Source organism: Colias philodice, chromosome 13, assembly GCF_061535455.1.
Source record: "Colias philodice isolate Cphi_HAF_F1 chromosome 13, ilColPhil1 Martin Lab GWU primary, whole genome shotgun sequence".
Lineage (NCBI taxonomy): Eukaryota > Metazoa > Arthropoda > Insecta > Lepidoptera > Pieridae > Colias > Colias philodice.
In genome coordinates this window covers 5,014,773-5,158,951 of record NC_143098.1, presented here as the reverse complement: position 1 = coordinate 5,158,951, position 144,179 = coordinate 5,014,773, and the positions used below count along the sequence as shown (strand labels likewise).

Below are 144,179 nucleotides of genomic sequence, written 5' to 3'. Positions count from 1 at the left end.
TTTTTAATTAAAAGTTGAGACAAGTAGGTACATCGTCACTGGACTAGTTTGAAAGTTTTGTCATAAGTCACTTCTCTGGTTACCTGCAGGGCTCATACCGCTTTTATTAGATTACAAGGGCCCTGAGTGGTTTAACTTAGACAATTTTAGGGGTTAAATGTTTTAACTTTGCACAAAATTTAATTTAAAACTTAGTGTAGGCAGTAATAATTATTCACTTTTATGTGTACTGTCCTAATAAATTTCTTTTCAACTAATATCTTGATCGTCGTTCCGATATTAAAAGAAAATTAATTAAATTTCGAATTAATGTTTTACTTTATTTTTAATCTATAGTAAGTTTATTTTCTTAAGAGGCACAGATAAAATCAGACAATGCGTTGTAGGAAACCACTAGAAAACGAACTTTATTTATTTTAAATCCCGCAATAAATTATTAACCGCTTTTAATTTACTTCAAACTATTTAATTACCTAGATATATTTTAACCGTTATAATTGTGGTTATAATAATAATTATTATTATGAGTAAAATATAAAAACTAGACTTTTTATTTAAAAAGCCATCTTGAAAAAGCTGCGCTTTGCGCATTAGAAAACAATAGACTGCGCATGCGTAAAAAAAATGGCAGCCAACAAATGACAGTTTTACACAAGCCGCATAGAAGCATCGCGGAGTGTGTGTTTGAAAAAGTAAATAAATTCGTACAGAAATCGTGATATTTTTCTAAAAAAGCGCTATAATATGTTGCAATTAAATACAATGAAAGCTTTTTTCAAATATTATGCGTAAATCATTCTTCAGAATTTAAAGGTTATGTTTAGTTTTGTTTGTTGTGGTTTATTTTGTTGACTTGCCTTCGAAGGCTATAATTTATATTATTTGCTCTTAAACTATAATTAGTGTGTAAAATTGTGAACAAAAATATTATGTGTGAAAAATAGTGCAGACTCCAGAAAATAAGGTAAATTTAATTTTATGGTACTTTAATACTAGAATTAAATGTTTGTAAGCTAAATAGTTACCGAACTGTTATTTGAATTTTAAGTCAAGTTCTTACTTAATTCAATTATTTTTCGAAAATTTTATGTACCTAATATGTACATTGTACACACTAAAATATATTTTTACGTACTCAAAACTCTCAATGAGGCCTTCCTAGAATAATATTATTCAGTAAAGCTGTAAATGTCTAGATGCATCAGAATGAAATAATGCAGTGTTTTTAATATTTTAACTTTAGGTAGGTTTCTTTTTTTTGTTATAAATGTATTGAACTCAAAATAGAAATCTCACCATGGTAATTTCACCCCAATACAATGTCACGAAATAGAAAGCCGCATATTCTTCATATCAGATTGATATTTTAGGATATAATTATGTAGTTGTGTAAGTATATAAAAAATCATATAATTTAATACTGTATAATACAACGTACCTCTGTTATAGAAGGCGATAATCGTATAAGAATCTGTTACTTATGAAGCTTATTAGCTCCAAATTCCACATACGTACATTACACGAACACGTTGGATATTTTCAGCCAGCCAAAAACGGTATCTGCTCTGGTCATTCGGGTAGTTGAATACTAAATAGATACCTACTGTTTGTCCTAATTAGTCCGATTCAATGTATGCGGTCTGTGCACAAACGACAGACGATACTACAAGCTAATTTCGCGGTAACGCTCGAATGTAAAGCGCATTCAGTACTGTTGCGGTTTATTCCACGCTGCTAGTGCAACGCTATACAAATTGCCACTCGTTTATAACAAGCTATTTGTAGATTTAAAGCGCTGTAATGGCTTTATTTAGTGGATGGTCCGGGATTGAATGATGCTAAATAAATATCATTGGAGGCAGTTGTTAATCTGTTTCTGCTTTTGAATTTGTCGGACTCTGTCTTTCGCAGTGGGTACCTACTATTCCGCATTTCATTTTAATGTGGAACCATAAATGACATTACTTATTATTTTTAGCTTGCCTTGTTTAATTTTAGTATTAAATTTTGTTCTTAACCCTATTTTTCTACAACCCTTATCAATATTGACAACATTTACATTCACAAATCACGATATTTCAGAGACAAATATTGGGACGCCTATTTAAATAATTTTGCAAATTTTGCGTAGCTATTCTTTGATGATATTATTCCGCTATGTAAATACAAAATTAAAATGTATAAAAAATTTAATATCCTAACATTTTTTGTTGTATACAACTTTAAGCGCGCAAGCGATGTCATCTAACAAGTTTAAATTGAATTATTTAATGGAACTTTAATTAGCAACTGGAGCGTATCGCAAAAACTTTCAAACGACAGACCGAAATTTTCGAATAGCCGACATAACATTGTGGACGTCTTGTTTTCCGTCGCATTTTCTTGTTGGAAGTAATAAATAATGCCGACAAAGCATCTTCAATGTGGTTTTTGCATGCGGGACTGGCGCGATTCGGCAGTGGCTTTCGGCCCCTCATTAATTTCAAATTAAACATTCTCTACGCGAAGGGCAGATGTCTGTAGTATACATTTTCAAAAATAACTCGGCTTGTAATAAGATGGCGTATTTTAATAACTTCATTACGGCTGTTAATTATTATAATAGGATTAAATTGTTGGTCCAATAGTGTTTAGTATAATATTATTATGACCAACGAATTATTATTTTTTTTGTTTCACAGTTGTATCTACATATTAGATCGTATTCGCTGAGTTTCAATGTACCTAATGAATTTCTAGCATTTGCACAAAAATACAAATCTGAAGATTCTGAACATAAATATTAAATATCATAAACAGCGGACCATAACCCAAAAATACAGTATTACCCAAACTTTTTCAATTATGATCACTAACCCAACTTTTACCTACAAACTAACAGTTAGTTTCAGTCTATTCATAAATAAGTTATTTCAAGACCAGACTGCAGCTTAACTTGATCTAACTTGAGAATAGTTTGCAAGTGTGGTATCGTTTGTGCTGATACGATCAATAGATTTTCAGTCGCAACATTACTGAGTCCATAACGAGCTAAAGTTTTAATTGTGTTATTTAATTAGATGTATGCACGATGGTATGCACGAAAATTGCTAAGTAATAAGCTAGGTGTATAATATCTTGTAGATAAAAGAACTCTACTATGTATAGTTTGTTAAACATTTTTGTATTCGGTCTACCAGTACAGTTTAGATACTCCAGTACAGTTTAGATACTCACATGTGGACTTTTATTTTCCATAACATCACACCATGTATAAAAGCACACATGCGCTTAAACACTGCCCTCGATATATTCATCTAATACCTATACGCTCTAGTGGGCATAGTAGAGCATATGGTATTGCTTTCCGATCCTGACATGTTCCTATTACGGTCATAGTATGATATTATATTGTAATGGGTATAGTCCTAAAATCTATTATGATTCGAATGGTACTTATGGTGCATCGCAGGGGTAGGACAGTTCCATACAATGACAGATTGGGGTTTTTTTTTTCAAAATGCGCCATCTCTTAACGGTATCCAAAACAATTAGTTGCTTTATACGATCACAGATGGCAGAACAATCGATAAGAAATAATTTATTACAAAACAAAAAAGACAAAGAACATTTATTTAAATATCTAATTATTTAATTGAACTTGTATTATAAATATTTTTAAATTTTGTGTAACTTACAAGTTGAGTAATAATTACGATAGCAACACAATGAATTGATTCCAATATTGATTGTGAAAATACGTCACAAATATGGCGACTGCTCCTTGCTTTGCGCTTGTTTGTAGTTTTGTTCCATATTTTGTACTGTTCTTCGTGATTCGTGAAATTAATCCGCCGATCCGCGTTGAGTTGAGTCCTCTCCTCAGTCCTCCGTAGTGAAGTGTACGAATTTCCAAAGAATACAAAAAGAATAAAAAATCATTTTAATATATCCATCAAACAAAATTTAGTGACGGACATTATTTTTGAAGAAAGATGTTCCTAAAAAAGGATTGAAACAAAAAATAAAAAGTTTACTGACATATTTGTGTATTATCCCTTTAATTGTGATAAACAGAAAACTATATTAAAAAGTTATTTTGAAAATACAGTAATTCATGTACTTGTTGTATACCTACAGTCTGGCAAAATCACATAATATCATGGCGAGGACGAAATAAAAACAACAGCACAAACATATAAAAATAAACATAAACATGTAACAATTAAAAATAATATTGTTATTTAAATATGTAATACTGTTCAAAATCAATTATTTTCTAAAAATTCCGTACCATTGTCAAAATTTACAATTCTATGTTAATTACTGTAAGTGTAAATAAATAAATTATTGTAAAATAAAATTTGTTTTTATTTGTATGCACTCCCTTTCTGAAACTCATGCTTAGACTTCATCTTCTTACTATTTTACTGTATTCAAGGTGATGAGATTTTACTTATTAGGTATTTGATTTTCTCTCAACTTGAATACAATAAAATAGTAAGAAGCTGAAGTCAAAGTACCTACCATTGGATGTAATATAGTAGATGTCTATAGCTATAGCTATACATTTCACAAGTTTGTGGATGCCGATAATAGATGTCGCTGTTTATCAGATCAATTGACATTAGCGGTCTTCAAAAAATTCTGCGAGCGGGCTCTCTATACCCGTATATATTATATTACTCTATGGTGCATCGAATGGATCGATGGCCGTAATATTTGAGTTAAAGCGAAGCGTCCTCATGTCATGCGAATGGTCATTCCTCTCTGTATTTGCCTTTCATTTACATACCTGATGGATCAAACTGAGCGTGTAGTAATGAATTTTATTACGGTGTGAGCTTAATTAACATCCATGTCGCTAATGAAATAATGTGAATGTTTTTAAATCATTATCATTCTCAACGACGGCAGATGTCTGGAAATAATATAGATCAGTTTTGTTTTATTTATGCTTTAAAAGGGATTTATAATGCACCATAATGGGTAATGAATATTGGGATAAAACTAATATTGAGGCAAGATATAGTGTAGTAGTATACATTGATGATAATCTGCGCGTTTTAATACGTTCTGAATTTCGGTATTACTTTTAATAATTTAGTTCCTGTATGAAATATGGGATTATATTACACTAGCGGCCCGCCCCGGCTTCGCCCGTGGTACATATGAAAAATAGATGTTGGCCGAATCTCAGACTTACCCGATATGCACAGAAAATTTCATGAGAATCGGTCCACCCGTTTCGGAGGAGTATGCAGACTAACATTGTGACACGAGAATTTTATATATAAGATATATTAAGAGAATAGCTTTTAAAATCGTGTGTGCGGTTTGTGCATGATATAATCTTTGTCTCCTACAAAAATAAGACTAAGGAAAATACTGAATATATAAAAAATTGTATGTTTGAACAACATTTGTTATTTTGTACATTCATTATTAGACTTACTATAAATTTTCTTTTAGTTTGGGAGTGGACCGTTACTTTCATTCTTCATTGAATTATCTTCAATCGTAAATAATTTATTATTCTGTTTTAAAAGCTTCAATATCACATAGTAAATGAGAATTCTACTATTATAAACTTTATTGTTTTATATTATTTTCAATGCAACTTAAAATGGAACAATAAACATTTTTAAAGCTTTAAAACGAATTAAACAGCAGAGAAAAATTGTAAATACGCAGATAATAAAGGTTAAATAAGTAACGACCGGCGCTTAAGGGTAACAATTTAAATAAATAACAAAGGTAATTTAAAAGCCAGAAAACCACCAGTAATCAACGGAGCCCAATAATTGAAACCATTGAATATATTTTTTGGGGAGAGTGCATCCGAATGGCGAGCGGAATATGAATATAAATTGAAATTAAATTCGGCAGAAAGAGCGATTAAAAATTTGAAATATTTCAACTAGATATAATGCTACGCGGCTGTAATAAATTTCTCTGGATTCTGTTTGATATCGGGGATGGAACAATTTCATATTATAGTAGGGTAGTAATACCTATCTATATATATAGAAAATATTCTCGTACGCTTTGCCCGAAGCTCGGTACAGTAATAAAGCTGAGTTATTGTTTGGTTTCTCAATAAATGCATCGCGAATTTTTATTATCTTTAATTATTTCCGTATTGAAATTTAAACACGTTTTTCATTTTTAATAATATGTTCAATGTTGAACTTCCAATATATTCTTGAGTAGCTATGCCGCGCGGTTTTACCCGAATTGCTCCACTCCTGTTGGTCTTAGCGTGATGATAATATTATGGCCTTCCTCGATAAATGAGCTATCTAACACCGAAATAATTTTTCAAATCGGACCAGTTGTTCTTGAGATTAGCGCGTTCAAACAAACAAACTCTTCAGCTTTATAATATTAGTATAGATGTGTACATAATGGTATATTAGTTTCAGTGAATTATAGATGCATGCAGGCAGTATTTATATGCCTAAAACGTAAATAAGTACACTATTTCATGGCAAAACCAGCGTAATAAATTATATATTTTAACTATCATTACACATAATAATTCATGATATGGTCATGCACAAATTTTCAATTAGTGTAAACGTTATCCGATTAACGATTTATTAAATGTATAAATCAAAACGACGTTAAATTAATGCGGTAAGGTTATGCTGAATAACCGAAAGTTAGCAGAAACAATACCAGGGATGTCGCGATAAATTTCATCTTGTTCAATTTGAACAAGATTTGAACGCGCTAATCTCAGCAACTACTGGTCCGATTTGCAAAATTATTTCGTTGTTAGATAACCCATTTATCGAGGATTGAGGAAGGCTATCATCACCCTATGACCAACAGGATCGGAACTCTGCGATTAAAACCGCGGGGCACAGCTAGTGTTTCAATAAAAATGTTATCCTGTAACCCTTATTAAAACGCTGGGAGCTATACTTCCCACGTCTCAGATTGAAGTAAATCGTGTTTTATTTTTATATGCTTAAACCTAATGCAGTGTAATATTTATCTACGCAATCTTAACATTATAGAGAACTTTTTTTCATGAAAACACTTTTCAGAGATATATTACATGTCATGGTAAACACACGTCAAAGTTAGGTGACGTGATTTTGCAGCCGAAAACGACCGTTATTTTTTAGTTTTTGGTGTAGTGCTCAAAAAAAATTAGATAAGTAGATTTGATTTCTAGGTATGTAAACTAGACTATATTACGGTTGCGTGAAACATAAAAATATGCCCAGAATCTTTCGTATATACCTTGGTAGAGTCGATTGAAATTAAGTCTTTAAGTGGGAAGATATCATCCCAGTGTTCGTCACTGCACACGACATTCGGAAATTCTATATATAAAATCTGTGTGTCTAAAAAATCTTTTTAGTTGGTATAAGCAACTTATTTATTGTTATTCGTTATTTCCTGATCAGATAATTAGAAATCTTAACTCAATACATTAGTATTTACCTATTGTTTTTATTTTGTTTTAGAAAAATCCCCTTTTTATGTTGAAGTCATTCATTTTTCAATTCCCGAATTCTTCCCTCAGTAAAAGAAACTTGCATTGATGAGTACTTTCACCTCCTTTATTAAAAAACTTGATCTTTATAATTTTTTACGATAACATTAAATTCACAAGTGGAGTCAGGGCAACTAACTAGTGTTTTAAAATATTGATGTCTGGAGTGGACACTGGGAGCTATAGTTCCCACCTTTCCAAACTTTTTACAAGAGAGAACAGATGACGGGATATATACCCACCGAAAAACGGGTACTTCCCCCCCACTAACACCTTTTTTGTGTGTATTTTTGAAATCTACGACCCAAAATTACCCAGGAACGTATATTACTTTTTTGTTAGTTCCTCCACAGGCTCGCGTTTGAATAAGGGTTAATAAAAAAGATCGCGTTCCGTAAGGACCACTTCCATTGTTCAACCAATACAACGGCCCAAGAAATTATTAATTGTCATTCGTTACCAATATAATTTTATCTGTTGATTAAGCACTATTTGTATATCTCAATATACTTAACAGGTTGACTCGATATACTGAAAAGCTCTTATGGGTTAAAATTTAAATGCCAATAACAGTGCATCAATATGAATTATGGAGTTGGTAGAATATTCACATACAATTAGGCGATCGTTTATTTCGAATTCAATGCTTCATCGAAAACCTCTTTGATAAGATAATATGGTTAGTTTTTTTTTCAGAAATGACGATGTTTGTATAGAAATCTCTTTTCAAGCCTATAATGGCAGTGTATTATCGTCGCAGCATTCGTCTCATTAATTGAATGGGTCTCTGCAGACAAGTGAAATGCTTTTGAGGTTCTGTAGGGAGGTCTTTGTAGGGTCTTTTGTTAATCAGTGTATGTATTGGCTTCTTTGATAGTTTTTGTTGTACACATAGTTATAATTTATTCTTATAATAATTCGCATGTGAAGTTCGAAGCAATGTTTAAAAAAAGATGTTAAAATACGTCAAAATGTTATATATAAATACTTATGCGTTAATTTCAATACGACATGTGAAATTCCATGATTTTACGACGTAATTTTCACTCGCACGTTGTCACGAGGAAGTCTTTATCCCACATCTCAAAAAGTTGCCGTAAAACCTTTACGCGTAACTCTGACACAGTAGCTTTGTTTGCAGATTCACATTTAATCCGAGTACGGAAGCGCGATACGCTCGCAAGATTATGGATATAATCTTTAACTTTGTGAGTTTTAGTAAGCACTGGGTAGCTGAGTAGAATGGGACCTTTTATTAGGTACTACATATGTGAATTTTATGATATGATAAATAATAAATATTTCAGGACAATTTTCACACCCGGCACGATCTGATATCATACTAAGCTTTCGCTTATGTTATGGAAACCAGATGGCTGATGAACATGCACATATATAATTTTAAATAAATAATTATATAGATAACACCCAGACACAGAGCAAACATCTATGTTCATCACACAAATATTTACCAACCGGTCAGTCAAATAATGTTTCATATGTCATTAAAAGTAGATATAAATTATAAGTACAGGATGAATACTAATAAGTAATAAATAAGAAATACATACATTGTATTGCTACTAAATTTAGAAAAAATCAAAATCAAATTATAGTTACATTACCTGTACAGAAATTGTGAGCACAGTTAATTAACGATATCAGATAAAAACAGTTAGTGCGCTAAATTAACGAGACAGCGGCCATTTTCCATATAATGGAATCTTTTTAGTCACTAAAGACAGCACTTCAGCTTAATGAAGTGCCATAATTCATTTTGACGCTTCCAAGGGATGGTGTCTATAGTGTCGGTACGGGAGTAATTAAATTTCCGAGGTTGTATGGCTCTTTAACTTGCTATTTGAAAAGCTGAGCTCTAATGTATTATTAAATGTATAAATTTTCCTAATTAATTGCGATCCAAGTCGTATCTTTATTATTTTCTTGAATAAAAATCAATCTGTACGATAACTTTTATTATCTAGCAGAAATAGGAAAATAAAATATAATGTAATGAAAAAGTACACTGAGCCTGTGTTTTAGGACCTCGGTTATCGATAAACATGATGTTAAAGGTTTAAAAGATGATTATAAGAATTGGCATTATTCACAAACTTGGAAAAGGAAATGTGAAATCACATTTCATTTTATATTTTTGCTTTAATAATAATATGTTGTAACTAAAATTGCCGATGTAGCGCAAAAAGCTGCTTCGCTTAAATGGAGCTGGGCAGGGCATATTAGTCGCATGCCGGATGAACTGTGGGCCAAGATAACGACTTTGTGGAGCCCAGACACAGCTAGAAGGCATCGCGGCAGGCCGAAGAAAAGATGGCGGGATGAACTGGACCAATTTAATAGACTGGTCTACAATAGCACAAGATCGTGATTCATGGAAGCGCTTTGGGGAGGCCTTTGCTCAGCATTGGGACACAACAGTCTAATACAATACAATACAATACAATGCAATAATATGTTGGATACATCGTACAAGGTACTTGTATTGAGATTCGTTATATAAATAATGTACGTTTTACATCCATATAGTTATACCTTTTTCTGATTCCTATTAAAAGTTAAATCACTTTCCGTCCCTTTAACTTTGTTATCAGTTAAATGTTTAAAAATCAGAGTGCTACGTCCTTGTAAAAAGGGCTCGTAAAATGCTTACCTTAACGAGCCTTAAGATAAGAGAGCAATGATAATGGGGGCCTTTTGCACATAAAACTGCTCAACATAATATACAAAATAGATAACTTTGTTATCTTCCTAAAATGAGCATCTAAGTATAGGCTCTAAATGAAAATGTTTAGTATCTAAATAATAAATTGGATTAATGGTATTACAATGTTTATACTTCACTCCATTTGAATAATTTTAGGTGTATTTGTGAAACATTTTAACCGTCCCAAAATAGAGTAGTGAATTAATTACGCGGCAAATTCTATACCACACAATAATTTCTAATGCCTTACGCGTTTTGTTTATGCGTAGTTAATAGTTATGGTACGTATTAAATTTTGAAGTTAACGAGCACAATGTTCTTAGCATACCGTACGCCTTACGACGCCGCGCCGCCCTACCAATCCCTGTAATTCTGTAGGCGCACAAAGGGCACACGTTAGCGCGCCGCTCGCGCTGTTCCACCAGCACTTAATTGCCTCATTACATATTCGTGGCTTCCATCCATGACGGCACGCGTCAATTTCCTTACTAATTGCATACAATATTGAGATATTACTTCACTAGTGTGTAAGTGGAATGCCCAGGTTTGAGCTGTGCGTGGTTATGGGTATGAGTTGTACAGTAAAATGTGGGTGATAAGTAACTGTTAGACAATTATTTGCTGATAGAGCTTGAGCGATAGTTACGCAAAAAAGTATAGTAGGAATGTAAAGCATTAAAAAGAAATTGACTAATCACTACATAGTATAAAACAAAGTCGATTTCCCTGTCCCTATGTCCTTATGTCCCTATGTCCCTTTGTACGCTTAAATATTTGAAACTACGCAACGGATTTTGATGCGGTTTTTTTTAATAGATAGAGTGATTCAAGAGGAAGGTTTATATGTATAATAACATCCATTAAATAGTGGAGAAGTACTGTTATTTTTGAGGTTTCTAAAGTGATATCGTAAAAAATTACATTTTTTCTGCTTACATTGTAAACGCAGGTTTGAACCCTACGAGTTTTATCAAAATAATGTACTAAGTATTATACACATTGAAAAGGTCTATAGAAAAGTCCGCGATGGTATATGTCTATCTCTTATGGATAACCCACAATAACATTTTTTTGTCATTTACTTTTTACGAAAAATAATGGCTAATTTTCGATGCGATTTTAACCAATACAGCATTAATCCTTAACCAATTAAATACCTTGAATACATTGTTCGTTTAATATAGATCTATATGGCCCTTTACACCGTATGATTTAAGTGAATATTTTCGAAGATATTACAGATTTAAAAATTGCGGGACGTAGCGTTTGCGGCGGTACCGGCCGGCCGCCAGGCTATCTATACGAAGTCGGAGCGGGCCGCTATGTTTTTATATACAACGTTCACAGTTTTTCTATAGTGTATTTAGTATCAGCATTGCACCCGTGCGAAGCCGGGGCGGGTCGCTAGTTATCTATAAACGAAATAACCAAGTTAAACTTGGGTACCTATTACCCCTGATAATAATTATTGAAATTGTTTTGTTATACATAAAACTAAACATAATCTTGTTTTATGTTTACGTTTTAAATATCCTCCGCTCTATTAAAATAATTAACAAGACACCAAGCTAATCAGGGACATAATTACAGCGAGTCTTCAAATAACGTTTCATGGCATGAATTTCTAATAAATTAAATTTCATACTTTACGAAATGATGAGATATTAAACTACTCTATGCACTGTAACAAGCACCTACCTAAATTCACATTGCACGGTGTTCCAATTATTTAGAGAGTTGAGCGAAGTTAAAAGTTCCAGAATGGTCTAAAACGAGCAAAGTTTTGCTAGACTGATATCTGTATTTGCTTTAGCGTTTTGTTCATTGCAAAGTTCTAGGAATTTGCTAAATTTCATGCATTGTAAAGTTACCACATTTTTTAAGCTATTGCATAGCTTCTATCGCGGGCCTTGAGTGCGGGGACCGAATCCAGAAATTCCGTAACGAAAAAACCTCACGCTCCCTACTCCGACAGGCACGGAGGTGTGTCTTGAAGGCAGAGCATGCAATAGCTTTACCGAATACCGCAGCAGTCCCCGAGGGCCACACGTCTTTTATTTTTATTTTTTTGACGTGAAAACGTCTTATAATTCGATAGAGCCGGCTGCACGCACGACAAAACATGACTCATGCGGCGTTACCTCGCTCTGAGGCGTTCCCTCGCTCTGAGGCGTTCCATGTGAGGCTTGAAGTGCAAGCGAGAACGCGGAACGAGCGATAAAGAAGCACAATCGGACGTTGTCACGTTCAACTATCGTCAGTAAACCGACTTTACAGACAACCAATTTTTTTCATTAGCAGTGTTGATAAACGATAACGATATAGACGAAAGATATTAATGAAATAATGAGATTATTAATTGTTTACAGTCGAATTGCTAATATAGTTTAACAGGCGTTTTAATTAAAGGAAATAAAATCTAGCGGAAATCTGATTGATCAAAATACGATGATGAATATTACATCAATGAAATATATGGGTTAATTGATATACTTTGTAATCAAAAGCAAATATTCTTTCATAGTGCTTCAAGGACCTAAACATTAAATTAAACATGAAATCTGAGTATTTGTGCACATAAAATGAAATAATTTCTTAACGAAACGCGTCGCCTAAGTAGGTAGTCTCTGTGCTAAATGGCTTTATCCATATTAATATTAATATTTTGTGAGGTAAGCCTGAGTGCTTACATTAGTATAACAGGTAATCTGCGTTAAGATGCCCATCTGAGCATTTCTCGGATTATCTTTTCGTGTACGTTGTCTTGAAATGTTCGTATTATAAGAGAAAATTCGTTTTACAGTCGATTTCATACAATGTTGATTTATTTTTTTAGCCCTTAAAAAGTCAATTGTTTGCTTTATTTTATTTTGTCTGTGTCTTCATTCAAATTGCGTTTTTAAACAGGCTACAAATCGGGTTATAAATGTATCTACGCACGCTTATTTTTTGTGAAATTAAAACGAAATGCAAGTTATCTTTTTACGTTGATGGTCGAATAAGATTATTATATAGTAAAAGTTGAGTTATATTAGTATCGACGATTCCCAGAGGCCTTATATCTTTTTAAATAAGATCAGCTTGTGTAGCTATAGCTAACTATAATTTTTCCTATTCCTTTCTTTCGATACCAATCAAGTTTTGGAAATTAGTTTGGATTTAGATAACTATCAGCGACGTAAATCATTTGCTTTCTATATAGTCACCTTTAGTATAATATGTTTATTAAATTATATGTGCATTTTGGTCTGTTCGTGGAAGTTAATATGCTATTGCATATAAATCAATATGCAGTGTGGTTCCAGCTTCTGCGTTTCTACTAAGTTGCATATTGGAAGTTCTACCTTGTGTCTAATGAAGTTGTGTAATCCCAGTCGTATGCTGCCACGATGATGCTGGATGATATCATGCATTAAATTTAATTATGTTTAAATTTTAAAATGACACCCTATGGCTATAATAACTATGGCTGGAAGTTGTGATTATGTCTATTGATATTTGGAAAGAACAAACCAATAAATTTCCATTGCTATGCAAAATCCAGTAATGCGAATATTATCAAAAAATAAAGAAAGCGATGACGGCGGCGAATAAAGCTCCTAATAATAATCTTGGAGTTAATAAATAGACTTCTAAGATCGTTAGTATAACGCCGATGGTGGCGCACCTTCGCTTAACAACATCCAATTTATACGCTCCTTGTACTAACGATATAACTTGTAATGAATGGTTCCGTAAACAGGTGGACTAAAGTTTGCGGCCAATGGACACAAACTTGCGCTTGTATAAAATTAAGCTGCGATCAAAACGAGCCAACTTTGTCGTGCATGTGTTCACGGCATGGGAAGACTTGTCAGATTTGTTGACATCAAACTTGGGGTGTTTACTGTTCACTTTGAGGACTCGTCCCAGACCCGGTTACGAAGATTTGGTACATTGTAAGAATTTGTATCAACAAAAGGATTACCTGTGGCTGTAACATTACTCACGTGTTTTATGGAGGTATTATTATTTATTTTACATACATAAGCTGTATCGGTTATTCACATCATTGCAACTACAACAAATAGCAAATTCTTATTTATTTAAATGGTTGAAAAAAAATCATTTCTCTGTCTCTCATTAGCAATTAATTGAAACAAGTTTTTATAAGTATATATCCGTGAATGCGAAATATCCATTGAAACGAGTAAAAAATCTAACGCATAATGTAGGCTCTAAAAGGTTGACTCAGATCCATCCAATTACGGATAAAACCGCGCATTTTTTATGCCGCGAACGCAAAGGTGTTACAGAGTGAACTAAATGAAATACTAATGGCTGTTATTTGTGAGAGGTCGTGAGGTTGTGGTGAAGCTTTGAGAGAGTTTGATACAGTAGAGCGTCTAAATACGATTGGGCGAAATATTAATTTTTCCTTATTACGGAAATAGCTTCTTGACGTAGGTACTCTCATTACCGTACCGTTAATTTGTGACGAATTCCCATTCTTATACAATCTGCATGGAAGCTTTCTGTGGCGGGAATCTTTGTCTTGATGTTTTGTGAGTTGCACGAAAAGTTTTAATTAAACTGAGTCGTTCCAAGACTAATTAGCATTAACTTGACATACGAGCAGTTTAGTGAAATGCGAAGACTTAATGCGTTTCATATATTTCGTAACTTTAGGATTTGCTAACGGGATGCGCATACAATGATTAGTAGGTATTACGACAGTTTCTGTGATCTGTGATTACGACACTCATAATCTTTTCAGATTAATTGTAAGTTCATAATTGTATTAGCATAATCGTAGCTATTTTTACTCAATGTTTACAGTTTGTTTTACTACTGTAGGTAATGAACACTCTGAAACGGAAACGTAATTATTATTAGGTACGTGTATGAATAAAGAAAACCTTGATTAATTGCATTGCGGTACCGTGTCAAAACAAAAGTTTCAACTGCATTAATTTTAACTGTTTCCAGTCACAGAACGTTATAGATCTGACAAGAGATTATGCTCGTAACGTCGACGGGAATTAGAAAACTGTATATTTTGTTTAATTGCAGCTGTGTTGCGGTTTCTGTAGGCGGCGTATTAGTTTGATAGTGTTTTTTAATGCGTTTAGGAAAAGGAATGTCTACACTCTAAGGCATGATGGCACGCTTGTCGTCCTGATCTTTGAGACTTTTTGTAAGTAAAAATTATTTAATAGAATTTCGCTTTGTTATTTTAGGAATCTTTGATTTTCTTTGAACTAAGTTTATAATTCTTACTCAACATATTTTAGGTTTAAAGACAAAAAACGTATGAGTCCTTTTTAGAGCTTTATAGATAACACAAACACACAACGAGCGGCTAATTATGTGCCATTGTTAGTTTATTACTGTAATTTGATATTAAAGTTTTTATATTTATTGACGATTACAAATAATTAATCATCATCGTTCATTCAATAAATCGCGTAAAATAACTGACAACCAAGAAATATTGTATTCATATAAAAGTCGAAGAGATCTTCCGACTTTTTTACGGACGTAATTGGTTCTTATCTCTTTTCCTTTTGTGAGGTTGGATATCTTCGAGGATTGAATTATATTATGTACTATGACGGGCCGAATCGTTTTTGGGATGAGATCGGAAAATATTAAGTGATTATTCAAAGGCGGCTTGACCCGACTTTAATGTAATGCTAATGCAAAAATCGGATGTCATCCAATTGTGTATAGAATTATATTTGTATAGGTTATTTGAGTATACAGGAAGACAATTATACCTATGAAAAATACAAGCAATTATTGTTATGAATTTTTATCACGCTTTAAATTCGACATCTGTTTGGTACGCCCAAACATTGTCAATTTAAACATTGTTTATGGCGTTAAAACCAGGCTTGTGCAAAGTCGTTATCTTTTTTATTTAACTTTTAATGTCATAAAAAAACTTACTTGGTATAGAGACTTAAGTGTGCAAACAGCAGTATAGGTTTATTCTCAGAAACCACTACAAATTATTAGTAGGTCGGCCAAAATCGAATACGTTATTTTGATTTGTATAATATATGTATGTATAACATTTTAACGGGGAAATGCTATTCGTTTGTTTGTTTCAGCTATAGTTCTCTAAATTTCTCTCTCTAGCCGTTTTAACCAAGTCGAAACGATACGTTATCTATGCCAACAAAAGATTTGTTTTGTTTGATCACTTTTGTTTCTTCCTTTCTTTATTTGCTTGTTAATGGGACGATTAAAACCTTTGTGTCTTAAATTTATTGTCATTCGGTGAGAAAATGTTAGTAGGAAGTGTATAACATTCTCAACTGCATCAGAAGAAGAATAGTGTTTTTCGCGTAGGTAGTAGTAGATGTCATACTCTATGTATGTATGGTTCGAATTTTTTTTAGTAGGTTTTATAAATAATATATGTATAAATATTAAATACTAACAAGCTTAATAAGAAGAGAGAGCCCGGAAAATTTTAAATATTTTTATTAAAGAAAGGTTACATGGCCCAGCATTACATAATAGGTATGTAAAAAGTGTTAAAATATTTGAAAAAAGAATGTAGGTATGTCCCTAAAAAACTTTTTTAATATAAATTATCTGTAATGGAAATCAATTGAAAACCAACGCTGTTATCGGAATACACATTAATTAGCAGCACAAGAGATTAATTATTAATTGTAATCAGCTCTGCGTTATTTTAATTGTTCTTCTTAAAAAAATAAATTTAATTGTTCTTCTAGGAATTATGTAGATAATGTAAACACTTAGGTACTGAAACAAACATTTCTTATGGAATTAATCATACAAAAGGAGAGAAATACAAATGTCTATACAGATAAAATAAACACTTACTGAGAGACAAACATTTCTTATGGAATTAATCATACAAAAGGAGAGAAATACAAATATCTATACAGATAAAATAAACACTTACTGAGAGACAAACATTTCTTATGGAATTAATCATACAAAAGGAGAGAAATACAAATATCTATACAGATAAAATAAACACTTACTGAGAGACAAACATTTCTTATGGAATTAATCATACAAAAGGAGAGAAATAGAAATGTAAGAAATATTGTTAGAAATCTAAAAACGAATGGATCGTTTAGGATTTATTTAGAAGTAGACCGGACTCTCAGTGGAGTTTCGTTTGCAAAAATAGCGGACCTAAATCTGACTTCTGATATATATTGTATAGATCCCAGACATCCTATAGTCAGATGTTGCCAACCAGTTTTGTGGTCCCCCTCTCCCCACCCCGGTAATTAAATATGGCATACAAAGAAAAAAAATAAAAATTTCCAAAACATGCCGTGTGGGGTATCAAATGAACGAGCTTATTGAGTAGATCACGAATATATAGCATACTATAACATTTCTTACACTTTCTCTAAGATTTTTTATAAAATTTACGAAAATGCTCCATTTTTGAGTTAACTTTAAACCACTATAGATTCTTGAATCAGCCTCTGTGTGATTAGATTTGGCATAAACTTGAAAATATACTCGCCATCTTTGAATGCTCCCCCCACTCCCCCATGCAACTATTTCACTGTACGAACTATTGAATCGTAAACAATGGACTATTATTAATTATTTAAAATAATAATTTAAAAAATATATTCATGAGTTTTCAATCTATAGTGGTTTAAAGTTAACTCAAAAATGGAGCATTTTCGTAAATTTTCTAAAAAATCTTAAAGAAAGTCTAAGAAATGTTAAAGTATGCTATATATTCGTGATCTACTCAATAAGCTCTTTCATTTGATACCCCACACGGCATGTTTCGGAAATTTTTATTTTTTTCATTGTATGCCATATTTAATTACCGGGGTGGGGGGAGGGGGACCACAAAACTGGTTGGCAACATCTGTCTATAGGATGTCTGGGATCTATATAATATATATCAGAAGTCAGATTTTGGTCCGATATTTTTGCAAACGAACATCTCCTTGGAGCCTGCTCTAAAGCGTATTATTTTTTTTAGCGTGGTATTATTTTTTTAAAGATGTTTAATTTGAATTAACGATCTTCAAAACCTCAATGTTATAGCGGATGTGATACGTATGTTTCAGGCATTTGTCTAGGACCTAGGTACAAGCTGATCTGGCAAACGTCGTTTTACCTTACGATAAATTTTCATTTAGGGGTATAAAAAATAAAAAAAGATAAATTATTTGAAAGCGAATATAATATGTATTGATGTGGAATATAGATGTGATTAATTAATTCAAAATCGCCCGTGAATCATATTAATCGTCGCACAATACATATTTTAATTACGATGCGTAGGTAACAACGAAATTTCTAAATCGAAACTTTATGGCAGCCGCGGTGTTCCAGGTTTAACTGAAAATATAATACGATTGCGTTTTGAATAATTTATCAATATTATTCATTACTCGCGAACCCTTTCGCGTTTAAGCGCCGACGCTTCTCCAACTTTTATTGTTGCCGGTTTCTTTGGAAACTTGACACAAATTGCTTCGCGCCATCCTGTTTCTTTTTGTGTCTTGAGAGTGTTGTTACTCCTGCTTCCATCGGTCGCTATGCCATGTTGTACTTGCTTTGTAATGAAATACAACAGGGTACATTGTTACATTATTTGTTGCCTTATTAATTATTTTTTGGACATTTGTTTTCTAATTTTACTTTAGATTGTTGGTGTGATATTTTATTGAGTGTTATATTTTATTTACACTTTGTGTAGTTATTTGTATAGCTTAGAAGGCATCGCTATTGATCGATAAAAACTTGTAATTGTTCAAAATTGTTCAGTTGTCTGTATTATGGACAAATAATGTGTGGAAAAAATAATAATTCGGATCTGTATGAAATTTGGTACAGAGATAGATTATAGTCTAGATGAGCACATTAGCTACTTTTTATTACCATGGTACCAAGCAAACGACGCTGCATGATCAACCTATATAAAAATAAGTAGGTGGTAGATAATCCTTGAAACTATAGAAGTTATTTTATTATAAAAGAAGCTAGTTACATGAATTGTGTGGTAATATAATTGGATTTCTAATGTTTCGTCGATCAAATACGTAGGTACTGAAACGTGTGGGTGTTTGTTAAATTTAAACAAAAGATACGACATCTGTCCCAACAATTTGTTTGCCCACGCATAAATTAATATTCCATCATAATATACTTACGTCAATAGGCGGGTACACACATGACACAGAGCGAGCAGCCTCGCGAGGCAATTGCAGCGCGAAGCAGCTTGGTCAGTTTGGATGTGGCTCGGCTAAGGGCTCGGCCGAGGAATACGCGTTTCCTCGGCTGATTTACGTTCACATAATATTGCAATTGCTTCGCGCAGCAATTGCCTCGCGAGGCGAGCGTGGACCCGCCTTTTAACATGTAATACTATAAAATATAGTTTACATAGCCTAATTTAAACAATGTAATAATGGATATATTATTATTCAATATTTAGCCCTGATATTTATTAAAATTGGAATAAAATAATGTTTAGGTCATTTTTCATAAATTGAATATTTTGCGAGAAGAAACATAACTTACTCGTCAGTTGATCACGATTGTACCATTTTTCTTCGTGTTGTTAATTTTTATGCATTTTTCCCATATTGTGATATCTCTGTTCGAGCCTACACAAACAAATTTCGGTCGGCGACCTAAGTCAACGGTTATGTGAGGGCGTGTAAATAAACGGCGATAATGAACCTAATTGACCCACAGATAACGTAAAATGCAGAAGTGCACAGGAAAGAAAGCTGTGCGTCATAATGTTGGGAGATTGTAGTTCTTATCACTATAGTTGTAGACTGTAGATAGTATTATTACATGTCACTCGTAATTCACTGGTTCATCTGAAGAATATAAATAACGGATTTACTGTTCTTTAATTTAATATCTACTTATACTTAGTAGGGATCATTGTATTTTTTTGTCTGTCTTCGCAAGGGAATCAAAACCTACAGTTTATTTCCCGAATCTTGAAATTTTACACTACCTACGTCTAGATAGCATAGATCAAGGAAAAAATGTGAAAAGTGTAAATTTACAACATATAAAAAACACAGTTTTATGCGGAACCGTCGCGGGTGCGCGAATCCGACTCACACTTGGTCGTATTTTTTAACGAGCTCGCGTATTATCTATGATGGGCTTACAGGAACAGGATGTACTAATAATATTACCTAGGTACTTATAATAATTGACCTATCTATTTTACGTGATAAAAGAAAATAACAATTTGGGCATTAACATCATTTTTGGGTAATCAGTTAATTACGTAAGTAGGTATATATATTATATAATTTGTAGTGATTGTGAAATATTAATATAATATTTGAAGTAATTTAAATAGCGTAGAACAAAATTGAATTTGAATTAAAATTTCAAAATGATTTTCTTACGTAGTATTACATATTGTGTGTACAAGTGTTATTGACACATGTGTTTCAATTGTATTAATTTCAATTATCCATTTAAAATGTTTACTTATACGTTACGTTCATTGCTAATAATATTATAAAATGGATGTGGTACTTCTGGTATTTTGTTAATAAAAATATTATAAAGTGTGTAAAAAAGTTAAATAACTGAAAGAAGTTATTTTAATAACGGAAATAATAAAAAGTTTTGATTAGTGTAGGTCCATGGTAGTTATTATAATAGGCTAATAGCCAAATGTACTAGCGAGTTATAAATATAGAATATGGGTTGTCAATTGTCATCCTTTTTAATTTATAGACTACAATCGAACTACCAACATGCATATATTATTATTGTGTAAAGTTTTTAACATTTATAGTACCTACGCATGTGAATATCTTTTAAAATGAAGTTACGTCAATATAAATACATTTAAGTAAAAATACATAGAGATAATTTTATTTATTTATTTATTTATTTATTTATACTCTTTATTGTGCTGCCAAAATACATAAAATACAAACAAAACTTATTCTAAGAGAAAAACAGCACAGAAGGCGGCCTTATCACTTAAGAGTGATCTCTTCCAGGCAACCAACTGATAAAAGGATAAATAATAAACTAGAAATAGGAGGTAGGTAGGTAGAAAGTATACGCAAAGATAAATAAATAATAATGTTATACAAAGATAACAAAATACTATTAAATAAAGATTATAAATAAACTAAACACTATAAAATAAACACATACATAAACAAAAATAAACATAACATAAGTAAAAAAAAATATATATATATATACATTTACATACATATGAATACATATACATATAAAATAATAAAAGACAAAGGACAAGGAGTCATTAAAGAAATAATATACATATTATAATACATATAATGAGCTAAATATGCTATACCGAGTCAAAAGCCAAATTTAAATAATGATTTCGGACGAGATTTTTAAAACAAGTAAGGGATTGGGCTTGTCTGATGTTTATCGGCAGTTCATTCCATAGGTTTATAGCAGTGACTGTAAAGGAATTACCAAAGTAATGAGTGCGACGAAAAGGAGTAGACAGAACAAGCCTATCGACCGAACGAAGAGAATAGCTTTCACAATGCAGGAAGTTGAATTTCGTTTTAAGATAGGAGGGGGTCTTAGGGTCAAAAAGGATACGATACAGGAGAAGCAAATAATGCACATTCCGGCGAAGACGAATTGGGAGCCACTTGAGTTTCTTGCGGAAAGAGGAGACGTGGTCGTATTTACGGAGACCAAATACGAACCGAATACCGTAATTCTGAAGTCGCTCAAGTTTGTCTAGTTGCTCAACTGTTAAATCAGGAAAGCATGCATCAGCGTAATCAATAATGGGAAGGAGTAGGGACTGTGCTAACATAATTTTTGTCGGTATGGGTAAGAAGTTACGCAGACGTCGTAGAGAACTAGACGCGGCGTAAAATTTCCGACCAAGTTCTTGAATCTGGTGAGACCAAGATAAAGTTTGATCTAAGTGAATACCTAAGTTTTTAACATGCTTACTAAAAGGTATTATAACACCGTTAATATGTACAGCAGGCAATATACCCCAGTCAACCTCAGATATTTGGTAAGGACTACCAACTACAATAACCTGGCTTTTTGCGGGGTTGATCTTAAGGCCGAATTGATCGCACCAAATGACAATTTTAGCCAGTTCATTGTTAATAAAATGAACAGCATTTGGTAGTTCATCGAGCGTAGAATGGGTATAAATTTGTAAGTCGTCAGCAAACATATGGTAGGGAGAAGTTAATTGAGAAGAGAGATTATTTATGAAAATGGCAAAGAGAAGAGGTGACAAGACGCCACCCTGAGGCACACCGGCGGAAACTGCGCACCAAGTTGACTGTTTTTCATCCAACAAAACACGCTGCCGCCGATCGCCCAGGTAACTTGAAAACCAATCAAGAACTGTCGATGAAAAGTTAATGAGACGAAGCAAACTCAGCAGAATATCATGATTTACCATGTTGAAGGCATTGCTAAAATCAAGAAGTGCTAAAACTGTGAGTTGCTTGCTATCCATACCGTAACGAATGTCATCTGTAACTTTAACAAGTGCAGTGGTCGTACTATGACCAGGACGGAAACCAGACTGATAAGGACTAAGGATATTATTAATGTTAAGGAAAGTGCTAAGCTGGGAATGGATAAGGCGCTCGAGTACTTTGGACAAAAATGGTAGGATGGAAATAGGACGGAAATCGGATAAGTTTGATGGATTAGGTTTTTTGGGGAGGGGAATGATGTGAGCATGATAATATGTACTACATATTATTTCTATGTAAAAATATGATTTCTAAAAATTCGAATGTCGCTGCGACTGCGTTGAGCTGATAAGCGCTGATAGCGTATGCATTTTATTGATGTTAGAAATATTTGCATACGGCAAACATAAGGATTTTTATTTCCTTTAGATAAACAGCGATACTGCAATTGTTTTCATAATATGTGTTATGTTTGAAATGTGATAGAAAACTTAGTTGCTATAGGTATATGTTGTATAGGCTAGTAGGTAATCTTAATTTCTAAACAATACTTGTATGATGTTAATTTTACGAATAATTATTGTCCTTCAGGAAACAGTCCCAGAGTTAACCGAGAGTAGAGATAAAGTGTACTTCACATGTAGGTATTTAAATGACGTCATTAAAGTGACGTACGGTATTGAAAATTGATTTACAAATACAAATATGTATTATAGGTTGATATACGTACATAAGGATATGTACATATTTTTAGTAAAATTGAACACGAGAAGTGGGTCAGATTCAAGTTGTACTGTTTGATGATACACAGACAGACAAGTTGATAGCTGAAGCTTAATAAAAGCTGTAATGTGTGAAACTTGTATTGTTACGCCTGAAAATAGTTGCTTGAAGCCTTCGCAAATATGTTTTCGTATTGCTATAATAATGTTGTTTGAGTGTATGAATATTGAATTAATATGCTCTATTGTTAAAAAGTGATTTGTTACACAAATTAAAAATTAACGAACAAGGGGCGCGGCGACAATACTATTGATTAGGTATAAATAAATAATGTATACCTACCTTTTTTTTTGATAATAAATAATAATAAAATAAACAAAACTCTATAGTATTAAGGGGATTTTAAGCGCTTTTAACCATACCTACGTTAAATACATGTAAAATCTGAAAAATAAAGTAAAATTTTGAAACATTTCAACTTTATCCGTGCGGAAATATGAATGACAAAAATAAAACAATTAACTATATATCCCTAACTGAGTACAATCAATTTGTGATAATAGCCGTACGAGCCTGTGATAAGGGACATAATATTATCAGTATGTAGTGCAATTGACTGCGGTTAACATGTAGACTGGGGTAGAAGCCTTTGAAAATAATGAAAAGATAAAAAAAATCGCAGTCGGATGAAACCCATTAGAAAAGGAGGGGAATATGATAAAAATGTAAGGAAAAATAAATTACGGTCAATTCGAGTTCGGGAAGCGGGAGGGGGGAGCTTTTAAGAGAAAAAAATGGTTTCTCTCGATTTCCGACAAAACTACAAGTCCTATAGAAAAAAGTTCAATCGCAAAGTTGTAGGTAATTAAAAGTTCTACAACTTTTGTATTCACAATTTTTTCACATAACCTAAAAATTTAGGTGAAAAATTCAAAAAACCAAGTTTTTGGTCTTTTATTTCTATCTACTTCAAAATTTATTTTTTTTCTACGAAATTTGGTGGAAACTTACTTTATTATGTCCCAAATACACTGTAATTTATTTGATTGAAAATATTTATTTTTTCGCCTTATTTTGAATTAATACCAAAAAAACAACCTAATTTTCAATCGAAAAGTCACCCGTCAAAATATCAGCTTTTTTCAAAAACTTGGGGTGCCTTTTATTCATTGAAATCTCTACTTTCATATGGTGTAAAAAAAAATAAACACCACTATAGTAAATGTTCTCAGGAAATGCATACAAAGCCTTTGAAAATAATGAAAAGATAAAAAAAATCGCAGTCGGATGAAACCCATTAGAAAAGGAGGGGAATATGATAAAAATGTAAGGAAAAATAAATTACGGTCAATTCGAGTTCGGGAAGCGGGAGGGGGGAGCTTTTAAGAGAAAAAAATGGTTTCTCTCGATTTCCGACAAAACTACAAGTCCTATAGAAAAAAGTTCAATCGCAAAGTTGTAGGTAATTAAAAGTTCTACAACTTTTGTATTCACAATTTTTTCACATAACCTAAAAATTTAGGTGAAAAATTCAAAAAACCAAGTTTTTGGTCTTTTATTTCTATCTACTTCAAAATTTATTTTTTTTCTACGAAATTTGGTGGAAACTTACTTTATTATGTCCCAAATACACTGTAATTTATTTGATTGAAAATATTTATTTTTTCGCCTTATTTTGAATTAATACCAAAAAAACAACCTAATTTTCAATCGAAAAGTCACCCGTCAAAATATCAGCTTTTTTCAAAAACTTGGGGTGCCTTTTATTCATTGAAATCTCTACTTTCATATGGTGTAAAAAAAAATAAACACCACTATAGTAAATGTTCTCAGGAAATGCATACAAACAGTGTGATAATGAGCTTTTACTAAATCAGGCACACTTCTTGAACTCTATATCTTCTCTTGTATCGGCTTTTCGGTAATATTTCAAAAGAAAAATAATTATCTGTTCTAAGTTTAATATTTTACAGCATATTCAAAAGCAAAATGATGTCGATAAAAACATTTCAGGTAGTTCGAGAAGTGTGCCTGATTTAGTAAAAGCTAATTTTCAGACTGTTTGTATGCATTTCCTGAGAACATTTACTATGGTGGTGTTTATTTTTTTACACCAAATGAAAGTAGAGATTTCAACGAATAAAAGGCACCCCAAGTTTTTGAAAAAAGCTGATATTTTGACGGGTGACTTTTCGATTGAAAATTAGGTTGTTTTTTTGGTATTAATTCAAAATAAGGCGAAAAAATAAATATTTTCAATCAAATAAATTACAGTGTATTTGGGACATAATAAAGTAAGTTTCCACCAAATTTCGTAGAAAAAAAATAAATTTTGAAGTAGATAGAAGTAAAAGACCAAAAACTTGGTTTTTTGAATTTTTCACCTAAATTTTTAGGTTATGTGAAAACATTGTGGATACAAAAGTTGTAGAACTTTTAATTACCTACAACTTTGCGATTGAACTTTTTTCTATAGGACTTGTAGTTTTGTCGGAAATCGAGAGAAACCATTTTTTTCTCTTAAAAGCTCCCCCCTCCCGCTTCCCGAACTCGGATTGACCGTAATTTATTTTTCCTTACATTTTTATCATATTCCCCTCCTTTTCTAATGGGTTTCATCCGACTGCGATTTTTTTTTGTTTCAAAAATTATCTACTCTAGTGTAATGATGCATTTGTTTATCAGTAAAAAGGATAACAAAAATAAAATTATGTATTTATTTTAATTCTATCTTTAGTATATTATAGTGGACATGATGTATCATCACAAAATATATTACAAAAAGTACTACGTAGTATCAATTATCATGTATCTATTATAATAATACTTACCTAGAAATTGTCTGTTGTATTGATGTACGAACAAAACTATTTAGTAGTTTACTAGATATATTATTTATTATTTAATAAAAAAAAGATTTATTTTTATGGAAGCTTACGAATAAGTATTTAAAGTTTTTAAAGTGAAACTTTTATTACATCGTCTCGAACTTTTTGGTCTGTGTAGCGCATGTCGCGTGACGGTCGAACCGTACGATAATTATCGTACAAATACGATAATTTTGTGCCTAAGTTTCACTTTTACCGTGGTTTCATAAAACCACACAACATTTTTTTAAAAACTACATTTTTAACCATATTGGCTCTGTAAATATTCATAAATTTAAAAGAATGCTACAGGATATCATTATGCGTAAGTAGGTATGAATTCCGAAAAACAGAAGTCCGTTACTAGGTACTTACTGTAAACTAAACATTAAATAATTGATGTAAGTATGTATATTATGTGATAATAACAGCTCTTATTGCTGAAAGTAACAATGTAACTACACAAAACGAAGTGATACCTACTTAAATTAAACTTTCTTTAAATTCTTTAATTATGCGGCGCTGCAACGTGCTTAATTACCTACTTAAAAATGGCAACGTTGCGGCGCCAATTACTTAAGTTTTTTTCAGTGCGAAATGCGAATATTATGTATTATCAAATGATTCGAACGGAAGCCGGGTGCGCGCATCTCACTGTCGCATCCCGTTCCACTCCTCGCTCCTCCAATCGCCAACGACCTCCGAACGAACGGACCTCCGTACCTCGACATCTTCAGTCGTACTCTGCGCGTCGTCACGTGTGGACGTGTGTCGTTGCTACGTGCGCCAAGTACGCGAGCTTTCGAATTTACCTGTGGATTGTTAGTGTCGTGCTAAAAATTAATTATACACACTAGAACAGTTTTCACACTTCTGGATTTGGCTTTGGAACGTGCATGACCCTACGGACCCCCTTCTCATTCAAGGTTGGTGCCTATACCTTGCAAATAATAATGCGATTGGATGCATACGGAATGTCACTTGTCCGGTCCTTATGATGTTGAACTTGTAAAGGATTGTGATCGGATGATTTATTTCTAACTTGCGTCTCGGTTCATTGACTGTTCCTGCTCGGATTCTTGTTTTAGTATCGCTTCGAAATATCTCAATTGTTTCTTGTTTCTCATCCTTGTATCGATAAATACGGACGCAAAAACTTCTAACCGTAAAACATGAATTTTATTTTGTAATTCTCAAATCTCAATATTTATTTGTCGTTACTATACCGACTAACTTATACCGATGTTGCACACAACACGTTTCTTATCGGAATAGTTTAAGTGATAATATTTATCATTAATTCCAATGAAAATCAAAGGCAAGATAGCATGATTACCTAGGTATATTGTGATAATAAATTTCCCACCATTTAATACCTAATTTGGGTAGGTACCTATGTAATTTACGGTTTGACTAATAAGGACATTTTTGATTGGGTTTATAAAGAAGAATAAATCAATAAGTCTTTCAAATGCCTAGGTACCTATAATAATAAGAAAAGAAAGACCTTGTTGTGGGTAAGTTGGTTCAATAAGAATTTTTTGGTGACTCACTTCACACACGGAATATCCCATTCACGTCATACCTACCTAGGTACCTATATTTTGTAATTTCAACAATTATTATTGAATTTATTTCGTAAAAATAAATTTCAGAAGATTTCCGGCTGTTTACTCAACACTCAAATACCGACATTATTTCATATAAGTAATAATTAGGTATTTTAATCATAGAGTAATTAGGGTGGATAACCGGAATACAATTTAATTTATTAATTTAGTAGGTGAATCTTGACAAAAAATTTACTCTTTCAGTATACCTAGTACCTAATACCTAGTAAGTATATATTATAATTACAGTGCGTGTAGGTAACCCAAAACTCTTATCTGCATACAATTTAATTATTTTTATATGCTGTTCACATACTGTGTAGGATATCAAAATTATCAGTACGATAAACAACAGATGTCTAACAGATAACGTAATCTACGCAGGAGTAGGTATAGAAAATATATTAGGTATATTACCTTTAAATTCTAGCTACAAAACATTTACCTGTTTCCTGGATGTGGTATTCACAAAGAATTACCAGTGACAGAAAGGACAAAAAATTAATCTCCGTATCTACAAAGGCCACATACTGAATATCACATAAAAACTGCCATACAGGGAACAGACAATTAAATGAATGAACAATTAATTTCACCAACAAAGAGCTTTATGAGCTTGTTAGTCATTAAACATAGCAAAGGTATGATGCGTCGGCGCATAATGTGGCAAGCTCAGATAATATAATACGATGTAGTGGCAAGGCATTTGTAGAGGTCGACGGCAAGTCAAGGGAAAACGCTTGCCATTTGCATATAGTGATTGGTAATGTACATTAGAAGATATGTTTCGAAACATATTATCATTTACACCTGTTTTCTGTATATTTAACTTTTTGTCATCCAATATTGTGCATTCCAAATAAATGGGTTTGTAAATGCCCTGAGAGGTAATGATGGTTTTATCCGATGCGGCTGTTTGTTAGAGTTAAAATAAATTTGCCTTTATAATAGGAGAAGTCGATAGTCGATATATAAATAGTTATAATTAACATTTTCGATAAAATATTAAAGTAATCATAATAAATCTGTCTCACTGTAAATAAGAAATAACGGCTAAGTAAGAAGCTGATACTAATTCTAAATCTGAATATTATAGGAATCAATGCGTCTCAATAAAATTTCATCATAATATATAAAATACATGTTCAACCGGTAGACGTTTCACCTTACTCCACCTTGTCGCCAATTCACGAACAGTTCAATATTATCCGCTAGTCATGTTCCGAAACAACTTGGTCATATTTGTAGAAACGGAGCTGGAGGGAAGAAGAAAGTTGTAAATAGTTTTCAAGTTCCCGGAACCACGGTATTCGGAAGCCTTGAAAATGTTTAAAGCTATTAAGAAGGTGGAAGCGTCCGGTGACTCGCCGACTCCTGTCAATGGCTTTCCGCTCACGGATGGAAGTTATCAAAACTCATTAACTCTGAAGGCCCTATCAAATGCGGAAAGATTCATACCTATAATGAACAATCACGATTGAAAACAAAATTCGCAATATTACCGCCAGAAAATATTTATCAAAAGATTTCCTAAGATGTTACTTGTCTGATTAATTAATGTAAAAATATTGCTTCGTGAATATCTGAGCATTTAAAATATTCACCGTATTTCTAGTATAATTATTAGACAATCATATATCAGCATGGGTTTTACTTTCAACACTGGTGTTTGCATTATTCATTAAAGTGGGTAATGAAAAATGTAATGGGTAAATGTTTTTTTATTGCCCTGTTGTTAGTTATGCTCACATAAATTAGTCGTTAATGAAGTACGTTTCCTTCATAATAGCACATCTTAAATTACCTTTAGAAATACCGCGTACCATATTATAATTTTGGTGTGTAATAGCTGAAGTTTGCGTAATCAGCAGAATTTCGAGTATGCCGCTTAATTTGGGCGCGCTTTGTTTAAGCGGCAATCAAAATTATGCATACCGGCGATCATATTTCTCGAATGTCAACTCGGTATTAGGAGGAGGTTTTGTTTTGGATCCTGCAGCTGTAAGGCCGTATTGTGGACGCGCTTTATACGATCGTAAATTTGCCTCAACAGTCGAGGTGTTTAATTATAGCCATACAATGCGTCTTATAACTTGTACTTAGGTGTTTGGAGTTCGCGTGTTAAAACCCCAGACGTTCTAATCTGTTGGAGCGGAGACTGTTTTGAAACTACAGTTTAATGTATTACGTGTCTGGGTTATACTGATGAAGTATCTAAAAGTTAGCTAACTAATTGGTAAGGGTCGAAAATTGGAGATTTAGTTTTTTACAAAATGATACAAAAAAAAAACACCATACAGACAGAGCGTTGTAGTCCATAATTTGATCGTTCACTTAATTTTTATTAGGAAACGACACAGACCTCAGTCCTGGAATTGATTATCGTCAATAAAGTTGACGAGATATTCATAAATTTTATATTGAGACAAATAGTACCTATGTGTCTTACAGTACAGTATGTTAATTCAACAACACCGTGACTACACTATCCATTTTTCAAGGATTCTACCTCTTTAACTTGATGTAAAAACTTCCTCGGTTCTTTTTCTTCATTACAATATGAAAATTACAATCGTCCGCGTCTAATTAAGGCAAATGACGCAATTTTTTGTCCCGCTCTTTTATAATTGTTTCAAACGTTTCCGTTCCACCCGGAAAGATCGTCGTGGGAACACGTGGAAATAGGTGTATTAGTTACCTGTTCCATTGCTTCCATGGAAGTAATTATTATGTCAAAATAATCGCTACTTGCTCTTGATGTCATTATATCAATTTCTTCGCGTTTCGCTTTATCCGTGTGAAACAAAGGTAATGTAAATAATAAACACCATATTATTGTGTTTGTCAATTGTAGACCGTACATATTTTCACGTTAAAACTCCGATAGTCACTTTGTCATTGGTTATAGGTTCCTACCGAATTAGTTCTATCAAATATATTGTGTAAATAACGATAAAAAAACAACGTACGCAATTAAAAAATACCTCAAAATTGTTTAATGTAAATTCTGTTTGGCTGGAAATTACTCGATTTGCGGCGACTGCAGTAGCTTCATGTGAGCGTGTTTTATTTTTATAGGCTACGTTTCCTGGCTCTTATCGTATGCTAAAGTTTTTTGGTTGTCTAATTACACATTCTACAGGTTTTTTGTTAGTCAAATGTTGTAAGGTTCGCTCGAATGAATTTTAGTTACATGTGGATTATCCCCTGGTATGCGCTTTGCTTTAGATCTTTCTGCAATCTGCATAGATAGGAACTTGCACAATTTAAACGTTGCCTTGTACTGACTAAATTTTCCTCTTTAATAAAATATATGTAGCACCTACTATTCTGCAGGTCATAATGGTCTAGAAAAAAGAATGAAGAGAATATCAGGTAGGTACCTACATTTATTTCAGTCGTTAAATATAAACCAAATCATTATGAATAACATTTAATATTCTGATAGACTGTATAACAATTTTATGATAAGCGCTAAATTATCGAAAATGTAATTGCTGAAACTAATATGTGTGAAATGATAACGTTATAAACTGTACGAAGGTCTAACTATGAAATGTGTTTTGTTTCATTGAATTTTTATACGTGCATGAATATTTGTATATATTATATATTTGCTGTGGTGTTTGGCGGTTTATTAATATTGTAAGATTTATTGGGTCTAGGAAAATATTAATACATATTATGAAATTTCTTGCTGTGTGATTGTATGTGATTGAGCCGATCTGAATAAATTATTTATACTCCGAATATTGGATTCACGGAAACTATATGAACTTTTTATTGTATAAATTAGATTAAAAAAATAAACCAACCTAGGACACAGATATATCATGCAAACTAGAATAAGACTTTCTTCATATAACTTTCATTTTTATATGTTCCTATTAAAATAGGATAAATGCTATGGTATAAAGCGAAAATTAAGTAACGGTCGTTGTGAAGATTTCATAAACAAAGCGTGGTAGAACGTGTTTGTCTAAAAATATTGGCTATCGTGTATAAACCCATTCGAAAGTGGTTGGACAGCGAATATTGTTTGAAAGTTTTCCCGTCGCTTTATGTAGACTTTAATGCTATAGACTATAGAATAACCTTTAGAGCGAGCGCGCACGAGCAACTTTGTCTCCGCAACTATTTTGTCTCCGCAACTATTTTGTCTCTTCACCCATGGGCTAGTATGAAAGTGCGCGCACGTAGCGACGCAACTCCCCATACAAATTGATGGGAGAGACAAAATAGTTGCGGAGACAAAGTTGCTCGTGCGCGCTCGCTCTTACTTTCAACGCTGTTTCTAGACAGTTCAGACGTTATTTTAAAGATGCGTCGTTCAGATGAGCGGCGGTAAGCAACTAATAAAGTTAAGACGATACACAAAAAAAAATCCACTGCTTGGCGGGCGGAGTCTAATAGCTCGCTATCGCGAACGCGGGTGTGCGCGAAGTCATTCTTGCATACTCGCCGCGCTGCCGCTGGCCGACTCGGCACAAACATGTATGGAGTCGTCATACAGTTATAATATTGTTATACATATATATTTAATTGTTGATTTATTGGTTTTATTTTCTTGCTTATAAACACAAAATTATCTTCTTTTTAAGAACTACTTAGACATTATTAATAATTATTAATTATTATTATTTCGTAATGTTTACTTTATTACAAAATAATACAGGTTATAAATAATCTTTAAAATAACAAAAAATATTGTTACTCTGAAAAAATGAAAACGTACCTAATTACGCGGACTACTGAATTGATAGAATTTGATGCTGACGTAGCTATATTACATCATGCCCAGAAATGAAAGGTACTATTTCTGAAAGAAGTTATAAACCCTAATTCTTCTCAGTCAAAGTCAAGAGTGGAAGATATCGCTAATACAGTAAAACTGATGCGAAACTTTGGATGTTAATTTGTATATTTTTTTGTTAGTTGTTACTTAATCACGTCAAGACTACATTACCAATTTTGATAAAATATAGCTAATTGCCTGGATTTACACATAGGATACTTTTTATCCGAACTGAACACTTCTGTGGGATAAAACAGGATTCACGATATAACCTAATACCACGCGGGCAAAGCCGCGGTCGGAATGATATTTTTTTAAGTAAAAAAATTGTTTAAAAAAAACACAAAATATATTGACGCATGTATTTATTTTTTGCACTCTATTATAATTGTAATTATTCATTACAAATAATCAAAATAAAATAGCCAGAACAAAGTTAGGCCCTGGTAGGATAGGTAGGCAGGTACAGCAATGTGAGACGAACACTGGCTTATTTATACCAATAATAATGTATTATAAACATTAAATTAAGTTTACTTTCTAACAACAAAAATACATAATATTAGCTAATGTGAAAACGAATCAACCAATCATCCCACAACAATGAAATGTGCACACAAATATTCATCCAAATCGGTTCATGTGATTAGGAGGAGTGACTGCAGCGCCATCCTCCGGGCCCAATTGTGTTTCCAGATCACCCAGGAACTCAATTTAATATACTTACACAAAATTTTTCGAAATGAAAACTCACATTACTATGTAAATATTAATATAAACCGGTTTTAGTACTAAGCAATTTCCCGCACAGGTGTAGTAAGTATAAATGAAATAAATATCAACATCAAATTCTTTATACAACATACTTATCTACCACTTACTAAGAAATTCTTGAAATTTTTTCGTATTTTTTTAAATTATAATACTACTCCAACGAGCTCCTGTTCCATAATTCCATATTACGTCCACCATACTTCCACTAAGTTCACCATGATTTTTTATTTCTTTGCACTTTGTTGCTTTTTGCTAAAAATGGAATCATGCGATAAAACCAGTAGAGCGTTGATAACATACATTTTTGACTGAATAAAGGTACTTACACTACGGCCGACGTAACTTGGCGGGCCTGAACTTCGCGCAGAAGGCTGCGCACGAACGTTTTTTAGGAACGAAATGGTGGCATGAGGCGGCGTGCGCGGGGCGGAGATCTAGGCTAGGGATTGACTCTATGTAAACACAATCATCCCTTTATTCGAACGAATATCGCAATCGATTTTTATCGATTTGAAATTTATTGATTTTTGTTTATATGAGATACTGAACGAAATAGCTTTACAAATTTATTGAATTTTGTCGTTAGTAAAAGAGATTTCGAGTTTAATAGCAAAAAAAAACTAATAACATTTTATTTTCATGGTTGTAAGACATGATTTAGTTAAATATCATTTATTTATAAACGACCACTACAATAAGGACTGATTGAGAATATTTGAAACCTATTATAAAATTAAATATAAATATATTTCACAATTCAATTTCAATCGATTTGAAAAAAAAATCGATTAATCAATATCCTCAGACACGCATAGTGGACATCCCTTTTTGTTTACGTCGTATAACTTCGTGCATATTCGGCAATTCTCGGTACGCAATTATGTATCTCAGTCACACGTTAACATTGGTGTCGTGTTCGTGTCGCTATCTCTGTCTTGAGTACAGGCGGTTACAAAAGTTTTCGTTGAGTTGATCGTTATTATTTGTTATTAACTTATTATTATATTGTTGAGTGTTAAGTTTAAATTTGTTCGTGTTTAAGTTTGTTTTAGTGATAATTTGGAATATTCTACTTGGAATTTTGTATTATTCGGGAACAAAGATGCCACCAAAGCATAATATGGTTTTAAATCGCCAGGCGAGAAAAATAATATTCGATTTAACGCAGTATTTTAAAAAAGAAAAAGAAGAAGGCGTAAAAAATGTTGACAAAGTTTTTTTAAGAGTTGCTGAGTGAATCCTGAATTCAATAGGTTATTTTTATTGCTTTATTTCTCATAGCGTTTTGATATTTATTTTATTTGTACTTGGTCTCTGTATAAGGAAATTTTTATTCGAATTTCAGTTTAAAAGAAATAAATGCCTATAACACTTTTTTTTACGAGTGTACATGCGCAAAAGTTCGTAGAGGCTATGTTCAGGCCCGCCAAGTTACGTTGGTCGTATTGTACGAAGGAGTGGGTTCACATTGTGAACAATCAGTGGGTTTATTTTCCTTCTGGATTCCAGATTTCTGAAAAGATTATTTATGCTATAAATGAAAAAATCTTACACATTCGTTATGTACTTAAAACAGGGGTACATATCAAACATCGTCTATAATACAATTATCATCAAATTTAAAATAAAACCAACTTACTTCATTAATTTGTTCCAATTGTAAGCATTCTTTTTCCTCCAACCTTTATGTTTCTTCTTCTTATTTTCTTTATTGTCCCCATTTGTCTCATTTTGTTATCGTGTTGTCACCCTTTTTTACGATTGCGCAAGCGACACAAGTTCCCCGTGTGACGGCCGTAGCGGGAATGACTCGTGCAGCGATCGGGGTAGGAAGGTACAGGGCGGCTCTCGCTATATTGGCTGGTCAGGCGCTAATTTCAAGTATTTCTTGTTTATTTCAAAACCATCGCATATTTCAAAATTCTAACACGGTAGACGTATAGGTTGTATATTTTATAGTTAATATCCAAAAAGTCGTAACTTTACGTTTGTTATTTTGAAGATGCCAGAGATTAAAAAAAAATAACAATGAGAACTTTGTATTTTTTTTCTATCGAGAAAATATCATGGAATCATGTTTCTAAAACGGTAGACGTATTGTGTTACTATTGAACTTTCTTGTCAAGAATTTTCATCACGACAACTTTAATAATATAAAAATTACGAAGGTTTAAAAAGGGCCGTAAATGTTAGAAAAATTAATTCATCACCTTAAGGAGTTGCGTTTAATTAAGTGGGGAAAGGGCAGAGATGCTGGATACTATCTGACCTCTAGCATTGATTTTATTTAACGAGATTTTCTGTTGTACTGTATTTAGCTTATTTGGATAAATTTATCCAAGGATAATCTTCACTTTTCAAATTGTTATCTTCTCGGAAAAGTTCATTTTTTCCATATAAGAACATATGGCAATCATTTTATTGTTCTTGTAGGTTAAATTCCGGTTGAATTAAGGTCGTACAACCTTTAGTAATATTATTATTAGGCAAATTTTAATACCGATATGTGATTTTAATAATCTGATATTTTATCTAACAATGCCTAGTTCCTAAATAGATTATTTGAGCACAACTTCGCAGAAGTAATGCATCAAAAATAGAATTTATGGAACCAGCCTATATTCGTAGTGCGGCAACAAACTCGCCAAACAAGCTGGCCAATGAATGGCCATTGTTGTTTCACCATTATCGTCACCGCGCGTAATCGTGTGCTGTAAACTTCCGATGTAGATTAATGTGAGGGCATCGCAAAAGGGAAATTGCCCCCGTATTGTGGCAACAACGAAATCACGATTATATGTCCTACATCATTGCGATAAGGGTGTAAATGGTAAAGCAGCATTGCACAAATATATGCGGGAGAATGTTTGTCGCGGTTTTCCTTTTTTTAGCAATTTAAAATACCACCACATTTTGACCGATTGGTCTTAATTAACTGCTTGACAAATTATCCATCTTTGTAAAGTTGATTGATCGATTCTAGACTGCCATATTGCCTCTTTCAGTTTTACGTTTTTCCTCAAATATCTAACTATTAGAAGAAGCTTAAAGCTCATTATAGTTAATGATAAGTAGGAAATATTATTAGTAGGACCATTTAATAATAAAGCTTTTGGAGTACCTACGTCAATAAATATGGCTAATACGTATTTAAGGAGATAGATCGTTCTGAAAGATTTTAAGTAGGTAGTAATGTGGTATTGTTTATTAATAATAATTGAAGAACAACAAAATTACTAATTGGTATCTTTTGCTTATTGTGGTTTTCCTATAAACTTACATCTTCAATAAAAAAATTTAATGAGAACTTTAACGTCACGACATTGGTTCTAAAAAGAGAAGTATACAGTCACGCATGGTGGATCTTTTTATTTGTTTTATTATATTTTTCTCAAGCGTTGCTATCATTACGATATTTATAGAATCTTCAAGGTCGATCAAGTAGTTCGTTTACCCTGAATATAAACTATTTTCTATAAAAACTGGTTAAATATTACTGCAATCGCAACCAGCTGACGCCTCGATAGTTGCTTTAATAGCCTGCGCGACTAGGGTTTTATGCATTTCAAATTAATAATTTAAATACTGCTATTATATATGCATTTAAATTTATAGTTTCTTAATAAATAGCTTCGCTTTGCTAACAGGTTTGTAAAGAAAAAAAATATAAGAACAGTGTGCTAATGTGGTATGGGATGTTTTTTGTTTAAATGTTAATGTTTTGAAACTATAATATTAATATAGCGAAGTTCTTGGAGTAAACATTATCCGAAATTCAATAATGTGGTTAGTTTGTAAGTGGAGTGATGACGCATCTGGCGGGTGTAACCTATACGTTTCCTTGTTCATTGAGATTCAAATAATTTTGTGACCGATATACTGAGTGTCTCAATTTTCCTCAAAGTAAGAAGTAGAAGTAAGAAAGCATATTTGTCTTACCGAATTTTAAAAATACGTGTGGCACCCGGGGACTGCCGCGGTAAAGCTATTGCATGCTATGCCTTCAAGCCACACCTCCGTGCCCGTAGGAGTGCGTGAGGTTTTTTCGTTACAGAATTTCTGGATTCAGTCCCCGCGCTCAAGGCCCGCGATAGAAGCAATGCAATAGCTTAATCTATACTAATATTATAAAGAGGAAAAGTTTGTAAGTATGTATGTAAGTATGTATGTATGTATGGTTTTCACGCAAAAACTACTGGACCGATTTCAAAAATTCTTTCACCATTAGAAAGCTGCATCTTTACTGAGCAACATAGGCTATATTGCATTTTCAAAAAAATTAGAGATCCTTACCAAAAATGCAATAATGTAACCCAAGGTGTAAAAAAATCCTCAATAAAACTTCTGTCATCGCGTGCGCTGCGGAATCTATTGAAGATAGAACAAAAAAATGTTCTACAGTATTATAGAATGGATCAATATCTACAAGAAAGTCCGCGATACCTTAAGTCCATCTTCAGTAGTTATGTTACTACAACAACTTTTTTACGTTTTCAAAGTAAATAGAAGTGCCGACAGTAATCAAACCATGTTATCCATACACATATATTAATCCTTATCCCATTAAATGATGTTTTATTATAGACTGTTTCAATACCAGCAAAATACTTTTTAAATGAAAAGAATTGGATATTCCATTCAAAAGATATAACGAATTTAAAAGTGTCAATCTACAGAAAATAGTAGGTATACTGTTCGAGCAGGCCGTAGTGCGGGGGTCACGGAGGAATTCTACCAATATGCGTCTTGACGGAACACAGTGGGGTTTTGGTCGGTAGGAATCCGACATAACCCACGGCCCCTCCCCTGGAGGCCGTGGGTATCTATGAAAGATTTCCCCACTAAAACAAAAAAAAAAGGCCGTAGTGCGGGACGGGGTAAAGGTGATTTTCATGTCCGACCTATAGTAGACTTTTCACTGTAAAGATATCGCTATCTATGCGGGTGAAACCGCAGGGCATTGCTAGTAATATATAATATGGTTTATCATTTCATTGCAGTCGAGAAATTCAATACTTGAGAATCATTGAAATCTACACTAATATTATAAAGAGGAAAACTTTGTTTGTTTGTTTGATTGTAATGAATAGGCTCATAAACTACTGGACCGATTTTAAAAATTCTTTCACCATTCGATAGCTACATTATCCACGAGTAACATAGGCTAGGTTTTATCCCGGAAATCCCACGGCAACGGGAACTATGCGGGTTTTTCTTTGAAAACGCGGGCGAAGCCGCAGGCGGAAAGCTAGTAATTATATACAATGGGACGTTGGCTTCAGAGACACTGGACAAGTAATATGAAATGCGTAGGTAGTTAGGTTTGCCCATGAAACTGGTTCGTTCAACCGCTATGGTGTGCGTTCACCTTTTGCAAACGGAAGGTATATTTATAGAAATGCACCACAGACTATATGGTTAGGTTAGGCGATTTAAAATTGATTTGTTGATGGTTTAAAATTTAAATCACTTAAATGTAATTGCTGAAAATGTTAAAAATATAGTTAAGTATAAGAATAAAACACGATTGAAATGAACTTCTGAAATTATTGAACTGTCACCGAGATAAAACTAAAAGTTTGAATAATAAAGTCAAAATCAAGTCTCTGGAGTCAGTTACATCCAAACATACAGGTGAAGCGAATAAAAGCGTGTTAAAAAGTAATTGGAGCAGAGAACACTAGGACGATGAAGTAGTCTGTCTTGTTTAAATGAGTCGCTTTATACGTTCGTTTTTGTGTGTTATATCTCGTTTTATGTACTTGTAAGGTGTTTATAAATAAAACAGTAGATCTTAATGGTGTGAAGCGAAACCGCTTCAATTGTAGCTCTGGATTTATTCAAGGAAAGGAAAGGAAAGCTGTCAATTTACGGAAAATATTTCTTTTTTCGCACAACAAAATGTTTTATTTACTTTTGTGGACAGGTCAAAAACTAGTTCTTTTTTTTAATAAAACTGGAAAAAAATTGAGACGGATTTTAATGAACCAGATTTCAGACATTCTTCTTAACAAAATGTACGAAAATAATACAGTTTTACATACATTGTTTTTAACCATACACTCACAACAACAAACCTTTTCCGCCTTTTTAATCGACATAATTGGATTAATTACGTAAAATTATAAATAACACATAAGTACCTACTTTTACGTAAATTCGAAAAATTCTGGAATTTTTAATTATGACGTATTGTTTGTTTACTCAATAAATTGACTTTTTTTGTACATAATATATTGAAAAGATATGATAAAATTTAACTGTCTGCGTTCTCTGATGATGAATTTTACATAAAAGGGTATTTAAATTAATATACGTTCCACTTTAACAATATACAAATACGTAAGTAGGGATAAGACTATATCAATGAAGTAATTGTGGAACAATTTATGCCATTCGATGCTACAAGAGTACACAACGATGGCAATGGGATCTAGACTGGCTAGCATTGCCGTTGGCCATTCATCGGTCAAGTGTAGGTACCTGTTTAACCGCATAGGGCGAGCCCACAGTGAAGGTATTAGTTTGCGATTTAGTTGGAGAAACTTGTCTCCAACTATTATTAATATTAAATTTATAGATTTCTATAATATTTCTTTGCACAGTTAACAGAAAACAGCGTGGTATAAAGTTTATGACTTTAAATATTTAAATCAGGATAACTTTTAAAATCTTTAAAAGCTTTAAAATCTTGATAGCAAATGGGCCATCAATGAAATACTTCAACAACGCCTTCTTTCAAAGTAGAATTATTAGGTAAAATAGCAAAGTGCAAAATGCAGTATGTACGTAGCCTAAAGCCGGCCGCAAGCTGCCCGAGGCTATAAAGGTACTATCGTGAGAAAGTTCAAAGATCTTGTGAGAAGCGTTGTAGCTAATGAGGTGGCGAATCGAATTGAATATTGGTGTTGATTACGCTTATAATGCACCAACGGTATGGCCTTGATAAACACCATATTATTATGAAGGAAATGATATTGGCGTATAGCACGTATTAAGTATTTGCGATATGGAATTGTTGGCGATTTGATGAAACGCACAATGGTTGAGTGTACGGTAATTTAACTCTGTATCTGTTAATTTTATTGTTTTTGCAAGCTTTAGTTCAATTTTGACTGCGTTGTATTGGTGATAAGTTTAATGGGATTTTTAAGGGAATTGATTATAGTTTTAAACGTATGAAAACAACGTAGGAAATTAGTATTTATGAATGAATGGGAATTGTAGATTAATTAATTAATTCTAGCGAGGTTAATTTATGACCTACCTATGTATTTACCTACAAGCATATTTTTTTTCATAGGTAATATTTATTCTTTTTATGTTACTAACATTTTATAAGTCATTTAGTAGTCAATAGTTTTTATGAAACAAAAGAATAATAACGACATGTTAATTAAATATTCAAGTACATATCTTACATATAAAAATGAATCGTAAAATGTATGTATGATGTGTGTAAGCGCATAACTCGAGAACGGGTGGACCGATTTCGATAATTCTTTTTTTATTATATTCCTTGAAGTACGAGGATGGTTCTTATGTAGAGAAAACATAAATACTTATGTACCACAGGCGAAGCCGGGGCGGACCGCTAGTTAACAATAAAAAACGACTAAACACAGTCATGAGCGAAAGGTTCGCCAAAAATATCGTGTCAATGAACTTGTTTGATTAACTAATGTTCGTTTATTTGAAGTGTCTTTCCCATATTCATGAAATATTTACTCTTGAGTCCTGGTAAATAGATATTATGTTTTTGATATACGTATCAAGAGATTTATGATAATAATTACTAACATAAACAGTTTATATTAGATGTTATTATGAACTTTATGATTACAGTACAATATATGTAATATAGTACATAATAGATTAGAAATACATGTTATACATAATATCCAAACAAAACAAAAATACTAAAACACACATTAAACTCCATTGGGGTTTTCCGCTGATCCATAAAATCTATTTAAGGTATCGATGGAAAAAAGTTTGAACATAAATTTTAACGTATATTGTTGGTGTGTTGTTTTTTTATGTTGGCATGTTTTTTGTTGATGCAGTTTTTTTATGTTTATGTATAGTTTTTTGACTGTCTTTAAAATTTGTTACTTAATAGTTTTGCATTTATTTTATTTCTTCTGTTCGAAATTGTTTATTTGTCACTTTAAAAATAACCTTTTTTAAATTATTTTTCCATCGTTTGGAAAACAGTTGACCTTTTATACGTTTTTGTCAAATTAATATTTGAGGAATCAGGCAGATCTTTAACAATTTACTGATTATTAACAAAGATCTGCCTGCTTCCTAATAGACTACAGGCCCATGTTGAAAAAATTATGGGTCATTTGACCCACCACCTGACCTATCTAGAATGATATAAGAGCATAAAATAATAAGATTCAGCACTATGACGTCATTCGTAAGCTGTCCACCTGAGTGCAGGTGAGAATTCGAAAGTTCAGGTAGAGATTTTCTCCCCTTGTCTCCATGATTTTTGTACGGCGTTGCGGAATAATGGCTTAAAAGCAGTATAGAAATAGTATGACACAGATGCCGTACAAAAATGGTGGTCCACAAAGTCGGAATTTATTTTTATTTTTCGACAGTTGCCGGGGTGAATTTGGTCATTTGATTTTGTACGGCATCTGTGTCATACTATTTCTATACTACTTTTAATCAATTATTCCGCAACGCCGTACAAAAATCATGGAGACAAGGGGAGAAAATCTCTACCTGAACCTTCGAATTCTCATCTGCACTCAGGTGGACAGCTTACAAGTGACGTCATAGTGCTGAATCTTATTATTTTATGCTCTTATATCATTCTAGATAGGTCAGGTGGTGGGTCAAATGACCCATAATTTTTTCAACACGGGCCTGTAGTCTATAACTATTTAAATATAGAATATAGATTTAAGTGCAATCACCAATCACTGTAAATACCGCAAAAGTATGATGTACGATGCAAAACACGTGTTCATTTGTAGAAATACTATAAATAAGTAAACTCGTCTGGTCAATATACACAAACAGCGAATAAGTGCGGAGTGCGGACGCACTTCAGTTACACGAATACACTGAGCGACGCAAGTAAACAATACAAACAAGCTAGTTATTAATGCACTGTTCGCTTAATCGAATGACATCATATTACAATGACCCGGCCAATGATACGGGCCAATCTCGCTAATGCATTAAACTAACAGACGCCCGCGCCGCGCCAGCCCATCATTTTAATTTTAATGGGTACTGCGAACTTTTGTTTTGGCTTCTATGAATTTGTGACATTATAAAAAAGTTTGGTGTACACTATGCGGTAATTTTCTAAATTGGTTTAGTGCATGGTAAATGCTCTTTGGTAAGTAACGAATAAAAATAGGATTTTTTCAGAAAATTACAGGCGTTGTTATTGCGTAGACTAGACAACAAAAGTAGAGATAGGTGGAGTAGGTATAGTATTTCTTAAATGAGTCGATGTTCAAAGTTCCTTTTCAGCAGAACTGTATCGTAATTCCATTACGTTTAATCATAATATACACATAATATGCTGATAATTTTATCTTCTTTTAAATTATATGAAAATTTAAAATACATTTCCGTGACAAAAGCGTGTGATGTATAAATAAGCTTCAAAAGCATTTTACAAAATCACGTGACAATAAAATGTATTAAAACATTGGCTTTATCAAATAAAACGTAGTGCATTATTTTGCGTAACGTTTTATATGCGGTTTCGTATGCATTGTGCTTGGGAATTTAATAGTGTACCTATTTCAAATTTCATAACTTCTCGTAAATATGAATAACTATGTTGGGCACGTGCTATGTAATGTACGAAGTAAATGATTATATAAAAAAAGGTAGTAAAATAAAGTCTTATTTTCAAACATGTTGTACGGTTTCGCAGTTCAAATGTCAGTCGAAGGAATCCGCTGTGTTTATGTCAGAGGCATTTTACTCGGATATTATTCAAGATAAATAAATAATACTTTGAACGGCATGTAACTAGCTAAACGATATATAACTTTAACCTTTTGATTAGTCTTTAGATACTACAAAGATGATTCTCAATAACGTCTGATTATTGAAATATTTACTATTAAATCCCTCCATCATCTTCGTCATCATCATCAATCCTCTATACTATGATTTATCAATCTTCCACATTCAGATAACTATGTACCCATTTGATCGTAATAAAAATAGCTGTTAGTAAATAAAAATATCCCAACAAACCAAAAAAGTTGTTCACAATGCAAACCCATTCGATGGTTATCGTTTGCCTAGCGCGCTTGTAACAATAACATTCTTATCAACGAAACACATTTCGATTTTATGTAATCATTGCACTGATTTGATGTAAAACGAGCGAAAAATGAGTTTCCACGCTTGCATTACGTTTCACTATTAAAGTCCATACAGAACGATAGTTCTTGCAGCCATAAAAGCGATCGGATATCGATATGATTATACCTAGTACAGTTTTTTATTTGGTGCATTAGTGCAATCTAGGTTTTAGTTACGTGTTTATTTATTCTCTCGCAGCCGTGATGGAGTCACGCAATGCAATACTTTTTTAAATTTATTTTGTATGATGAGTAATGAGATATTTTTTTCGTTTTAAGTACCGGTTTGGACTATCACTATTCACTAGCCTAGTTTATAAGATGTATTTTATGTGTTATTTTAAATAAATATCTTATAAACATACCAAGATTCGTTCATTCTTATTGAGATTAAATAGTTTTAAGACCTTTTATAATCTGATGATTTATACGTCTTTACTCTTTACTCTTTATACTTGCAATCGCGATAATCTAATTGGACAAAATAATAAGGAACACTGTCTTGTGCGTAAATAGCTATTTAAATATACATTTATGTTTCCTGACTTATATTCTTTTGTTACAGGTATGTACGTGTGAATTAATCAGGCGTTTGTGCAGCAGTGTGAGCTAGACATTGGTATAATTGTTGAATCATCTTGTATATGGTTAGTGCATTTTGATGTTTCAATTAGTATAATAGGTTTAGATTTTATTAATGTAAATTATTTTGTCTTAAAAAGTTAAAACATAATGTTAATTTATTTAACGACTACACGTTACGATGTAATTTGATGTTCATTTTATTGAAGAAAGTTTTTAAAAAGACTAGAAGCAGCTGTGATAGCGAGAAATGTGACGGAAAACATTAATCATACATAGATGGATCTATTAAATGTGAGTAATGCCACAACAAAAACAAGTAGTGCTGTCTCACAGTAATAAAATTATAAAATACCAGCGTAGGTACATGTTCGTATTAATTGGGCGCATAAAGCAAAATAACCAATCTTCTATTAGATGATACGTGTAATATGCAAGACCAAATCTTAAAAATAAAATAAATATCAAACTAGATGATATGTTCAACGATTCTGTTCAATCAAAAACATAAAATATTAAAATTTACTCAATAAAAAAAAATCACCAAGTTAGCTCTAATTTTCACACTTTTACGTTTTCTACTTGACATGGTAATACTTATTATGATTTTTTTTTCATAAACAATTATATTAAAACATTTGCAAGATATTTGTCAGAGCATTTTGTGTAATTACTTTTAGTTTTGGTTTTATCTGCGATAAACCACTTTTGGCGCTCTTTTTTTCTCGAGATAAACGTTTGATTTTGTCACGATAAAAGTGGTTTATCGCAGATAAAACCAAAACTAAAAGTAATTACACAAAATGCTCTGACAAATATCTTGCAAATGTTTTAATATAATTGTTTATGAAAAAAAAAATGTTGTGTGGTTTTATGAAACCTCGGTAAAAGTGAAACTGTTCGAACGGTTCCGAACACTGCTTTGTGTAGCGCATGTCGCGTGTCGGTCGGCTGCAGAGTAGGTATACCTACTCGGCAGCCGCGATACACGCGACATGCGCTACACAGACCAAAAAGTTTGAGACGATGTAATAAAAGTTTCACTTTAAAAAATCATAATAAGTATTACCATGTCAAGTAGAAAACGTAAAAGTGTGAAAATTAGAGCTAACTTGGTGATTTTTTTTTATCGAGTAAATTTTAATATTTTATGTTTTTGATTAAACAGAATCGTTGAACATATCATCTAGTTTGATATATATTTTATTTTTTAGATTTGGTCTTGCATATTACACGTATCATCTAATAGAAGATTGGTTATTTTGCTTTATGCGCCCCCTTAATAAATTTTTATTTTATTAATGAATTATTTCCCGCATCGAACATTTTTACTTATTACAAGCAGTATGATTCATGGAATAAATTTCTTAAAACCTCGTAAATGGGTTTTAAATAAGTAGTCAGGTATGTACGCAAAAACATTGTACCTAAGGTGAGGTAATATAGTCATGTGTTTTTGTACACAAAACTACGTCATGTCGACCTTTCGAGGCAATAAAGTTTCTGCAGGTACATGTGTGTGTACCTACTGTATTTCTTATTTAAATCATACCTCCCGCCGCACCGGTGTCTTGTACCGGGTTTGATGTTGATACATGGCACGGTCGTTTCTTGTTTTTAACGGTCGGTTAGATTGCCGCTCGTCCACTTTATTGTTCCGTAAACCGCTGTTACATTACGTTTTTGTTTTCTATACGGCGCATAGTGGCGTACAACTTGTGATTCGGACAAGTTTATCTGTACTAGCTTTATGGGTGCATAAACTCTTGACGGTGTATGCGGTCTACGTTTTATTCGCGCTTTATGTTTTGTACTGCGGGCATGTAATTCTTAAAGCGGTTTATAGATATGCGTTTGTTTATGTGAGAATAAAATGTTTATTGTAACTTTGCGTGGCAATCGTCGTTTTATCCGAAAATATAAAGGGGATATTACACTAGTTTATTTATTTGCAGTTGAAATGCCGGGTAATGCATTATGGATGTCAACTGTGGATGTTGTGAACACAACTAGTGTCGTCAACCTGCAGAATTATGGCGGGTCGGCCGGTAATGACGACAAATTGCTTGAAATGCGCGTAATTAGAGATAATCACACAGTGATCATAAAATGATGTTAGTGCCATTACAAGGCTACCAGTGGTAGTCGTACGCAATCGAAATAGATTTATGCATTGAAATAATATACCGAGTAAAGAAAGTTTCGATAGCATATTGCAGTTTAAATTGAAATTAATACTCTATCGTCGTGACACCTTTTCTAGTTGTTCTCCAGTCTTGACATTATTTTATGCCTTCTGAGCAATACTATTTTGGAAATTATTGCTCTACATATAATAAGCAAATCGCTTTACCGTGAAATATTAAACCGTTTTTCTAAGTTCAAAACGTTACGTAACGTGTAACCTAATCGTTATGTTCATTTATTAACATGGTCTACATTCAATAACAGTTCTATGAATGCATATATATAAAAATCATCAACTACACTAATATAAGTATTCACACCGCCACCCATAAATATCAATAAACGGGGCGATAAATTAAAATGTTCTCACGTCTCGCGCAAGGCCATAACTCTGTCGACGTGACCGTTGTGTTCGCAGCACTCCTGTTTAGGGACCAATTAACGACATTATAGGTCGTCCTGGCACCACTGAAATATTGACCCCGAAACATCATTAGTTATCCGCCCTATCTACATGCTTTAAATGTAGACAAGGATAACGATCTGCGGGGCGGTCGTCACGATATTAATGACCCGATTTATGGGTAGTTAGATAAGAAATTAACCCATTTGTCTCAGTTAGATCACAGACTTTGACAATACGTTGAAGATATACATATAAAGCGCCTATGTTATAGCAATCGTACTGAATGTTGTTTAAACCGTAATGCTCCATGTGTTACTTGTATTACAATTCTTTAAATATGAATTGTAATACCTAAGTATAGCTTTTGATAAACGATAACTGTAAACTGTATCGCATTGTAATAATAATTGTACACATTTTGTTGGGTTGCGATCTGCTCTTGAAATTACCTAATGTAACGCTTATAGGCCCAACAAGATCATGATCTGTGATGTGTATTCAATTTAAATAAATAAATAAATAAAACTTGTCATAATTGGATGCGAACCGCAATACGGACTGTTTATCCAGATTATGAACTGTATACCAAATTTTGGCTAACGAATATACTAAACAAATACATAATATCAGTACGAAGTAACGCTTTTAGATTATTACTTCCTCTAAGATAAATAATATATCTACGTATCGAACTCCAATCAAATTCCGCAGAGAGAAATCCTGAGATAATAACGAAACACCGCATCACACATTTATATAGAAATTCACAAATTTATACGAGTTTGTGATACTAGTTCCACTAGACGTAGATAAAGGAGAAGTTTAAATTGTGCGCATAAACTCAAATAGTGAAAGACTATAAATATCATATTCTTAACATAGTAGTGAAAATATATTATTCGAGCACCTCGATATTATAATTAATGCAGTGACCTCGAAAAGGTCCTACAAAAACAGTTGTATCTCGCATGCTCTGATTCGAAGTAAGTTTAACTTTTATAAGGTTGTCCTCGTTTATTTTTCCACGTTAAAAGTTAATAACTGTTTCTGTTTGCGGTTACTATAAATTACATTTGTATTAAAAAGTTATGAATGGTAATTTCTATCTTATTAGAAGTGGGCAGTGAATTTATGCACATCTTATAAGAATTTTAGAATATTTTTATTATTTATTCTAGGTCAAAGTGCCTCTTACGAATAATAATTTGCGCCACGAACTATATGATGTTGTTTACAGTTATTTTCTAAACAAATTGGAAAGTTGTTTCGACAACAAGTAAGAATTTTGATTATGTGAATTATTATTGTGAATCAGATCTGGCCGAATTAATTGGTTTGCTAAAACACATTACAACTTCCTTAATAGCCTTTATTACTATCATTATCTAATTTTATATTTTGAAGAAGCGCTTTATGTAATTTTCTAAACTGTCCATAACATCGAGATTTCAACTGATTTGGTACAGTCAATTTGAAAAGATGATTTCGTACAAATAGGAGAAGCGTAGGCAGTTTTTTTAATTTAGTGATTATTCGCCCTTCTGTAAGATGTCTAGATAGTATATTATTTATTGTTATGTCTTACCTCAATACATCACCTCCATTGTTCTCGATTGTTATCAAAAGTGTTTGGTTACAATGAGTCACCGTCGTTCATTGTAGTAACGCAGCTGTCATTCACAATGATGATGCGATATTAAGAAGTTATTTAATTGAATTTCCTCATACAATCGGCTTAATATGTTGTAATGGTGTTAAGATGCGTATGACGTGTTGTAAAGTTGTTGTGTGTGATGTTATTCCTCTTTGAGATTTATTTCGATTTATATTTGGGCTTTTGTTTCATCTCGCTCTTGAAAAAACTACCTATAACCTAGGTATACTTCTTCGTTTCCGGCAGTGATAGATATGTTGTGGTTATGAGAATGAAGAAGAACTAAGCAAGAAAATAAAAGCATTCAGATTTTGTTTTTTACAATGATATCATTTGAATTATCAAAATAGAACAGAAAACAATTCCTTTACAAACTAACATTTCTTCGGGCGTCGTTATCGTTAAAAAAATAATGTTGAACATGTGTGTATTGTTATAGCAAATATCTGCCAAGCACATCCAACGAGTACAAACATATCCAATCATAGATAATAGATTATGAATGAATCCATTTGTGGCCTCATTTCTTAAGCTCAAATTCAGTTCAGCTGTCTCGGGCTCATAAATAGTAGTCATTGTGCGCTCTATCGACGACTACAATTGATAAATGGATACCAAATGCTCTCGCTTCCCTCCTACGGCCTGATTGTGCGTCGGATTGCCTCTCTTTGTTCAAATCAAGTGTCAATTCACTGGTAACAATGTTTACTCCTGTATCTTCACTTTTGTTTCGCTCTAACGATCTTTTTGCGTTTCGTAATCCTTTCATTTTTTCGTCGTATTTTTGTTATGTTTGTATAATTAAATGATTAAATTGAAAGGGATTTGTAGACTAATTTTTGATATCAATTGATTTAAATGTACTGAATGATCCATGACATAATTTGTTATCTTAATTATGTCATGTTTCGCAATCATTGCAACGAGTGATGTTCTTGATTATGAATAATTGTATTATATTGATATCCATACTAATATTATAAATGCGAAAGTAACTCTGTCTGTCTGTCTGTTACTCAATCACGCCTAAACTACTGAACCAATGTGCATGAAATTTTGTATGGAGATATTTTGATACCCGAGAAAGGGGATATTTTGATACTACGGGCGAAGCCGGGGCGGACCACTAGTCATATTATAAAGTACAGTGCAGTTCAAAACCATATGGTTTCAAGTGTGGATATTAAAATGCTAGATACGTTTATCATACACAAATATCCAGTTGATTACTATTCTAGTCACTTTTTCAATATCTAGTTGACCGTGTTATATTACTATAATTGGAGAGTTCCGTAGTTCCGTAGTTCCGTATTCCGTTCGTTTAAATGTTAAAAATTCCCTACGTTTGTAACTATCATATTATTATATTCTATTATAGTGTATTGACCGCAGCGTGTAATGGCATAGGTGAGCGTTGGAGCCGCAAAAAGTGACCTTGATTAATGAGAATCCTCGTGAAGGTTCAAGTCTGTCATGGTTTCCATTCTCAGAACGACGGCGGAATGTAGCAAATTGCCATACGTATGTGCGGCTTTGAACAAAAACGCACACCGTTACTGAATGTAGATGCTCGGACCGTTAGACCGCTTGACCATTCATATGGTATTGTTTTGAGTACAGTCTGGTTTGGTTCAACCTCTGTGTAACTGTTCATATTCCGGTATGGATATTTTTGTCTCGGTTTTGTTCTTGTGGTAGACTAAATGATGAGCGTTATAGCGCTTAGTGTAGATTTGTTTACATAGCTTAGTGATCATTGAAGTTATATTTACAATTCATTAACTAATTCTTGCTATTTAAATTATTAAGGTTATGATTAGTATGTATTACTAATGGACTGTCTTGAATTTATTTAAGATATCGTTTTTTTGTGCATAAGGAATAATATTATGTTAATACGCATTAGCATTAATTATGCATGCTTTTATCATAGAAATGTTTACTTGATACGATAAACCAGTCCGTACCACTTTAGAGGCGAATAAAATTATAGAAAAATATTAATTTCATATGCGAAAGGTTTCCTACCTAACAATGATATTATAAATATGCGAGGGAGAGGATTCTCTAGGGGCTTCATCCTAAACTAATAATATAATTTGTTCAAATTTTGTTCAGTGATATGTTACTTAGTTTATGTTTCTGAAATGGATATGTAAATTGTTGGTTAATTAACAATTTTAAATTCATGATTTATTTGTATAAAGAATTCTCAAAATATCACATTATAATTACGAAGGTTGGTAGATGATAATTTGCGAAATATTCTACTTATTTACTTTTTACATTCCTTATCATATTACAGGAAGGAAAATAATTTTTCGTTCAAGTTAGAGGCTTGAAAGTGGAAATTGAATATTGTAATTGAAAATTCAAGATAACATTAAATGAATATTGAACATAATACCGAAATGTTACATATTATAAGCAATGGTATAACATTAATTATTTCATTTTTATAATATTGATAAATATTTATATTATGTAACATTAAAATTCATTAGTGTCCGATTAAAATTCAACGGAATTTAATTAAATTTGGTCAATTTATTAATATAAGTGACTAAGACATTTAATACTGCAGCAAATTAATACTTTTTATACCTTCTTTTACCAATTGTTATGTAATTAATCGCTTATCTAACGAGTAATAATAAACTTCACGCCTAAGGCTCTAGCAAGGTCGATGGCATTGACCATGGTCGCTTTGGACTAGTTTACAATTACGATGTCTGCTTATAATCGAGCTATAGAAATGTATTGAAATTACATTACATGATAAATATAGTTGAAGACTACAAGTTTTTATGCAGCCGTAAATTTTTAACATCAAAATGTGTATGATAAACAACGTAAAACCCGTTTAATTTTGTACATGTTATTTTTTGTCTGTGAATATAATTTCATGTTTATAAAATGGTCCAAAGTGGTATGTACCGGTTTCTAAGAGAAAATGAATATTTAAAAACAGTTGTTATGTCTCCAATAGGATCACAAGAGACACTATAATATTTATACACTATACAGGGTGTCCCAGCGACGGTATACTATAGGAGGTTATAGTTTTGCATACGCTGAGTACGTAAAAAATACTTATAAAATTCCAGACGAATTTTTTTGACAAATAGATGAATTATTAAAACTCTATATGTACACCCCTAACAAGCACCCCGCACAACTTTGCCACCCGCACGTGAGCTATCGTTTAAGAATATGTTTTCATAGACAAAATGCTCATATTAGCGAAGCGGTATATGCCGATATGATATGCTAGAGATGATAACATGGATTTTAAGGAAAAATTAAGCAAAAAATTTTTGGCGTAATTTTGTTGTTTTAGTATTTTTTAAGTGATCAGTGTATACAAAAGTATAGGTACCTTCGGGCTTAGTATACCAATAGTGGGACACCCTGTATATTGCGACGAGAAAGTTTCCTAAAATCGAACAACATTCTAAACACAATTAGCATAATTTATGTCTACGGGTCAAGTGAATCTCGTATGTCACAATATTATAATATCTAGAAGTGTTTCAACAGTATTGTACTATGTCAATCCAGTGACCGGACTCGGCGGTTGCCTTAATGGGGTTCGCTTTTACTCAATGGAAAGTGATAAAACGTTTATAACTAATAATCGAGTTGAATTTCACTTTTGATTTAAATTTAACAAGGCAGTTGCAATGTATAATAAGGTCTAAACTCTAAGCTTAAAATTTATATTTTGTAAGCTCCGCTAAGACGTAGATTGTTTTCGGAGGATGTTTTACCATTTATTATGAGTAATATAAGTATTTCATAATTTAAAAGTCACGGGCATTATACATGTTTATATAGGTATTTATATTGTGTTATGGTGTTCAACGTTAATCGAAATTGGGACTGTACATGCCATTTTATGATAGGAAGAGTATGGAGAATTCGGCTTCTGACCCGTAATTTACTTTTGCAATGTTAAATTATTTAAACGTACATCTACACATAATAACAGTACTTTGATTACATACTTTGAATTTCTGCTTTTACATTTTTGGTCGAAAAAAATATACTTGCCGTAGATAATATTAAAATGCAATAAATGAAATGATGAAGCTTAAATATAACCTGCTGTCAGACATAAAATATATATCACGGTCATCCAATAATCTATGTCAATGCCCAAGCAATGCCCACAAAAAAATCACACATTCTCGAAGAATCTCTACAAATATCGGATCGGCGACACGTGGCATCGCCGCATATTAGGAAACCTGTTAAAACGTACCGTTACCGGAGGTCGTTTGATTAGTAATCTCGCCTTTATTGGATAACGCACGGTCAATGACTCGCCGCCTGGATTCGGCTCTGAGCACTCGTTCAGCTGATTGATAAGTGATGCCTACGGATGCTGCGATGCGTTGGAATGGAATTGAAAGGGTCTAATATACATGTCTGTGGTCTAGATTCTTGAAGTACTGAAGTGTTGCGGAGGCTTGTGGAGCTTTGAGGTAGGAGTGTAGATCGAACAAGCGCAGTCATTAATTGATGCGTGTTTACTGTTTACATTAATCTCGTCGTAAGAACTGGGCTCGCCTAGTATAGATACTTTTATAAATTATAAAGTAAGTAATACATGGCTCAGTCATTAATGCCTTGTAGAATGTATTTCTACACATATCAAATAACAGCAAAAAAAATTACATACAACTAATATAATTTACAAAAAATACAACAAAAATGACTAGCGTAAAAGTTCCGCAAACGTAAATTAAACCTGAAAATGCTCATTTAAAATATTAAAAATAATTGCGTAAAAATTGCTTGGCATTAACTACATGCGTACAAGTGCTAACAATCAAACTCATTATGTATACGATTTATTAAAATAACATTTAAACGCTCATAAATAGTGTATTTTAATTAAAAGTCGACTTTATTACGTAAATCGCGTACGATGACTTGCAATTTTAAAAAGCGATGGCTTTTCGTAGATATTTATTGTCATGAACAGATTTATTTCTGCAATCATCTCCAATTGAGTAATCGAATAGCGAACTGGCGGGATGTTCTCATTGCGGTCGAGTTATGATGGATACATTGTGCGCATTCGATCTTTTGTTTGGGAAATTATTGTAGATATTGCATAAATGCCTGCTATTGTTGTAAGTGCTAATGCTAAGCCGTTCTCGCTTCTGTGAATGCGCGCGGGTTCGCCATTTTTGTAATGTAATCCGATTAAAGTATTTGTGCAAGAGTCGGTCTTGTTTCCTCGGCTGACGTTCTAGCTGTGTTCGGGAAATGAATTGTTCCTTTTTCGTTTGTTAGTCTTTTTGAGGTATGCTTGAAAATTTTATTGCTATAAAATAAAATTTTACCTCCAGTTAAAATAACATATTAGCAATTAGATTATACATTCTAGATACCATTAATATATTAATTGATAAATTAAATCATTTTTATCTTATAACAGTTAATTGATTCTGATTAAGATATATTATGAGAAATTTTATTTTTTGTAATGGAAACTATGTCAAGCCTTCATTATCACAAATAACGTTGAAATGTTTCGATAAAGTTCTTAGATTATTTGATAAGATAATCTTTCACACACTTGTCAATAATAGCACTAATATAAATTAACAACGTACTATTTTACGAACATACTATTTTACGTTACATACTATTTTACAAAAAATACCTAAAAATGGACTAAATGTGGTAAACCTAGAAAGTCTGCGGCGAAGATTTTCTCTTATTTATTTTTTCTTAATTAACAAATCACCCACAAATGAAAATTATTAAGCATTTCCCTAGTATTGTTGTATTATTCAAAAATTACGCAATATAACTTATAATTTTGATTTAATATTGGTGTCTTAATAGGTGCTATAGGATCACTAAAGTTTAATAATAAATACCTATATACATTTCCCTTGTTTAATTTCATTATAGGAAGTAAGCTATTGAAGTGTCTCCTCAGCGAATCCGATTTAATAGAAGCCATTTAAATAAGAGAGTACAATGGCACGATTTTATTAAATCGGTCAATCCGTTTTTGCTCTACTGCGCGCGTGGGATAATAAAAAGCGGTGTTTAAAGTTGAGATAATATGATATTTTCATAACGATAAAAGTTTGCCAAACTTGCTTTGTCTAAGAAGGTATGTGAATGAAGCCAAAGTTGGTTTGTAACTTTAACAGTTCTCTACGGTATAGCAGATATCGTGTCTTCGTAACTGCAATCTGCATGAATGCCAAATAAAAGTTTATTTCTTTAATTTTTAGATGTAGTTATAGTCTTGTTTTAATACTTAAATATTTAATTGAATTAAATGCATTTAAATATTTTACATTTCGTAACGATTATCTTTTTAAATGCCTTTAAAAATGTCATAAGTTTTATATTTAAAAAATACAAATATCTACCTACATAATATTCACAAATACGTATTGTTCAGATATTGAAATAAATTAACAACAAAAAAACCTAACAATTAACACAGTTGATAACGTCCCTGGGAAAATCGTTCATTAAAACCGCACATAAGAACCGACACAATCGAATTAAGAAATAGGAAGAGCGTTTGAAAGTGAATAATGATTTGGTACAAATTATACGTCAAAGCTCTCATCGGTCGCTCGTCTATGACATTAAGGCTTGGCGCGACTTGGCCGAGTCATCGTGCAGCGAAAGTCGGTGCTTTCGCCTCAACTGTGACCTTTCGTGTCCTCTACAATTCACTGATGATACCCCGATACGTTATTGGTCCGCCATTCCGATTTGAAAAGGTACGGCTTGGCTTCTTTCGTGAGTTATTAATTTTTTGATGCGCTGTCGTCGCTTGAAATGGCGTTATTAACTTGTGCTGTATGGGATTGTTAATGGGTTTAAACGTCTATTGTATCTTTTTTAATTTTTAGTATGTTTGCTGTTAAAAATCCAATAGAAAACGATAATAAACTTGTAGTCAAGTTCGAGGAAAAACCTTTCAAAATCATGCCATCTCACTTGATAAAAAACGCCTACATTCAGATTTCTACGCAACGATACTTTCGCATTCATTACACGCGCGCAATTCGGAATGTTATTTGCAATTTATTTGTTATAAAACGAAATGGGCTTACTAGACAGTCAGTGTATCGACTTGGCACACTTGACCCACATCCGCGCGTGTCGTGACTCGCTGACCCGTAAGGAACGCATTTGTTACAATTTCTTTCATGAAAACGAACAGGAGTGTAACCTTATTAATGATTAAATAACCACTTGTGACACTTCGTTAGCGTGTACGAATCACGTTGTATAGAATTATAAAAGTGGAAATGGCAACTTTATATGCAGTGTGTTTTTTTTTCGTAGATTGCTTTTGTAGGTGAAATATATTTTCTGAGTGTACAAGGAATTATGATGATATAATTATGTCCACTAACGATTTCATAATTTCATCGACAAATAATATTTATATTATAGTTGTATATACTGATAAAATTGTATTGATAATATGTATAATGTAACTATGTTACTAGAGCTTCTACGTTTTTCGATATCACGGTCAATATTAGAGAAATTAATCTTTCTATATAACACAAGCGTTTCCACGTATTTGACGTACGAGCACAATTAATTTTGTTCCATCTGTATCGCGCGAAATAGCTAAGTACGTTTCGTTGCTGTCATTGACAGATGTTAACTCTTCTGTACATTTTTCAATTTAACACTCGGAGTGGGATACGTACGTAACTACGTAGGTAACTAACAAGCAATATACGCAGTGCGTCTACGTAATGTAGACGATGTTTTTTTCCGCCTTAGCAATAAATCCCATGGCGCGTGTGATCACGTATTTCGCGAGAACATGATGCTCGTCTAACGAATTATGTAAGGATGCGACGATTGTTTTATTTCCTCCTTGGTTATTGAAAGACATGTTTTCTATTGTGCAGATTATGGTGCGGTTTACTCATTTGTTTTTTAGGAAGAGATTGAAGTACTGCAAAACTTTTCCCTGATTTGATGATTGCGAGAAATGTATGATTGTTTGTTCAATATTATGCAATTGATTTATTAAGATTATGTAGGTAGTATTGGAAATTATAATATATTAAATATACTAGTACGGTTTAATTAACGAGGTCATTGTAGATCCAGATTGAATATGAATGGAGCTGGTGTGAGAAAATTACAAGTTACTTTGAACAATGATAAAGAATTCTCAATACTAAATCCACACCGTCAAAATGTGCACGGTTACAGAAAATTAAATGTAAACTCATTTTATCGTTATTATTCCAATCAAAATTATCGTAATGAAATGACTTTATACCTCGACGTTGGAAATTAATTATCTAAAGCGGATGTGTATGTTATTTTTATCACCCATGTAACTAGTTTTAATAATTATTACATGTACCTATACCATCCGCCCTTTTATAAACTATTTAGTGGCATGCATTTTATAAAACTTTTTGCTCTTCTGCATTCGCAGGATCCTGTATACTTTAAACTTTAAAGGTTAAGAAATAAAAAGGAGGAGGCAGGATGTATTATTTTTTCGATTAAATATTCTGAGTACCTACGTTTTATACCGTAGATGATCTCTAACATATTGAAAAAGGTACCTAATTATCTGCCTATATGCTACATGTCGGAATGTTTTATATTGATAATTGTTATCTACTTGCTTCAAAGCAAGATTTATTTAGTTTTAGATTAGATAACGTTTTGGGAAATGTACACTAATAATTATTTATGTTTTTTTTTTGTAAATATAAACTTTATAATATATATATAATATATATTATAAAGTACTTCTTCTTCGTACTTCGTACTTCTACGTATTTCTTCTTTTACAGACACGCTCGTCACCCTGATTTCTAGAACCACCGAGAGCTTATCGATTCACAGCTTCAAAGGTACATAGAGTAATTATTTAGCTACTATTATGTTTCCGGAGATTAAAACAAATTGCGCTCGATTCGCCAACACCGACACTAGCTTGCAGGATACAACTCAATGATTTGTGTCATTGGTTACTTTGTAAGCTTTTTATGTACCATATAAAATGTCGTGAATGTGCACTGAGTCAGTTTGATAAATCGTGATCATATATACCTTCTATACTACTACAGTTGGTACGAATGTGTTATTTTTTCCTAGAAGTTTATAGTGTTCCAGGTTCCTAGATGAACAAAGATCGATTCATATTTCATTTCACAATTATTCAGTGAAACTCCTTTCCCAAAATTTTATTGAAAAATTGCCGAAGTACCTACTGACTTAATAAATAATAATATGCAATTCAAAATATATATCAGGTATTTAAATAAGTAGGTATACTTTGCAATCAGTGTCTTTCCTGTTCACATTTCTATTGTAAATATTATTTGTGTGTCAAATTAGTCAACTGGCAGACTCGCTGTTTGCATTATTAGATAACATGATAACAGTAAATATTAATATCTCTCTAACATTGAATTGTTTTTACATTATGAGTGCGACGAATAATAAATCGAGCATTTCGGATGCCAATATTTTGGAAACTACACTAGTAGGTAATAAGGGCCACCACTTCCTTAATTATTTAAGGAACAAAAATACCCAATAAATGCGTTGCTTTTATTATACATATATTCTACTTTATATCTCTTATTCTATTAGCATATAAGTAATACAAGAAGAAGTGTAAATACTAAATAGGTAATAAATACCCTTCAAGGGAATATATCATATTATCTATGAGACTCGCAACTTGTTTAATTAATTGCAATAACATTTAATTAAAACTAGCAACAACCTTAGCAAATTGTTAATTCGCCTCTTCAGCTTAGAAATACAAAATTTAATTAGTGAGCAAAATGAACACAAAACACACTCGTTATAAAGTCAATAAGTAAAAGCAAAGGTTAAAATGGAGTTAGAATAAGATTTACTGAAACGAAATGAAAATAAAATTTAATTAAGTGAGAAAACATGTGCGCGTGTGGGGCGAGGGAAGTCGCGATTTATTATTCGCTATATATTATGTATATTAATTAAATTTTGTGCTTTATTCATGCTGGGATTAAAAAAATATTTCAACCCTTTTAAGGTATTCCATTTGGCATTGTTAATTAATATAACATTGTTTTATGCCACAGTGTATTTCGATGAAGAATTAATAAAAGCCGGTCAAGTGCGCGTCGGACCACGCATGAAGAAGGGTTCCGTAGCCATTTTTTGACACCGCGCTGTTTTACATTTCTTGCATCATCAAAACTTTAGATATTGTCGCCGACAGAACGATCTTATATAAGGGTTCCTTGTCGGACTACGGATCCCTAAAAACAATGTATTTTAATATAGTTGTAACAGTAATCCCAAAGAAATTAATTATGAATAAATGAAATAACAATTGCATGGTTTCACACGAAAGCGACAACTTTTTGCATAATTTGCAATTCGTTTTGAGATTTTTAACTGTGACCCAGTCAAAGTTGATCGCGTGGATGACTTTTTATATGCTTATTGATATTTAAACTTAGCAAGTTTATATTACAATACCTACAGATAAAAGGATCGTAATATCGTATCATAAATAACAGGTAAAATATTTTGAAATAAATATGCTAAGGAACCTACTTGAAATGATTTGCAAGAATAATACAATTTTCTATAATAATGGAGGCCGTAAAATCGTGCAGAGTACAATAGAAAATTACGAGTCATGTTCTTTTGCTATCCTAATTTATATTAGAATTCTAGCATGTTTTGAAAACTATCTTTGTTGGATCTAGTCTGGCTTAATTTAATGAGCGGGTGAAAGGTCTTACACAATCGGTTATACAATTCGGTGCATATGAGCCGTTAAAGATGAGCACATACGTATATATTTACACGTTTAAGCCACTTTCTAATATGGCGCCCGTATAACACCCTTACCTTTCTTCTTATCATTTTTGTTTATTGCAATAGTTTCACTATTTAACGCTTGTATAAATATAGTAAACAATTAACATTTTCAAATTTAATAACGACTTACTTACTAGAAAAACTTTGAATAATTGTGCCTTTTTCGTTACGTAAACTATTTAATTGCGAATAGTTTAGTTTCTGTACATTTTACCTTTGTGTTATTCATCCGTGGTATAATCCAACGGGCTCGTAGAAAATGTGGCGGTTTTAAAAACGTTTAGGCGGCACTTAACCCGAATACAAGCGCTGCATCTGTTATAAACAGCGCAGTAAGTCAGCCTTAAATAACATTAAAAATAGAATTAAATTTATATTTCATAAAGCTCTCGGGCTGGCTTATTATTCATATACAAAGAATGCCATCATTGACCCGGACGTGAAGGCACAGAAGGTCGGCGGTTGCATCGTGCTTCTTCGTGACGTAACAACTAACAACCTTTGAATAGGATTTGTTTGAGTAAACGTCTAAATGGAATAAAAGCTATCGTGGCTTCGAAATACTGCGTGACCATTGTTTGCTTATTTTGTTTGAGAATCTTATCTAATTTTATGTAGCCATGATAAAATTGTTAAAATACATTTCTATTTTAACGCATGTGTTCTAGATTTTAATTGCAACTTGTTTGAATATATATTAATTTATGACATGTGACTGATCTGATATGCAGCATGGTTATTTTTTTATTAGCAGAACGCTAATGGTTTTGGTAATAAGATATGCTAATAATGGTTAGCTGGTCTTTATTTTTTGTTGTAGTTTTTATTTAAAAAATAAAAAAAAAAAACGTTGCACTTTTCACCTGTATTGTCGGCTATTTTCAATGAAATGCGAAACATAATAAATTCTGGGGGACAGTTCAGTTACTTTCTAAAATGTTACAATTGAAAGTGCGTAAAGCGACGCATTCGTATCCTTGAAAGTTGAGAACTGCAGTTAGTTCGAATATGGAGAAGTGTAACAAGACAAGGCATTTACATTTGGACAGTTATTGGACTGAAAGAGACAGTGAAATAATAACTGTTTCGTTTAATTTTATATGCAGTAACTCGATTGACAAAAAATACATTCGATTTTCCTCCTCCTTTTTCTGAAGTCGGTTAGAAATTCAAAAAGTACAATGTTCATCCTTCATTTTGGAAAGCTTCTTCTTAAACATTATATATTTAAAAGGAATGCTGCCCCTTCTGTGTCACCATACTTAGGTAAGTCGGTAGGAGCCTTTAGTTGCGCAAAACAACAGTAAGAAATATTTATATGAAGTCATGCATGAATATTCAGCACGTAATTGCATCCGCGTGCATCTCATAAGAATTTCTTGCATCAAGTAGTAAAAATAAAACCCTTTATAACGCCGTTTAAGATAATCTTTGCAGTTATTATAATTGGTTTAACGACTAATTTTTTGCTTTGAGGTGTGGAGGGAATTTCCCGGCAAGCTTCAGAAGATTATAAAATCTATATCAATAATGTGTTTGAAACTGTAACTTTTTAATTCATTGTTACTAAAATAGTTTTGATTCAACGAAATTTTTGAATCAAAGTCAGGTAGGTATGTAATTATAATATTTTTTGCTTGAGTGGATGTGAATCTTGTTAGGTGTTATTACGGATGGCGATTTATACCTAAATATCTGGATATAATTAGATATCATTAATATTCACAACTCGTAGATCAATACCGTCCGAAACATGTCAAATATGCTCTTGAAATAATATGAATAAAATATGTATCACTTTCGATTTCCACGATAACCTTTAATTCTATTAAATATTCACGTCGTATCAATATTCATGGTTTTCAAATCGTCAATTCAAACGGGCCTAATGTATTCCATCGGCGTTAATAAATAAAAACTCCAAATGTCAAATCGTGACCCCTTACATAATCCAAGATCCATCTCAAGACCTCTCTCATCTCCGGTATATTTATGAAAACAAAAATTATACGACATTTTGTATCGCTTTCAAGGTAGTCATACATTAGCATAATATGAGCTACACGTTCCAGGGATTACGCGGCCAAAATAAATGATGTCAAACAGTCTGAGTAGATCTTATAAGGCAAAACTTGAAATTATCCAGTCATTTGTGGAACTCGAAATATTTATGTTGGTATATGGCTATAATAATAATATGAACTTACCTGTGAAATCGAGAGTGAAGATGGTTTTTTTAATTATGTTGCGTAAAAATGCTTCTGTATAATGTAATATATTGTAAATTGTAATCTAAACAGAATTTGATTCATCAGTAAAGAAAAGTAACATGCTACTGATGAATAAAATTGTTCGAAATCTGGTTGTGATGGGAATTTGATAGGTTCCACCCATGTTTTATCATTCCAATAGATAGCTTATTAATTTGTTCATACACATTTTTAAATTAACTATACCTACATAATACAAATAAAAGTAGATAGATTATATTGTAGAAGGTCTGATATATTAAAGTAGGATATGACATACTTGTTTGCATGATAAATAAACAGGGAAATGAAAGAACAAAATGAATATATTATATTGAAGTTTCGAATGATCGATTTTATTATGTGAACCGTGTTATAAAACATCATGTTTAAGTATTGTAATATAACTGTTTAGTATTGATTTCGTTATACAATTGAATACACGTTTCAATCATATTCAATTCGATTACATTGCATACTACATAATTTATAAACTTATGCGTGTAGTACTAACATATTCTTAGGTTTTTTTTTTCGGGGGTAGCTTTTTTTTTTCGGGGGTAGCTGTCAAAAAGTAAGCACGACATTTTTTTCACGCTCTACATTTTTATCACGATTTATTGAATAAATATTATATTATGCTATAATAAAGCCCCTAAAAATACTCACCGGATATACTTTTAAATTCTCCATAAAAAGCACCATAATATTAATCCTCAATTTTGGTTCTATTTCCACTACACAAGTTTCATATCATCATTCACTATGGAGGCAATACAACAGTCTTTAGCACAAATGTCTGAACTTTTCAACAAGAGAATGCTAGAGTTCCAACAAGAACTCCAAAAGACCACAACAACATCCACCCTTGCTAGTCCACCGTCACGTTTGGCCTCTGATTTTCTTGCATTTCGTTCTTTTGTTGTAACATCACTTCAATGCCTACAAACACAGGTTGATTCCTTGAGTCAATTGTATGACAACTTAGAAATGAGAAATCGTAGGAAGATATTGTTGCTTCATGGTGTAGCTGAAGACAAAGATAAAAGCCCCATCAGTGTTGCTCTTGAATTGATGTCCACGCATTTGAAAATTCCTAATTTGTCCACGGATTGCATAAGCTACTGCCACAGGTTGGGATCCTTAAAGGACGGCAAGCCAAGGCCCATCCTCTTGAAGTTTCACAGTCTGCCATTGAAGCAAGATGTCTGGTCAGCTAAGGCGAAGTTGAAGGGTACCGGAGTTACAATGTCTGAGTTCCTTACTAAACATCGGCATGATCTCTTCATGTCCACTCGAGAACGATTTGGTGTCACAAAATGCTGGACTAGAGATGGTCGCATTTTTGTAATTAGCTCGGATGGTTCACGCCACCGTGTTGAAACAATAGCAGACTTGAAGGCAATTGCAAGTGACACTGAAAATAAGACTTGTACCAGTGGGCCTAAAACTGATTCTTCAAAGGATGTTAAAGCCGCAGGTCGCAACAGAAGACAAGTTAAAGTAAAATAAGTTTCACTTCATAACTATTGCTTCTAGTCTCTTTTTATTTATTTTATCTCACATAACTTTAATGATAGTAGCTAGTTTAGTCTTTTAACCGTCTTATCTTATATTGTCTTTAGTTATTTTATACTCTTATGTCCATTGAGTGTGTGCCTCTTAATATATGTATGCTTCTTTATATATATATCTACAATTTATAATACCTAGTTCAATATCTTACTTTATTAGAATTAATTAATTTTATACACGGTAGATAAATATTATTGTTTACATGTCACAATTATTCTTTTCAATCTGCTGTCAAGTGTCAACTGACATATCGTTGTATCTGTCAAAAGTATTAGTATTCAGTGTTGTTGTTAAATAAAATAAAGGCACACATTCACGATACATTTTTAGCTTGTTAAGTTTGCATATTTGTTTGTTTGTGTAATAATAGCTTCGAGATTAATGTATAAAAACTTTGTAACTTTTTTTTTCCGGTGAGTAGGGGGTATTGAAGCGACATATTTATTTTATTCCATTTTTACTTTTTTATTTTTATTTTTTTTTTATATATATAGCTTTATTTATCTTATATATACATATATAATATTTTATATTTATTTATTAATTATATTATGTCATCTATTGATAGTTCCGAATTTATTGACTGTCTAGCGACCCCGTCTACGGATTCCCTTAGCAGCGGCGATGATAGTTTTCGCAGTGTCTCCCCGCTTTCTCTTGACTTAACCCTATCTTCCCTATTCCTGGATGTCCCGAGAAACTTTAATGTGTTACATATCAACGCGCAAAGTATTCCCGCCCATTTTCCTGATATGCTAACGTCATTCCTATCCACCAATATTCACGCGATCCTCATCTCTGAATCTTGGCTTAAACCCAACCTCCCATCCTCCGCATATATCCTTCCTGGCTTCCACCTCATCCGTAATGACCGCATTGGGAAGGGTGGTGGTGGAGTAGCCATCTATATCCGTTCCCACATTCCCTATAAATTAGTCTATTCTAGCCCTCAACCCCCTTCCAATAACACTATCGAAAATATTCTCCTTGAGGTCCACCTGTCCAATTCCAAAATCCTTGTCGGCGTATTCTATAGTCCTTCCCTCTCCATCGATTATTTTTCCAATTTTGAACATCTCCTCGACCTATTTTCTCCACAATATGATCATATTATCTTTATGGGTGACTTTAACACGTGCTTATTAAAAGGCGATAGCCGTAGTAAGAAGTTACTCTCCCTCCTCAACTCCCACAGTCTCCAGGCCCTCCCGCTCAACCCTACCCATTTCTTTCCCGGCTGTAATCCCTCTCTCCTTGATTTGCTTATTGTCTCTTCTCCTAATTTTGTATCTAAGCACGGTCAATGTCCTGCCGATGCCTTTTCCTTCCATGACCTCATTTATGTGTCCTATAACCTTCGTCCTCCCAAATTTAAACCCTCAAAAGTCATGCTGCGTAATTTTGCTGGAATTGATCTTAGTCAGCTATCTGCTGATGCTAAAAGCTGTGATTGGCAGGGTATCGTCGATGCGGATACCGTTGATAGGAAGATTAGCTTATTTAATAACCTTATTATTAGCTTATATGATAAACACGCGCCTTCTCGACCTGTTAAGAGAAAACATACACCAGCTCCTTGGATATCACCGGACCTTAAATCTCTCTTAAACAGGAAGACTAGAGCAAAGGCCAAATACAAATCTGCTAAAACGGACGATGCCAGGGAAAAATACAAATCAATTCGTAATCGTTGCAACATATTGTGTAGAGACGCACAACGACGCCATATTCACGCATCTGTCGAGAACGGCGACAACCTCAAAATTTGGAACTTTCTAAAATGTCTGGGAGTTGGTAAAACACCCCTTCAAACCTCTTCTAACGTTAATATAGATCTTTTAAATCAACATTTTTCATCTTCAGTTAATATTAATAATACTTTAAAACAACTCACTTTAGATAACCTTTCTTCACTTCCAACTCCAGAATTTCCTCCGTTCTGTTTTAGTCAACTCACCGATTGTGATGTTAAGAAAAGCATATTGTCCATCACCTCTAACGCTGCCGGCTGTGATCTTGTGAGTCGTAGAATGCTTATCCCTATCCTCGATATAATTATCCCTACCATTACACATATCCTCAATTTCTCTCTTTCTTCTGGAACCTTCCCTGAATGTTGGAAATCTGCCCATATTATACCTTTACCTAAAAAATCCAATCCCAAATTATTTTCCGACTACCGCCCTATTTCTATTTTACCGTTCCTGTCAAAGGTCTTAGAGCGCCTTATCCATCAACAATTAACTACTTTCCTTAACCTAAATAATATCCTGAGTCCTTTTCAATCTGGGTTCCGCTCCGGTCATAGCACCACTACGGCTCTAGTCAAGGTAACAGACGACATTCGTGCAGGGATGGATAATAAGCAGCTCACAGTTCTCACTCTTCTCGATTTCAGCAATGCTTTTAACACTGTTGATTTTGACATACTGCTGAGTTTGCTGCGTTTGATTAACATCCCAACTTCGGTGATTGATTGGTTTCATAACTACCTGCGTGGCCGACGGCAGCGCGTCCTTATGGGTGAAACTCACTCTTCTTGGGCCGCTGTCACAGCCGGTGTGCCGCAGGGTGGCGTGTTGTCACCTCTCCTTTTTTCTATTTTTATAAATTCTCTAACATCTCGTTTATCTTCGCTCTACCATATGTATGCTGACGACTTGCAAATTTATACCCAGGCATCCGTTACTAACTTACCTAGTGCTATTCATTTTACCAACGCTGAGCTAGCAACTGTGGTCAAATGGTGCGATGAGTACGGTCTTAAAATCAATCCTGCAAAAAGTCAAGTCATCATTATAGGCAGTCCGTATCTCATCTCGGAAATTGACTGGGGTGCTTTGCCTAGTATCATCCTTGGTGGTGTTACCATCCCATATAGCAAAGTAGTTAAAAATTTAGGTGTTACCTTTGACCAAACACTTTCATGGTCTCATCACATACAAGTGATTAGTCGAAAGGTGTATGCTGCATGTGGTTCTCTACGGCGTCTGCGAAACTTTTTGCCAATTCCAACAAAAATTATGTTAGCGCAATCCCTCCTTTTCCCTATCCTCGATTACGCGGATGCGTGCTTTCCTGACATTACAGTTGAGAGCATGGAGAAACTTGAGCGTCTACAAAATCTTCTAATACGATTTATCTTTGGCCTTCGGAAATTCGACCATGTATCTTTATATCGTAGACGACTCAAGTGGCTCCCCATTCGCATGCGACGTAATCTCCACTACCTTCAATTGTTATACCGTATCCTTTTTGATCCCATCACTCCTTCCTACCTTAAGAATAACTTTTCATTTCTACACTGTGAAAACTACTCTCTCCGATCCGTTGACAGACTTATTTTGAGTACTCCATCTCGACACACAAACTTCTATGCTGATTCTTTTACTGCCTCTGCTGTACGTCTATGGAACTCCTTACCACTAAAGATTAGACTTGCTCCCTCTATATCCTCATTTAAAAACCTTGTTCGGAAACATTTCTTCTTATCAGCCTTTAATTCGGAATAGTATATTTATTATATATGCATTTACATTTATTAGTATAGAATATATTTTATATACTTTATGTAGCTTTATGTATGTATTATCATTAATTATTTATTTATTTTTCTATTATAATATATTATTGTATATATTATGTAGGGTTATTTATAATATAGTTATTATACATGTATGTATAGTTATTTATGTGCATATAATGTACTTTTTGTGTATCATACTTTTTTATTTTCATGTTATTTAAATTCTAATTCTACTTCCAAAAAATATTATTTACTAAATATTTCGCTTTTTTACCGCTTGGTTGCCTGGCAGAGATCACTGCTTAGTGATAAGGCCGCCAATTGTACTACATCTTTCTAGAACCATATATATATTTTTTATTGTTTCTTATTGTTTATTGATTGTATTACAATAAAGTGTAATAAATAAATAAAAAAATATTCCGGTGTTAATAATATCACTTAACATCTATGTAATATATAAAATACTAGCGGCCCGCCCCGGCTTCGTCCGTGGTACCTACTTATTTAAATTTTCTATACACAAGGACCATCCTCGTACTTCAAGGACTATAATAAAAAAAAAGACGGGTTGCACTCCGGGAGTGCCGGCAGAAGTGAAAACTTGATTATTAACGTTCCGCATCACTACATAGTATAAAACACAGTCGCTTTCCCTGTCCCTATGTCCCTATGTCCCTATGTCCCTTTGTACGCTTAAATCTTTGAAACTACGCAACGGATTTTGATGCGGTTTTTTTTAATAGATAGAGTGATTCAAGAGGAAGGTTTATAAGTATAATAACATCCACAGACATGTATATATAAGTAGACAACGCAAGTACCGCGATCTGTATGAAAACCAAGCGTGTCATATTTTTTGTACTGCCCTTGACGCGTTATGACGTCACGAGCGCTTTTTAGTGATGTTAATTTCATTTTACGCTAAATCGATTAGGCCGCCACTCGCGCGGCGATTCTAGTATCGTCCTATCCCATCGAAGTAAATCGAAAGAAATCAGATCAAACTAGATCTATGTCTAAGAGGTAGTCAAATAAATGAATCGTAATCGATTACTAAATCGATTCAAGACAGAAAAATGATAATTACCATAGACAGAGGGATGATAAAATAAAGTTATAAACCTTTTAATATTCTAACAAGTAAACTAATGTGTTTTAGCTTTTTCTTACATATGCCCATTGAGTTACCATGTACTACGTACTAGAGAGGCCATCGAAAGAAAGTAATGAAACTGTCAATCAATCAATCTTTATGTCCCGTTGCATCGATCCATTTTCCTTTTATGTTCGGGTTACTTAGAAAACTGAAAAAACAAACATAGTCTAAGCAATAAGGAGTTTTCTTAAAAAACTCCCAAGATGACACTTTAACTAATGGCGTCCATGTCATAATATTTATTTTTAGTACCTTTGTATTAAAATACTTAAAAGTTCTAGGTCAAGTCGTATTAAATGACAAAAAAAATCTATGCCTTTTTTTCTGAAAAATTGCTCCTTCAAATTATCATTTATCTGTTCGATTATAAAATCGATTAGAATCGAGAACTGTTGCATCAAATGAACATCACTAACCACAAAATTGGACAGAAAAATGAGAACAGAAAAATGAGAAGACGCTATTCATTGCTTGTTATCATACGACGCGATCTTTACCGTGCCAAGTAAAAGCCGCAATGTATTCCGAATCATTTCGTATGATTTGGTATCCGTGTTTGTCACGATCGTTTTCCACAGATATTCTTTATTTGATTTTAAAATAAATAGTGCATATTCTGATTAGAAAATTACTTACCGGTGGAAGGAAACATCTCTGCTAACTCGGCCACACACAGCTGTGGAGTTTCTACAGTTTATAACGGCGTAATTCGGCATTTTACTTTATTCAGCTTCACGTCTTTCCTTGGCGAACTGCAAGCGCGGACTGAGTGTAGGCCAGCGTCAAGTAAGTTTCATAATCGTAGTTTGGACACGGGAAGTACATACACTCGCTTAGTCTATCTTGATATATGTCCGTGATAACATCCATTAAATACTGGAGAAGTACTGTTATTTTTGAGGTTTCTAATGTGATGTCGTAATTTTTTACATATTTTCCGCTTACATTGCAAACGCAGGCTGAACCCTACGAGTTTTATCAAAATAATGTACTAAGTATTATACACATTGAAAAGGTCTACAGAAAAGTCCGCGATGGTATATGTCTATCTCTTATGGATAACCCACAATAACTTTTTTTTGTCATTTACTTTTTACGACAAATAATGGCTAATTTTCGATGCGATTTTAACCAATACAGCATTAATCCTTAACCAATTAAATACCTTGAATACATTGTTCATTTAATATAGATCTATATGGCCCTTTACACCGTATGATTTAAGTGAATATTTTCGAAGATATTACAGATTTAAAAATTGCGGGACGTAGCGTTTGCGGCGGCCGGCCGCCCGGCTATCGGGCGAGTCGAGCGGGCCGCTATGTTTTTAATTTTATATATAAACGTTCACAGTTTTTCTGTAGTGTATTTTGTATCAGCATTGCACCCGTGCGAAGCCGGGGCGGGTCGCTAGTGTTTGATATTTTGGAATAGTATCCGTCTTACGCATGGAATATAAGGGCTAAAAAAAAATCCGTCTTACGCTTTTTCGATCAGGCCACATGTCCTGACGCGAGTTCAAGATTTTATACCCAACGCCGCGCCGCTAAAGAAGTTTTCACTTCAAAAATAATTATCGAAATCGGTCCACCCGTTTACGCGTGACGCCGTGACAACGCGAAACGGGTTTCATTTATATATAAAATATATAGATTTTAGCGAATAGAAGTTCTTAATCTTGATAAACCAGATATTAATAAAAATTTCACAACTAGAGCGAAAAACTAAGTAAACCAAGGCAAGGTAGACGTGTACGGTGAACTATTGACTGAACTACTTAATATTTTAATATTATGTTTGAAATCCTCTCAAAGAAACTTTTGCTGAAGTCTCTTAAACCCAACCCTAAAATTCATGTTTACAGTGTGTTCGGTACTTCATTTGAATACTTCAGATCCTTTGCGAAAACATCCGTAGGTACTAAATACATATATTTTAGAGATTTTTGTGCCAATTTCTATATAAATTTGATGACGACTGAATATTATTGTCACTAAGCGAATTTTTAAAATTTGCATGCTTGCAAATTTATTGTGAACTAGCTTTCCAACTGCAAATTCGCTCGCATCATAGAAAAACTCGCATAGTTACCGTTCTCATGGGATTTCCGTGATAAATTGCGTGAAGAAGAAACAGACAGACAGACAGACCGAATTATTTTCGCATTTATAATCTTTGTAGGGATATTAATGATTTTTGCATAATATCGTAAATACTAGTTTTCTCTATACCAGCTATCACCAATTTCTAATGTAGTGAATTTAAATTATGCAAATTGAAATCGTAGTTTAAAATTAACATTTTACGACTAAAATATCCATAGTGAATAGCCGAATTATAAACAAGAGAAAGTGCTTATGAAAGTCGTAAATTAATTTGATAATTATAAAAATATGTTATAACTATACAGGGTGTCCCACTATTGGTATACTAAGCGCGAAGGGACTTGTAGTTTTACATACACTGATCACGTAAAAAATACTTAAACAAAAAAAAATACGTCAAAATTTTTTTGCAAAATTTTTCCTGAAAATCCATGTTTACTTCTCTAGCTTCGCGCAGCCGGCATATACCGCTTCTCTAATGTGAGCATTTTGTCTATGAAAACATAATCTTAAACGATAGCTCACGTGCTGGTGGAAAAGTTGGGCGGGTTGCTTGTTATGGGTGTACACATAGAGTTTTAAGAATTCATCTATTTGAAAAAAAATGCGTCTGGAATTTTATAAGTATTTTTTACGTACTCAGTGTATGCAAAACTATAACCTACTTTGAGCTTAGTATACCAACAGTGGGACACCCTGTATAGTTATACACATTATATAGTTATACACATTTATCATTTAGTTCATTGAATTAACTGCATTTGATGTAATATAAATTATTGCAAAATGCTTGTGTGCCTATTACTTGTAAAAATGGAATTAGATAAGATTAATGTGAAAAATAAAAGTAATTTACCACAATATGTCTTATTGAAATGTGTAACTAGTTTGTTAAGAGTAAAAATACTGAAAATATTGTATGGCTATGACTATATTATTATTAACAAGAGGTCTATTATATTGTAATGAAGTTGGCAAAATTATTAAAATATACATCACACGGAAATATTCAAACAGCACTCTTCTCTGCACGCTGAAATAGTTTTCTCGATTTATTCTTTACTAGCTTACCGCCCGCGGCTTCGCCCGCTTTGTCTTAAACCGAATAAATTATATACTAAAACCTTCCTCTTGAATCACTCTATCTATTACAAAAAACCGCATCAAAATCCGTTGCATAGTTATAAAGATTTAAGCATACAAAGGGACATAGGGACAGAGAAAGCGACTTTGTTTTATACTATGTAGTGATTTAAATTACTAGTCAAAGCAAAGGCAATTTGTTAGATCTCTGTTGCTCCGTTAGTATAAGTAATTACAAAGTTAATTTCTGCGAATCATTATGAAATTAACGCGGAAGGAATTAAAGAACACGACGGGAAATGTCACGAATGAAACGAAAATTATTTTAAAAATGTAAGAAATGTTCATTTGAGTTCCCCGCTACGAGATTCTTGTGAGAGAAAATTCAGTTTGATTGTGTCCCTTGAAATAAAAGAATATGAACGTGTAAGGGCGCGTTCACGTTGACATGTATTGTCTCTTTAAAGTCCAACTATTATGCTTTGTCTAATTTTGTTTAAAGAGAAAATATAATATAATCACAGTATAATTGATAATTGTTTTCTTATAGAAGAATAATTAATAATACGAGCAGCTTATGACACAATTATAAGCCTTTAAAATAAACTGACGTGTACAATAATTTCAAAATTAAATTTTTCATTGCATCATATTGTTTTCTCTCTCATTTGTTTCCATTAAGTGGCTCAACAATGAACACATAACAGCTTAAAGTTAAGCAATATTTACTAGTTTATAGTACTTTATAGTCAGCCAATGTGGCGTCGGCCTTAGTGCAGTGGGTACGGTAAAGTTCAACCAACGACCGTTATGAAACTTCCTCTCCTTGCATCGGCCACGATGGGAATTAAATTAATAACTGGAATCCTTTGGGCTCTCAACTTGAAAATTATTTTTGGCGTCAGCACAAGCTAGCTATTGGAGAAAGCTATCGATTTTGTTTTTATAGTTCTGTGTGGTTCTGTGTACTATGTTTACGACGGGTAATTGAAACACGTTTTCAAAGCGTAGATTATTTGAATACTTGATCGTTCAATGTATTTCAAATCGTTATTAGCTCATATTTTTTTATGAAATACATGAACGGTTTTCAAATCGCTTTCATAAACGTTTCGAAAATTTCAAAGTAAGCCAAGCATACGATCACAGATACATAAACATTTTTTGCTTAACAAGGCTCTTATCTCATAATATTTTATAAAATTTGGATTCAAAAAGTATAGTTAGATTTTTATCACGGTAAATTTAAATGTATTGCATCAACATAATATAACTACGTTAAAAATTTGATATCAAACGTAGAAAAATATACGATCAAAGATCGTTCGTATTCTTCCATATTTGAAACGCATGTGTAGAAAATGATGATTTATATTTAGGATTTTTGCCCCGCGATGCCTAACAAGTGAGTGATCGTAGCAGTAGCAGTTAATGATGTAGGTAGCTTATCGACTCGCCTGTGCCCCGCCATTTTTACGGATTCCTAGGATTCTACTGAATTTCAACTATCAATGAATACGCGTACATCATTCACCTTTACTAATAAAAAAATGCTACGATGGCTTGTGTTAAAAACGATTGCTACTTTCATATTCTTTCTCCAGTTCTGTTAGTGAATGCCTTTTTCTGAAGCTTCTTCTTATTTTCTAACGTTATATTTGTATTGCAGCAAAAATAAATTACTAACCGGTGACCACACTTATTTTTACCACAAACCACAATAACGTGAAAAATTAATGGTGTTGCTGGTTCTAGCGTAGTTAGGTACTAGGTAACGATTATTGTATCGATCTTCTCATGAAGTCGTCTTTGGTATACACCGATACACGTATTCAAATGTTTACTAATACACAGAATATTTTACGACAACACACTGGGGCTGGGGTTGGTATGACTTTGAAAACGTTATTAATATTCAACGAGGCGTCGCATTTGCTGATGTTTCTATTTGTACGAACTGTACGTAGGCACTTGATGATACAATTTTGATTTCACGAATCACGGTGAATGAGCGAGTCATTTTTATAAAGTAGATAGGTACGTACGTACTTGGTTCTTTATGTCTTATGTGTCTTATTATGATTCAAAGCGAACGTTGTGAATGAGTTTGTGAGTAAATGTATTTTGGGAATACGGAGTTATTAGAGTAGTTATCGAGGTAATTTTTAGAATTCTTTCATCTATTTCTGCTGTAGGTACAGTGAATGTACGGTGACTCATGTAAGCTTATGGGATAACAACAAATTAGAGACATATTGAGTAGGCCTTTGTAATTATTATCATTATCACATGCAAAATTTATATCCATCCATATTCGGAAAGGCGGAGTATTTACACGCATTTTTTTGTGTGCTGAAATTTTAAATGACGACGACAATGATTTAATTAATTGGAATTTTATGAATTTAACCTATTGATTGTGTTAATTAGTGACCCGTTAGTACGTTTATTTTTATGGCGCGCTACATTCAATATTGTGATTAGATTAGATTCGGCATCGGCAACATAAAAGGAAAAACGGCATATCATATTTTTACGCTAATACAGTTAGCATTGCTAATGAGTACGCAAATAGAAATAGATAATTATATTTATAAGTGGTAGGTAATAAATTAATCAAATTATGGAAATTAATGAATTCAAACTCAATAATTCACATAATTAGGAGCCATTTTACAACAATAGTGGTTCAATTGAATGAACTCCCTATTGAACCAGGATACGAAGCGAGGAGAATGGCGTATTATAAGCAGCTTCGTAACGATCCCGCCAAATAATGTCTATTATTTGTGTCTTTCATGTGTTTATTTAGATGGAGTTAGTGTTATTGTAGTTTTCTTAAGCCTCAAAAAGATTGAAATTTAAATGTAGTGTTTCCAATTAATTAATGGTTCAGAAGTTAAGTCGTGATTTGACAACGTTGTAGTTTATCTTTGTTTACATCATTTGTGCTGCATCTATAATGATGCATTTTGTACAGTCCTTCGTTTGTTACCTTATATTATCAACATGTTTTATACAATGTATGACAAGATTTAATTAAAACTATTAAGCGGTGCTCAATTAAAACTATCCAAGACATGTCACACTATTAATAACGGCACGTGCACGCAATTAACTGGACCTGTAAAAGAAAAACAATAGCACTACGCTATAGTAATCGATCTAGCTATCCAGTCGGCCTTGACTAAATATGCGCGCATATCCGATACGCCACGTGGTGATGTAACTAACGGCTCAATTAGAGCAAGTGGAAAGGAAAATGCATCTAAACGGTAAAGAAATAGAGAGTAAAGCGCGATGGACTTTTGTTGATCGGTTTTGGGTCACTTTGTCAAGGGGTTAAGGTGCGCTTGCGCGATGCAAAGTTGTTGCCAAAATTTTATTAATTCTTGATGATTTTGGGGAAAGAAGAATTGAGGCGAGTAGCATTTTTAGCACTGCACAAACTTATGACCATCCAGATTCCAGACAGCTTGGCAGCGCTGAGCAGAGCGCTGTAATTTTAGTGCTTATCCTTTTTAAGGACGCTCGATCCTATCTCGAATTTTCGATACCTCTGCACTTTGTTTTTATAGTGGTATAATTAAATTATGGTATATGCCATATTATTACAAATTCTGATACATGGGAATTAACGCCGTTGTCCTGGCTCGAAATGCTATTCAATCCGAGCGTCTAATCACTTCCCCATATAATTCACATATAAATACGTGACACACGTAATTGCTGTACCATGTCACGTCTTTCACGATATAATCATCCCACAGAAATGGGATTAAGATATCCCTGATAGATGTCTACGTGTCCGAGACACCGTCGCAGCTGTAATCTCATCTATGAGATGCGATAGCTCTGAATGGACCGCTGACGGAATACGCTTTGGTAACCAATTGGATTGTATTATGATTAGGTTAATGGTATATGTATTGCTTTGCATAATGCGCCGAGAGTATTGCTCGTAAATAGTGTATTAGCACGGATCGAGATGGTGGGTGCAAGCAGTGCTTTCTAATAGACGTCGTGGAATATTTATTTGAATTACTTGTTTTATGATGGTTTTGTTGAGTTGTAGCGAAACCATCGCTGATAATAGTTAACTGATAAATTATGTAAACTATAAATGTTTATATTTGAGAAATTTTTAAATAAAAAAATGCGATCACGAGGCGAGACTCGCACCCGTGCCTTCCGCCATGCCGGAGCGATATGGAAATATTTTTAATGAGCTTTTATAGTAATGGTTTTTTTTTGCAATTTTTTATCATTGTTATTGTTTTGTTCTAGATTATAAACGTAATTGTACCAATATATCATTTGCGTAATAACTACGGCCAGTAAATAAACGGCCACGCACCTACATAATGATTGATGAGTTCTAAAGATTGCAGTCGCTTCGAAAAGTGCCTCTTAAGTATGTAAAAGCAACAAAAAACTTTAATAGCTGTGAGACTCTTGTTTGTTTTATTGAGCAGCTAAAATATAATGATAATAGGTACTGTTATGTTGCAATTTTCTTGCATGACTTCTAAATATGATGCGAGTTAGCAGTAACTTGTTACTTTGTTAAACTTTAGGAAACGTATCTCTGGCTGTTTTCTTGAAAGTATAGTTAGTATATGTACGTACAAGTGTTTTTTTAACTAAAATAAAATTTGAGTTGATCTTTTCATATTATTTAACGCTCCGAGAAGATTCATTATAGATTAGTAAGATATCTATGATATAGAGGAAACAATAAATAGCAAGTTAATAAGAACTTTGCCAGTTTATTATTTGAATAAATTGAAAATAGAAACCATGTACAATAATATATTTTTGCTATGATGTACCACCTAGCTAGAAGATATTGATAAATCATTAATTACAAAATAATAGATATCATAAATTAAACCGTTTTTCGAAAATGGTAAGTAACACGTTTGTGTGAGCATGTTTGCAGATTATATAACAAGGAAACGTAGATTTGTTGAATAAACAACATAAAAAAGGACACAGATAATATCGCGTAACCAAAGATCTTAGCAACAGAACGCAGCCGGGATTGTATTTCTTATGTTTAAAGTTACAGGCTCGGCCTTACCTTGACATTTTATATTATTTACTGGGAATATATCGTAATTTAACTATAACATATTCAAAAATATATTTTCTTTTATATTGCAGGTTATTAACATTTTTATTAACTATTAACAATCCGGTAAGTATGTAGTTGTTTCTCTACTACCTACAAATTTTAAGATTTTTGTATAAAATTGAGTATTGATTATAATATTATGTGTAACAGTTCAATGCACATTTACTTTCAAGTTCTCTATTTCTTTTTATAGCATAAGTAAAGGTATTTATTAAGGTTATTCTTCAACATTTTATACAAGTGGAACTTTTAAAACTTTGATCGTGTTATAAATGGTACGCCGAAGTGAGGTTGACATGACACAAATAAAATTTGTCAGTTCACTGAATTAATAAATATTGAAAGTTTTTAATTAATATTCACTCCAATTGAAATTGATATTTTAATAATGTTTTTGTGAAACAATAGTTTCAGTCAACTTAAAAAGCAAACAACCGCTGCAGGCAAAATGTTAATAAAATAGATTTTAAAATAGTACTTACATGTGTGCCATTTATGAAATTGAACTGGTAATAATAATTTCTAGAAAACGTGGATTAATTTTAAGTGTTCTTAACTTTTTGACGACAGATATTGGTTAATAAATATTGATAAACTGAGATGTAATAACAGCTGTAGATATTTATTTAGGTTTGTAAATTATTTCTCTTTAAAATTTATCTTTCTAAAGCTTTAACGCAGTGCGAAATCACCTCAAACACAACAACAAATACAGACATTAAATAATACTAGATTATTTATAATTCGTTTATTTATAGCTTGTCAAATTTAAACGGTTTATTTGTATTAAGCCAATAATATAATAATAACCCAATTGACCTTTCCGAATTTCTATATTTTACCTTCCCACTCATAACAACCCAAAAATAGCTACCATTACTTGTTAATCCAAATTTAAATGCATATAAAATTTTAATGGCTCTTCTTTAAGTGAACCGCGGTAAAATAATAAAAGAACAAATAATAAAAAGTTTTATGCATTCTAAAACAGCGCTCTAAATTATACTTTAAACGTAATAATTATGTCATAATGTTTACATTGTAACAATGGAGGCGAATCGCGAAATGAGACGCCAGTGAATGGCTTTTCCCACGAAGTTATATGACCCGGTTAGAGGTTTGAATTGTGTGCTTTTTGCCTGCAAATTGTTAAAGCAACTAATGTAACAATTTCTACGTCTTATCAGTAGCAATCATCGTCTGTTAGCATCGAATGACCGTAGACAAAATTTCCGTGTTATCGTCAATCAGCTGGGACATCAACCAATCTGAATAAAGGATATAGAAGCATTTTGTGGCGATTGTTTTGAAATAGAAGCAGCATCCTCCTTAGATAATATAAATATTAGTTGTGTAGTTTGTGGTAATAGTTTTGAGCAGTTGGGCGTAACTGATAAACATATCCTGTAAACGGTTTATTTTAAATTGACTAATCCATGACTTTCTGACTTTTCTCTAATATTGCTTGCATAGTGTGGGTATTGTTTCACATTTGTGTTCTATAATAATTCGTGTTTGTATGGTATTCTAAAAATCTCCTCTTTCGAAACAGGCAGAGTAAGGTAATATGATTTAGAGCAATATATCTGTATCCATCAAATCTACATTATGCTTCTAAAAGTTATTTCTAGTCATCCATTATTCCGCTCTATTTACAGTCGCATAAAATTTTGTAGTTAAAGTTAGAAAATCAAAACTGGAGCGTTTTAATTGGATCCGTTCACAGCATCCATTATTTATGAATCTATTTTTATAATTCATTTTTCTGTTTCAGGTAAAAGCTTTTTCACTTTAAGTCCGTGAGGTAAGTAAGCGAATCTCGCCATAAAACAGGAAACGAGTCGAGTGTAAGGCGCCTATCGTAGATTTGCGATGTTTTTAAATTACGGGACCACTTGGAGCGTTTCCAAAATTAAGTGGAGTGGCCCGTGAACATTATGTGCTAGCAAATTATAATATTTTAACTAAATCTGACTCCGCGGAAGTTGGGCTCTTGTGTGAGACGGTTGAATTATAAGGGTTTTATAATAAGTTCTGAGGTTTTCCCGGGAGCTCGAATAGTTTAATGGTAAAAATTGGTTTGTATTAGGTATAGGAACTTTTTATTTTACGAATGATTTGCTTCAATAACTCGCACCCGCCCGCCCTGTTTAGTTAATCAGCTGTGCCAAAGTACACGATGTTTATTATTTATTTTCTTCAAATATTGAAAGAATATTCTTTCTATTAAAAATAATACATTTTGTGTACGCTATCTGCTGTAAACATCGACTTTCAATAAAATGCTTTAATCTTAAGGAGTAATAAAAAAAAAAAACTAAGTAATCTTTTTCGTTTACCAAGATACAGAGGTAAAAAATATAAACAACCATTAAAAGATCGTGATACGACACTGTAAATAAAAATAAAAAATGTAATGCGTTTAGAATTAACCGTTCATTGGAAACATTGGATGTGTCGACACGGACCGTGACGTGACGTGTTAATGACCTCCGCGCAGTCGTGACGATATTCAAGTAACGTGTTAATAAGATTCCATTTGTGTCAGATGGTGCAGTGAATTTAAAGGTTACGGCTATAGCCCGCTGCTTCTGTATCGAAATAGAATGGAAACGAGTTACGATATGTCGTGTGGCGATGTTTTAAAGGAGCTTTGGAGGTGGCATGGTGATAATGAAGTAAAAATTGTGACATTTGTTACGATAGAAATAATGCGCGATGTGGTATTGTTTTATATTTTTCTTACAATGACCTTCAGATTAAGTAACTTATGATTTCCTGGATTCTATCGTCACTGAAAAAATGTTTTATTAGTAAACTTGGTTAATCGCAAATAGTGTTAGTAATCTTCGATATATTTAGAAAGCAAACTAAACAAGGCAAAAATGGCAAGAATTTTCCAAATAAGCAACGTCTCGTATGAAAGGAAGGCAACTATTTTTATAGGGTAAGCTATTGACCTTTGTGAAGTTAAACATTTTGTGCCAAATTCCAACACATTAGATCGTGCCATGGCACTTAATTGTAAGTCCATTGCAATTATAAACTAACTAGGTGATATGAACTTAGTGTGCACTTGTAAATGCTATAAGTTCACACATTAAACTATTTTTATATCGAACAGCCTCCTGTTAATTCGTGTGCACTTCTAAAAGCAATAAGTTCACACATTTACTTGTACTTTTATATCGAACAGCGCATTTGATGGCAAAGTGATTGTACGTTTAACGATAGGCATCTACTATCTAGCCGGTTGTGCCATCGCGAGGTTGTCAGTCTGTGACCTTTGCGTAGTAGGTAGAGTCATCATTGTGAACGGAACGTGCATGCTACTGGGGCTCTCGGTTTTTTGTTGTTTTTTTTTGACATTTAATGTGAGTTGAATTGAACGGTTATAAATATGTAGGTAGGTATTAGGTTACTAAAATAGGAAAATAATGTTGTAAGATAAAAATAAGTACCTAATTTGATCGATATAAAATTAATGTGCGTGTACGTAATATATTCCTACGTCTTTCCTTTGTCTCGTCCTTTGAAACCAATGCGTGGGCCTACAGCTTACCACGCGTGACGCAGGTGCGCCCACTTACGAATATAATGAACACCCCTAATTACGTAAATTTATCACTTATACGTTCAATTAATTATAAATTAAGCTACATATTTTTACGAATTACTTATTTATAAGGTAACGTCACTAGGTACATCCGTACATATAATAAAACAAAGTTGCGTCCTGTGCGTTTCTATTAGATCTTTAAAACTACGCAAACTATGATTTTGCAAGTTTTAGACAAAGCGGGCGAAGCCGCGGGTGGAAAGGTAGTAAAATATAATAAGTATAAAAGGTTCACAATAAATTGGAAATATTAATCTACATTTTTTCTATTTTTTTGTCAAGCAACATAAAACTAAAAACAACATACGAGTAATCAACGATCTCCAACAACAAAAATGGCGACGTACAGCGAGCGTAAAGTTTTTAAAAGAAAATGTGGTTGCACGTTTCGCAGTAGCAATTTCGCTCTCAGTGGCTGTGACTTGTCGGAATGGAATGGTTCAGGATATGCGGTTTGGTTGTGCTTGAGCCACGTACAGATTGAAAGTCGGACACTTGCAGACTTTAAGGCTGGGAGTAATAAATCGTAATTGCCCGCGAGAGTTGATGCCAATTTTTCCTTTGAGACAATTTTTAAAGGTGTGCGAAGCGCTCTGCACTGATTCCGAAAATAAGATGTTATCAATTATTTATGTTATACTGTTCATGCTTAAATAATAGTCTATATTTATTTAAGAATAGAATACAATAAAATATTATTATTGCGATTCTAACTTTACTAATATAATAGTGCTATTAAAGGCATAATGACGTAAACATTGAGTCACGTAAATTCGAAGGAATTTATTACGCGTAAAAGTAATTGGAATTGGTCGTGGATGTTGTTTTGCATAATAGTCTACAGATTTATCGCCGATCATAATGGTAAATTTCAATAAAATATTAGAATTATGAGTGAGTTCTACAGTTCCATTTATAATGTATGTACGCATAAGTTTTGTAGTTACACGTCTAATATATTATACAGGATCTATGATATATTTTACATTTACAGCATCAAATATGTAATAAATAGGTACATGTTTATGACATACTAAGCGATATAAAACATATAACATGAATGACGATTTTTCATGGCTCTCATGTAGGTACAACGGCTGCACCTTTTTCTCAATCCATACTAATATTATAAATGCGAAAGTAACTCTGTCTGTCTGTCTGTTACTCAATCACGCCTAAACTACTGAACCAATTTTCATGAAATTTGGTATGGAGATATTTTGATACCCGAGAAAGGACATAGGCTACTTTTTATCCTGGGAAAATGATGTAATCCCGGAAATCCCACGGGAACGGGAACTATGCGGGTTTTTCTTTGACTGCGCGGGCGAAGCCGCGGGCGGAAACCTAGTTACCTATATATACAATCTGCATACATATTGTGTTTCACATTTGGTCTGAATATCGAACTGGGGCCATAAGCAAAACAAGCTCTTGCTATGAAACATGTAGGTAAATTGTCACAAGAGGTTACAGTTTATAGTTCTCGTCTGAACTCTGTCTCTTTTCATGTTTTTTAAAGTAGATACACTTTAGTTCAAACTATAAAGTATATTTTGTAATTTTAAGAAAGGGTAATCACACTTTGTATTGTATATGTGAGGTTTTTCAAGTTGAAGCTTATGGCTTTAAAAACTATGTTATTTTAAATATAATAGAAGATAATTTGTGCATTCCATATCATTTCATCTGACAGTTTCTTTATTAAATAATAAATACCTACTGCTCATAGAAGGTAGACTCACAGTTTAAACTATCAAGTATGTTTCTGATATAATATTATAGGCAATCGTAGATATCATATTATAACGATGCCATTAAAATATCTAGGTACGAATTTTCTTAATTTTTTTTATTAAAATCCGTCATTCGAAATGTTCTATATTATCATTAATTTCTAGTTTAAAAGTAACAAAGAGGTATTATGATAAGGATTCCTTTTTACGTACGAATTAAAACCTTTGAACGAATTTAATGAGCTTATAAATGTTCACTTAATTAATTTTGCGATTTTATGAACAGAATTTCGGGGCCAAATTCTTTAAATCTTTATAATTATCATGTATGATGTTGCTTTTTCATTTTAAAATCATTTCTGCAATATTAACGGTATAATGCTATGTAAAATTACTGAATTATTAATGCTAACGAAATATAATATAAGTAATGTATTATGAGTGTTATAAAAACGTAAAACTGTTGCGATGCCTCTACGAAATGTTTTTACGAAGCTTAATTTGAATTGAAGTAGATATAAATAGGTTAATAATATGATGTTCTAGACCGATATTTACTATAACTAATACTACTAATCGAAAATGACGGGTCACTACCACGAAATCGTGAAGTTGTATTTATTATATTACTACACAGCACACTATAATGACATGCGAGCTCATTAATGACATTAGCGTCAATGATTCGCCCGTAATTTCAATGTTTGTTAATATAACTTTACGGCGCTATGGATTGCCAAGCGATACATTCCATAGGGTTGCGATCTCGTTGAACTGGCACTTGGCACATGACCAATGCCACTGTTAGAGCGCCTTTACATTTGGGGGACTAAGCAGCGCGACTATGCAGAGGTAAAAATTTAATAGCATAAGCAGAACGCAGCTGTCGCGCGGCGCTCGCGCTGCTCCGATTACAACTACAAAACCCTAAAAATTGGAAAGAATTATGTGTATTGTTTATTCCTGCTTTGTTCTTGAAATATTTTCCTGATAGAATCCATTTTTGAAATGAGTGCATTACACTTCAAAACTGCAGTCAGCAAAACATCATACGTCAATTAGTATAGGTATATTAAGAAGAGCTGGAACGTCAACACATTTACACATTGCACATGTTAGGCCGGGAGATACTGACACAAAATTTCGGGTCATTTGTAACAGGATGGCGGTCTAGAGGGGTCTTAGTACGCAATGACAAAAAGAAAAATGATGGTCAGAACGCTGGTACCGGCGGACTAGTCGCGTGGGCGTTAGTCACACTCGTCGGATAAATAGCGAAAGTCCAACGATTTGTAACACAAAAATTTTAGAATTTACCGATAGCCCTTAAAAAAGATGTAGGCGGTAGTGTCATGCCATACAGTTACGATGTGACTTACAGTCCGCCATACCGACGTGAATGCGTTGATTTAAAAAAAACAATTCAACCATTTGTACCGGGCTCACTTTTGCACAGGTAACCATCGTCGTGCAGCCATTTACTAAAATCGCCATGCCATACTTTTCGGACGATTCCAAATGGTCGACATACCGCGGAAAATCTGCAAATTTTTGAATTTTTTTTTCTCGCCAAACGATTTGTACCACCCTACATTTTTTTTTCAACAACTCCTGAATGATTATAAATAGAAGTGTGATAATGCCATACCTGTGGGAGGTGGCGAATGTGTATAAGATTTTTTTCTTATTGTAAGATTTTATTCGTAGTTTGAACGATTTGTAGCAGTATGGCACTAATTTTTCCCTCTATTAAAAGTATGGCAAATATAATAATGGTCACGTTGCACCATATACTTTCCAAAAATGCCGTACTGGTACAAATCGCCAATTCTTTTCATTTTTTTTTACGTCTTGGCTTAAGTCTTACAATCATCCGCCCCATGTTTGCAATCTGCGATATTTTTTTCTAGGTAGAATTGTATACAAACAAACAGAATATAATGATCCCATACTGTAAAAAATTATTTTACGTATTGTACAGTCGTATTTTTGAAACGTGACGAATAAATTAATTTTCAAGTATGGCAGCACTTTTTCCCCCTACTAGAAGTATGGCAAATATAATAATGGTCACATTTTATCAAATACTCTCCAAAAATCCAAATGCAATACTGGTACAAATTGTTTGGCGAAAAAAAATTTTTATTGCAGATTTTCGGCGGTATGGTGGCCATTTGGAATCGTCCGAAAAGTATGGCATGGTGATTTTCGTAAATGTCTGCACGATGATGATTACCTGTGCAAAAGTGAGCCCGGTACAAATGGTTGAATTGTTTTTTTTAAATCAACGCATTCACGTCGGTATGGCGGACTGTAAGTCACATCGTAACTGTATGGCATGACACTACCGCCTACATCTTTTTTAAGGGCTATCGGTAAATTCTAAAATTTTTGTGTTACAAATCGTTGGACTTTCGCTATTTATCCGACGAGTGTGACTAACGCCCACGCGACTAGTCCGCCGGTACCAGCGTTCTGACCATCATTTTTCTTTTTGTCATTGCGTACTAAGACCCCTCTAGACCGCCATCCTGTTACAAATGACCCGAAATTTTGTGTCAGTATCTCCCGGCCTATGTATGTGTCATATTTTGCAATTGTTTATAAATACAGGGTGATGTAATTGGTGTAGTACGAATATCTAAAAATCTATGAAGAATTTTGTGATACAGTAAATGGAAGAATTATAGACTATTTTACAGTATTTAATAAAATCATTTAATTTTTTGTTCATTTTCATTAGAAATGTCAATTTTTCTCACCAAGGTGGAAATTTGGATGATAAGGATCTTTTTAGAAAAATATAAATTTTGACTAAAATCGGCATTTTTTTTTTCAAAAATCAAATTACTAATTAATAATCAGAGTTATCACATTATTAAAAAAAATAAGCCAAACTATACACAATTTTTACCTACTTGATGCAATCCTCAAAGATCATGGACATAGTGTATTGCGCCTTCCCCCATACCATCCAGAACTCAACCCAATAGAGTTACTATGGGGCATAATTAAAGGGAAAGTAGCATCACAAAATGTGAACTTTAACTTGAAAACTGTGGAAGAATTATTTAGAAAGGAAGCAAATGCTATTAGTCTGGATATGTTTAGTGACGTTTGGAGAAAGACGCGAGAACATGAGGAAAAATATATTCAATTAGAACCAAAAGTAGATAATAATTACACTGACTCATTTATAATAACATTAAGAAATTCCGACAACGAAACATCGAGTTCTTCGAGCGATGAAAGTTACAGTGAAGTAGAAGATTACGATTATGATTAAATAGATTCTTCTTCTTCTCTATAGATACTGCTTTCTGAATTGGTGGTAATTGTTAAAACTGTTAAACTGTTATGACGATTCAAAAGTGCTTCTAGAAGATGTCTAATTGTATAAATGTTTGAGTTTGAGTTTAAAACCAATAGTGTGAAAATTATACAATAAACATGTAACACATATTTGTTAGCGCGTATTGGTAGGTATTACGTACTTACTACAAATATAATATTTCTTAGATATCTTTACTCGACCAAAGTCAGGAATTTAATTTTTATTTGATAATTGAATGATTATTAATACTTTTATCCAATTGATTATTATTAGAATAAATAATTAACTTCATAAATTGATTTACTTTTAAATTATAATTTTAATTGGTAAATTATGAGAGCTTTCATAAGTAATTATATTTGCATATATATATATCTACAACGCACCCATTTTACAATTCAAGTCTAAAATGAAACTAGAGTCGCATTTATTTTTGAACATACTGTAAGTGAAATTGCATAAGTGTGAGTACTGTGAACATGCCAGCTTTCCCTAATTTACCTTATATATCAATAGCGGATTCCATTCCTTTGCGTTTTGACGTTTGTCTCGGCACTCTGACGCGCTGCGCCGAAATGTGAAGGCGCTCTTAGAGCGTATACGCACTATGCGGGTAGCCGCATTGCGGGTAGCCGTCCGGCTGACCGCAAGCACAATTATGTACGTAATATTCCTTTCTATGCGCACTGCGATGCGGCTACCGCAGACCGCACAGTGCGCATAGAAATGAATATTACGTACATAATTGTGCTTGCGGTCAGCCGGACGGCTACCCGCAATGCGGTTACCCGCATAATGCGTATACGCTCTTATACCTACTAGATTGTATGCGTTGATACCATACAATAAGGTGGCCACTCGATCGATATTGCCACTCGCCATCACACAGCGATAATTGCGTTGCAATTGACACTTGATTCAATTGCACGATATTCGGCGCGGTAAACGTTTATTGGCTGTGTAACGGATGATCACTTCATTATTGAAACCATTGACAATTAAAGCCTTTAAGTACATTTTACTAGAAGTTCTCTTTAGTATTAATTCTTCAATCCTTGGTTACAGTTTAGCTGTCCCATAAAGTCTAACCTTAGTGTAACAAATAAAATAATATAAAAGTCACTTGTAACGACAAGACGGGCAATTAGTAAATTTTTGAAATGGTCATTTACTACGATATTCGATGAATTAGTTAAAAATCTAATATTGAAATATTACTCCTAGATACTCATACATAATATTCTTTTAAACGTATTACGGCCAAGGCGGCCAATCTTAGAGATTAGTTGATTATGCAGAATAGGTTTTGTATATAAGTGTGTGAGTAAACAATAATGCATTTTCATTTTCATAACTACATGCTCGTATGTAACCTTGGTTGGATGTATGATCCGGTATAACTGGTGAAATATTATGCCTAGTTCTGCCTCATGGTGAATGTGATGAATAATTTTGTGAATATAAACAATGCTATAGAGTGATATCACAGTATTACAATATTATTTCCTACAGTAAGGAATCGCCTTTGATGTCGCGCGATGCCGCCGCCAGCGTAGGTACTTACGCTGCCACACGAAAATACGCTAGGGTTGCAACAAATGGGAAATAAAACAATTGTGATTATTAATATTATGATGAAATCATTTATTCATATTTCATATGTACATTCAAAATAATTGCGATTATTAAATCTGATGTAATTATTTGTTCATAAATATATAATTACAGATATTCCACTGCTAAATATTATTTACGTGGACACTTTATTTTTGGATGTTCTTAATTGTATATGTATTATAACATTTAACTAAGTAATGCATTCGCATTGGGATGTACAATCTGATTAGGAAATAATGAGGACAACATATACATAGCTTTGATTTTAATTCAACAGATACAATTAATACAATCTTTCTGAAATATTGTTTCCTTCTGGGATTTCAATGTAGATTTACATCCGTAAACGGAACAGTTTGTGCGCGCCATAATAGAATATGTAAGTACCTATGTATAATAAAATTATTACACAAAAAATACGACTGCGTCGTCCTTTCGCGATAGGTAAAGCAATCTCAGCGTGATTGCTTTACGCGGCCCGCGTCGCCCGACCCCCGCCAGTTCCCCTCCGTTTCTCTGCACAAGTACATTCGTCGCACTACTGTAGGATGGTAATACTGTGGTGATATTATTATGCTTATGTGACGTGTGAATGTCTACGTCGTCGTGATTATCTACTTGTATGCTAACAGATCAAGGATTGGTCACCTTTTTATTATCTTATTTTGCCATAAAGAGGTCATTTTGTTACATTATACGCACTGTACATAGATCATAGATCCCAACTTCTCATTCTACAGCGACAATGCATCTCGGTAAATGACTATAATCACAATTTCAAACATCTTATCATAGACGGCCATAACACGAGCTATCTCAATAAAGTTTATCCGACTTTCTTTGCAAATTTCCGACCGCTCCACGTCGGAGGCTTTGAGCGTATCGCCGACAATTAATTTTGATTGATATTAATTGTCGTTTATGCGACTTCATGGAGCTTTAAATGTTTTGTATCCTTAACGACTTGGGCAAGAGTTTTTTTACGACATAATCTCAATCTTTATACAGTTCTATCGAAATAATCTTTATGATTTATCAATTCCTAACGATTTTAATTAAAGTTTATTTTGACTGACACAAACGTGAACAGGTTTTTTATATAAATCAAAGATTATATATTACTAGTGGTCCGCCCCGGCTTCGCCCGTGGTACATATTTCGCAATAAAAGGTAGCCTATGTCCTTTCTCGGGTATCGAAATATCTCCATACCAAATTTCATGCAAATTGGTTCAGTAGTTTAGGCGTGATTGAGTAACAGACAGACAGACAGAGTTACTTTCGCATTTATAATATTAGTATGGATTAGTAACAGTAACGCGATTAAATAAATTGTATAATCAATACACGATTTTAATGCGTGTATAAAATAATTTCTACAATATAAAACTATTTGTACCAATAAAAAAACTGTAAGAATAAAGCTATAAATAATTGCGTTGTTTACTTTATGAGCATGTCATATACGCATTAGTATTGTAAGTGGAGTGTGACATTGCCGACCATGCAATACCTGTAAGTATTAGCGAATATTATTACGGTATTGTTACAATGATTTTATGCCGCATTGTGCCATGTATGATGTGACTGTAGAGATGCTATCTTTTGTAATCGTTTACAATGTTTGTGTGAAACTAAATAACATGCGTGTATACAACGTGTTGTGTTTAAACGTTTTGTGGCGATATTTATTGATGTTGTGTGCATGTTTATTTAATTGGTGAATTATATTGAGCTTTTTGTTTAGTTATATTCTGTTCAGGATAGCATAGATGTTCATATTATCATAATCTTTCTTCATTAATTTTATAAACCTATGATGATCGATTAGATGTAATATTATAAACAATTTTATGTAGTATAAATAATACCTGATGTAATATGAAAAATGAAAATGTTGCAAATCCTGAATTGTAGGTTCGTTATAATTATTATATTAACATTATCACGAAGCTATACAACTGTGAGTATTTAGATTATCATTATTTTTAAGGAAAACTAAATATCAACATTCTGAAAGGCAACGCATCGCAACGACGTTAAGCCCCTTGACCCACTAGATGTTCTGACAATGCAAACCACACCGCTCCGTTGACATTTACTTAAGTTGGCCAATTCTAAACGGGCTTCAGGTTTCGAATACACACGAATTTCAACTGTAAGTGCATTCTATTAAATGGCAGAATTGCAAATTCATTTTACGATAAAACAAGCTCTTTAATTCTTATGTAGATACATCGGGTCAAGCAAAAATACCTCTTATCTCTGGGATGAGTTGCAAACCTTTCTTGCTCAATTAGCCAATAAAATAGCATTTCGTTATATAGGTAGGTACTACTACTATACTATAATAAATGAAAAGTTTAGTAAAATATATCGTGTGTGGAAAACATTTTACTTCCGTCTCTTTTAACTTGTGTCAGGAAAACTTCTGTTTTTTAATTATTCCCGGTAGCCGGCTTTTGAAAAAATATCTAGAAAGAGTAGGTAAGTTTATGGCTGTTTCTATAAGTCAAAGAAATACTAAAGAAAGCACATGGTATAGTTAAGTAAACGTACATTTTCAAAAGGGTATGATTTTATTTTTAGAGTCATGTATTTACGTCGAATATACCTGAAAAAGCAACATTGAATATCTCTATCATAAAATATTTAAAGTACTAAGTATAGAACAATGTTTGCGTTCAAGCGAGAATTTGTATGTTAGGTACAACTGAATTAGTTCGCCTCCACACTGGCTTAATCAATATTCCAGACAGTCTATTTTAAATTTATTACAATCGCAGACCAAAGCAAACTGCGGCCGTGTCTGTCTATATGTGTTACGGAAATAAACGGAAATGAATTAGTTATCATTCAACTCGGTGGCGTTTGCATTAACCTTAAGTTGTTTTATATGTACGAATACGTGTGTGAGGGTTGAATTTATCCACTCAAGAAGTTGCTAGAAATAACTTTTAAACAATTATGACTTAACTAGCTGTGCTCCACGGTTTTACCCGCATTGCTCCGCTCCTGTTGGTCTTAGCGTGATGATAATATATAGTTTCTCGATAAATGGGCTAACAACGAAAGGATATTTCAAATCGGACCAGTAGTTCCCGATATTAGCGCCTTCAAAGAAACAAACTCTTCAGCTTTAGTATAGATATACGGAATATATAACTTAATTTACGGAAACTTAACTACAGTAAATATAATGAACAGTTATCAACATCGAATTTTGAAATTACAAAACAATCACAACGGAAAATTGATAGACTAACCGAATACGGCCGTTCGGTTGCTGAATTGAGTTAGCAAAAATAGGATTATCGTTGTGGGGCGGCGTGGTGGTAGGTGGTAGGCACTCGTTGATGCGGTAATGGGTGGGGGGACATTGAATCTAATTGTGGATGCGATCGGGAATTTAGACGGCCGTACATCGATATTGTGACACGAGTGTACGGTGCACTCGTCGCGTGATAGATAAGGTGAAATTGGCCGAATCGAAACGTAATTTGAGCCAATGCAAGACGATTGATGTATGGGTGTAATTGTTGTACCTTGTAGAGGTGATGTCGGAATGGTTTTTTTTTATTGATTTTTATAAATAATGTATAAGGAACCATACTTTTCTATTCGTAACATATTGCAATCAAAATATAAATTAATAAAATCGACTATTTCTCATTAACTTGAATAAAATATGTCCTCAAGGCCATAACATATGTTATGCTAATGAAGCTTCGAGCAGAACTAATTACTCGTATACGCTAACAATTCTTATCTTCCTCATCACTAAAGTATTTAAAATAAAAATTATAATAAAAACCTACAAACTACATAAACTTATATTCCCAACAAATTATTGATTAACTACAAAGTTAACTTTAAAATACGCCATTTGTTTTAACTCGAACGATAACATTTGTCTACGTGCTTTCGATAAAATGACATGGATTTTCATAAATTGCCGTCGGTAACTTAAACAACGGCCTACACTAAATCAAACTTACATAGCACACAAAACAGCCTTTTGATTTTATCTAGACAATGGATGAACTAAGTGTACTCGGTCGATAGAGTTGGACACGCATCGTTGGTTTTACCACGAGGTAGGGTTAGCAGGAATGGAAATCGAAAACTGGTTGCGCGGGAAAAAATGCATAGCTAATAATTGTAACGTGTACACTGTACGTGTTAAATGTCCTTATGCATATGCATAATACACATCCTACTTACTTTATTAGTTGCTGCTAGGAAATTAATTTGAAGCTTAAATTAATAAGAAACCTATACTTTAATAGTATATCTGATGAGACCTAGAGGTCGGGTATATATGTCTAAAGGTTACTTTTCCAGATCTTACACATATTAATTTTCAATTTTATACAGAACTAGCTTTTCGCCCGCGGCTTCGCCTTCGCTTTGTCTAAAATCGAATAAATTATATTCTAAAACCTTCCTCTAGAATCACTCTATCTATTAAATTAACTTCACCAAAATTCTTTGTGTATTTTTAAAGATTTAAGCATAGGGACAGTGAAAGCGACTTTGTTTTATACTATGTAGTGATAAATTAGCTACTTATTATACGTTTTATAACGTACAATGTACACAATATATTCTTGCATAATAGCAAATCATACTACTTCTTCATTCAGAGGTCGAATTCCCAATTGAGCTGTTAATAAAGTCGAGAGAATAAACCGAGTGAAGGCTTAATCCGTTCCGACGATAACCCTAGCCGTACTGGGCTAATATCGAGTGGGATGTTGTTACCTGTCCGCTATCTGGGTAGCTAAAGTGGGATGTCATCTCAACGATGCGAACTTTATTGGATGATGCTTCTGCCAAATTTACAAGGAATATTTATTACGAATGTACTTTTCTCTGTGATAAATGTTTTTGAAGTGAAACTTTTCTTTAGGCGCGTTGAGAATAAAATTCCAAGGTCCCGTCACAGCAATACTGTCACGTCATGGAGCAAAGCGACGATTTTGGTATCTTTGAATCTTGCCAAAGAAGTTTCACTTCTGATACGTGTGCTCACACGCCTTTCTTCATTTAGGGATCGTTTTGAATCGTTATGTCGTACAACGCAATATAATTGATGAGTTTCGATCGTTATTTACACCTAGTTAACATTGGTGTTTAACTATTGAATGATTTGATTCACGCGAATTGATTAATACTACACGTATTGTTGTGCTGGATTAATTTTTACAATTCTAGGATATGTTTGAGGGATTAATTATTGTGTTCATTTTGTGCAGATATAATTGTTTCCATCCATAGGCATATGGCTTCTTTGTTTTTCATAATAACATAACAATACATATTGCTTTATATTCGCAAAACCCATGTCCAGAATAGAATAAACATTTTTGCGAATTCTCGTGTATCCTGTCTTTTTGTGAATAGGCGATGAGCATATGAATAAAATTTTACGAAATGATGTAGGTGGTCCATAGTCCATACTATCATCGGACGGCGATACAACACCGTTATCTTTTTAGCATAATGGTGTATGGGAGTGTGGGGACGGTCGCGTATTACGAAGCAATGGCCTCGTTTTATGAACCGGGGTATTAATTTAGTCAATGGAACATTATGCTTGCTGAATCTAAAAAGCATAATGTATTCGTAAACACTTGTAAATAGTTACGTTGGGCAACTAATTTGAGTTGATGTGATGATATGTGAATAACATGTTTAATGAAGTCGATTTTGTTTATTGTGAAATGTCATCCTATAATAATTCACAGTTCAAATAAAATGAAGTGGCTAATTTTGTAATATTTTTATAATCGTGAAATAATATTTTATGACTTCAGAGTTCAGAATATGTAAATGGAAGACTTAACGGAATCGACTATCTCTCCAATTCACATTTCTCATAATTGCTCCGTAGATTTAGTATGAAGGTGTGAAAGCCTTCTTTACATAGAAAACTATCACATAATATACTATGATTCTAATAGAGACTATTTTGTATAGTTATGTTATATGGAGCAGATACGTATTCAATTTTCGTTACATTCCGATGCGTGACATTGGCTTTACGGTGTCAGACATAAATATTTATGGTGGCGTAAGGTTATATGGTCATACAGTATACTGAACGAATACGTTTTCTAACCATAAACTCATGTGAATAGTTATCGTTTTTGGAGAGAATGGAATGAAATTTTATTTACGTCGTAAATATCGCGTCGTTTTTATCGAATCTTTATATTATGATAATATTTTATTGCTAGAGCACATTCACGTATGATATTGAATGTTTCGAACTCAATTTAGGTTTTATAGTTTTATATACTGCCGTTGTAACTTAGCTATAAACTTATGCATGAAATATTTCATATTTGGAAATATTTATGTGTATTGTAATTTATTATTTTAAGAAATATGTCACGACTCACGTCCCTTTTAAACTAATATCTACTGAATGGTAGATACCATAGGTTGTGTAATAGCAATTTGTAATAATTAGGTACATAAAAACAAAACAAAAATCTTCTTATATAGAGTTCGTTAAACCATATTTAAGTAAATTGCTTGGTTTCCCCAAACTCTCAAATGACTTCATACTGAGATGAGCTCAGAAAACGGAAATCCATATTTTCAGGTTACCGTATTCATTCTTAACCCACTTCTATTCATTCGCATTCATCCAAATTCACAAGTTAAAATCCTATTCAATTGGAATCATTAGCTAACAGAACATTAACAAAAACGGAGCCAGGTAATGAGACAATGCCTTTATATTACAATGCTATTATATGCGGCGTTAGTGAAGTCCCGTGTCCCCGTAGTGGGGTAAGGGGCAGATGCAGATTCATTTTTTTTTCTTCGTCTCCACTGGGAATCGAACCCAGGACCCCTCGGTTCTACGTTCACGCGTCAACCACTGTACCAAGGAGGCGGTCGTATGCGGCGTTAGAATATGGTTAATTTAGCATGGATAAGTATGAAAATTACTCGAAAATTATTATTTTTAAGTACATATTAAACCGTCTTTAAATTGGAATAACTAGGAGTGTAGAAATAGAATTTTTTTCAAAATGGGATCACGTGGGAGCCACCAGCTTTCAAATAAAAAAAAATCTTCACCCAGTTGTAATTATTGAAATAACAAACCCATAAAATACAGTCGGAATTAGAACTTCCTCCTTTTTTGAAGTCGGTCGGAAGACCTAAAAAATAAACTCCCAACTTTTTTTTGTACATTTTCAAAATTCAATGCATAAATGTATTTCTACGCGATTTTCCCGAGTGCAGGCACTTGTACTGCATTCGCAGCGTTTTAGAATAATTGGCGAGTGTGCAGGACTGTCCTGCAATACCACCGCGCTATTCTTTGAACGATCGCGTTGCGGGCAGAAGGGCATTTGATAAAAGGAGGAATTAATGGTGAACGGTAAGCGAAGAAGTTTAATAAGTCAGACACAATCATTTACTTAATTGATAATTTTTGAAGAGGTTATTTTAATTATTTTTAGTAATGCTGATAATTTTATTTTGTTGTGTTTAAAAAAATAATAATTTTAATTTGGCCATGCTTTAGATTACTATATTCTTACCTAAATTGAATATAAATCCGTATCTTGATTGAACAGTATTGAAAAACACTTCCTTCCATGTCATTTGTAGCAAAGTTTGAATATCATTATGCGACGTCATGTTAAACTAGATAAATCGCAAACGAAAATTCCGCCCGAAGGAACACCTGCAAAGTTGAACGGGCAATCTGCTCAAGAATCTGGTAAATTCGGATTATACGTGTACTCTTGTCGCGTACCTACGTTTTATCCAAAAACTTATATCAACGATCTCGTACTAACTTGACGAAATGAGTTTTCCTGCTCCACCTATCTTCGAGACCGACTTGTTACTTTAAACCGTTCGCTCCTCAATGAAATTCCTGTTCGTTCTTTCGTGATCTATTTTTCCTTCGACGTTCCCTGATACTGCGGATAGTTTGAATTGTTGTCTGTTTACGCTTGATACAAGATCGAATCAAAGGAAATGAAAGTGGCTAGATCTTATATGTTTTATATATTCACCCAATTTGTGATAGTCAGTTTCTCTTCCCGTAATATTTTGTAAACATTATGTAAAAGTGAAATTAAAGCAAAAAGGAACAGCGATTGGTAGGTTTAGGTCACTGGATAGTCGTAGTTACATCGCATTTTTATATGGTAATGCATAACGCCAATTTCCCTTGCGAGGATGTTGGTGGTCCCTCGAGCAAGCAAGCCCATTCACACGGAAACGTGACTCGACTATCACCTCATCTCTCCGTCCCCAAGGAGGAACAATATTGCTCGAGTTATAATGTGTGAGATAATTTGCCAAGTTTATTGTACACCTCAATATTGTGTTAAGTGGGGTATATACTGCAACGTCGTACACACGAGATGATGTGGTTTCCAGTACTTGTCACGTGCCGTCTTCGCTAACCGAAATTAACACGATGGAATTATACTGACGTTGCGGTGCCAGTGTCGCTATAATGAGGTTAGAGGGATTTGCTAGTTAGCCGCGCTCGTGCCAGCCAGTTTGTATTCACAATTTATCGTTATAATAATGTATTCGTCCAGAATTCGCAGCGTTGCTATTGTAGTTGCAGATAATGTTGTTCCAACTTTTATGGAGTGAACTTTGCTTTGTGCGTTCGATGTTAAGGAAAACTAACGAACAGTGGATTGTTTGCTGCTCATAAAATATACTCATTGTTAATAAATTTTACATTAGAACTCAGAAGTAAAGTTTATATTCTCAATTTGTGTAAGTTTTGATAGTTTATATGCCTTTTAAGGATGGAATAGAATATTTAAAATTGTAAAAAGTTTGTGCTTATGTAGGTAGGGACTATTTTTAAATAAGAACTTTAAATCTTTAAAATTTGAATGTTTTTAATGACACATCAATGTTTGCTTCTTTTCTGAAACAATTCCATTTGTTCATTGTTAAAAAATATGTTATAACTTTATAAACCACTAAATGCACAGTCTTATTTGACCCGCTTAAGTATCAATTCAAGAATTTAATGCCGTGAGTAAATTTTTAACAGAACGAGCTCGTAATCGTAAAACTGGTCAACATGGCTCAAATACGCGTTATTTTATACTTTTTGTCCCTGTAATCTTGTTAGCGGATTTGTAAACTAAGGGTTCTGTTTTATTTTGTTTACGTGATACATATATAAAACGTGACAACGTTACTTCTGTACTATGAATAAATACATCTGAAAACAGCAACAGAATGGTTTAAGGACTTCTATATATTTTTTCATTCTTGATTTTATACTAAAAAAAGTGAAATTATAATTTTTCTTGAAAATGCTATGAATTCATTTCCTAGCAACTGCAAGCTCTGCCAAGCGTGCACGTGAATCGTGTATTATTCGAAGTAGTTCACGATAATAGTAACGCACATCGCGAAAACATGTCGAGGTGTTCCCATTCAAATGAAAAGTCAAGCGCGGGAAGCGTAAAAGTTCATCTCCAAAGTCTCTTAGGGTATTCCGTGAGCTCAGTAAAAACGAAGTTTCGCGAAGATTATACCAAGCAAGACTAGTAATTTTGATGAAATGACGCAAATTATACATTGCCTGGAACAGTCGAGTGCTTCGCTAGCTAGCCTTTTGCAGCATTCCCTGTTCTTGCAATCAAGTTTATTGACGTGGCGAGAATGCTGTTATTTTCTTAGTGGATTTCCTCTTGTGTTTATTCGCTTTGTGTCTGTAATAAAAGTTGTGCTCGTTGCGTTTTTATGGAATGGCAAACGAAGCAAATAGGTTATTGCCTTTTGACCATTATTTTTATAAAGCTGTAGCCTGTAATTCAATCTTGTTTTCAAAGCAATGAATTAATGTTGGTTTTTATTGGTTTCAGGTATGGCGAAAGTTTGATATAAGATTCACTAGAAGAGGAGTAAGTTCGACTTTAAATTCTTTATTAAATTTTCTCATCCTTGCATCGAAATTCGGAGGCTTGTGCAAATGTTTCAAGCAAATCTCAAATATGCCCACATAATAATTTACATATCAAGCTTAGTAATTGAGTTACAAAATAGAATAGTGAACGATTAATTAAAAGACACGTACAAAAAATAACAAAAAATGCAGTCATATAGCACACACTCGTAAATTTTTTGAAAAGATTCGATAAAGTAAAATAGTTGAAACCTCGTTACCTCGTAGCTCGACTGTAGAGCGTAGAGACTGCAGCCAATATTGCCGCGATGTGGCACCGGCGACGTGTTTTATTTTTACCACGTATCGAAGTGATACCAACGACTATACACGAGTCCTGTCATGTTCCGTTTTAATTCTATTACTCTTTTCGGGCCACCGCGTTCGAGCGCAGGTACGCGTTTATCAATGTTTTATAGGCTATGCGATATGTACGTACGGCATACGCTTTATGTTTGCCTGGTGTTTTTGTGCGGTTTCAACGGCCCTATACATGCTTGTAATGTAATTATTTCTATAATTAAAGTTTTTGCGATCCTATATTTTGAATGGCGTTGGCTGACCCTTAGTAATGATGAGACGGATAATATTCATAGATAGATTTTTAGGTCATATTTATATTTGCAAATTTAAATCTAAACTTACCTATAAAATAATGTTAAATTTAGACCAGTTAGAAACTATTCTCATCTAAACTTGTAATATTAAAGATCTGTACTTTATTGTAATACCAGGTAATACTCTGATTTATGTGATGTTATAAACGCTGTTATTAGCCATGGCATCAATCACTGCGACTTTGTCTTGTGTTTAATAGCTCAGTCCCTTCCTATCTGTAAAGTACGGGATTTTAACGGAATTAGGCCGTTAAATCATGGTTATTAAAGTGTAAATTAATATTCGCATAATATCAAAGTAAGTACATATTTTTCTTTTACCGGAATATATAGTTAAATTCCTAAAAAAAAATCATAAGGTTGGAAACGATATTTGCATACCTAATTGCCGATTTTTTCCTAAAAAACCCTTCCTCTTGTCAAGTAAAACCTGTTTGAATGGAAGTAGAAAATAGAAGTTGACATTTATTGATGCTGGAAAACAATTCCGAGTAACAAACAGTGAGATTACAATCGGAGCGCAGCGTTGACGAAAATAATGGAACTTGAAGATTTGATAGCTAATAATGGAAATGGAGAGCTCCACTAATGACGCTAGTTCCCGTTTAATCATCGGCGTTCAATCAGACCTCTCACAGTAATCGGCTCGATGCTCCTACCGTGCCGGCCTTTTGATTAGGGGCTTCTTCATAAAGAGGGGTATTAACTTATTACGCCGGTATAGCTGCTCAGGCAGTGATGTCACGTTAAAATGTGCTCCGCTAATCCAGAAGCGATAGACTCGTAGCACTCATAGTCACGTTCTCGATTGGCGAAGGCGTTCGTGTTTGTGTAATTATTCAATTTTGTTGTGATTACGTTCACGTTATATGAAATGCGTATTGAGTCGTGTACATTATTGAGTGCATAAAAATATGTCAAATAAGGATAATATTAAAAGAAGCATGTCGTGCGAAATAAAGTGGTTCTCGAACTTGCCAAAAATGTCGGCCACTAAACACACCGACAGTATCCGCAAAACAAGTGTAACAACAATTTTACAAATTTAACTTTAAAGCAGCTATAAACGATACCGCCTCGGCAAATTTCTCATGAAGTTCGACTAAGTTTGTAACCGGTGAAATCCTTGACAAAGACAATATGAATCTTCGCGTCGCAAGAATGTTTAGTACTCGGCGGTTGTATGATTTATTCAGGGAAGTTATAAGTTCCATTTAATTATATCAAGTATTACCGCTACAATATTATATTCTCAATGCTGAACTAATTTAACAACTTGAAACACAATTTGCTTTATTCTGAATGTTCTAAAAATATAAACAGTTGTATAATATATATTTTGATGATAAAGTGAGAATGAATTAGATTGTTGTATAATCTGTTTAAGATCCAAACAACGTTTATAATGAAACATTAGTATTATAATTTGCGAATAGCGTTCTACGTTTATAGGAAGTGAAAAGACGACTTCAAGCATACAATCATATCCATATCATATCGCAATTTGTAATGTAGTATTTTGCTCCGTATGTAACGTAATTAAAAGACGCCTAATCATTTCGATGATGTAGCGTGGAGATTTGTCAGAACGTAAAAAAACTGATTTTTTCTTATTAAGAAGAAAGCTTATATTCTTACAGGTCTTACAAAGCATTTGCTCTACAGTGGTTACGACCAGTGGTGACCAATTCACATCACATGAACTTCTGCCCTTTTGCCATAAAATAACAATAGTAATAAAATTAACATTTTAATTGCAACTTAAACTGGCTCTTGGTACAAATATCATATTAAATGATTGACATTTAATAGTTTGTAAATGTATATTACAACCCCACAATCAAACAACCCTCAATTAAACAACATTTAGCGGAATAATTCGTTTTCCGGAAATACTTTTATTTTCGATCAGCAATCAACAACGATGTTTCTCTGAATTGCTTTGAATAACTAACTCTTCATAATAACATTTATTAAATCACTGAGTTATGTTTAAGTAAGAATTTTCAACAAGTTTTATTAAATTTTGCCAAGTCGAATTTCGTTAGCGGAAAATCGAAGTGTACTTCAGTGATTTCGGTGAGCTTTAATTATTTCGCGTAATGACTGTTTATCTTACGCCACTGAGAATTTTCCTTCCCAAACGGTGGTTGTTCTACTAATTACATTGTATGTTTGGTACACACATACGTACAACTAAACACCAACTATTGTTTCTTGTTAATGATACCATTACGACTTGGCTAAAATAAAGCTATTAACCAAATTATTTAACAATATTATTGGCATTTTAAACCTTATTTTTTATAGGATTGAAACTTATTATGCTCAGATGTGAGCACTTCGGAAGAATAAGTTAGTTGGACAAAAAAGGATAATGCCCCAAAAGGAAATAAAAGGTTTTGCTTTTAAATAAATTATTTAAAAGAGATACGTGAGTGAATACTGAGTATAAAAGAGTTTAATCAATTTTGAATAAATAAGTACTACTTGCTTGTTTAAAACAATAGTGAGAACTCTTGAAAGTAAAATTTTGTGTCGCCATCTATTATGCTTTTCAAGTCTATCGATAGTTTCACATACATTGGTCTCCAGAGCCGTCTTAATTTGGTTAGACCAGCGCATTAGACAGCGTCCTTGGGGCCTTTTCTTTCCACCTTGCCCATGACTATTACTTTCTCTGTCCCCCATTTTCTAGGAAAGTGACTTATTCTAATACACGTCATAGGCCAAGCAGTTGAGACTGACAGTGACAACACACTTTCATTGGACATCATTCTGATGTATCCAAACATATTAAATAATTTTTCGCACGTCTTGGTCGAATATGTACTAAATATTCATAGCATACGTTGTACACAAAGGGGTTATAAAATCTATAAATTTTATACAAAACTAACAACCAAGAAACTAAAAAAAGGACTGGACCACGAACTAGGGAACGAACAACGCTTTTAAAAGCAACATTTATTTTTGCTTTGGGAATGAAATAAATAAAAAAAAGAAGTAACCAACGGCAGAACCGGACGTGAGATGTTTCCGCAATACCGCCCCGCAATGGAAATCGCGCCATTACCCGTGAAAAAGAGCGATCGACCAGAAAAGATTAAGTCCGTACCGTTGTGATGTTTACACGTGGTTTTTATATAGACCAAGCGTAGGACATGAGAGCGGCTTATGTTGCACGGTCAAAATATTTGTGTACTTTTTAGAGGACATGTGTACGGGGGCAAGGGACACGGTTTTTGGGTCACGTTTTTTTAAATATTGTTTTTACGTAACGAATGGAATTGTTATTGACGGATGTCTTGCATAATATATAATTAATAAATGTTTAAAACCTTATAAATCAAATATTTTGATACATCTGAAGGTATATATACGTTTTGAAATATTTTATTTCGTCTCTGTGATTATAAATTAATTTATACAAAAAAAATGCTTAAAAAATGTTTTTCAGAAAATTATTTGGGAAATATTTCAGTTGACATTTTAACGAAATTGTTTGCAAACAATTTCAAGGCTATATAATTTATAGCAATATATTTTAATCTATTTATGTTTTTTTTAATAACTATAATTGAATTATGTAATCTTAAAAATATAAATTTACATTACATACATTAATTATTGCTTTGCATGACTCGATTTTTTTTTCGTTTCATTACATACAGTTCCATTAGATTACGAATCTCAGGATTTTTTATTTTCTTAGCCCAAACTAACACATTCCAAATCCTACAAAACATTCGGAATGTGGTGAATGCGCGTAAAACCTAGAGTAAATTTGCTTGTGCCAAAAGTCTGGCCTTGTGAAAGAATGCACTAGTACGAGGCTTTAAATACTTTGCTTGAAGATTCAACACATGTGAAAAAGCGAGTCTGAAAGGACATAATTTGAAAACGCACACTGCTTTTATTTGAACGAAAATTTACACGTAAATAATACATTTTAAAGCTTAAACTAACAAACTAACCCGTACAACAAGAGTGTGCATGTAGGCGTATCATGTATGATTCATGCCACATTTAGAGGTATCAAAAATAGAAAAATATTATAGAGCGGTAGGTATGCGGGGTAGCGATATCTCCAACAATTGGCTGTTTTTCGACAGGGAATACAAATAGAGCGGAATTACGTTAAGGCAGATACGGGTAAAGTGGCTCCCAAGTCAGCTCGAATATTTGGAATTTAAGGAAAGTTTATGTAATTTCATTTTGTTGAAGCCATTCCGTAGGTGCCGTGGAAGGGAGGGAGTATATTGAATTGTAAAATATACTGATAGCATTGGAATCACACGCGGGGGAGCTCCTCGCATTGTATTAGATGGGTACATTATTGGCATTTTCAAATAAGTTTAGTACAGTCGCGGTATTGTAAATTGGTGTCATGTTCCTTTGGGTTTTATGCGAAATTCAAGGAAGATTTTTAATTTTCAACTGTGAAAATAATACTCTTTAATCTTAATTTATATTGATAAATAGTGTCACGCGACACAAAAATTACGCACCGAAGTAAAAATTTGGTGCATATTAAATGAAGAAATCGTTTAGTAATTAATTATTTTATGTTATTGGTATTTAACGATAGTCCTGATATGATTAACCAATTAAGGCACTGAATTTAGCAAAATAAAACAGTTTTTAACGTGTACAAAGTATCGACTGGCAACTGATGTCTCATCGTTTTTGAGCATTATTATATAGATACAGTCACAAGATCCGATTGTGAGAGTTTGTAACTTTAGCCATTCCTGTGTATTTACGATCTTCCCGACTCAGGTGTGCCGGGACTTCACTTGCAATATCTTAAACAATCTTTCTTATTGCTTTCTTTTGTAATCACGATATTTTGTTTCTCGTTACGTTTAAATTTATAGCCTGAAAAGCCGTTATCGGTATAAAGTTTGTTTTAGTAAGATGTATACGCGTTTACTCGTAGATTGGTTTTGTTTTAGTTGAATGTGCTCGTTTTTTGGGTCTTTATTTTATATGATACCATTTTAGGTCACATAATTTATATGTACCAAATGAACCCTTCCCATGATTACGATTATATTGGTGATCAATTTGTCATCAAATACAATAATTAACGTAACCATGAAATTTTAGAGAACAACAATTTACCTAAATATTATATTGTCGTATAAAATCGTAATCAACATAGATAGATAGATAGGTGCGCGATAAATCTTCAACATTCGAAGTAGACAAATTGCGAAGTTGCAAATATCTCGAGGGGAACAAATATATCAGTTTCTACAGACTTAATATGAGCCCCCGGGTTCACTAACACCGATACGTCTCTTTGAAAAGTCACTTCTTTGATCCTTTTGATATTTTGTCGGAATTGACGTGAAAACGTACAACACGAAGGTGCTTGAAACTTTTAGTAGCGTGGCGTATAAATATAACGCGGTAGCGGGAAATTGTGTTGTACGTACATTTATTATTTGTAGCGTTTTGCTTATATTATTATTGTTAGAAATGTGTTTTCGGCTTTTGGAAGAAGTGTATGTTTCAATTTTTCATACGTTTCTGAAACGATATTCAAATTTTAATGTATTTTCAAAATAAATGGAAAAGTTCTTTCAAATGTAATAAATACAGTTATTCTAACGAGCCTTAAAGTGTTTTAATCTTTATTAACTTCAGTGAACTGAAAATGAAGTAATATTAAAGTTAGCAAAGTCAATCCTTGTGATGTTAGTTCGATTGAATGAAAATTGTGTGACGAAATGAAAACGCGCTTTATGAGAAGAAAATTTTTACTATTCCATCAGTATACTTTCTCAAACTTAATAAAATATTAATAATGAAAATAGGTCATTGATCATAGTTATATGCTTAATGATCAATTAATATATGTATTAACAAAAACAAATGAAATTATACCTGATTTTGTCAGTCTGTTTATTGTGTCTTTAATCATTTATCTGTATTTTTTCAGCATCATACATATACCAGCTATAATAATAACCTTGTTCCCAATTAATAAAAAAAAATTCGATAAATTGATAATTAAAAAGTAGCAAATTTTCAAAAACCAAGTGAACAACTGAAGATACCATTACGATCTCCTATTACGTGTAAGTACTTCTGAGGCGAAACGCTGTGAGGTTGCGACGTCCACTCTCATTAAACGATGTTAGAAGAAAAACTATTGAGGGTGTGTAGCAGTGTATATTTCTTTCTAGAAAATTCCAACTAGTTTTACGTGAAAATTCAGTCTGATTTTGGTGGAAATGGTTGGAGGGTTGTTTAACGATTTTGGATGTGTCTAAACGTTTATGTATGTGAAACCAAAGTAATATAACATTAATTTTGTAGGATTTTTAAACTATTTTGAGTGTGTACTGTGAAGCAGACAATGTATATTTCGTCGAAGCAGTTAAATTACTTTCATGGAACTGTAGTCTATTTTGGTGAAGTTTTTGTTGCTTAACGATTTGAATGTGTCTAATCGTTTATGTATGTGTAACTTTTGGTGATATAAGTACATAAAATAAATATCTATTATTGTGTGATTATCATACCATGTGTATTGCGTATCTACTAGTAGGCTGTAGGGACATTATTTCAATGGTGGGAATTACGCTAATTAGATGCTGTATGGAAACATTAAGAATTTCCTAATTAATCTTTTTAATTATATAACATGAATGTTATCAAGAAAATACAATAAATTTTTTTTTGTGCACAAATTAATAGGCATGTCTTTATGGAATCCTCGCGGAGTTTTAGTAACAATGCCTGCGCCCTGTTAAAGTTTTTTCACGTATTTTAAATTGCCTTCTTAACATTATGTCGCAAGCCACCAAACGTAATGAAAGGATTTTTGGGCAATATTTTCAAGTATACATTTTCCTCGTTCTATTTTTACTTTAAAAGAAAACATTAAAACCAGGAAACTCATTGTAAACTTATGTTCTGTGATAAGAAGCGGTCTCTGTGGACTCGTTATTTTTTAAATTTAAATTTCAACACAGCAGCTCTACGCTAATATTCTGTGTGATATAAAGTAATATCTATATGATGTAGTTCACAATGCGACACTACTAAAAGTCATACCATGTTCGTATTTTTTGCTGGTTCCCTAATCGCAGAACTAACAATGAGATATATCTGAAACTGTGTATGTCGTCGAGTGGGTTATGCTCAGATATGATTTATGTAAGATCTTTTTATCGTAGTTTCCGTCTCGGTTTCATTTCTGCCGCAATGTCTATTTTCTGCTGTCTCCGATTCGTTAATGTTGTTTGCATGATGTATGTCTTTTCGCTTCCTGCCTTCTTTATCAACTCGCTATAATATCAAACGATTTATTTTGAAACATTCTACGAACCGTCAAGTCACGATTGTGTGTTTAAATCTTGGTATCTGAATGATATTTTCTCCCTATTCCTTTTTATATTTTAGGAACTACATTATATTATACCTACTTAAAACGTTAATCTTTAACGTTGATTGTTTAGATCCTTCCTTGTTATTACTATAACAACAAAAGCTCTGTGAACTATTTGCACCGTCAGCTCTCACGATCGGCGCAATCGTGATCTCTCTTCTATTATTCACCGATATTCAGAGTTGGAAGTAGATGCTTTTACCAAATCAAGTTCGTGCTCCTATCAATTGAATTATTTGATGCGATATCGATGTTGTGTGGTCAAAATAGCAGGTAAGCGCTGGGGAACATAATTCATGTTTGCAAATTGATATTGAGGGGTATTAGTTGCTATGTACTGAATATCATTACACTAGCCATTCACTGAAATAATCATGGAAAATATTTTGGAACAAAGGTTTCTTGTTTAATAATTTTTTAAGTACCTAAAAAGGTCGCTGTATTATAAGCTTGAATTTTTACAAAAAAGGATTTCCCGCCCTACATTTAATATTCATGTAAGGGGATTAAGGCAGATCGTTCAAACTAATGCCGGTCCACGTCCAACAAAATCGTCGTGGCAACATACAAAGTTCACTTATCATTGTAATATATTTTCATTTTCCAAGTCCCTAGAGCTCACGTTAAAGCCGATGCTGGTATTGTGGGGTGGCATTATAGCCTTTATAATACCATAACATATTCAGCCCCAAAACTTCGTGTTGCGTTTACGAGGGTTTAGTTGGCAACTTATAACGTTCCTTATATCCTTTTAATGCTGCAAGAAGCTAGAGGTTACACGAATGAATGTTATTGTCGGAATACGGAGTAATCGTCAGTCAGCTGTAATACTGGTGTATTCAATTAGAAGTAGAATATGTGCCCGTTTTATCTTGTAATGGAATTCGGGATATATTTAATTGTGAACGTCGAATATTTGCTCAAGACATAAAATTGCACTACAACGTTGCAATTCAAGAAGAATTAAAGAAGAAAACTAACAAGTTCTCTTTCATTGTTGCTCTTCAAATTAATAAACATACAAAGCATAAACGCAATATGTTGCTTGCTATAAAACGTAACTATTTACTCGATAGCCTCGCTCATAATGAATTGTAACACATGATACTCATAAAAATTGGAGCGACATTCATACGATACGAGATATATTACGATGATACACGATCCGGTGGAATTCATCGATGGCCTTGCGACTAATATCGCACGATATCGGCTGTTGTTATGTCGTATCGTATTGTTTATGGGCTAGCTGCTGAAATGTTGCTAATAATAACTTATTATATGGATTAGTTATTATTACAACAATACAAACTTTTATTACTAATTAATAATAAATACTTATTAATATGGATTCAAAAGAGAAGAAGAGTTAACGATACATTATGTGGGTGATCTTTTAATTGTTTGAAATGCTGCTTGGGTTTATCTTTAGTTTGGAAGATGCTTTAGGTAACACCACTTTTTATAAAACTATTAGAGTCGTTTTCATTTCTACCAAGAGATAATTCATAGATGTTTCCAAGTGTTAAAAATTATTCCAATTTCAAGTTCCCTGTAAAATGAATGGTACAAAATTCGAAATTCACCTATATACCTATCCCCGAATCGCTTAAACAAATTCGCAATAAAGGAAAGCAATATGTAAGTATTAAATGTGGCTGTAAACCATTTGTCATTCTGCCCAGAGAAAGGTTTAATAGCGCCGGGGGAGAAGAAATTCGCCTTGCAAATGCAATTCTCTAAAATGTCACACGTGTTGGAAAAATGTCCTTGGATCCAATACTATTTTAGCCAAAGAAAACTATACACATAGCTTATAAGCTACAACAATATATCGTTCTGGTGTCATATATTTGTGGCACCTTCACGCGTATGAAAACTAAATATGAATTGTTAGAGCGATTTACATATTTCTTTGTTTTAATATTTCTTAAAGTAACAGAGACTGGAGAGTGACTAATTTTTCGAGGTCGTTGTATTTCGTGATATTGATTGAGTGCGATCTTTAAAGATGTTATTAGCTAATAAATATTTAGGCGGACCTTGGACTTTTAGGAATTTATTAAAGTTAAGCTGCAATCTAAGAAAATAAATTGTGTAAGGTCAATAATTTTGGTGTCATCATTTCTATAATACGAATAAGTACCTAAATATTGCATGGCTCTCATTTGTCTACTTTTGTTATATTAATGGAAGTTATATCTGAACTTGCAGTTTCTATCGCAGATGCGGTATTTCACACGTAAATCGTTCCGTATTAGGGTCCGAATTTTTAATAGAACACTATCAGTTGGCCAATAAATCTTAACTGGGATCTAAGATCGGATGTACCGGCGCTCCTAGCGACATCTGGCGTTGAGTAGACTGCGCTAGTTTGCTCTAAACGTGGATGGGAAAAGCGTATAAATTACAAAGGAATGGAACGTGGATAACTACTTATTTTCCTTGAACTTTTTGTGTTTAAAATGTTTTCGTAGAGTACTTCTACCTACATGGCGTTTTTATTTTATTTCTCACTATTTTATACAACTTAATTTCGTATAAATTACGTAATTTTAATCGCTATTTTAAACAATGGTTTGTAAAATACACCGATAAGTTGTAAAAAATATAGGCATCTTTATTTCATAACTATACAATAAATGGCCGCAAAAGTGGTATAGAGTAAACACAAACACTTTAAAAGAAAACAAATCATTGCGTCGCCACGAAAGAGGAAGTTTAAATCGGTGGGCCGGATCAAAAGATGAAAAGCGCTTACTCGACATCGTCGCTTTGATTTATTGACTCTGCGGAAACGCTGCCACCAAAATCTTTGGAACGCTTCTTATGAAAATTGGAAGAATTGAAAGTCGACGGTTTTCGATAGTCTGCCAGTGTCGACTGTTTTTTGAGTACAATGCTGAGGATTGAGGTTGTTTTCTGCTTAGATTATAATCAGGTTTTAATTAGCTGTACAGTTTACACCCTTAAGTAGGTGAGTACTTTACTGTAATGCAATTCAAATTTATTGTATTAACTATATACGAGAATAAAATATCTGACCCTGCGTTCTTAAATGTTGTGTTTATAAATATTATTTATAAATATTGATTGATGTTGAAGGTAACTTTACAGATATATAAAATATTACTTACGTATCAATACTTATGTGTATTTCATTAGAAAAATTGCAACGCTCGTTCGTTGTATGCACTCGTACCATATGACCTGAATATGTGACGTAGGCATACCGTGTTTCGTGAAGCGTGAGTGTGATAATATATTGATTTCAGTTATTGCTTTTAATGTAACATGCATTTTTTTAATTAATTTCTACGCTGATGTAAAATTTTATGGAGCAAAGTTTATATTTCAACGCGATAAATGATAAAATATGTGTTTTTAGTAGAACGGTCCAAATACTTAGGAATGTTTTTTTTACACATTGCTTGTAAATAGTATGATGGACGATGGTGCTAACCCAACCAACAAATCGTTGCTCTATAGAAGGGATAAGAACGTTTCAGAGGTGCTAACTGGTAGTTCTATAAGGGTGATAAGAACGTTGTATAAACCCCAAAGTGGCGCATTTATAAAGCCATTTGATGGTATTGTGTTGCTGTAGCAGCAACTCAGATGCCAATTGGACCTATAGAAGAGTACACTTATAGAATCGCGAGGCTGTTATAGAGCGAAGTAGTGATATAAAAGGAACCGCGATGCTGTTACAGCGCGAAGTTGTGTTTTAAGAGTAACCGCAAATCTTTTGTAGCACGAAGTTGCGATGTACAAGTCACTGCGACGCTATAATTATAATACAAAATGGTAAATCGTGTACCAATTGATAATACGAGTAAATGACTATAGGAACCATCATCGTGGTGTCGAGTATTAATTTTTGTTACACTGTTTATTATGTTAGATACATAAACTGACTTGTGAATGAAATTTTACTGATAGATTATATGCATAATTACGCTGTTTTTTTCATGCCCCCCTCGAATTATTGAGTTTTAAGTAATTAAAAAACTAATTTTACACCAAATTGCTGTATAGGATGCCAAATAGCAACTCCGTGGCTATTATACGTCCGCAAACGAACGTAGTTTTGACAACTGTCATGCCATATACTGGATTAAATTAGTAGGGTTCCCTGATGTAAATAGAAAACCCATAACATGTTTTATTTTGTATTTTCTAGTGTAAATTCCGATTTTTAGATTCCGATCCCGAAGTGTCAAGCAAAATACTAGTGTCTGAATGGTCTGCTTCTGAATTATCACAAACCACATGATGGCTGTTAACTTGGTTCTGTTCATAGGATGTAACAGATTGTACGGAATCATTGTCCGTATTCGAAGCCTCACCTTGAATTTGTCTGGTGTCAATCGTTACTGAAGCTGCGATTTTTTTAAATTCATTCAATCCATGATTATTAAATAGAACCCTTCAATTATTTACGAGACGGTGCTGACAATATGGCAGGTTTTTGTTGTTTTAAAGTGAAAGAAACTCTCTTTTAGGCCGTATATCTCTCGTAAGTGTCGCATTTTACTACATTAATACGCCGTTTTTGTTACATAACAGAGTTATTAACTCTTTTATACAGTAAATCAGTCCTATAACTCTGACCACTCAGCTATGAAACCACTGCGTTATAATGGGCAGAAAAACACTAATATAATTCAATTAGGTTACAAAGAAGTGATATAAAACTCGGATATATCACCTAATTGCTCTATTATGGAGTTTCAGCAACCATGAAGATTCACAGTGCTATAATAGTAATAAGGAAAACCATTACAACACTAAATTGTCCTATTGTAGATTTTTTTACGCCTCTATAGGCATGGGACTATAAAGGTTACCCTAGAATCGTTTATTGCACTAATTTGCTGTAAAAAAGAGACCACCAGCGCTGTTATGTGATAATATCGTCCTGTTATTGCTGTACCAAAATCTGGATAAGAGCTGCTCTATAAACGCCGTATAAAATAGTGATATAAACGTTTACATCACCTTGTTATGGGACAAATTTGCTGTGTATGATTATTAGACCGGGAGATACTGACACAAAATTTCGAGTCATTTGTAACAGGATGGCGGTTCTACAGGGTTCTTAGTACGCAATGACAAAAAGAAAAATGATGGTGTGAACGCTGGTACCGGCGGCTTAGTCGCGTGGGCGTTAGTCGAACTCATCGGAAAATAGCGAAAGTCAAACGATTTGTAACAGTATGGCACTTATTTTTCCTGTAAGTTTGAGGATCAACAAATATAAATACAAAATTTCAAAGATCTAGGTGTTGAAAATCTTCACTTATATAAATTAATAATAAATTTATTTTTCAAGTATGACAGCACTTTTTCCCCCTACTAGAAGTATGGCAAATATAATAATGGTCACATTTTATCAAATACTCTCCAAAAAGCCAAATGCAATACTGGTACAAAAAGATAGGCGAAATAAAAAAATTTTGCAGATTTTCGGCGGTATGGCGACCATTTAGAATCGTCCGAAAAGTATGGCATGGCGATTTTCGTAAATGGCTGCACGACGATGGTTACCTGTGCAAAAGTTAGCTAGGTACAAATGGTTGAATAATTGTTTTTTTTAAATCAACACATTCGCGTCGGTATGGCGGGCTGTAAGTCATACCGGAAAAGTATGGCATGACACTACCGCCTACTTCTTTTTTATGGGCTATCGGTAAATTCTAAAATTTTTGTGTTACAAATCGTTTGACTTTCGCTATTTTTCCGACGAGTTCGACTAACGCCCACGCGACTAACCCACCGGTACCAGCGTTCACACCATCATTTTTCTTTTTGTCATTGCGTACTAAGACCCCTGTAGAACCGCCATCCTGTTACAAATGACTCGAAATTTTGTGTCAGTATCTCCCGGTCTATATAGAGCAAAATCATCTCATTAAACGCTATTATACAACAAGCTTGTCACCGCGACACTGTTATACGTCATTTAAAAAGCTTTTTAGTGATGTAAGTTATTGTTATAGGACATCTTTGCTGGTTGGGAAGTCTATGTTACGTGATTGGCGTTTCTAACGATTCGTACAATGTGTGCACAAAACAGATCTAACAACCCACACTGTTCGATTTCCTAGTTAAATAAAAAAGGACGCAAAGGAGCGCTAAAAGAAGGAAGGCAATTAAGCTTGTAGCGGAGGCGGTGCAATCGAGCAATAGGGCGGGGCCCGAGGACTGATCGCTTAGGAGTAATGAGCTCTTTGTAGCCTTTAGTTTCATTTAACATTAGCACTTAATGGGTGTAATTAAAACTTGGAGCATCGTGCACACCGCCCGCTTGATTGAAACGTGTGCGCCGTGATTGCCCGTCGAGCAGGTGTTAGATTGTAGCGCTTTGAATAAGGTGCTAGTTTAGATATTCTTAGAAATTCTCAATATATTCAAATATAAATATTTAACAATATTCAAAAATACTCAATATCTATGATAATAAATGGAGCTATAAGTATATTTCTTCTAAAATTCATAGGTTACGTTGAAATCGTTTTTGAATTAGCGAAGCGTGTAGCTATTTTTCATCGTACGATATTCCTTGCTTGTCTTATTGGAATATCTTTGATAATCCCATAAAATACTTTATTTATATCTCAAGGAAAAATTATCATTCATTCCTTGGTTTTTGATCGAGAACACCATTATTGCATTATTGATTCAATAGTAATGCTGTTATATAATTGAACATCGATTCTCTGATTAGTACATTGTTTGATCCTATCAACCATGATATATTACGTTATATTAATTCATGTTCTAACCAATTTGTCTCCAAATACTATAAGATGTTAACAAGGTTTAATTAGTTGATCGCTATTGACTCATGTGTGATGTGTGAAGGCCATTATCGTATGTTTTTTTTTTTTTTTCATACAATAACTTATTACAAATCATGCACTAACCAGATCGAAACAAATGTGTACGTAAATGTGGGTAGAATAATTATTATTTGTACGTTACTGTAGCCGATAGCAGTTATACACTCCGTGCTAGTCTAAGACTGTGTTACGGCAGAATATACGCTCTCGCCTCACAAATAAAGCACATAATTGCACTTGTTAGGCTGATAGTTTTTTCAAAGCAAATCGTTGTAATGCACAGTATATGCAATAAAATAAGATTAAACGCTTTACAAAAATATAAGTAACTTATTTTATGAGTATGATATTTTCCATGTAACAAAAATATCCGAATTTCCTATTTAAATAAAGGTCTAGCAATAACACGTGAATAAATTAAACAAGTTATATATTATATATTGTTATTATTATATATATTATATATATATATATATATATATTATATATATATATATATATATATATATATATATATATATATATATATATATATATATATATATATATATATATATATACACAGTAGCACCTCGTTAAGTCGAACCTCGATAAGTCAAAAACCTCCAAATCTCGAAAAAATGTCTTGTTCCCTTCCCTTCAAACCCGAAAACCTCTGTTACTTGAAATCTTTACCCTCTGTTAGTCGAAATTATCACTGAGTCCCTCCAAGCCATTTTGGTACATATTTTCACTCTATAACTCGAAAAATTAAATTTGACCTCTGTATCTCGAACATAGCAACGTTTTATTTTACAACCTTTATAACTTGATCATTTGGAATTTATTACCTCTATTGTTCGAACAAAAATAAATTACCTCCTTTAACAACTTGCCGACAGTACAAGTACACTATTGTTTCTTAGAAAACATTTTAGGAGTATACGATAATAAATTTATGATTCACGTAAACACGTGTTTGCATTAATGTTTCTAATGACGAAATTATCGATTCAGTAGCTCAGAAAACCGATACTAATGATTAAGATGACATAGAAGACGTGAATAGTACATGCGCTCCATAGGTTTCCATCGATAGGCAAGAACCGCATTGAATACCTTACGAAATTTTATAGAGCAAACCAGTTTCTCTGAAGAAGAAGAATTTTCTGCTCTTTATAGATTAGACAATGCTAGAGAACAACCAAATTATCTAAAGCAAATTATATAATAAATACTTTTTTTAATGCCACATTTTTTATTTTAAAATTATTTGAAAAAATGATGATTTGTAATGAATAAAAACATGTTTGTCACCTCTGCAAGTTGAATTTTAATTTATTTTACCTCTCTAATTCAAAATTTATAAGAATAAACCTTAAACTCTTTATGTCGAATCAAAATCAAAATCCGCCTAAGTCGAAATCCTCCATAAGCTGAAAACTCTATAACTCGAATTTTTTGGCGTCTCCCTTGATATTCGACTTATAGAGGTGCTACTGTATATATATATATATTATATATTGTTAATAAGATGAAGTAATATGTGTATATAGGTATAATATAAATTTAAATATATAGTATATATATATGTCTTATTATTATTATTATTCAATTAGATAAGGATAGGTATTTATAAATAACATAAAATATTTAAATAATATTACCCAATATAAGGTTTTCAGTCCCAACATAGTCAAAATTGCGTAGGTATTCCTCCAACATCCTTCCACACACAAACTTAGTCTTGTCCCTCATGTTTAATTTCTTATTTAATTTATTGTATAATAAGGGTGCCAGATAATATGCAAATCCCTGTGCAAAGATGGTTTTGCAAAACGGTACATGGTACGTAAGTTTTCTTTTATCTAGATTATTGTTTGGTTGGCTGTGTTGTCTAAGTATAATATTTTTAATATATAGTTGGCGGACGGTAAGTAATGAGCATTCCGAGTAAAGTTGACTTGTTGGATAGCGCATAGGCTTAAAATTGAGTACCTTAAGAATACATCGTTGTGTTCTTTCTAACTTAATTAGCGAAGTTTTTTTTGCGCCACCCCAAGCAGTAATACCGTAGCACAATAAAGACTGGCATAGAGATATATATACAAGCCTACTAGTTTTTTTGTCCTTAAGGAGCCTTACTTTTTTAAAGAGCGGAATTAATTTACGGATACGATTTTTTAGTTGGTCAATATGTGGTTTCCAATTAAGATTTTTGTCTATCAATAAGCCAAGGTATTTTATTTGATCGGTTGAAGAGAGAATAGAACAATCGCAATTTTTATTGTAATTGCTGCACGTATGTACTTTTAAATTAAAATTACTATTAGGTACACTACTATTACTTATTGAAAACTGTAAATATTTTGTTTTGTTGATATTAAGTGTAAGTAAATTCATCTGAAGTTGTTTAGTTATTTCATTCATGCTTTTCTCCGCTGTATTATATACATTTTCCCAACTATTACCTGTCACTAACAAAACCGTATCATCAGCAAAGGTTATTATTTTAGTATTGTCAAGTTTAATCCTACAAAGATAATCAATATAAATTAAGAATAGAGTGGGACCAAGAACAGAACCCTGGGGAACGCCAAATTTAACCAGTTCTTTACTGCTATTATAATTTCCAAGTGTAACGCTTTGATACCTTTCAGAGAGATAATCTTTGAAGAGTGCTAATGGAATACCACGAATACCAATACACTCCAACTTTACCAAAAGGAGCGGAATTGAAACGGTATCAAAAGCTTTACTTAAATCCAAAAAGATGCCTAAGCATTTAGATTTGTTATCTAGAGCTCGAGCTACATGTGTAACAACGTCCTCAATGGCATCTGTTGTCGATTTTTTTGCTCTAAAACCATACTGGTTATTCGAAAGAATGTTATATTTCTCTAAAAACCCTTTAAGCCGAACATTTATGAGTTTCTCTAATATTTTAGCAAAAGTTGGCAGTAAAGAGATCGGGCGATAATTTGTAATACTGCCTTTATCACCTGTTTTGTATATAGGTATTACGACTGATTCCTTTAATAATTTTGGAAATATCCCCTGAGAAAAGCAAAGATTACACATGTGACAGATTGGTGTACATAAAATATTTATAGTCTTTTTTAAAAATATTGCAGATATACCATCCCATGATGACGATGATGAATTTTTTAACGATGCCACAATTTTTTTAATTTCTCCGACATCAGTATGCAATAATGAAAATGAGCTAGACAACGTTAAGGAGGACTTATATTTTTGCGCTAAAGTATCTTGACTAATTTTAATTTCATTCAAAATATTCTCTGTTATTTACATACATAATATTTTTCACTTACAATGGTAATTATTAACTCTATGTTTCTATGTACATATTTGTATATCCCGCGTTGAGTTCTAAAGTTACTTTGAAATTATTTTTAATAATAATTTAAATATGTGAAAAAATATATGTAAGATTTATTTATCTTATTGTAGACACGTACCTGAAATAATATTCATTAAAACAATTAAGATGTTTCAATTAAATCTTTCAAAATTATTTTCAGTTTAATCAGTATTATTCTTTCAATTATCTCCCAAATGAAGAGGAAAAGCTTAATTCAACTATACATAAGAATATATTTTCCAGACTTTTAACGTGTCAACTGTCAACATTATGGATCGCATTATGCAAATGGGAGCAATGATGGAGCAATCTATCACCGCTACATTCAAAGTCTTTTTCTACATACTTTGAGTATTTCCCAGATTTACAGGGAGATTGTGTACTTATAGTTACGTTTTGTGAGAATAAAATTGAATAACGACGCCTGGGAACTAATATTATTACTTAATATATTATAACATAACACTTTATTGTTCGCTTTATCAAGTTATCAAGCAAAAAATGATATGACACTTATTATGTATTTTCTAAGGTGATAAAGCGTATGAACACTTTATAAACGTTGTGTTAACATAATTAAAGTAGGTGCTCAATCTAACAAAGAAATACAAATAATACAAACTAAAAGCAAATTGATTAACAGTGTGAATATAAGAAAATACAAATTGAACAATGTTTAGTAAACAACAGATATGTAGGTGTCTGTTGAAAATACTACGAACAGCGTCCACGCTGTCTGCTCAAAGAAATTTGTACCGGTTCATTGCACTCGATATATATTCTATGTTTATTTGATAAACGTGTTCCACGCATAATTCCTCAAATGGGAAACATTCGCAAACATATTGAACGAAGTAATCTCAGTCGATAGATAACAAAAAGATTATCTCAAGTGGCGGGAATCACACGGAAGCTTCTTAATGATACATTCGTGACTCGCCTGTGAAGGCAGGTTATAGATGGATATCTGAGGTGACGCAAGCGTTTGATTGTATCACGTACACTGTTTTAATATGTACCGAGATGCCTGTTATTTGTGTTATTAGCACCCCTTTGGAGCAATACAGCAATATTGCTGAATAAATTAATTAAGCTTCGGTATTAATTACTCTGTGCAGGGAAACTTAATAGTTAGGTACTATACGTAGCATTTTATCCATAACATAAAAATGGTGAACATCAATGTTTTTTTCTTGCCCGGAAATAAATGATTTAATATATGACGTAGACGCTCAAACAAGAGACAATGCAGTACAATGTTTAAAGGAACAAAACTCAGATCATAAAACGAATAGCGCTTTCAACTCTTGCACGTAGATACTAAAAGATCTCCATCGAAGTTTCTCGCAGTGACGCTGAAACTCAAACTCGTACGGGTAAGTGCTTAGCATTCAATAAGTAACAATCGTGCGCCAACTTGTTATACGGCCTGACAATCTATTAAAAGCGAAAGGCTGTTGAAAGTGCGGATGCCAAGTTTGCACCGCTTTGCTACTTGCATTTCGTGATTAAAACTTTGTCCTGGCGCTAAGAAAGGAACATACCTCGCTATTGATACTCGGAAACGGGTTTTTCGAATACAGCTGTATTCTAGCTAGAAATGTGTACGGGGTTGTTTCTTCTTTAACTTGTTTACAATTTAGATTGAACTTTTTGTATGCTAGATTTGGAAGGGTGTGAGTGCAGGGTGAATTGAAAATGCAATAAGGTTTTTAATGCTTTATTTGAGCTTTCTTCACAATTTAAAATTTCATACACAATAGAGGGTCATACTATTTACTACTATTATTTTTTTTATATTTAACCTATGTCCACAATTCAACCAAGCCGCAACACTGAATTGCATTCGATTATTATATCTACAAATAATAGAGTTAAATTATTCAACCTCTCTTCGTCATTGACCCTATTACGAATAAAGCCAATTCAAACAATCGTTACCCTTTTAGTTTTAAATAGTAACATCCTAATTTAACTTTTATTAATATCGTTGATGATATTTTAACTTAATTTTCCGACTACCCATTATCTGTAGCGTGTTTTCCTACATATTGTATTATTCAAGGAAATATTTAGTCGTAACGGTCTCCAGTAAACATGTTTAAGGGCTGAACCATTATTAATCCGATGTAAAGTCAATTAGGCGTCGGGTCCTTGTTGAGGTGTAGGGTGATATTGTAGCCCGGGGGCTCGTAGGGACGGAAGCTGAAATGGTGTGGTCACTTTAAAGCTCTTAAGCCCTTACGTCGCCCCGTATTACGGCACGGCTTTTGCTCTATTCTTATAAACAATTAAACAGTTATGTTATGTTTAAAGGGAAGCCTTTTAAGATGTATTTAGTGGGATGGAAAATTAATTGGTATCATTGATATTTTAATATTCTTTAAAATAAATAATTGTATTGTTTTTCTTTTGCTTTAACTGTTAGAAGTTAAAGCCAAAAAACAGTTGCTGATTTATCGAGTTATAGTCAAAATCCTATATTTATAGTCTATTACAGCAATTTCGATAGCACATATTTAGATACGATAAGAAACAAAGAAAGGCTTTTATTACATCCTCTTTTAACACGGCCCTTAGCTACCGACGTCCTCCCCAGGAGATCAGCGCGTCCCGTAAGTGTTTTTGGGACGTCGGTCGTCCGCGTCGGACCACGGTCTCGCGGTCCTAATGGCCATCCGCCGGTATAACGAGGGTCCATGAGTGCTCTCGAGATTGCATCGACAGGGTTGCCAAATTCGTTGATCATTGAGTGCCACTCGAACTGCAAGAGGAGCGTTTTTGATTGAACATTTTTTGGATAGTGTGCCTACGATGTTGGGTCACTTTTGTATAGATATTAATACAGAATAATGTATGAGCTAAACTGCCCGTTGAAGGGAAGAAGCATTACTATAATATAGTACAAGGGTAAAACTACAGTCTTCAACAGTTTTTCGCCTGAGTTCTCCTTATCCTTTGACATATAAGACCCGTCTACTGTATGACGCCAGAAAACTGTGTACAATAATAAGATAAAACACTGGTTCGACAAATACGATTCTAATTCAGAAAGGTTTCTGAAAATAAATTAAGCCTATCATACGTTAAGGATCTTTTGTACCGTGATTTTCTGTCACCTGTCTCTACTGCGATGGGGTTAAGCCGGATCCGAGTCCTATATATAATATTAAATTACGTGTATTTGATTTTTTGAATCTTCGGGATAAAAGTAACGAACTACAAAGGGGATACGTCCCTTTTGTTTTGTGTAACAATACTTTTATGTAAAAGTGTCTTTTTCATTTATTTACAATTTTAAACATGATAAAAGTCACTTATTTCTTATTCAGTATTATTCAACGCGAACAGTTGATTTATAAACGTTTTCTTTTGTCGACAGTTACGGTGCGACGGCGATTCAAACAAAAAGGTAAGCTTTCGACTCCGCAAGAAAACACATTACGGTGGCTAATGGAAGAGAATGAAAAAATATACTAAGAGAAGAAAAACACCATTAAACATTTTCAATAAAAGCCGCGTTCGATGTCATTTCTTTCAGCCATTAATTCACCTATTGTGAGTGACGGGGGCCGATGGGACATGAACTCGATCAATTGACCCGTTACGTTTGAAAAGTGAAGGCCAGAGTTGGGGATCATTACGGGGAAGTTATTAATGTATCGGGTATGTGGCTAATGGGGATACCCTTTCGATGCGGTCCATGTAGATAGCTTTAATGTACGCGTAATGGAGTAAGACGTGATTATGCCGGGCTCGCGATTAATTTCGATTAATGTCAGGCAATCATTCCTAGGGCTGATGTAACCTAAATGAAGCTTTATCGATCATTAAATATCTATTGGTTTGTAGGTTTATTCCTATATCAGTTCTCTGAATCAGAAACATTAAAATAAACGTTTACAGTATTGGGTAAATGCTTAAGGCACTTACGCAAGTTTTTAGGAAAGTAAACACGAATAAAATGGTCGGAGTCGATTTTATTTTTATTATTATTTAAAACTTTTCGGTTCGCTCGTTGTTTCGACGCAGTTTGCTTTTGTCAGGATGTAAGCGGTTATCCCATTGCTCCGAAACATTATATCATCACTTTTAAATTGTATTTTATGTGCTTGTCAAGTGGATTTTACGCGTGGAAATGTAATGGATTTAGATTGAGAATTATAACATTTCACTACAGAGGGCTTTTTGAAATGTGTATATTACAATGTACACTTTGGGATACTATCTTATATCTTTTGATGATGTCGATTTTCTCACGCAGTAACTTTAAGTTTAGCTTTTATTCTACGTAAATGCCAAATTGTTAATTTTTCATCCAGACATTTTCAATCGTTAATTCATTTCCATCCTTAACATAACTATTGAATATTATAAATGCAAATGTGTTTGTTGGCCTTGCTTTGCTATCCATCGATTTTTGGTATACTTTTGTGTCTGGAAAGGCTACTTTTTACCGCGCTGAAACATCTCATTCCCATACGAATTTCCTTTAAACACGCGGGTGAAGCCGAAAGCAGCAGCTAGTTCAATAATAAATTACAGATATGCAAATAGGTCAGCCTGTCCTTACAAGGTCTGCTGCTTCAGAGAGCCCAATTAATTTTTTTTTTCTAATTTAGCAACCGCTCATGGCGAAGGTCTTGTTAGACACGGTGGGTGATCTCAGCGTAAGTGCTTTGATTCGTAGATCGTGCTAAATATCACGATATTTTTCTAAATATACTTTAATCAGGTGTATGAACATTATTAAAAGGAATGACAAGGCTTTGTCCTTATACCTGTATTAATATAATTTTAAACTCTATAATACATAATTTTAAATTTTAAACATATTTATACCAATTTGTTGGTGTTCATCCTATATCATATTATAAATTAAATAATTGAAAAAAAAAATCTTCTTTATTTTGAAGTAATCTTAAGGCTGTTACCTCGATCAAATATAAATAATGTAACGTTACGTAGATATTCACACTTAGCCTTTAAAACGTAGGTAATTGAGCTAAATAGCCAAACTAGAAAGTGAATCTGTAATGGATATATCTGTAATCGACGCCGGGGAAACTGTGGACTGATCGATGCTCAAATAAACCGCGCTTTCACGTACGAGTGTATCGCTAAAACATTCCCTTTCATCGTGTTTATAGTGAAGTCGTCTAAAAAGAACATAGGGTGTCGACTTTTACTGCTATAAGGTCCTAGTTGTAAGAGGTAGTTGATATTCGTCATTTGATCGCGAAGGACAGTTAGTTATATCTGCTTCTTGCATTTATCAGGATGGAAAAATCTACCTATATCTATTGTTATGCTAAAAAAAAACAAAAATATTAAGAATGATTATATAGGCGTAATCATAATTTCAGGGAGATTCATAATTTTTTGGTAATCATTTTCCTAAGTATCTACTATCGTAATGTAAATACGTATGGTGTACATTTTATAACTTTCATACATTCTAGTGTACATAATTCGCTACTTTATAATGTTGTGAGCGCTACTAACTGTTGTACTTGAGTGGGAGGCCATATTTTATTGTGATGAGCGCGTTTAACTGAACTGTCGCCCGCAACATGTAGCTGGGTTGTTATATATGACATAAATAAGTGTAAACAATAAGAAAATGCACTAGACTCGTGAATTAAGCAAGTGTAGGTGGGTTCTTAGAGCGTATACGCACTATGCGGGTAGCCGCATTGCGGGTAGCCGTCCGGCTGACCGCAAGCACAATTATGTACGTAATATTCATTTCTATGCGCACTGCGATGCGGCTACCGCAGACCGCACAGTGCGCATAGAAATGAATATTACGTACATAATTTAGACCGGACTCTCAGTGGAGTTTCGTTTGCAAAAATCGCGGACCTAAATCTGACTTCTGATATATATTGTATAGATCCCAGACATCCTATAGACAGATGTTGCCAACCAGTTTTGTGGTCCCCCTGCCCGCACCCCGGTAATTAAATATGGCATACAAAGAAAAAAATAAAAATTTCCAAAACATGCCGTGTGGGGTATCAAATGAAAGAGCTTATTGAGTAGATCACGAATATATAGCATACTATATACATTTCTTACACTTTCTCTAAGAATTTTTAGAAAATTTACGAAAATGGTCCATTTTTGAGTTAACTTTAAACCACTATAGATTGAAAACTCATGAATATATTTTTTAAATTATTATTTTAAATAATTAACAATAGTCCATTGTTTACGTTTCAATAATTCGTACAGTGAAATAGTTGCATGGGGGAGTGGGGGAGCATTCAAAGATGGCGAGTATATTTTCAAGTTCATATAGTATATAGTTATTTTCATCAAATCCACCACATAGCTCACTTATATTATATTACGAACTATTGAATCATAAACAATGGACTATTGTTAATTATTTAAAATAATAATTTAAAAAATATATTCATGAGTTTTCAATCTATAGTGGTTTAAAGTTAACTCAAAAATGGACCATTTTCGTAAATTTTCTAAAAATTCTTAGAGAAAGTGTAAGAAATGTATATAGTATGCTATATATTCGTGATCTACTTAATAAGCTCTTTCATTTGATACCCCACACGGCATGTTTTGGAAATTTTTATTTTTTTCTTTGTATGCCATATTTAATTACCGGGGTGCGGGCAGGGGGACCACAAAACTGGTTGGCAACATCTGTCTATAGGATGTCTGGGATCTATACAATATATATCAGAAGTCAGATTTAGGTCCGCGATTTTTGCAAACGAACATCTCCTTGGAGCCTGCTCTAATTGCTGCTTACGGTCAGCCGGACGGCTACCCGCATAGTGCGTATACGCTCTTAGTGTGAATTTACGGCTGTGACTAAAGAATTTATACGTGCCGTTTAATATTTTACGTCGAGAACGTCTGGTGCAGGCTTACGCTATCCGAGCAGTATTTATCGTTTATTTTAATATTATTAACATAATTCAATTGTATTTTACTGCAACTTGCAAGTGATTTAAACGGGATGATAGAAATTCAAACTGCAATTGAATTAAAATACCCGCAGGCACACACGCTGTATCTTACCGTTGATATCAATTGAAAAAATGATTTTTAAATGGTTAATTGATAAATTCTGAATGAAGGCTTTGGTGTTATCTTATTTTTGAAATGTAATTTATTCTTGACTTCAGCCGTATTTAGAAACTGAAGGACATTTTTACATGACCAGTAACGCCTTCTAGGTAAGTGATCTTATTCATGTTTAAAAACTTTAATATTCACTTCAGAAGTACATGTACAACAAACCAACCAACCCGAAGAAGCCATATAAAGTGTTACACAATTACGCAGAGCAACAAAAGTTTGCAGATTTCGTAAACTCGACTTGTAATATTTAAGCAAACTCTTAAAGTATAGCATCATCTCATTGTTATGGATGAATTAATGGAAGATTTGAGTATTAAACGTTATATTCATTCGAGATTTGAATACGTAATTATGCTGACTTTGAATTCGCGGTTGTGGTTAATTAGGCATTAACCGCATCACCAAGCCTCGTGTGCTTGAGGGAAATTAAAAGTTTATCATCGAAACGGCACGGTGATGATGTAAGGAAAAACTTCTCAAAAGATTTTATATAATATAAGCAAATAAATATGTAAAAGAAGCTAATTACGTGCTAATAGGCGACTGAAACATAATGAAAAATATGTTCTCTAAGATGAATTTTAGAACTGAAGATTTGAACGAAGAGAGAAAATTGTTTGAATTAGATATCATTATTGATAAAACACTACCGAAGTTATTGTCTACTTCAATAAATTATAATTCATTATGTCTTAGTTAATTAATTATTATTAGGTATTATTAACTGTGTAGGAGAAACTATTAGCAGGAGATCTATAAATAACAAGATCAGAAACCAATTATGATACAACAATACAGATATGAAATAAGTAGGTATATGGATAATCAGCCTTCTATATCGTACTAGATGTGGCCCGTCGTTTCACCCGCATTGCTCTGATCCTATTGGTTTTAGCTTGATGATATACAGGGTGTAATCGTTAAGTGTGCACAGGCGATTATTCCGTAACTATTACAGATATCAAAAAACTTTAATAACAAACTCTTCAGATTTCGATTACGTTGGTATATAAAGAGAATTGTGTGTTCTTGGCACAATTAAGGAGACGTAGTAGCGAGTAAAAGCGATTCGTTGCAGCTAAGCTGTGGTCTCATTAAACAAGAGATCCCCTCACATCATTGCTCTGAAAATTCTTCTTTATTTCTTATGTACATTGTATTGTACGTATCGTTAGCAATTCGAGTACGGATTTTGTGCATAGTCAGGTATTCTGTCTAATACAATTGATATAAGGGCGCTCAGTGGAATTGTGTCTTTGGTATTCGATTATCATGCTGGATAATGAGTTTAAGTCATATTGTTGCTCTTGAATACAGCTTTATAGAATGCAGATTAACATTTGACAATATAAATTTGTAGGTTTTGTTTAAACTTCTTAAAACTGCGGTAGCTATTGTATTACTTTTATCCTCATGCATTTACCTATACCTATAGTGATTAACGAGGTACCTGAAATATGTATTAAGATTCACAAATAGTACTCCAACGTACTCAGTTTGAGCGGTGAATAATTTATAAGGTTCGAACGTAAAATCGATGAGAAAAACTACCGTGAGTTTCATTGCATCAGATAACTATGAATAAGTTTCCATACATCGTCGCTATTTCTTTGGCGGGAGATCGCAGGAATCATGCTCGCTTTGCAATCATATGAATTATGGAGGCGAGATTTTCACTACGCAAACTTGGGAATCTATAAGTTTCGATGTAATTTTGAATATTATTCATTCTGTGCCAACGGACGGAATTATTTTTATATTTTCTTGTGGGACTTATGAACTTCTGTGTTCGAAATATTTTTGCTTTTCCTATGTGATAAAATAATATCTATGGTTATTAAGATTTTATAATACATGTATAAGCAGATTATTATTTAAACAGATCAACAGTTTATTCTTTGCTCTCGGTATTTCCTTGGAAACTAATTAAATTCAGCATTTAAAGTTTCAATCTAATTAATTATTTTCAAAGAAATAACAAAGTTTATATTGTAAAACGCTCAAAGGATATGGCGCTTACGGAACCGCCGCCAACTACGAATTTTCCACACGAAAACATTTTCTTGCCAACAAAGCGGTTTAATATTAAACAAGCATTTGAGTATCTTCTAGCTTATTAAGCTCATACTTCAATGTCTGTTTACATCGTATTGTGATTAAATTTTACAACATATTGGTCGAGGGTTGGGACGGATTATTAACATAATGGTTGAAATTCCCTTATTGTTTTCGCAGAAGTAAGTTGTAGACTTGTATTTGTTGTATTTTTAAGGCTTCCTACTCGTTACGTGATAGAAATTCCATGCATGTAAACGTTAGATACGTTTGCATAATTTAATATTTATAATATTAGTGGAACGGTTCATGTGATGAGCATTTCAAATGGTGTATTAGTATTTATTCATAACCTATATATCTGGAACAAATTAGTATTTGTTGCGCAAATGTATATGTGATGTTTATTATTGACATTGAATCTCACAATTTTCAGTGACTGTGGAAAATTATTGGCGGATACTATAACTAGAACTTGTTGTTTAACTGATACGTAGTTAGGTAAAGTGTCGCTTGGTTGCTAAGAAACATCTACATCAAAGTAAACGCCACACATTACACCTAATCATTGCTAATTTAATAAATATTCCGTTTCATTAGAAAACAAATTACACGTGTTAATTGAAAACGCGTAAATACACGCAATAGTTTTCCCCAAGGCGCGTCCTAATGCGGCGATCGACGGCCGTGATCATCCGCCTCGAACGGTGCATGTCGGGTTTAATTACAAATCAATCGATTAATTAGTTGTTAGATAGTAAATTGTACCTTGTCATGTGCGCAATAAGTGTGGGAATCACGTGGAGTGATGACAATAGTAAGTAGTGATTTGGATGGTTCCGGTGTATCCTATTAGTTTTTTTTTTTATTATTAGCGGCTCTAGTGGATGTATTTTTTAAGGTTTTGAAATTTACAAAGTTATTTAATCCAAGTAGAGACGAATCCAGCAAACTAAAAATCATTAAAAGTCGTTCAGTCATTTTTGAGTTAAAAGCGGTGTAATTAGCACGATTTTCTTAAAATAACATTATTAATATAGGTTGTAGATAATATGTTGTCGGGAACTTAGTAGGTAGTAAGTTTAAAATAAGCTTTGGCGTAAATAAAGTGTCCTTAACATTTTAGTAACACATTTTTTTAGTTTGCTAATAAAAATGTTTTTCTAGATATTAATTTGTGTATGTTCGGCGGGTTGAATATTGTATATTAATACGGGTTGATAAATGAACGAAAGAACATGAAAACAAAATGTTCTAGAAGGAATAAGGAAAACAGGAAATAATAAGAAATAGGCGGAAATAGGAAATATTGTTTCCTGCTTTGTACCTACTAGAAGAAATTGATTGAAAATCAGTAAGAACAAAACATGTATGGAAAATCTTTTTGCAATTCCATTTACAATTTTTTTTACCACATTATAATTGATGTATTTACTTAAAGAACTAAATATTTAATAAATCGTATATGTATGTGAATATTATATAAATAAGAATAAAATATAATACCAATGAGTGTATTAAATTCAACATATTTTATTAATTATCATACAAACACGTATTTCCAAATAAATCAATGCGTTATGTATTCTCGTATTTGCATTTCCTGAAAGATATAATCAATTCCGATTGAGTGACTCCTCTGTGGCGATTTCAACTGAAAACAAGGATCTGAAAATATTTAACACACACAAATTAACCACATTATAAAACATAATTAGCTAGCTGTTTCCCGCAGCTTCGCCTGCGTGGGAAGATAAATTTTCATGATAAAAACTTTCATCGCCTATTTTATCCTCTTGGGGGTAGAATAAATCAAAATCCTTTCTTAGCCGATGCCTAGGTCCTAAGTTCTAACATCTAACTGCATGCCAAATTTCAGCCCGATCCGTTTAGTGGTTTGGGTTGTGCGTTGATAGATAGGTAACTAATGTCAGTCAGCCAGTTTTATATATATTTAGATTAGTTAATACGATAAATAACGTTAACTCTTATTAATATCATAAGCGATAAACAAGGCCGGGAACATAAGTATTAACAGAATCACAATTATAATGTATTTTATTCTGGGAAAATAAGCCTCTTGGAAAAGATTAAGCGAAATACAGTTAAAGTAATAAATGTTGTACATTATTGTATTTAATTTTATAAGCGTTTTTTTTTATAATAAATTTATAAACGTATTTGAAATTACGTAATCCAATTTAGCAAAAATTATCACATCAATGAAAAATATCATTTTCTTAAATAATGCCACAAAGAATACGAATAAAGATAATTTATATAGCTGATTCGACAGGAAATATAGGATTATCTAATTTCAATTTCATTTTAGATTTATTTAACAACTAGCTTCCCCGGCAGTCGCTTTTCTGTCCTATTACCTACCCCTTTTTCGTGCTTTCTCTCCATAAAAACCTTTCTTGTGCCTTAACAAAAACGTTAAAAAATCCAAATTGGTCTATCCGTTCTCAACACTTGGCGATTTATTTTTATTAAGTACCTATAGAGATAACAAAAAATCCCCATCAACTTGTCACATCATTTCCCGTGACATATTGGCAACGCCGCCCTGACACGAAAACATTTGAAGTGTCAATACAATATTGGATTATCAGACAAATAAAATGGATTAAAAGCAACCGTGTACGGCATTAATTCCCAGTAAATGTCATTAGTAGCGCCGAGGAGGCCAGTGACCGCCGTGCAGCCTTGCGACCTGCATACTACGACGTGTGAAAACTTTATGAAGGCATAAAGTGTGTACATGCTTGAGGTTTCGTGATAATAATTGACTTGTAACAATTGGATTTCTGTTGACATAGATTGTTATGTTTTTATTTATGTTCGTAACGACAGGTAGGGCAATGATTATTATTTGAATGTATTTATACAGTTTTTGGACTACGTGTGTTTATTAGTTGTTTATAGTAGACATTATTCCAACAAAATTCGGGTCCATTATAATTTCCAATCTAAATTAGCTTTCATAATCTGGCTTATGTAAATACCAAATTTTAGTCTCTCTAACATGTATCTAACATAACATGTCGCGTAATTGTAAACATGTTCAAAATACACGATATAAAAATGATATTCAAAGTTACAATTGAATGGACTTTGTAAATTATGCAGAAACGAGTCGAGTAATAGAATAACGTAAATCTCCGTAATAAACGTTCATCCTTTTCAGGCGATCATATAAATCGCTGACATTAGGCCGTATAGTTTAAGGTTCACGATTTAATTGCCTCTAAAATCATAATTAAGTTCCCTGACGAATGGTAACGTTTATTGGACTAAATTACTTTTATCTATTATAATAATTAAAGCCTAATTTGAAGTTCTATTTTCACTAATGGTATTGAAGTGCGTCATTCAGAGTTGAGATATTTAAAACAACATGTTCTAAGTGTATTAGGATTTAGGAAACAAAGAAATTGAATGCGGGTCGAAAAGGAAGACTTGATAAAATCAAATTGTCTATCGAGTAAAAGAAAGGAAGGAATCAAATTGATAGCTACCCTATTAACACACGTATAACCTTCATTCAGCCAGCATTTTCTGCTACTCTCATATGCTATAACGATCTTTGAGTCCTTTTTTTTCATTTGTATTCCGCTATCATAATATTGTTATGTTAAAACTTTATCCTGGACCTTGTAAAGTGCCGTTTCTCTAGATTGTAATATTAAAACAGCATTTTCACAACAATAATATCAAGAGACCCAAGTTTTGTGAAACTTCATTGTGTATTAACTGAAGCCTTTGAGATGTTTTGTTTTTTGCGGTTACACTTTATTTGGCAATAAGGATAATAAAAGTTGCCAAGTTTAATTAATAAAAAAATACAATGTGATTATATTATATAAAAGGTGTTTTCAATGAGGTGTTCGTCGAAATTTAACTGCATTAATTAGTATGTAAATTTACAAAAGTATTGATATTGGGTTTATTTTTAAAAATCGATATTTTGAAATCTTTTATTGGAATAAGTATAAAATATAAAAGAGATTGCTTTAATGCTGAAATGTAAATTTATTTTTATACTTATGTATAAACAGGGTATACTTCATTATTATAATAATAAGATAGGGCACTCTATAAGTGGGAAATATTTTCATTTTACGTTAATTTTTATAGTTACACTTAGACTAGTTTATTAATTTGCCTATTGAATAAAATAAATAATATGTATAAATACCTACCTATGTGTATTGCTGATTTTAAGTTCATTTCTCTTGATTAGTAAACTTGATCACTTATTTATAATTTCTTTGTTTCAGTTTTTTGCGGGCATCCTAGTGAAGATTGGTAAGTTGAATAAGCAATGAACGTAAAAACCACGCGCTACTTATTAAAACAATATCATTTAAATACGCTTTGTTCGAAAACGATACCTAATAACGATGAGTATCAAATTGCATGAAGTTTCCATTTACGTTCGCTCAATTTCGGTATCCAAGAGCGTAAGATTGCATCGCCGGTGTCGGTGCAATCAGATCGAATCTGAAATTTCATATTTTAGCGCACTTATGAAATTTATGCACATATAAGCGAATACCGACCCTATATCTAGAATTTACAGTTCAAAATTAGCCAGCACAGATACCCAATTACCCCTGATGCAGCTAGGAGGCGGGAATTTGACGAAAGATCGGCGACTATACAAACATGTAGGATGGGTATTCGAGCGAGCTTCATTGGTTCATTATCTGCTCTCTGAGGGATTTTCTCCTTGTATTATTTTTGTCTGCTTAAATTCCTTTTCTCCAAGATAAATAAAATCGACACGAAACCACTCTAATGTGAATGAGTACTTGACAGATCTATTTGGCTGGTGGTTTTTCTTAGTTCTTTTGTTTTATGTATAATATTTAATTTATATGCCTAAAAGGTAGTGAAATAAGCTGCTAAATGTTTGTTATTCTTTACTTTTCAGCTTTTTCATACAATGGACAAATACAGACGAAGGAATGATCAGAGATGAATCGAAGAGCTCGGAAAAAGTCTAACCTATTTCAAGACTAGTACAATGTTATAGATTAATTCTTCCAAGTAACTAAAGTCATGTAAAAAGAAAGGAGACGTCCAACATCATCATATCTTATATCATATCGGAGTATCATCAACAATTGGACATATCTTGTATTATGCTAGTCACCTGTATGTGATTATATATAGTTAACGTTTTGCTCAAACTCTACAAAAGTATTTCCAATTGTAGCTAATTAAGAAAGTAATGAACTAGAGAATTGTAACTTTTATAATATAAAAGTTACCCAAAGGAAGGAAAACTTATTTATAATTAGATAAATAGTGACATAGCAAAAATGAAGTACAGCATGTTCTTCTTACGGCGGCGGACGTTGATTCTAAAGGCCGTTCTAATACTGACGGCACTGTGGTTCATGGTGGCGTTGTTAACGACTAATGGAGCCGCTAGGAACGCTATCGGCGCTCCTCCCATTGAGTACGAGGACGCAGAAGCGAAACCATTGAAAATGGCAAAGCCGACCGCAACAAAGAGGAAAAGTGAATCGTACGGAAACAACTTATCCGACGGTAAGCTGACGTTTTTGTGTAATGCATGCGCTTTGGATGTTAGATGTAAACGAGCAATTATTATCGCCATTATGCAAATTACAAAAGGGTTCCTTTCATAACATTATCGCATTTAATGCTTGCAAAAAGACTACTGAATATTACGTGACGAGATCTTGCCATAAAATTACATTATCTTAAGCAAAATGTTGTCTGCTCATCCATTGTTTCATCATTCTGCATGAAGAGGGATTATATAATAAAATGTGTAATTAATATAAAATTTATTTGCAACATTTTCTCGTTACGCTACATCGTCTGTCGGGATTTTATGACCCTTGTAAATCATGGCTCCATCCATTAGAGTTCCGCCTTTAGTATTGTTTTCATCCCCTTAGAAACTCCTGAGAATACGAGCTGCCGTTATTCCGCGAAGTGTATTTATAAGAATAAGCGTTGGTAATTACGGTCAAGAGGTTTTCTCTATTATATTATAAAATGTTTGCACTTCGCATTTCAATTTACCATTACAATTGCGTGTTTGCACAAATTGCATGCATTGTGGTATTCGAGTGCTTGCTTCACTTTAACTAGTCAATATTTTTATTAAAAATTTTCAATGAGTATTCAACTAGTATTTGGATTAAACGTTAATAAATTAAACGAAGCATTGTTTAGCTTTCCACGTTATTTGTTTATTTTTGTTCTAATACCATCATAATGTAAATATTAGCTTAATAAATATCCAGTGAATTTGCATGATAATTTTAATTTATCCATCACAGCGAGGACGAGAGTCGATTGGCTTGGTCGGATCGCAGGGAACGAAGGTAAATGTAATTGCATGTTTCATTATTAATAGAATAAGTACTAATAATTACCACGTAATTTCACAAACTAACCAACTCAATTCTTCACTTTCAAGTATCGACACTTTTGCACAAACGGACTTTTCAGTTGTTTTAGTAAGCGTCCCAAATTTATGAGAGTCGAAACCAAATTATCTTTATGTTAAAATTAGTTTCAGTCATGGAAGCTCGTTGTATTATTATGATTATTATCCAATGCATGTATTCAGGTAGGAGTCAGAGCATTCGTTGGACATAAACTTTCATTTGTGACGTTTACCATTATATCATCTGCAATGTCAACACGCTGACAATATCAGGAAGCTTTGCTTTAAATGTATGTGCGATCAACTCAATTTCTCGTCCATAAAGCCTCATAACACTTCCATCGTAACATTAAGTCTAATCTAAACTATAGTACCTATTCAGTTAAACGATATGAGCGTCGAAAGTAATTCAACGTGAAGTGTGAACTAATGGGTTATGTTCCCATGAGTTGAAGGGATATTGTTAATCGCTGGTATTAGCGCCCGTGCCGCGCGTCCGACGGAGTGCTATACCGGATATCCTATCAAATCCGTCTATACTTTCACGTCTGTGGCATGATTAGTTTTGAAAAGGACTTAGTTCTGCTATTTTTCTTTTATATTTAAGTGTTGTTCCTTTGCTGATATACTCAAAGTCTATATTTAGTTATTATAGTGTACCTATTATTGTGTATGTAAATTAAAAAAGTACAAAAACACTTTTAAAGTCTATTATGGCTATTTATTGCTAACCTAACAGAGAAGGTTCAAACATATAAACTCCGATTGGCATGTTTTGGCCAAATTGAATTACCCACCAATAATTGAATTCGATCTCGCAGGGCTCGGAGTGATTGCCGCGCCAGGCTCAGACAATGCACCTGGGGAGCTCGGGAAGCCGGTAATTTTACCCAAAAATATCAGCGAAGAGGCGAAAACGGCCGTTTCTGAGGGTTGGAAAAAGAATGCATTCAATCAGTACGTGAGTGACCTAATATCCATTAGGAGGAAGCTGCCCGACCCGAGGGACGAGTGGTAAGGATCCTTTTGATATGTGGGTAATTTAATAGGGTACGGGTTGTAGATGGTATTTCATAAAATGAGAAATAGTGCGGCACAAACGCTTATATTTCAAGGGATGTCTTCACTTGGAATGACCAGATAGATTTGTGGGATGGATATTATGTGTTTCCGTTTCGATCCACTTGTTTTGTTTTGTTTTCTTTCTGTAATTTTATCCTCTAGAAGAGTGGTTGTGTATTAAATATTAATACTTTATTGATTGAAATGACAGTGTTAAAATATTATTTTCGAAATTAATAAATCGTATTTTTTAGGTGTAAACAGCCCGGTCGATATTTAGAGGATCTGCCGCAGACGTCTGTAGTGATATGTTTTCACAATGAGGCGTGGTCAGTTCTATTGAGGACCGTCCATTCAGTAATTGATAGATCACCTCCGCATTTAATAAAAGAGATCGTCCTTGTAGATGACTTTTCTGATATGCGTAAGTAAAATATGTGGCTTACATGATACATAAACGTAATTTTAATGTCTCTAGAAATCATTTATGCATGTTTTTTTAAGGACTATGTGATTATTTATTGCTCCAATTATTCCTAGTTTTGATCTCAATACAAATAAAACCAATAATATGATTTATTTTCAGCACATTTAATGCAACAGCTAGATGATTACATGTCTGCACTTCCCAAAGTGCGTATCGTTCGTGCCACCCGGCGCGAAGGTCTTATAAGAGCCCGTTTGCTTGGAGCAAGATACGTCACGGCCCCTGTCCTTACTTATCTCGATAGTCACTGTGAATGTACCGAAGGTAATTGATGTTGATTTTACACAGGAATCTTTCAGGGATAAATAAAACTATATTTTCTATTGTTTTTATCTCATTCTTATATTTTCATTACATACTTTATGAGTACAATAATTTGCATTTATAGGTTGGCTTGAACCCTTGTTGGATAGAATCGCACGAAATAAGACAACAGTCGTCTGTCCCGTTATTGATGTCATCGATGACAACACACTCGAATATCACTACAGAGACTCGTCGTCTGTCAATGTTGGTGGTTTTGACTGGAATCTCCAATTCAATTGGCACCCAGTACCAGCGAGGGAACGTGCGAGACACAAACACACGGCAGAGCCGGTCTGGTCGCCGACTATGGCCGGTGGTCTGTTTGCGATCGACAAAGAATTCTTCGAAAGACTCGGAACCTATGATAGCGGTTTCGATATTTGGGGAGGAGAGAACCTAGAACTTTCATTCAAAACTTGGATGTGCGGTGGAACTTTAGAAATCGTTCCCTGTTCTCACGTAGGCCATATATTCAGAAAACGATCGCCGTATAAATGGCGAACAGGCGTAAATGTGCTCAAGAAAAATTCTGTGCGATTGGCTGAGGTACGAACTTTTTCAATTACTTTACTTTATAAAATAATAATTTCAAAAATATTGTGAAAACGAATTTGCATTTCGCTCTTAAAGGTATGGCTAGACGACTATGCAAAGTATTATTATCAGCGCGTCGGTAACGACAAAGGTGATTACGGTGACATAAGCAGTCGAGTGGCGCTACGAGAAAATCTTGGATGCAAATCTTTTGAATGGTACCTGAAGAATATTTATCCTGAGCTCTTCATTCCCGGCGAATCAGTAGCACATGGCGAGGTACGTTGTTTTGATGTTGTCATTTAGTTTAGTCTAAATAGAATTACAGTAAACTTTGCGATCTCTTATATAATAATAAAAATTATAGGATTAATTTTATGAAAAATGTTCACGAGTGCAAAATAATTAAAAACTTTTTTTTTCAAAATTGTGTACCAATTTTCGTGCAGATTCGAAATGTCGCCTTCCCAAAGACTTGCTTGGATTCACCGACGCGCAAGTCAGATCACCATAAACCAGTCGGACTTTATCCGTGTCACCGTCAAGGAGGAAACCAGGTCTTTTATTGTTTACGAGCCCTCGGCAGTACCATGTTGAAGATTTTTATTTGTTGTTTTGTGTCTGGCTGTTTCGTTTCGTTTGCACTCGCATTTTGCACAATTGAATGTTTACCCTTTTATTATCCCTATCTCATATAATGCACGTATTGATCCTCTTGGTTTTGTATGACGATAATCGTTAGATTCGGAATGAAGCGCTCGATCGCCCTTACTGCCTCGACGGTGCAGGGCTTCAGGAAAGTGATGAAGAACCAGAAATAGTAATGTTACATAAATGCCACGGAGGTGGTGGAAATCAGGTACCTCTATACAAACGTATTGTGTTGAGTGCGTAATTTGTGGGGTACCTACTCGTCTCATTCTACCTCTGAACTTATTCAAGTATGAAGAATAAGTGGTTCATGTATTCTTAACATTAGACAAACCACTTTTTCACTATCCGTTATTTCTTGAGATGTATTTTTTTTCCAAATTTATAGTTTTCATGAGTATCGTATCATATCTCAAGAAATAACTTCATCTGCACGCTTGCTTTATTGTGGCACGCCTTTTAAAACTTGTGATGGCATTAGATCGCGAATCCGTCTTCGGAGATGTGCATCGACTCAGCGGCTCGCTTTGAAGATATGAAAAAACCAGTAACCCTATGGCCTTGTCATGGAGAATATGGGAACCAGGTTTGTTATTGAATGCCATCGTTTCCACATACGCTTTCGCTTCATCAAGTAGTCGGTGTTTAGTGATCATAGAATATTGGGTAAGTTTGGCACGCCCTATAATGTAATGACTAAGTTGGTTCCAATTTTCAATTTATAAGTCATTTTTGTTAAGAAAAATATCGACTTTTTGACAGTCAGTGAGGGAGAATTGCTGATACGTCAAGATAGTCGATCTAATTCAGAATCATAAATTAACTTATAATTGAAAATTGGACCCGCGTTACCTTTTTGTGTCACATTAACAAAACTAACTGTGTTATGATTTCGTGCCTTGATTTGTGTGCTCTACTAACTCTTTGTATTTCGAACGAAACAGCTTTCTACAAAACAAATGTATTATACCTATTTATTGATAATACATATTTATTTTACATATTATAAAAAATATACAAATATCATGTATCTTCAATGCCTTGGTACTGTCGATACGATTAATAAATTAGTGTTTAAGTTAACGTTATTTAAGTAACCTATGCATATTAACTTTTTCTTAATCTCTGTTTTGTATAGTTATTTATGTATTATAATATGTATAGTTATGTATGAATAATATTTAATATATTTTTTAATTTAACGATCAAGCTTGCAGTTATTTATATTTTGATGTTAATTAATTGTATTATTCAGTATTTGGTTTTGGGATAAGCATTGAATTATCTTGCCCATTGTTTTAATGATATAAATATTGTTTTCACAATTTATTTCAAATATCTGTTTTCTCTTTTTCACTGGATTTGATGCTTCATTTTAAAAACAATAAAACAGTATTATAACTTGTATGTCAACATTTTCAGTATTGGATGTATTCAAAGAACGGTGAAATTCGCCGAGACGAAACATGTCTTGATTACTCTGGACACGACGTTGTTTTGTATCCGTGCCATGGTGCCAAGGGTAATCAATTATGGCTGTATGACCCCAATGTGAGTTAACAACTTTTCAATTATGTGAACCACAATAACGTACTTTTAAGGAATTTGCAATGGTTTTTATTCTATGCCCTTTTGCGGTCTGGGGATTTTGGTATCGCGGTTGTATTAAATATCGTACTTAAAGATTAAGAGTATCTCAACAAAGACCATAAAATGTACGCATGCACATTGTAAAGAATCAAGAATAAGATTCCAATTAAATATGGTAATGAATAATATTAGTTAAAGAGGACCACGTTTCAAGACCTTCTGAAACATAATAGAGAATTTGAGTCAGTTCTTATAAAACTTAATTGATCGTATGAATTATTAGTTTCTTTAATTATGCAGCCAAAATTGTTTGGTTATGGGTCATGATCACAACATATTGTACACTAAAAATGATGAATTCAATTTTTACAGACGAAGTTGTTACGGCACGGCTCGAGCGAGAAGTGCATGTCAATAAACCGCAACAAGGACAAGATCGTAATGGAGACGTGCAACGAGAGCGAGTCCCGGCAGATGTGGAACATGGAGAACTTCAAGCCGGAGCGGCTCAGCCCCGAGCTCACGGCTGAGTAGCCGGAGGCCTACGACGAGCTGCTGTTCATATAACAGACATGGACTGAGTGAGTTCTCCTTGTGACTGTACCCCCTAGTTCTATATCACTTGTTGTTGAACGCATCGTGCTTCTAGATATCGTTTGATGTTCCGAAACAATCTTCGACCCCTCTAGGCCTAATGTTTATAGATGAATCGATGTTAGCATTATCGATTCTCTGATCACTACTATTTTCGTGTTAAGACTAGTTGTTATGATCGAAATTCCTACGTGTAAATGTTCTTTTTGTAACGATTTTATGCCGACTCGATGTCACGTCATATCAAATTGTAAAATACCATATCCTAATAGTATTCCTTGTGAAGTATTAACTATAGGTCCTAATGTGAAATTAATAGGAAATTATCAAATGTACATATCTTGACTACATATTGTTAGTATCAGTGGATAACAAATGTTATCGAAATTTGTATTAGGTCCTACTACAGATATAATATGTGATTTTTTTATATGTAATATAATATACTATCTTCAATGTTTAGTTAGTTATGTAGTTTGTCTTGTCATTATTTTGTTCAAAGTATGAACATACTATGTATTTTAAAATCTATTTTATTGTTTAAACGAATTTACTTCAATATTATGTTAATAGTTACTGAAAAGAGTCTGTCTAACTGACTGAATAACTTATAGGCTCTATGTAAAGAGTATTTCCTTTGTATATAATATAGATATGTTAAAAAATATTTAGTGTTACGATGAAAATTAAGTGTTGTTTTAAATTTTGTTATAATATCAGAGTTATTGTTAAAATTCCACGTTTGAAAATATAATATTTATCAAAAGAGCTATTTTAAATTATATCAAATTTAACTTTTATTTATTTCGTATTTTATTAACATTATATTTATTTGAATCTCTATTTTACTAAATAGAAAAACGATTTTTGTATTATATAACTGATATTCTCTAACATTCATGTTATTATCTCCATTCAACATTCCTGTTTGTGATATAAAAATATAGTTATTGTACATAAATACTCGATACTGCCAGTACATTATTATTAAATAAAGTAGCATATTATGGCTTCTAAATAGTTATGTATTTATATATTAACAATAACCTTACGCATTTTTATGTAATAGAAAAATTGTGCTTTTTCACTAATGAAACTCTAGATGTATAAAATTTGTGAATGATCTATTGTGTAGTTCTTCCTTTATATTTTTTGATGTATATAAAATAAATAAGCATTTATGAGATTAGGAAGATTGTTTATTATGAACATTTCTTATAACTAGTTGTGTAATAGTCCTTATGAATTATGAAGGCGATTCTGTATTGCCTTTGATATTAATAATTTTGTATCATTTGAACAATAAAATCTTCAACTATTTTTGTGGTTTCTAATGCTTTTAGGCAAATTGCGTGGGAAAGAAGCCTTTTTCATCTTTCAAAGTTATTATTTTTAACGGGCTTCTATTTTATTTGATGTAAATTCATAAGCCAGGCTTGGTCAAATTGGAATATTTTTTAAGTTTAGTTCATTGGAAGTACTTTATTGTAATTATTGCCATGTATATTTATTTATTCAGAAATATATATTCGGAAAACAATTTGTAATAGTTTCCTTAGTAACTTCTTAGATATATGTAATTTTGTTGGCTACAACTCTTCAATATAAAGAGACTAGAGAGGCAAATATTTCGCAAAGATATTCAATTTCTTATAAATAAAATACTACTAAGGTACTTTTACTTGCCTTGTAGCAAAGATACAATTTCTCTTTATTAATATTAAGATGTGTACAGATACATAGTGGATAATATTGAGTTAGGATGTTATAAATGTGCCTTATATTTACGTAATAATTGTATTTGAATGTTAAATTTTCTGTATATAATGCGATGTCTCTAAATGTAATATATCGTGTCGTAACGATAAATGGCGGTAGTAATATTTGTAAAATAAAGCATTATGTTGGATTTATATTTTGTTGTTTTATTTCTCATTATCAATATAATATGATATCAGTGGTCGAATACCTTGGTCTAGTGGTTAATGTCTGAGCGTAGAAGCTGGGTACTGGGTTCGATACCCAGTCGCGATCTTACTGGGCGTAGTATACTGATCACTTACTTGTCCGTACAGAAAATGTATTCATTATTCAATATTTGATTTAATAGAAAAACTGGGGTGAGTATTAAGTAGTAAATAGTCGAATAAATACATAAAATTTAAGTATATTCTTTCACTAACATTTATAAATGCATACGAAAGAAAACTGCTTTCCATACCTACTTAAATCGCAGTGGGATAAAAATTCTCTCACGATCAGCTATTTCTCGCATTTGGAATTAAAATTGGACAAAAATAAAGTCTACGAACTACGAGGTAAATACTAAAAGTATTTTAGGTTTGTTTTTTTACTCTGATAGAAACAATATTTTATGAAGGGTTAATTATTATTTGTAGTCTATTATAAGGTATGTAATTATGACTTCATCGTCCTGTCTGTCTGTGGTCTCGTATCTCCCAAACGAATGAACCGATTTGAATTAATTTATTTAAAAATCTTCATTAGCTAGTTTATTATTCAACGAATCCTAATTTTATTTTATACCACGACAAATTAGCCGGCAGGATGACACCCAGCGCTCAATGTAGGTATCAGAAACTAAATGCCTATTGATGAAAAAGAATTTAGTATTGATAAATGTTAAGATTCCTACCTATTTATTTCTGAAATCTGGTTCTAATACGAATTGCGAAACTTGTTATCATCAGAAAAAAAAAACAAAAATATCAAGCTACAATAGATTGTCTATAAATGTTTTTTTCGTGATTGAATTGACGATTCTTAATAATTCTTTCCTTATACAATAGAAACAGATTTGAAACTTCATTTCGTAGATTAAGTAATATAAGATAAATATAAGATTTTCTACAACACAATTTACACTAAACACTTAATAGAAGATTTGATAGAAGATTAATTATGAATTATTATCATTACAATATGATCTATGAAATATTCAAAATACTAATTTTATTACCTACCTATCCTAAAAACAATGTTTTTCAGAGTACTGTATGTATTCATTTTTTCCACAACCCTTTTGCTAAAAACCCATACTTTGTAGTGTAATTTATATTTACAATACATTCTATTTGTTCGTGTACACACAGTTATATTTTAATGAAAACCAACAGGACACCCTATAATAAAGGGACGTCCAAATAAATAATTAAATAGAAGTATTGGGTCAAACATCTATTATTTATGTGTCTTTGCCTGCTTTAGGAAGCTTCACTATAAAATTCGGACAAGCCATAACATTAATGTTGTAAATAAAAACCTATCCACAAGCTCGTATTACTCCATAAATTTTTTATCATACATTTAGAACTCTTAAAATCATTTTATTATCAACCGTATTTTATTTATTTATTTGTTACTTATTGAAATATTCGATGCTTGGGATAGTATATTTCTATTTTAATAAATTAAAAGTAAAATGAATGCACAAAATATTTATTTGCACGTGCTTTAACCCTTAATTCACTACCTGAGTCCATTGGACTCACATCGAACTTTCAAACTATTATAATTTTTTCCCCTAGTGACTTATTTCCTCCACCGTCTCAGTACCTTCCTGCAGTGACACGGGCACCGAGGTAGCGAGAGGACGTGCGCCTGCGCTGCGTAATTGGTAAGTTATTACGTCGAGTGAGTCCCATGGACTCATACTAGTGAATTAAGTAATATTTTATTTATTTGTTACGATTCTTAAATGTTGCTTATTTGATATAAAAATATGTATTTTAATTTTTATTGTTGTTGTAGGTTTGTAAAATGTAATTTGATGACACGTCTGCACAGTACACGTTTGCCACGACAACTTCGCTGCTCGATTTCATATATCATGAAAAGAGACATTCCTGAAGATGCGAGCCACTCTGAAACCGAAGACAAGTTACCTAGGACAGAAAAAAAGTATTGTTATCTATGTAATTACAAAAAGAGAACAAAGACTGCATATTTATGCACTAGATGTCTGAAGCCTGTATGTTTGAGTTGCTCAAAAAAGGTATGCCGTCGTTGCCTGTAATCGGTGGTAATACCCCATGCACGTTTTTTTTCTTTGTATAGAAGTGTACATTTTTGTTGTTTATTTTCGGTTTTGTATTCCTTTAGAAGTCTTATAAAATTAAAAAGAGTTATTAGTTAAAAATATTTGCTATTATTGTAGAGCTTTGAAAATAACTCTGTTTTTTAAGACTGTTAGAATAAGTTTTTTTTATTTTTAAGAGTATTTCAGAAGTTTATCCAGTTTTGTTATTTTTTTGTAGTGCCTTAATAAACATTTGAAAATAATAATAAAGAAAATTAATAAAAAAAAGAGTTTTATTTGAAAAAACCACGCTAAGAAAATATATGAGTCCAGTGGACTCATGGAAGTTGTTTATGTTAGCAAATTTCACGTAGTGAATTGAGGGTTAAATATAACTGTTCCTGTTCCTAAGTGAATACTCAATTTTATGATATAAAACTTTGTCACGAGATTTATCGATTAGATTAGTAGATACAATCGATTGAAGATTTTATCTATGTACTTAGGTACTTCAAAATTGTGTTGCAAGATTCCACCCGACATAATTTTCCGGCAAACGTTGTGCTGCTTTACTCTTATCACTTAGTATGTATGAAAAATTGATTCTCAGACCTACCGAATAGACACCAAAATTTAATGAGAATCGGTCCAGCCGTTTCGCAGGAGTATGGTAACTAACATTGTGAGTTGTGAGTTAATTGGCAGTTGACGAAAATAAAATTTAAAATAGTGAACATGGAGATTACAGGTAGTTAGGTTTTTTTTTGACTCTTTATTCAAAAGCAAAGCACGAGAATCACCTATAAGTCTCGATAATTTTTCTCAATTTCGTATTAAATTTAAGTATACCAACCATTATAAAATAAGTTACCATAGAGCTCGTAACTCCAACGTGTTACGAACTCACGAGGCGTGACTGGAATCCGCTACACTCGTAGAACTTTAATGCCTTCGAAGGTGCCTATTAGCCGATTTTAGAAAACATTTCTTTGCGAATTTTTAATTAAAAAGTATCACGCAAAAAATTATTGTGCTCAATTTTCGTGCTGTTGTTTTATTTCGTCGATGGTTTCTTTAAATGGGCTTTTAAAAGTTACAAGGATAGTCGAAAATTTTATTATTTACATGATGAATTAAATATTAGAAATGTTTTCTCTTGTTTCTATAATTTTCTAACGATTTCTAATTTCTAAAGAAGTCCTGACTCTATTTTACGTTGGAAAATATGTTTACTAGCATAAACAGTTATTTGAATTTCCGAAACCCAAGTTATACCTAAATATTCTTATAATAAATGTAGTTAGGAATCTTGTTTAGCAATGTCTGGTTGTCGAACATGGCCGTTATCAATTTAGAGCGGAGGAAAGTGACAAAATGAATTTCCTTGGACGAGCGACTGCCAGCGAGACAGATTGAATTTAAACATAAATATAATTAATGTATATATGTGATTGATTTTCTAGCACCAAATTGCAATTATACAAAAACGGATTAATATTGGAAGGTACTAGGTAAAGTACCATTTAGTCGGTTATGATTTATTAGTAGATAGGTATAATGATTGTAATACATCGGTTCATGTTCGTGCTAACAACATGTCGTGTGTGTAACGACATAAATTTATTTGACATGTTTTTAATAATGCATAAATACCCATTTATAGGCAACTAGGTTTCCGCCCGCGGCTTCGCCGGCGCAGTCAAAGAAAAACCCGCATAGTTCCCGTTCCTGTGGGATTTCCGGGATTGCGTCATTTTCCCGGGATAAAAGTAGCCCTTTCTCGTGTCCTAGTGTCCTTTCTCGGGTATCAAAATATCTCCATACCAAATTTCATGCAAATTGGTTCAGTAGTTTAGGCGTGATTGAGTAACAGACAGACAGACAGAGTTACTTTCGCATTTATAATATTAGTATGGATATATGAAAGGCGTCCGTAAACACATTACTATTACACATGTAGGTACCTATACAATAACAATGAATTATACTGAAATTTTGTTTGTCATAGGGGAGGAGAACATTCGATAAAATTACTAAACATAATATGTTTATCAACAATTCACTGTAACGAAATATTGTACACGTAACTTCTCAATTGGATAACTATATTGTTATAATATTATGTATAAATCCAATAAAAATTACATAAAACTTTAATAAAATCTTCAGCTAATCAACATATTCCCCAATCTCTGAAGGGCCCGGGCTGAATATCTAGCAGTCCCTAAAGAAACTTGTCAAACTCGCTATTCCGATCGAGCGAGGAACTTCCACGGTTTACGAGTATTTTGGTGGTGTTCCAATAGTCATTGAATACAGAAACTTTTTCATTTACGCTCTTGGACGCTGACTGAATAATATATGAACGTCGACGTTGCTCCGAATCCATTGGAATCCTTTTGGCTTTAAGGATTTTTTAAGCTTTCCATCTGAATTAATGGCGTTATGCAGGACTTGGCTCGCTAAAACAGATTATTAGTTTTGTGTGATCATTAAATCTAGTATATACTCTAGCGTTTTCAATTCAGAATTCATTATAACATCTAAAAGTGTAGATTTGTATGATAAACTAGCGGTCCGCCCCGGCTTCGCCCGTGGTACATGTTTACGTTTTCTCTACATAAGAACCATCCTCGTACTTCAAGGAATATAATAAAAAAAGAATTATCGAAATCGGTTCAGCCGTTCTCGAGTTATGCGCTTACCAACACATTTTGCGATTCATTTTTATATATATAAGATTAATGATAGCAATCATTGTTCAGTCCCCTATCGTTACCCATATTTAAAATTTCTCCCGGCGCCCTAAAATCTGAAATGAAACTGCTCTACAACTGAAAATTGTAATCCTATTAGCAATAATGCCAAAATGAATCAAGAGCCATAGCAATATATATGAAATGGTTGAATAAATAACGTTGTACGAAACATTTAATTTCGTAAATAGATGCAGCCACCACTTTCCCATAGGAAGTGGTAGCCGTTTAGAGCATGAATAACACATGAGGGCTACTTTTATTTCGTAAATTTGAAACTGAATTTGCAGCCGGAATTCGAATCTGTGTTTCTGGTTGAATTGGGGCTTTTAATCAGGTTCCAAATCGATGGCGATAGACAGAATGTTTATTGGGACACAATTCTGATGAATTGTTTAAATGGATTTAAGACGAATTGATATCATTATTGAAAGCTTTTTATACCGTTAAAAATTATCACTCACATTACTATTTTAAGATATTATGAAGAGGCGGAATAAAAGAGAGTGATATAATGCAGGAATCCTAGGAGGAATCTAGCACATAAAGATAGGTATGTAGTATGCGAATTAAAATACGATCTGTTGAACACTATAATTTAATCCTCGTAATTTTAACATAATACATTTCAATTCATGATTCATTCATATCATTATATACAGGAACATATTATATGAAAAATTGTATTACGTGCACAATTTTTTATTAATTATACAACTCTAGAGCATTCCTAGTTGAAAATAGTTTAAAATGTCGGAAATTCATATAAACAAAAAAGTATTAGTCCGGGATACATCGCCCATTTTTGCAAGTGATTACTATCAAGCTAATTTTTCGTGAGTAGCTTTATTTTGATGAGATGCCCAATAATTTCATGTACAAAACTCTCGATTGTGGTAGCTACCAGAGGAAACAAAGATAAAATATTTTGATTTGATGTTTCTCAAATATAATATACTAACTGAATGTTTTTTTTTGTTCAATCTCAAGATAATTATCTAAATTATTCGAAAAAATATTTGTCCTACAAAATCTATGGTTTGATCAAAGAGTCCCCCTTTCCAATGTGTATCGATAACGAAGTCATCATAAATGATTACTAACCAGCTGATTTTTTTATTTTCACTTATTTAATACTTATATAATTCAACAGACATATTGTCCTACAAATTGCGTAATAAATATTTGAGAACCGTCAAATCAAAATTTTTTATCCTTGTTACCTCTGTAAGCTACCACAATCGAGAGTTTCGTACATGAAATTATTGGGCATCTCATCAAAATAAAGCTACTCACGAAAAATTAGCTTGATAGTAATCACTTGCAAAAATGGGCGATGTATCTCGGACTATATGTTCTAGTTCTACAAATATAATTTTGATTTCTTGGAAGATAAATTCCATGTAGAACCAGAATTCTTATTTGAGGGAATTTTTTTTCAATAACGTAATTTATTTAGGCTTAGCTACAAGCATTTTTGCAATCTCTGTGTTATATTTAAAGTATTAAGGATGATTGTATAAAAATAGATACAATATTTCATAATAATATAGAACCATAGAAGATCTAATATGCCACGGCGTGAAAACTTCCTGCTGTGAGCGTGACACCATCCCCGTGGAGTAACTATGCATAATTTAAACAGTGTTGGAATTCCTGAAAAAGAAAAAAATCTGTTTTTTATGCAGTAATACTATTTAAAATTACAATAAAATTAATTATTTACCCTCTAGATACAATGAATTGGAAAAAATATTA

General features: G+C 33.2%; 1 protein-coding gene and 2 long non-coding RNA genes across 5 annotated transcripts; 2 read left to right on the top strand and 1 right to left on the bottom strand.

Moving 5' to 3' along the window:
• Positions 1-26,965: 26,965 nt before the first annotated feature.
• Pgant9 (polypeptide N-acetylgalactosaminyltransferase 9) lies at positions 26,966-137,541 on the top strand. Of its 3 annotated transcripts, none has more exons than XM_089702388.1 (13): positions 26,966-27,164; positions 57,430-57,489; positions 128,250-128,277; positions 128,906-129,528; positions 130,293-130,337; positions 131,224-131,416; positions 131,719-131,888; positions 132,051-132,215; positions 132,340-132,803; positions 132,888-133,070; positions 133,924-134,028; positions 134,865-134,993; positions 135,405-137,541. In XM_089702388.1, exons 4-13 carry the CDS (start codon positions 129,297-129,299, stop codon positions 135,564-135,566), a joined length of 1,848 nt encoding a protein of 615 aa, XP_089558514.1. In that variant the 5' UTR covers positions 26,966-27,164; positions 57,430-57,489; positions 128,250-128,277; positions 128,906-129,296; the 3' UTR covers positions 135,567-137,541. The 3 variants fall into 3 exon arrangements, with proteins under 3 accessions (XP_089558514.1, XP_089558513.1, XP_089558515.1); XM_089702387.1 differs by lacking the exon at positions 133,924-134,028 and adding an exon at positions 133,241-133,348; XM_089702389.1 differs by lacking the exons at positions 130,293-130,337; positions 133,924-134,028 and adding an exon at positions 133,241-133,348 and having other exon boundaries at positions 26,967-27,164.
• LOC149483354 (uncharacterized) lies at positions 33,591-35,590 on the bottom strand. The gene is made up of 3 exons (XR_016316483.1): positions 35,057-35,590; positions 34,869-34,930; positions 33,591-33,669 (listed from the first exon to the last, which is right to left on the bottom strand). It is a non-coding gene; the product is annotated as an uncharacterized LOC149483354 (long non-coding RNA).
• Positions 137,542-139,099: 1,558 nt separating the features above from the next.
• LOC149483352 (uncharacterized) lies at positions 139,100-139,953 on the top strand. The gene is made up of 2 exons (XR_016316532.1): positions 139,100-139,263; positions 139,398-139,953. It is a non-coding gene; the product is annotated as an uncharacterized LOC149483352 (long non-coding RNA).
• The last annotated feature ends 4,226 nt before the right edge of the window (positions 139,954-144,179 follow it).

Coding starts and splice junctions, on each gene's coding strand:
- Pgant9 (XM_089702387.1), top strand. CDS start 129,297: ATGAAGTACAGCATGTTCTTCTTACGGCGGCGGACGTTGATTCTAAAG. Junction 130,338..131,223: donor TCGGATCGCAGGGAACGAAG/GTAAATGTAATT, acceptor TCGATCTCGCAG/GGCTCGGAGTGATTGCCGCG. Junction 133,349..134,864: donor ACCGTCAAGGAGGAAACCAG/GTCTTTTATTGT, acceptor CAACATTTTCAG/TATTGGATGTATTCAAAGAA.